The following is a 116,694-nucleotide window of genomic DNA, read 5'->3' on the forward strand; positions in this document are numbered from 1 at the left end:
AAAAATTTGGAATCGAGAGAGTCAGAGGGGATTTTTCACATTAGAAGCGAAGAAAGCAATAATTAGGGACTACCAGCCGAAAACTCTATTAGTCATCAACAATTCCACATTGTAGAAGAATACAAAGAGAGACAACAGTGTATCCTCATAATTCCAAACCAGAGAAAGCAATAAAATACAAGGAATTTTAAGGTATTCTGATTTTGCTTTCTTTTCATTTTCTAGTTCTTCTTTGTGTGTGTTTGCATCATTTCAAAAATAGTAAAAGAAAGAAATCATCCATCAACGTTGTAAAAAAATGGCTAATCTTAAAATCGACCACACAGTCGAATCAACAAGAAGTGACGAACAGAATCATTCTTTCCCACTGTTACTTTTCTAAGACAGAAATCATAATAAAGCAAGAGATTTCAAGAGATTTTCATTTTCCCCTTTCGTTTTATAGAGTTTTGTTGAGTTAATCGAATGACGAAATTGGCCAAGAGGGGGGTGAATTGGCAATAAAAATTTTGTGGAAGCTTTTGCAGAAAATTGAAAGCAATTGCACAGCGATTTACAGTGGTTCGACTTTCTCAAACAAAGTCTACGTCCACTACCTTAGCTATCCACACTAAGGATTTTCCAACAAATTCACTAATTTGTTCTTTCTTTTGAGGCCAAAGAGATAACCTTACAATTCCCTCAAGAGTATACCCCAACTCTTGAGAACACTCTTTTCTCAAAGAGAAGATTACAAATTTGCAAACTTACAAGAAAACCTCACAAGGTAAGATGTTTGCACAATTCTAGAACAAAGAAAAGAACACTCAAAGATGAATACAATTGAGCACAAAAAGTGTTCTTGAAAGCAAAATGAATATTGAATGAAAATGGGCTTGAAATGCTCAAACTTGAGGTTTGATGCTTTCTCTTTGATTCTCTCTTGATTCTAGTTGCTTGATGTTTCTTGTTGTTGATCAATGGCTTCTAAGCTTGCTTAAATACACCTTGGATCACTTCTGAACGTTGGGGATAATTAGAGAAGATATTATAGCCGTTTTAGTGTGAAAACATTTAATAAAACAGCTTGGAGCGTGGGGGGAATCGGTTCCCTCTCATAGGGAATCGGTTCCCTAAGTGTAAAATTCAAATATTTCGACCGTTGAACAGGGGGGAATCGGTACCCCCTTGGGGGGAATCGGTTCCCTCCGAGCATTCTGGAAATCTCGGAGCCAAACCATTTAGGGGGGAATCGGTTCCTCCTATGGGGGGGAATCGGTTCCCTCTGAGCAATCTGGAATTTTTGGCTTTGAATTGGTTCGAAATACTTTGTAAAATATTTTGAAATTGTTTTATGATTAAAACTTAATTTTACACTTAAGTAAGGATCAAAAATGATTTTTGAAATATTTGGAGTAATGTTTTGATATTCGAATAGTTATATCGAATATACTTAGAAAATCATTTGGAAAATCTTAAAATCCATTTAACTTAATTTGTTATATCGAAATATTAAAATGTTTCAACAATCTCCCCCTTTTTGATATAACAAAACATTTTAGTAATTTTAAGATTTTTGAAATCAAGTTTTTAAAATTACTCCCCCTTACTTTAACACTTCTTCAATTTATCATGTAAAAACATTTAACACTTATTCTTCTCCCCCTTTTTGTTAAATCAAAAAGACATTGTAAAACAAGGTTTTGAAAATCATTTAGCCAATTGATTTATTAATTATAAGCTTAAGCTGCTAAGATCACAATCAAAAGAGAGGTTAGCCATTAGTTTCATAAATCAATATTCATAAATAATGTGATATGGCAAAATTGGTCATGTTGCTAATGATAATGTAAATGATGAAAAAATGAATGAAATACACCAAACATATAAGTTCATACCATTCATAAATCCAAAATCCAACAATCCACAAAATCAAACAAATCAAAATGTTGAAACAATATTCATTTGTTCAAAGTCTTAAAGCTAAACATAAAATCAAGCATCCGGATCGGTAGGAGGAAAACGGGCTCGCATAGCAGCCATTTCATGAGTTAGTTCATTGATACGAGCGTTGGTTGATTCATTGTTTGCACGCATCTCCCGAAGAATCTCTAATTGTTGAGCTCCCATTGTGGATAAATGGGACTCTATAGAGGAAAAGCGCGAGTCCATGGTAGCGTATCGGAAATCGAATGTCTCCATAAAGGATTGAAAATATGGAGGCATTTGATGCGTTTGTTGTGCTTGCTCCTCGGGCTGCTCTTCGGGCTGATCAGGCTCATCTTCGGCTTCATCGATATCTTGCATTAATTGCTCAAGCTCGGGATCTTCGTCAGCTTCGGGTGGAGCTTGTGAAGAACTAGCTCCCGGAGTAGAAGATCGAACCCATTCACCGGTTTCTTTGTCCTTTACCCATCCCGCTCTCGTTATGGAAAGAAGATTTATTTGTTTCTTAAGAGGAAAAACGGCATCTAGACCGACTCTAAGCCCAGCTTTGGAAAACATATTACTCAAAAATCTGAGGTAGGTTAATTTTAATACGGTTTTCGAAACAATGTAACCACCAAAGATCCAAAGGTCTAAGAGTAGAATAACGACCTCCGGATGGTCGAAACCACCAAGAAATCATTAGATGAAGAAAACGCTCATGTAGGTCTAAGACACTCGCACTATCTCTTCTTTTATAACGAGAACCTAAAATTTGTTTTTCATTCGAAATACCATCATTATCTAATCCAAATGCATTGGCTATATATGCCGGATCAATATATAAGAATTGTCCTAGAAGGTAGGAACGAATTCCTATGGTTTCGGTTTCAGCTTGGTTTTTAACACATACGGCATTAGAGTAGAATATACGAACAAGTTGATGGTAAACGATGGGTTCAAGATCAAATAGTTTATCAAATTTCCATTCTTGTAAAATGGGAAGATATTTAAAATTGATAGCTAACATAGCTTGACGAGAAGGAATACGTTCTTCCCGGATTTTGTAAGAATCGAAATACTGATAATACCAATATCGGTGATTTCTAGACCCAGGATGATTGAAACACGAATTTTGGATAGTCAAGTTAGGATCAGTGGGATTGGGATTAGAAATTGGAATAGAAGGAGGATTTGGAGGTGGATTTGGTTGACGACTAGAACGACTAGATGAAGACCTAGGACGTTTAGGATTTGACATGGTGAAGGAAATCGGAATAGATATAATAACCTGCAATTTTAAAACAAGTGTATGCAATTCAATTAATCCCAAAACTCAAATGAGTCCTCAATATTTCAAGATTCTCTAAATCAATCCTAATGGGCAAAGTTTTTGAAAAACTTTTGAAAAATATGGTTTTGAGAAACAATATATGTATAGTTTTTCATAACAACAATATAATTTGATCAAAACACAATAATTTGAAAAATAACATTTTTTTTTATTTCGAAAATTTTAAAAAATTTGAAAAATTCTTGTGTTTTTGATGAAATTAGTTGTAACATCTAGTTTCTAATCACTAAATAATCAATGCCCGATCACTATTTCAACCTAGAACTAATTGAAACTAATCCTATGTTCAAAAATAATGAAATAAAGAGTTTAGAAAAATTTACCTTGAAATATGAAGATTGAGGGGATTTAGATGTTGTTTGCACGATTTTAATGATTCCAACAGGTTTGGAAGATGATTTATGAAGCAAATTCCGATTAATATCGTTGATTTGAGGCAAAAATGGAGATTTGAGGGGTTTAGAGGGTGAGAACAGCGGAAGATATAATAAAATGAGGGTTTGGGATTTTGGGGTGTTCTGTTCGATTTTAACAGAACCCCAGGGGGGTATCGATTCCCCTGTGGGGGAAATCGGTTCCCCTTCAAAGGGGGAATCGGTTCCCTCAGGGGGGATCGATTCCCTCTGCACCAAAATGCTAAAATCCGATTTTTTAAGCACAAAATGCTAAATTAATCTTTTCTAGTGGTATTGGCAACTCATATATCAAACATTAATTATGTTCAAATAATTAAATTAATCTTTAATTGATTTTTGAACATAAAATTAATTTTCATTAAGAATCACAAACTCCCCCTAACTAATAGCAAGAATGCAATCAAAATTATTATTATAAGCATTTTTCAAGCTTTATTAAAAGTGCTAAAATTATTTTAAACACTAAGTGAAGATAGGTTGGTCAAACCTAATTCTCTCCTAAGTGTCCAAAATCTTTCCTTGTCTAAGGGTTTTGTAAAGATATCCGCTAATTGGTGCAAAGTATCAACAAATTCTAGAACTACATCTTCCTTAGTGACATGGTCTCTAATGAAGTGATGTCTTATTTCAATGTGCTTAGTTCTAGAGTGTTGGATGGGATTTTTAGTGAGACAAATAGCACTAGTATTATCACACTTGATAGGAATAGTACCTACTTCAATTCCATAATCAAAAAGTTGTTGTTTCATCCATAAAACTTGTGCACAGCAACTACCGGCTGAAATGTATTCAGCTTCAGTGGTAGATAATGCAACACAATTTTGTTTCTTTGAAAACCAAGAAATCAGCATATTTCCAAGGAATTGGCAAGTACCGGAGGTGCTTTTCCTATCTAATTTGCATCCTCCATAATCCGCATCAGAAAAAGCATGCAAGCTAAAACTAGAGTCTCTAGGATACCAAAGTCCTAAACTAGGAGTGTCCTTAAGGTATCTAAAGATTCTCTTAACAGCTAGTAAATGTGATTCCTTAGGACATGATTGAAATCTAGCACATAAGCAAACACTAAACATAATGTCTGGTCTACTTGCAGTTAGATAAAGCAAAGAGCCAATCATTGACCTATATAATTTAACATCTACACATTTACCTCCTTCATCTAAGTCAAGCTTTGTTGAAGAGCTCATTGGAGTGTTATGAGGTTTCCCATTTTCCAGTCCAAACTTCTTGAGCATATCTTTGACGTACTTAGCTTGATTAATGAAGATGCCATCTTTTCTTTGCTTGATTTGGAGTCCCAAGAAAAATGAGAGCTCCCCCATCATGCTCATCTCAAACTCACTTTGCATTAGCTTAGAAAATTCTTGGCAAAGAACATCATTAGTAGAACCAAATATTATATCATCAACATAAATTTGAACTACTAATAAATCATTACCTTTTCTCTTTAAAAACAATGTAGTGTCAACCTTTCCTTTTAAAAATCTTTTTCAATTAAAAAATTTGACAATCTTTCATACCAAGCTCTAGGAGCTTGTTTTAAACCATAAAGAGCTTTTGTCAATTTTAAAACATGATCCGAAAAATTTGAATCTTCAAAACCTGGAGGTTGTTCCACGTACACTTCTTCTTTTATAAAACCATTTAAAAATGCACTTTTAACATCCATTTGATATAATTTAAATTCATTGAAACATGCAAATGCTAATAACATTCTAATTGCTTCCATCCTAGCTACGGGAGCGTATGTTTCATCATAGTCTATGCCTTCTTCTTGAGTATAGCCTTGAGCAACAAGTCTAGCCTTGTTCCTCACTATATTACCACTTTCATCAAGTTTATTTCTAAAAACCCATCTAGTACCTACAGTAGATTTATTACTAGGCCTTTCAACTAATGTCCATACTTTACTTCTCTCAAATTGATTTAATTCTTCTTGCATAGCCATAATCCAATGTTCATATTTTAATGCTTCTTTGATGTTCTTAGGCTCTATGCATGAAATAAATGCAACATAATTATAGATATTTCTAAGAGAAGATCGAGTAGTTACCCCTTTTGATGGATCACCTATAATTTCACCATCTTTGACATAGTTGTACTCTCTTGGAAAAGATACTTCCCTTTCTTCAATGGTTGGATTCTCGAGGGGATCATGAGTTTCCTCATCTTTTGTTTCTTCCTTTGATGATGATTCTCCAACGTCATGTCTAACGTCATTTGCTTGTACAATACCTACATCATCATTAACAGAAGAATCCTTCCTCGGAAGCGGATTATCATCGAAAACAACATGTATAGACTCTTCTACAACTAAAGTTCTTTTATTAAATACACGATAAGCTTTAGAATTTAAGGAATAACCCAGAAAAATTCCTTCATCACTTTTAGCATCAAATTTACCAAGATTTTCTTTACCGTTGTTTAAAACAAAACATTTACATCCAAAAGGATGAAAATAGCTAATGTTAGGCTTTTTATTTTTGAGAATTTCATATGGAGTTTTCTTTAAAATTGGCCTAATCATTACTCGATTTACAACATAACAAGCGGTATTTGTGGCTTCCGCCCAAAAATATTTTGGCAAATTATTTTCGCAAAGCATGGTTCTAGCCATTTCTTCTAAAGTTCGATTTTTCCTTTCAACAACTCCATTTTGTTGAGGGGTTCTAGGTGCTGAAAAATTGTGGCTAATACCATTAGAATTACAAAACTCAATAAATCCAAGATTTTCAAATTCAGTTCCATGATCACTTCTAACACTATTGATAGAGTATCCTTTTTCATTTTGGATTATTTTTGAAAATGTGATGAAATTTTCTAATGCTTCATCTTTAGTACTTAAGAATAGAACCCAAGTGTATCTAGAATAGTCATCTACCAAGACAAATGCATATTGTTTTCCTCCCAAGCTAGTAGTTCTAGTTGGCCCAAAAAGATCTAAATGGATCAATTGTAATACTCTACTAGTTGATACATCATTAATAGATTTAAAAGAAACTCGTTTTTGTTTTCCTTTAGCACAAGCATCACAGATTTTATCATTATCAAATTTAAGCTTAGGCAACCCTCTTACTAAGTCTCCTTGAATTAACCGTTGCAAAACACTCATACTAGCATGACCCAGTCTCCTATGCCATAACCAACTATCATGCTCATCCTTAGCAACTAGGCATAAATTAGTCATATCAATAGAATCTAAATGCACCATGTAAATGTTTCCTATTCTATGACCAACAAGCATAATCCGATTAGATGCAATGTCAATGACTTTACAACCATTAATTTCAAATAAGACATTGAATCCTTTATCGCATAATTGAGTAATACTCAATAGATTATGCTTTAATCCATTCACATATAAAACATTCTTAATTTGTATGGAAGAGGTATTACCTATTGTACCAATACCTTCAATGTAACCTTTTGAATTGTCTCCAAAAGTCACTTCTCCTCCATTTTTGGCGTTAAGCTCAATGAACCGGCTTTTGTCTCCGGTCATGTGTCTTGAGCATCCACTATCAAGGTACCATGAATTTGAATTTGTTTCCCGTGCCTTGTAGCAATGCTCCTTTCCCTACAAACATAGATTAATTTTTGATTTTTGGTAGCCAAATTCTTTTGGGTCCATATTCATTAGTTTCCAAAATCCTAGTTCCCTTAGGTATCCATTTTTGTAGGATATCTTTATCTTTAGTAGTAATGAGTCCTTTAGGAACCCATATACTTCTAAATATTTTACCATTTAAGGTTCGTTGAGGATTTCTATGATTGTAGTTTCTAAAATCTTTTCTAACAAAGTTGGATTTTGAATTTTCTCCTTTTTCAAAACGTTTTGTTCCAACTTTATCAAAAGAGATTTTAAGATCATCAATTTTCTTTTGATGATCATCATTGACCTTTGAAAGTAAATTTTGCAAATCTAAATTTTTCTTTTCAAACTCTTCTAGTTTGATTTGCAAATCTTTAATTTTACTTTCAATATCATTGTTGGTTTTGGATATGAGTTTATTTTCATTTTTCAACTTTGAAACATCATTTTTATATTTTAAAAATAATTTCTCATAATCCGAAGCCAACCCATTATATTCCTCTAATAGCTCATCATAAGATAAATCATCAAAATCAGATGAGTTAGAGGTTACCTTAGAATCTTCCCCGAATGCCATCAAGCACAAGTTTGCTACTTCTTGTTCCTCTTCATCGGAACCTTCTTCATCGCTCCATGTAGCCACATGAGCCTTGTGCTTATTCTTTGATTGACCCTTTTTCTTCAATTGTGGGCAATCATATTTGACATGCCCCGGATTTTTGCATTCATAGCAAATGATTGGGTCCTTCTCTTTTGGTTCATTTTTGAGGCCTTCGTTTCGTTTGAATTTTCTTCCTTGGTAAGGTCTCATCATTTTTCTGAACCGTTTGGCAAACAATGCCATTTCCTCGTCATCATCATCATCATTAGAATCACTCTCATCTTTTGTGGATTTGAGAGCAACTCCAATGTTTTTCTTCTTCTCCTTTGGTGTCTCTTCAACTTTATCAAGGTCCACCTCATCTTCAAGCATCATCTCATGAGTGAGGAGTGAACCGATAAGTTCTTTAAGAGTTAAGGACGATAGGTCCTTAGACTCGATGATTGCCGTCTTCTTTGATTGCCATGATTTTGGGAGGGAGTAGACTAACTTCCTCACAAGCTTTTCATTTGAGATGATCTCTCCATATGATTTGAGACCATTGACAATCATTGAAAATCTATCCGTCATAGCTTTGATGTCTTCATTTGGTTTCATCCTGAAATTTTCATAGCTATGCGTTAGAATACTAATTTTTGATTTCTTTACCTCATCTGTACCTTCATGTGTGACTTGAAGTTTGTCCCATATTTCTTTGGCGGTTGTACACGATGAAACTCTTCCGTATTCATCTGGTCCAAGAGCACAAAAGATAATATGGATGGCTTTGGAGTTGAGCTGGAACTTTTTGTATCTCCTTCACTCCACAACCTTGGATGAGTGATAGGCTTAATGTATCCTTCTTCTACGGCATTCCATGCTCCCATGTCACTTTCTTGAATGAAGTACATCATTCTATTCTTCCAATAGGCGTAGTTAGCTCCATTGAAGAAAGGAGGCTTGTTGACGGGCATCGAATCGAGACCGGAGTCGAAGTTTGAAGTGGAGGCCATTGATGACTTTGTAATCGATGTAACTCTTCCCGGATCGACTCAAGAGGTGATTAAACCTTCAAATGAGTTAGGCTCTGATGCCAATTGTTGAGTTAATCGAATGACGAAATTGGCCAAGAGGGGGGTGAATTGGCAATAAAAATTTTGTGGAAGCTTTTGCAGAAAATTGAAAGCAATTGCACAGCGATTTACAGTGGTTCGACTTTCTCAAACAAAGTCTACGTCCACTACCTTAGCTATCCACACTAAGGATTTTCCAACAAATTCACTAATTTGTTCTTTCTTTTGAGGCCAAAGAGATAACCTTACAATTCCCTCAAGAGTATACCCCAACTCTTGAGAACACTCTTTTCTCAAAGAGAAGATTACAAATTTGCAAACTTACAAGAAAACCTCACAAGGTAAGATGTTTGCACAATTCTAGAACAAAGAAAAGAACACTCAAAGATGAATACAATTGAGCACAAAAAGTGTTCTTGAAAGCAAAATGAATATTGAATGAAAATGGGCTTGAAATGCTCAAACTTGAGGTTTGATGCTTTCTCTTTGATTCTCTCTTGATTCTAGTTGCTTGATGTTTCTTGTTGTTGATCAATGGCTTCTAAGCTTGCTTAAATACACCTTGGATCACTTCTGAACGTTGGGGATAATTAGAGAAGATATTATAGCCGTTTTAGTGTGAAAACATTTAATAAAACAGCTTGGAGCGTGGGGGGAATCGGTTCCCTCTCATAGGGAATCGGTTCCCTAAGTGTAAAATTCAAATATTTCGACCGTTGAACAGGGGGGAATCGGTACCCCCTTGGGGGGAATCGGTTCCTCCTATGGGGGGAATCGGTTCCCTCTGAGCAATCTGGAATTTTTGGCTTTGAATTGGTTCGAAATACTTTGTAAAATATTTTGAAATTGTTTTATGATTAAAACTTAATTTTACACTTAAGTAAGGATCAAAAATGATTTTTGAAATATTTGGAGTAATGTTTTGATATTCGAATAGTTATATCGAATATACTTGGAAAATCATTTGGAAAATCTTAAAATCCATTTAACTTAATTTGCTATATCGAAATATTAAAATGTTTCAACAAGTTTCCATAAGTAACATGGTGTAAAGGGAATGGTAGCGTTACCTTGGTTGTCAGGGTCGCATCGTCGGAGTTCTTGGCCAATCTTCGAGCTTGCTTTCTCTCTTTTGAGGTTTAGTTTAGAGTTTATCGAGAGAGAGAGGAGGATGAACGTCGCTGTAAATGAAGGAGATGGGTAAGAGGTGTTGTTTGAGAATATGGGGGTTGCGGCTGGAAAAAGGAAAGGAATTTAAGGTTTTTTTTAAAACTTGAAATTATATGCATAATTTTTAATGAAACGGCAGCGTTCAGTGGAGCTAGGGTGTCCATTTCGCGTGTGGGTATCCATTGTAGGGGTCATCCGAACTTTCAGAGTCTTGCGTTTTGATCCTTAAATCATGGTTTTAGTGTTTCTGATTGTGTCTCTATATTTTCCCGTATTTAATTTAAGTCCCAAGTAGTAATTTATTTATTTTTTTTTTGCTGTTTTAGGCATTTGAACCTCATGTTGTTACATGTTTCATTTTAATCCTGGAATTCACTTACTTTGATATTTTATTTGTTTGACGTGCTTCTTTTGAGGATTACAGTTTAGTCCTGCATACATTTGTGATTTTATTATGATTATAGTATATGAAATGTAATTATTAGTGTTCTATGACTTGAACTTTGTCTATTCTATGACTTTAGCCTTAAGAGTTATATGTTTATTCATTTAGGTCATTATGTTGTTTTTTCATATTTTCATGATAACATGTAAATATTATGTATAATTTAATTACTAATGTTAATATGGTCATTTGCATGCACATATGTACATATACTAAGTAATATAGGATAACTTTGTGCCTAGCTTCATTTTATTTAATTTGTCGAATAAATTAGCATTGTGAATATTGGTATTTACCTTTTATTAGGAGGCATATAAGTTTTGGTATTTGCATATCATTTACGTAATAAGTATTATTGCATAATTTGTGTGATACCCTCATTTGCATAACTCGACTTATAAATACATAATCGGACTAAGGGTAATACCTTTTTAATTTAAAATTGTCTTGAGCAGCTTGTCTTAACTGATTAGAGAGTCGTTTTGACTATTTTAAATTAAAAGCGTATCCCGGAAGTGAAACAAGAAAATTGATTCGTCACTTAAAATTTGGGAACGAGAGAAAAGGAAATGTTCGTTTATTTAAATATATCGAGAAAATGTTGTTATATCTTTAAGATCTGGTCTCGATATTTGTAAATAATCGAACATTCTTTATCTTTCCAAAATGATTTGGTAATTTTAATTTAATTTATTTGAGTGCTTTTGAATATTTTTAAATTTACGTCTTTGTTTTATGGGATCAAAAATCAAATTAAGTTTGAATTTGTAAAGTTCAAACCAAAGACATTAATTAATCGACTAGGTATCGTTTTAGGGCATTGTGGGGGTGCTAATCTTTCCCTGCACGTAACTGACTCCCGAACTTGGATTTTGGTAACGCATACCTTAATTTGCTGTTTTAATTAAAATTAATTTTTATTTAAAATAGCAAGCATTTTTGGGTGCCCAATCAAACCCTAATTAAAGATTGGTGGCGACTCTTCGAACCGTATTTTTTGATCGTAAAGGAAATTCAAAATTTTTTGAAACGAGAGGTCTTTTAAATCGCATATGTTTTTAAATTAAAAAGAGACAATTAAGAATTAATGTGGTTTTCAAAATCTCACCTTTTTCACCTTTTAGAAAAAAATCGTTTCGACACTGGCTTCAATTTTCTCTAACTTCATTCTCATCTCTGCTTGTTCTTTATTATGATGTTCTTCGAGACGTTGTATTTTATCCTCCATTTTCTTAGTTGTTTTTCTAGTACCGTAGTGATGTTGAATTTCTTGTTTGGCCATGGTAACTGCAATTGAAAATCCTTTTCATATTATTTTTTTAAAATTTTACTTAATGAATGTTTATTTTAATGCAAAATAAAAATTATACATAAAGAAAATAATGCAATGAATAATGAATGTATGCAAAAGATATTGATCCCAAAAAGTTAATTGTTATAGAACAACTTCCACCGGCATACAAAAGTTTCTATATAATAGTTCATAACTGCAGATACGACATAGTTTTCCTATTAAGCTCTATGATTTCCTTCATCATCCATGACATCTTCTTTCCAAACTTAGAAACTGGATCAACGTGATGCTCAATAATCTTTGCTTCAGCAGATAACTCCCCAATATATCTGGCAACTTTGCTCATTTGTACCATGGCCTCAAATACCATACTGCTTCTTTCTTCACTTCTTCCTTCATAGAAATCAGTCAATTTTTTCCATTGCTCATTAGTTCCCTCGAGAGTTTGCTCTAACTCAGTGATATTTACTTGACAACTGTGCAAAGTACTTTCAAGATCTCGGATTCGTCTTTGTAGTGAAGCGTTCTCCTCATAACTTTCTTTAAGGTCACTAGGTCCCAAACGAACTTTCTCTTGGAATAGTGATTCTTCAAGTTGCAAAATGTAGGCATTAAACTTTGTGTTTTTGTTTCTACACTAATCCAAATCCTCTTCAAGTTTTGTTAGTGTTTCTTGTGTTCTTTGACTAAGTTTCTGGATTTGCACATTCTTGTTTCTACATTGTTGTATCCAATAATTAGCTACCTCTTGTTCTACTTCGAGTCTGGTATTGAAGTTCTTTCTCTCCAAATCCCATTTATCTTTTTCAACATCGAACTCTTCAATCTTTTAGCCCCTATCTTCAAGTTCGGCAATCATATTGTTCATTTCAACTTTAAATCCTTTGAACGTGGTGTTTTTCTCATCCTCAAATCGCTCAAGCATGCCATTCTTCATATTTTCTAATTCTTTGGCTCGATCCCTTTATTTCTGCATTTCATTCATAATCTTGCGACTTTCAGCTTTGTGCTTTATAATTCGCTCTCTTTTATCAACCTCAAGATCTTCTATTTTTTGCTTTCCTTTCTCAAGGCTTTTGAGTAAACGATTATTTTTTCCCTTCAAATCTTCGACTCGACTTTTCTCAATGCTCAACTCTTTGGTCATCTGTGTTGCTGCTCTGCTCGATCCTGATGCTCTCCGGGATTTTTGCAGCTCATGGTAATTCTTCTTTAACATTCTGAACTCACCATCAACTTTTTCTTTATTTTCCCTCAGTATTGCACATTATGCTGAATGAAAGTCAACGTCAACGCCAAGCATAGCTTTATCTTGTTGCATTTGTTGTAACTCTTTCGACCAATCTTCTCTTTCTGCTTCAAACTCAGCAGTTAACATTTCTTTTTCTGCCTTGGCTCGAATACAAAAAGTTGTTTTCCAAGCTTTAACGGCCTCCATGATGTTTCTTTTGTAATTTTTACTGTGAAATGCAAACTCGGATGAATGTAACCCAGCAGTCACAGGAATAAATTGATGACCCTCGTACTGCCTTATAACCAGAAATGGTGCATATCCGATTCCTCCCCACAAACCAAGCAACATCACCCAGTTGTAGTCACCACATTTGTAAAGGAATTCCCTTTGAATTTCCCACGGGGCGCGCCAAACAATGTCATGGCTTTGCAAATTTCGAAGGGCATTTATCCACATGTTTCTTGTGACTTCTTTCGGTCATTTTTGCTCTAGAAACTCTTTCAATGATGAGTAGTCCGTACTAAAGCGATGGTATGAAACCTTTTTTGTCCTCCAAAAATGGCTATGGATCCATACAAATAACAATGGTCCACATCCCGAAAATCGTCCACTTCCTAGCCTTCTGCAAGCGCTTAACGATCAAAAAGTCTCTGCTAGAATGGCAGAAGAAGGATTAACCCTTTTTGGTAGCTTCTCGAACAAATCTACTACTGCTGCCTCAATGTATCCCAATGCTTTCGGGAAGATGACCATACCATATATACCCAAAGAAAAGAGATCAAATCGTACTTTATCATCTGGATGACTCTGAATAATTTCTTTGATGTTGGTCCATGCAATGCCTTCGCCTTCGCCCTTTTATTTCGTACGAGCCACTACCCATTCCTCTCGTACTCCTACAATCTTTGCTAATTTAACTTGGAAAGGTTGAGTTTTAGCTGACCTTGAATAAATTCGATTCTCCAAAGCCCCTTCAATATGTAGCAAAGTTATGTACTCTTCAATAGTAGGAACCAAGTCATCCTTATTGAAAGTAAAGCAATTATACCTTGGATTCCAAAATTGAATCAGGGCTCGAATCAAGTCATCATCAACTTCGACATAGAGCAAATATGGGATGTCCCCGTAAGACTGATAAAACTGTAACTTCCTGTTTGAGTCCCAACTCTCCATATGCTAGTAAATCTTGCATATCATTTCTTTTCAGAGAAATCGAAGCATAACTTGTTAACTCGGATACATAATCATCCTGCAGAATGTCTCCTCCTCGTCTCTGTAAGTCTTCAGACCACTGTCTTACTTCTGAGTTTGGAACTATTTGATTTGAACACTTTTTATTCATAGATGAAGGTTTTCCAATGAGACGATTAACTCGAAGATTAATACCTTTAATTCTGTATGATGCTATGCAAACAACAAAAATAAAACAAAACATAAAAAAGAAATGAATTAGTTCAAATAATAAATAAGGAAAAATTTAATTTAATAATATCTACGCAAATAAAACAACTTTCTTCATAGCATACTTTAAATAATCTAAATTCACATGCAATTTATTCAGCAGGAAAATAAATAAATAAAGGAAAAAGTTAGAATTTATTTCTCCTTTGTGTACGCCTATTTTGGCATGACTTCAGATCGGAAGAGTTTCTAGGGTTTATTATATGCAGAGTTTCAGTTCTAAGAGTAAAGGTACCCGAATTATCCTTGTTAGTGCCCCCTTAGGCTGCTAACCCTCAATCCTAATCCACTACAGACTTAAATGGATCGAGTTCAATTCGAGGGGACACATTTCTCTATACACGGAGAATAAATTCTCACGAAGACATAGAGCATATGAACCCCGAAAGCTACTTGCTAGGTCAGACACGGAGAATAAATTCTCACGAAGACGTCGCTTTCACTCCCACTTAAAAGGGACAGAACTCAAGTATAGAGCTTATGTTATGCAAGTGTTGTGTGTGAGGAGAAATATTCAAACCTCCGACAAATAAATAAAATAAAATTTAATATCTGAAAACAATAAAAAATAATTAATAAAGAAGAATATATAATAAATATCATAAGTAATAAAAATTTTCAAAGAAAAGAATTATAAATTAAATAAATATGAATTTTGAATTTCTAATTGATAGAGACAATTTATAATTGATTTTAAAGCTTGACCAAGTCCCCAGCGGAGTCGCTAAGCTGTCGTAACCGGTTTTCGCCCGGGCACAAATTTTTACTTGGCGGGAAAAGTAAAATGAATAAATAAATGATTTTGATTTAAAAAATTTTGGGAGTCGTCATTGACCCTTTTGAGTTAGTTAGGTCAAATACCTAAAAATAATATTTTAAAATAGTTTTTAAGAAAACATAATTTAAAATATAAACTAATCTGCATATAACCAAAAAAATTTAGTATAGAAGGGATTCGTGGCCAGTTACATTTAGAGAAGGATTAGCACCCCTATAACGTCCAAAATTGGTACCCATTAATTATAAATTATCTCTATTATTGGAAATTTAAAAATTTAAAAATTTAAAAATATATTTAATTTATAATCCTGTTATTTCAAATTTATTACTATAATTTTAAGAAAATATATTAATATATATCTTTATTTTTATAAATAAGATGTTTATTTACTTAGAAATATCAGAAAATGACTTCTAGGTGCTTTAAGACAGTTCATTTCTTAATATTAAAAAATAAATAAATATTAATAAAATATTTCTCTAAAAATAATTAAAATAAATTAATATATAATTTATAAAAATATGATATTTATTTACTTAAGAATATCAGAAAATGGCTTCTAGGTACTTTAAGACAGCCCATTTCTTTATATTTAAAAATCAATAAATATTATTATTTAATTAAATATATATGTTAATATGACTAAAATGAAATAAAATAATAATTAAATATTATATCTAAAATATTAAAGTAGATATTTTGAAATATTGTTTAATATCATATATAAAATATTATCGGTGTATACAGAAACATGCAACATCACAAATTTCTTTTTATCACATACGGTGAAGGTGCATGCATTATCAGTTGTTTAATATCATATATAATATATTAACTACCTAACTTTGAATTTGTAATGGGCAGAGGACCTAACTTGTATTGTTTAACAATTCAATTTATATCATACAGATATATTCAAAGGAATGGGACCCTTTTTTTCTTTTTGCTTAATTATTATTTATAAAATATAACTAGTGGCATTAATCATACTTTAATTAATTAATTAAAATTATGAAGCTTACCGACATAATAACAATATTGGACCTACATATATTTGCTTTTGAAATTCTATGATTTTGAGATATTTTTTAATTTAATAATAGTAATAAAATATTAGTTAGTGATTAAAAATTATAAGATTATAAAATATTTAAATTAATAATCCTAATTTTAAATTATTAAATATAAGTATTATTAATATAATTTAACCATAATAAATTAATCGGGATTAAAGCATAAATTAATAAAAATTACATGGCTAAATTTGTTATTTTACCTTATTATTAATTTAGTGACTAAAATGAACTTATATTAAATTCAGATATTAAATTAAAATAAATTAAAACATGCTATTTAGATTAAAATATTAATTATTAAAATTATGAGGACTAAATCTATTATTTTACCTAAAATATATATAATTATGTTAATGACTAAATTATAATGTAAATAAAATTTGAATACCGAATCAGAAGGATCATAAGTTTAATTCAGTGACTAAAATAAAATTTTACAGACATGGGATGGTAGCGGGTGTAATTTACCCGTTTAAAATTACGCATATACCCCTCCCCAAAATGGTGTCGTTTGGGAAGGGGTATTTTAAACCCTAAAATGGTCGGCCCTTAGTCATTTCTCTCATTCTCTTCTTTCCCTCTTCTCTCTCTAACTGAGAGAGTTTAAAAACTCTCCCGCCTCTCTCTAAATTCCTCCAGTCGGAGGAAGTCTGACAAGCACCAGCCACCATTCTCCAGCGCCAATCACTGCCGCAGGCCACTGTCTCCGGTGGCCGGAAAATCCCAAAATACCCCACAACAAAGCTCTAAACACCCCAAAGCCAAAACTAGTCTTAGTTTCCCTTAAAAATCTCATAATCAGAGTAGATCTAAGAAAATACCTTTGGTATTTTTGTTCTCTGGCGACGTTTGGTGCTTCTGGCGATGATCGAGGCTTCAAGGGTAAGTTCTCTTTCTTCTCTTTTTCTTTTCTTTGGTTTTATTGCTTACTGGTGTTGCTGTTGGCTACTCTTTTCTTTTCTTTTCCTCCCTTTTTTATCATCGCAGGTTCAAAGGCTTTTATAAGCCCCAATAATGGTGGATCTATGGTGAGTCACCGGATCTATGATGGTGACTCACCATAGATCGGGATGTGTGCGGCTGTCTTCATATCTTCTGGAGTCTTCGGTACGGCGATGGTCATCGTGATAGCAGCTGGATGAGGAACATAACGGCGGAGTGGTTGAAGGTGAAAAAGCGGAGCAGTTGAAGGAACATGGCGGCTGAAATCTCCCTAGGGTTGGTGAACCCTAAGGTTACTACTGGTGAAATCTAGACCGTTGGATCTAAGTTAGATCCAGCGACTGAGAAACAAGGCGGCGACTGGCTGAGATACAAACCCTAACTGGGTTTAAGGTTTCTTATTGGGTTTGGGATAGTATATTTGGGCCTGAAATGTAATAATAATATTTTTTTATTATTAATAATAATAAATATAATAATAATAAAAGTATAAATAATATAATAATAATAATTTTAATAATAATAATAATAATAACAAATGGATAAAAAAATATCTTCAGGACTCACCCAAGAACTATCAAAAATAGGGTATATTACTCCAGCGTCAAGCCATTTGAGAATCTCCTTCATCACAACTTGCTTCATGATTGGATTTAGTCTGCGTTGTGGCTCTATGGATTTGCCGTGACATTATTCCAGCAGGATTTTATGCATGCAGATTATTGGACTTATTCCCTTGAGATCTATCATCGTCCAGCCTAACGCTTTCTTATGCTGTGACAAAACACTTAACAAACTCGATTCTTGGTTAGGAGTGAGGGCAGAGGAAATAATCACAAGTAAAGTTTCATTACTACCCAGATAAGCATATTTAAGATGCTGTGGCAAATTTTTAAGTTCTAGGGTAGGAGCATGCTGTAATGAGGGCTTGGGAGGAACAAACTCTTCAAAATTCAAAGGTTCAAAACGTGTACCTGGGCAGCTTTAAGGAAGCTAGCCTGCTGTTCCTCAGATGAAAAATTATTAGGCTCTCCGACCTTTAAGACTTCCAATAGCCCCTCATCAGGTCCCAGCTGAATGAAATTGTCCTGGAAAAATTGATCTGCTTCTTTTGTAATTACTATATCCACTTTAAAAATGCTTTGGCATTCTTCAGAATCATCCATGTACTTGAGAGATAGGAAAACGTTCACAGTGACATGTTGATCGGCCACTCGCATAGTCAGCTTTCCCATCTCGCAGTCTATGAGAATACGATTGGTTGCTAAGAAGGGTCTCCCCAAGATGATAGGTGTTGTGGCATCGACCTCACAGTCTAGAATCAAAAAATCAACAGGAAAAACAAACTTCTCAACCCGTACGATGACATCTTCAATTCGCCCTTCAGGGCGCACATGTGATCGATCAGCTAATTGCAAGATGACAGATGTGGGTCTCGCATTTCCTATCCCAAGCTTCACGAAAATTGACTTAGGCATCAAGTTCACACTTGAGCCAAGTTCAGACTTGAGCCAAGGTCACATAGTGCCTTCCCAACAAATATGCCTCCTATCGCACATGGGATGATAAAACTGCCTGGATCATGTCTCTTTGGTGGCAGCTTGCTTAAGGAAGAGAAAAATTCTTTTGTCGTGGCAATTGTATCGTACTGCTCAACCTTTCTCTTCTTGGTCACAATCTCCTTGAGGAACTTAGTATATGTAGGCATTTGTTCCATAGCCTCCAGAAAAGGAACATTGATTTGAAGTTAACTCAGAATGTCAACAAACTTCTTGAATTGAATATCCTCGTTATGCTTCTTCAGTCTTTACGGAAAAGGGGGTGGGGTCTGGCTTCCTGTATTGACGGGGTGCGAACAGAAGTTACTTTGGCATGTTTATTTACCCCCTCATTTTCTTTACTTGATGAATCCCCAGCCTTATCCTCTTTCTCTGGTGCTTCTTCCAGCACTTTTTGCTCAGTTTGCACGATTACATGGGGTGAATCATCCTTCAGTCTTCCCCCAAACTTGTCTTCAACATTAATTTATGTACCACTTTGGAGAGTTAGGACACTGTAGCTCTCTTTGCCATGAGGTTTCGTGACTTCAGTGTCACTCGGCAAATGTCCTGGTCTGCATTCTTGTAATGCCGCGACAATTTGACCAACTTGACTCTCCAGCGCCCTTAATGACGAACTATGACTCTAAAGTAGGGTCCTTGATATTTTATGGAGGTCGCATGGTCTTGCAGCATTTTCTTCGTTGTTGCAATAAACTCTTGCATTGTGGCCTCCAAAGAACTGGTGTTTGATGAAGATGACCCTCCATTGTTATAATTATGCCATGGCATATTCGATTGAAATCCCTGGGAGTCATTGAAATTCTGTTGTCGAGCTAGTTGATGAGCAGTGCTGGTTCTTTGATTTCCCCACGAAAAGTTTAGATGTTGACGCCATCCAGGATTATATGTGTTAAAATAGGGGTTGTTGTTACCTCGGTTGAAGTTGCCTACAAAGTTAATGGATTCTTGATTGGTCGGGCATTCACTCTCATTGTGATTACCGTGGCATAATAAGCATGCTGAATAGGCTGCCTTTACTTCTCTCACCTCATTTGGCCTTTGTAAATTCTTCAACATATTGGTAATAGCAGCAAGTTGGGCGGTCACGGTATCTTTAGAATCTAGCTCGAAAGCTCCATGTGATTTGTGCCCAAGTCCAAGCCTTGTGGATGGGAACTGATAATCGTTGGTGGCAATCCTGTCCAGAATGTCAAATGCTTCTGCTGGTGATTTGTCAAGTAACGTCCCATTTGCCGAGGCATCTAGCATCATCCTCGTGGGTGCATTTACTTCATTATAGAACATCACCACTTGCGTCCAATCTTCAAAACCATGATTCAAACATTTGCGAAGCAATGCCTTGTATCGATCCCAGTATTCATACAATGACTCGTCATCAGCCTGACGAAAGGAAGCAATGCCATTCCTCAGTTGGGTGATCATATTCAAAGGATTATACCGCAACAAAATTTTTTTGCAAATATCTGTCCACGACTCTATTGAACCCGCTAGAACGCCACTCAACTAAGCTCTTGCTCGGTCACGCAGAGAATACGGAAATAACTTTAATTTCAAGACATCTTCGTGCACTCCTTGTTAGCGAAAGGAATGGCAAACCTCCAAGAAGTTACGAATGTACTGTTTGGCATCTTCATTTGGCATGCCCCCAAATTGCCCTATGGAGTTCAGCATATTGAACATGACAGGTTTGAGCTCGAAGTGGGCTACCTGAATTTTTGGTGCCACAATTCCAGGATTTAAATCATCTAAGATCGGGTTTAAGTGATCACGAATGGCACGAGGTCTGGCTGCATTCCCAGCATTTGGAATTGCCCCGGCATTCTGATCATCCTCATAACCAATGCCTTGATTTCTGATTTGATACATATTTGCACGTTGAGCACGCCTTCTTTGCCTAAAAAGCCTCTTGATCTTAGGTTCAACTGGTTCTTATGGCTCGTTCGAGTGTCTTCTGGTCATACATCGAGAATAACCTGAAAAAGTTAAGAAAATAAAAAGTAGAGCTATCTAAAAAAATAAACGAGTAAAATAAAAATGCTATGACAAAACAAAATTAACTTCCAGTTGCCAATCCCCGGCAATGACGCCAAAAACTTGTCCGCTATTTGTGAGTACTATATATCGGTGCGGAAATATGTGCAAGTATACACAATCGAACAAGTAATAAAGTGATGAGTGAGTATCGTTCTCCACAGGGATTGGGGGAAATCAAATAAGTTTGTCACGATACTTTACTTTGTCACCTAAGTAAAGTTAGTGATGGTATTTGCAAATTAAAATGCTGTGGCAAAATGAATGGATATTGTGGAAATTGTCTGATGGTAATATGGTAGAAAATGGATATGATATGGCAAATTAAATTATGCTGAGTGCAAACAATTGAAAATGTAAAGGCAAAATAAACTGTAAATACTGGATTTGCTTATAAGAACTTTAGACTCCTCACACGACAAGCTACTATGGGAATAAATGATATGAGTTACTTAGGAAAATCTAAGTCTACTTCTCAGAATGGTCTTACTTCTATGCCTTATCTGCCCGACAGAGTTTACTAAGGGTGCCCTATGCTATCTCTAGTTAAGGGACTCGACAGATTGAAAATGCCTTGGCAAAACCGATTGGCGTTAGCTATTGCAGGGATCCTATTGGTCCAGATAACATGATATGTCTCGGCAATACCTTTTTGCGGCAGTATTAATATCTAACCTATCGCTCATGCACAACTCCTTTTAGTCGAATGAAATCCTAGCCTTATCTATAAGGTGGATTAGGCCTAGTTACTATCTAGAAATCCTTGATTATGTAGTTCATCCCTAGTTTCTCTCGAATACTAAGGATATGCTACTTAGGCATTCTCTCGAACACCAAGTAATCACCTAAGGAATGGCTACTCTCATAGCTCCTACAACCTTAAGGCATTAAAATTCATAAGCAAAACAGATTATAACATAGAAAAACAATCATTCATTAAAGCAAATCTTAAATATCCAAAATAAACTCCCACCAAATAGGATTAGTTCATGGTGGGTTCGAAATAAGCAAGCACAAAGCAAGTTAATCCGTTCCTTACAACCCAAATAATAAATAACGAAAGCAAAGAGCAAAGGGAGGGAGGAAAAGCCTTCGACGTTCACTGTCGAAGCTTCCCTCGGCCACCACGAACTGTCCCAACGATCTAGCTCCTCTTGGACGTCTAGAACGCCACTCCCTCTAGCTTGTCAGCAGATGAATGCCACGGCAAAAATGATTGACGGAAAAAAGAAAGAACTTTTTCTCTGAATTTTTAGGCTCTTAGCGGCTGTCTAAAAATCTTCAAGTCTCTCAAAAAGTCAGGCTTCATCTCTTATTTATAGGGGAGAATGAACCTAGGGTTTTGTGTTAAAATTACACAAGTACCCTAAAGTTCATTCCTTTTATGTGAGAGTCGGTGCAAAGATGGTAATTGGCCCTTCCTTTAATGCTTGATTGCAAAAAGCACTTTTTATGCCACGACAGCTGGCTCTTACTAAAAATATATTCTTTGACTTTTTCTGCCCAGAAATACCGTCCGAGATGTCGCGGCAATCACATTTTGCTCAGTAGTCTCATCATGTCATGGCAATTCCCTTTTGCTTATCTTTCTCCCAAGTCCTGCACATCATTAAACAAAACACCTTCCCCATAACGCAACACTGATTACAAAATAAAATGCCGCGAAAAACAAAATTTCACCACATGCAACTATATGCTCCTAAATGCATCTATATGATCCTATATGAGCTCTTAGACAGTCAATAACTTAAGTGAAATAGGTCCCAAATATGACCTTTTTACGGAGTTATCAATAAACTTACGAGCTTATGGAATAAATGGTAAGTATATTGGTAAGGAATTTTATATTCAATTATATTATTTTGATCATGGTAAAATATTGGTTATGCTGATAACATGATTTTATGGTATTTTGATTTTGACATTGAAATTCATGCATGAGTTGTATTTCACTGTTTATTATTTTTAATTGCCTCGCTAAGTATATACTTAGCGTGTGATGATTTTCATGCGTAGGTAAAATGTCAAGGATAGAGTACAGGGCAGTCCGAGCATCTAGGAATACACTACAATATCAGTAAGACATCCTATGATGGAATTTTGACTTTGTTAGTGGCATACAATTATTAATGTCCTAGTTGCTCTATTAAATTATTTTGCAACTGGTTTGTAATGGTTAAACTAAACTATTTTACTTTGTTTTAATATAGATAGTATAAATCCATATTTATATACGTTTTAAATAGTATGTGATAGTATAATGTGATATGATATTTTTATATTATCATGTACTATTTTAAAAAAAAATTTTAAATCACTAGAACTTGAAAATGTTTTTAGAAATTTCAAGTGACATCTATAATATGTATAAGTATAATTATATGGGTTATGGGTGTTACATTTATAAACAAAGTAAAATAGTTTAGTTTAACCATTACAAACCAGTTGTAAAATAATTTAACAGAGCACCTAAGATATTATTAATTACATGCCTCTAACAAAGTCAAAATTCCATAATAGGATTTCTTACTGATATTGTAGTGTATTCCTGGATGCTCGGAGTGCCCTGTACTCTTTACTCTATCCTTGACTTTTTACCTACGTGTGAAAACATCACACGCTAAGTATACACTTAGCAAGGCAATTAAAAACAATAAACAGTGCAATACAACTCATGCATGAATTTCAATGTCAAAATCAAAATACCATAAAATTATGTTATCAACATAACTAATATTTTACCATGATCAAAAAAATATAACTGAATATAAAATTCCTTACCAATATATTTACCATTTATTCCATAAGCTCGTAAGTTTATTTTACCAATATACTTACCATTATTCCATAAGCTCGTAAGCCTATTTTACCAATATACTTACCATTTATCCCATAAGCTCGTAAGCTTATTTTCCATTACTCCATAAGCTCGTAAGCTTATTTTACCAATATACTTACCATTTATCCCATAAGCGTAAGGTTATTTTACCATTACTCCATAAGCTCGTAAGCTTATTTTACCAATATACTTGTCATTTATCCCATAAACTCGTAAGCTTATTTGCATGCTTACCATTTATTAACCAATAAATCATAAACCATATGCAATAGCCCAATGTAAAACCCTGAGGACCCTGGGTATTCGAGTAAAATATCTGCACCATAGTGTTAAACATGCACTAAGCTTACGCCATAGTGCTAATATGGATATGACAAATAAGGTTGTGCCCACCACCTACACTAGGTTTACACTCTAGTGCTAATCCGAACATGATACATAAGGTCGTATCCACATTTCCGCACTTAGTGCCCTTACACACTATAGTGCTATTATAAACATGCAGCTGCTATACTCTATGGCATGCCAACTATACCCTGTCCTCAATGACTTACTTGGGCATATAGTCTATTTTATTCGATCTATTCTTGGCAAAGTATATTATCAATATTTAACATTGGGCAGTTCATACCCGAAATAACATTCATGGTAAAATATCACATTATTCATGATCAATGCACTATAATTTCACACCATGACATATCAATGTCATATCAAAGTTATAAAAATGACATAATATCATGCTGATATAAACAAGGTCGACTTATCGCAAGTCTTCCTGATGTTGTATAAAACATCCATGTACATGATGTATAAAACATCTATGTACAATGTCATGCATGTATTGCACTCACCTTGACACTTTATATATCCAAGATACGTGTCTCACTATGATCCACAATAAACCCTTTTTTTTTATTTGACTAGCTTCAATCACAAATCAATCACAATCTGTATAAATCACAAATTCATAACGATATATATGTTAGTATTGTACTAACATAAACACATCTCATAACAACTCCATAATATACTTGAAACTCATTTTCTACCAAATATTTAACACTTAATAATTCCTTTTAATATTGGCACCCACTTTTCCAATTTACATAAAATGGTCCTTTACAATTTTATCACTTAGATTCTTAATACCAAAAATTCCAGAATTGAATTTATTATCATTCAAATGCTTTTACAAAAGCATAATTACATTTAAGTACCCCAACTATACGAATGTTGTACTTAAATCACCAATCTTTTCAAACTTTCAAAATAGTCATATTTCATATCTAAACACTCATTTAAATTCCAAAACATCATTTTCCAGTATATTACATCAACTATTAGACCATTATACAACCATTCATAACTTTTTCAAAATTACTGAATTGATCCAACAACTTTTCAAAAATTACAAAATGGTCCCCAATTTTTTCTAAAGCTTGCAGAATATTTCCTACATCATTTCCAGACCTTATATAATTTTTCCATATTTTTTCTCACTAAAATACATCATAACCGAATTCTTTATCCTTTATCACTATGTTTTCATGATTTTGCTCGATTTTGGTTTGATTCAAGCATGAAATCAACTTTCAATCAACCTTTTAACATCTCTACAATCAAATCCCTAATCAATTCTCATTATAATACAAAGTTTTCCAACTTATAATTTGGCTAAATTTTATAGAATTATTTCTAGGAAGATTGAACATGTTTTAACTATCAATCAAGCTTGAATATGAATCTACAACCTCAAACACATCAAGATTCATCATCAATTTCATGATCCCTTATATTGACTCAAAATGGAAAAAAAAAATATTTTTCCCTTACCTTGGTATAACTCACGTCCATGGAGAGATGATAAACACTTTGGCATGAAATTTTAGATATTTTTCATGCTTATCATCCTTTAATTAATCATTTAATGAATATTAAATTCATTAAATTGAGAAAATACCAATATACCCTTAATGAAACTTCATAATTACCATAAAACCTAGATACTTATCCTTATCATCATCAAATCATGCCACCTGAACCTTATCCTCATCCATAAGTAAAATATGAACAAATATTTTCCTACTTTATCATTTTACCCTTGCAATTTCCAAAACTTACAATCCTACCACTTTAATCCAACCGTCCAAATTAAACATAAAATTAAATCTTAAAATCCAAATATTTATATTATTTTCCAACATTTAAAAATGTGAAAATAATATTTATTTTCTTTTATTTTCGAAGCCAATGGTTACTTTAAAATTACCATTTAGTCCATAAACTTTCCAAAGTTTATACTTTAATTACCAAACTTTAAAATTTTATATTTTGGTCCTAACCAAATCCATTTATGGAATAACATTCTTTTTGGAAAAAATACCACTTAATTCCTTAAACTTTTCCCAGTTTTCTACTTTGAACATCAAACTTTCAAAATTTTAATTTCGGTCATTATCTAAATTTTTTGGGTATTACAATTCTCCCCTCCTTAAATAAAATTCGTCCTCAAATTTTAAGAATTTATGCTTTTTCCAAAGTACTTTAACTAGAGGAATCGTCTTGCTACATAGTTCTTTAATTTCTCTAATTAAGATCCGAACTAGTTCTTTTTCATAAGTCAAATCTGGTCAGATCTCAATTTCCTCTAATGCAATGACATATGAAAGATCCAATCGATACTTTCTAAGCATCGACACATGAAAAACATTGTGAACTTTGACTAACTTCAGATCTCAATTACCTCCGGAGTTAATGCTAACTGATAAACCATCAGTCCAACTCTTTTTAATATCTCATAAGGTCAATCAATCTTAGACTTAGTTTCCCTTTGCGCCCAAAATGAAAAATCTTTTTTTCCAAGGCGAAACTTTAAGAAAAATTTTATCGCCTTCATGAAATTCAATCTCTTTTCGCTTCAAGTCCGCATAAGACTTATACCGATCAGATGCAATCTTGAGATTATCTTAAATTATCCTTACTTTATCCTCAACCTCGTTCAATAAATCTGGGCCAACAAGATTTCTATCTTTTAACTTGAACCAATTTAATGGGTTCGGCATTTTTTCCCATACAAAGTTTGATACGGAGCCATCTTGATGCTCAATTGATAACTGCTATTGTAGATAAATTCTTACAGTTATTCCTTGAACTCAATTACACATACTCTCAACATAGCTTCTAATATCTGAATAGTACTTTCTAACTTACCATCCATCTGTGGATAAAAGATTATACTGAAATTAAATCAAGTACTCAAAACTTTATGTAAAAATTTTCAAAATCTTAAAGTGAACTTTGGATCCCTGTCAGATATAATGGATACTGGTACTCCTTGTAATATAACTATCTCCTTGATATATAACTCTGTATATTTATCCAATGCATAGTCCATTCGCATCGAAATGAAATGTGCCGATTTAATTAACTGGTCACTATCACCCAAATGAAATCCTTTTTATTTGATGTCAAAGGTAGTCCGGTAACAAAATCCATAGTGACTCTTTACTACTTCCACTCTAGAATATAAATAAGTTGATACTATTTCAAAAGCACTTGATTCTCAACTTTTACTTGTTGACATGTCAAACATGTAGCAACAAACTCAATAATGTTTCTTTTCATACCCGGCCACCAAAATGACTTTTTACATCCTGATACATTTTGTTCCCACCTGGATGCATAGTCAGTGGACTATAATATACCTAAGAAAGAATATCTTTCTTCAACTTATCAACATGAAGAATAAAAATTCTTTCTCGATAAAATAGACACCCATCGGACTTTATTTCAAAGTCTTTAGTCTTACCTTTTTTCACAAGTGAAATATTTTTTTAAGCATCTCTCATCTTTTTTTTCTTTTTTTTTATTTTTCTGCTTCTTTTTTTCTTTTTCTATATATTTTTTTTCATTTTTTAATCAACTCTTATGCCATCTGCCGAGACTACATGACAAATAAAAACAACTTCTGACAACCAAAACTCACACTTTGACAGTTTGGTATATAACTTTTTATCCTTAAGTACCTCGAGCACAGTACGAAGATAAGCATCATGCTCTATCTTTATCTTCGAGCATACCAGAATGTGATCAATACAAACCACCTCAAATTAATCCAAGTAAAATTGAAATACTCGATTCATCAAATCCATGAATACTGCCAGAGCATTTTTTTTAAAACCAAGCGGCATTACTACGAACTCGTAATGTCTATATCGTTTTCTGAAAACTATCTTTGGAAGATCTTCCTTAAGCTAATCAAACAATTCATCAATCCTCGGAAGAGGATACTTGTTCTTGATAGTTACTTTGTTTAACTATCGATAATCTATGCATAATCACATATATCCATTTTTTCGTAAACAACATCGGTTCACCCCAAGGTGAAATACTCGGTATAAAGAATCCTTGATTTAGCAACTATTACAATTGGTTTTTTATTCTCTTAACTCAATCGCAACCATTTAATACGAACCCATAAATACATGATCAATGCCTTGATAACCATTAATATTGAATTCCACCTCTCAATCTAGAGGTAACCCAAATGATAAAACTAAAAAGACATATGGAAATTCCCGAGTTATGGAAATATCATATGATCTTACTTCAAATACTTGAGTATCTATCACCTTAGCTAGAAAATATATGCATCATTTTTACATCATCTTAATCATAATCATTGCTGATATCACTTATTAATGATTTCACTTTTTCATCAATAATTAAAATTTTTAATTTCTCCGTATCTTTCTAAATTAATCGCTTCTTGCGACCATTAACCCAACCATAATGTAGAGACAACCAACTTGTGATCAAAATGATCTAAAACTTGTTAATAATAATCCTATAAGATTCACTTGTACTATAAGCTCCTGAATATTCATCGGACATTTATTATTTATCCGTTAACACTTGTATCATGACCCATAGGTCTTTCGCCATAATAACACTTTTTATCAAGTTGAATTGAATATCTCTACTTTAGAATTCCTTATTTCATTCTTAAGGAAATCTGTATAACTTTTCCAGATCCAAAGAAATTATTCTCGAACAATTGAAACATTTTCCACATCCATTGAAACTCTAAATGTCCACATTGTTCAATAAGAAAACTTGATAAATTTGTAGCAATAACTTAATAGCAGTTAATACTAAAATCACACTATCAAGCAAATTTACTATTTTTCCTCTAACTAAAAACTTGAAACTTTTCAAGTTCTTAAGAATCAATCTCAATCTAAACAATAATTAATTTCAGCATGAAATGATATACAATCTATTTCCTTAAATTTACCTTCAAAAGGTAATTCTATCAAGTTTTATGGACTTGATATCTATTCTCAATCCAACTCATAATTATTTGATTCACTAATAACTCAACTTTCTTTAAAATTTTAGTGGACAACTTATTACCGCTTATTTATTTCCTCTTACTCAAATCAACACTGTTTTAAACAATTTAATGCTTAGCTTAAATATTTCTCACTTATTTAAGCTTACTTGGAGGAACCTCAGAATCATCACTAGATTTAAAAAAATCTCCTCTGGATCCTCATCCGATTCAACTTTTCTTGGAAGCCATTCAAACTTTTTAATCTATTCTTCCAATTAAGAAACTTCGTTAAAAACTGAGGCATTCTTCCACAGAATGGAGGAAAATCCCTAACAACACTTACCCTTTTAAGGCGTGTTACAACAGTCATGTCGGTTCCTTTTGGATCGATTTTAATCTCGACCTTCTTTTCAACATTTTTAAATTTCTTACCTTTTTCTGTAGTTCCAACATCTGAACATAGTCAAAATCATCTTACAATAGTAAAGAGTAACTTTACTCCTAATAAGCATCATCACAATATATATACAACTATAGTAACTTTTGACATCCTAGTGATATGTATACACTTTTTAACTCAAAACAACCTCGGTTTAGTCTTAGAATAGGCTAAACCTATAGCTCTGATACCAATAAATGTAACACCCATAACCCGTATAATTATACTTATACATATTATAGATGTCACTTGAAATTTCTAAAAACATTTTCAAGTTCTAGTGATTTAAAATTTCTTTTCTTAAAATAGTACACGATAATATAAAAATATCATATCACATTATACTATCACATACTATTTAAAACGATATAAATATGGATTTATATTATCCATATTAAAACAGAGTAAAATAGTTTAGTTTAACCATTACAAACCAGTTGCAAAATAATTTAACAGAGCAACTAGGACATTAATAATTACATGCCACTAACAAAGTCAAAATTCCATTATAGGATGTCTTACTGATATTGCAGTGTATTCCTAGATGCTCGGAGTGCCCTGTACTCTTTACTCTATCCTTGACGTTTTACCTACGCGTGAAAATCATCACACGCTAAGTATATACTTAGTAAGGTAATTAAAAACAATAAACAATGTAATACAACTCTTGTATAAATTTCAATGTCAAAATCAAAATGTCATAAAATCATGTTATCAGCATAACCAATATTTTACCATGATCAAAATAATATAACTGAATATAAAATTCCTTACCAATATACTTACCGTTTATTTCATAAGCTCGTAAGCTTATTTTACCAATATACTTACCATTATTCCATAAGCTCGTAAGCTTATTTTACCAATATACTTATCATTTATCCCATAAGCTCGTAAGCTTATTTTACCAATATACTTGTCATTTATCCCATAAGCTCGTAAGCTTATTTGCATGCTTACCATTTATTAACCAATAAACCATAAACCATAGACAATAGCCTAATATAAAACCCTAAGACCCTGGGTATTCGAGTAAAATACCTGCACCATAGTGCTAAACCTGCACTAAGCTTACGCCATAGTCCTAATCCGGATATGACACATAGGGTCGTGCCCACCACCTACACTAGGTTTACACACTAGTGCTAATCCGGACATGATACATAAGGTCGTATCTACATTTATGCACTTAGTGCCCTTATACATATAGTGCTATTATAAATCTGCAGCCGCTATACTCTATGGCATGCCAACTATACCCTGTCCCTCAATGACCCGAAATATATTATGAGTATATAGTCTATTTTATTCAATCCATTCTTGGCAAAATATATTATCAATATTTAACATTGGAAAGTTCATACCCGAAATAACATTCATGGTAAAATATCACATTATTCATGATCAATGCACTATAATTTCACACTATGACATATCAATGTCATATCGAAGTTATAAAAATGACATAATATCATGCTGATATAAACAAGGTCGACTTATCGCAAGTCTTCCTAATGATGTATAAAACATCTATGTACAATGTCATGCATGTATTACACTCACCTTGACACTTTATATATCCAAGATATGTGCCTCACTATGATCCATAATAAATCCTTTTTTATTTGACTTGCTTCAATCACAAATCAATCACAATCTGTATAAATCACAAATTCATAACGATATATATGTTAGTATTGTACTAACATAAACACATCTCATAACAACTCCATAATATACTTGAAACTCATTTTCTACCACATATTTAACACTTAATAATTCCTTTTCACCATTTTATCGCTTAGATTCTTAATACTAAAAATTCCAGCATTGAATTTATTATCATTCAAATGCTTTTACAAAAGCATAATTACATTTAAGTAACCCAACTATGTGAATGTTGTACTTAAATTGTCAATCTTTTCAAACTTCCAAAATAGTCATATTTCACATCTAAACACTCATTTAAATTCCAAAACATCATTTTCCAGTATATTACATCAACTATTAAACCATTATACAACCATTCACAACTTTTCCAAAATTATTGAATTGGCCCCCCAACTTTTAAAAATTACAAAATGGTCCCCGAATTTTTCTAAAGCTTGCAAATATTTCCTACATCATTTCCAGACCTTATATAATTTTTTCATAATTTTTCTCACTCAAATACATAATAACTGGATTCTTTATCCTTTATAACTATATTTTCATGATTTTGCTTGATTTTGATTTGATTCAATCATGAAATCAACTTTCAATCAACCTTTTAACATCTCTACAATCAAATCCCTAATCAACTCTCATCAGAACACAAAGTTCTCCAACTTATAATTTGGCTGAATTTTATAGAATTATTTCTAGGAAGATTGAACATGTTTTAACTATCAATTAAGCTTGAATATGAATCTACAACCTCAAAAACATTAAGATTCATCATCAATTTCATGATCCCTTATATGAACACAAACTGTAGAATTTGAGATATTTTATTTCCAGCAATATTAGAAATAAATATTGGTACCAAATGATAGCGTTTTTCGCGTAGATCACTTTCCTATTTCACGGCATAACTCGAATTCCAAAGGAATTGACTCAAAAATGGAAAACAAATATTTTTCCCTTACCTTGGTATAGCTCACGTCATGGAGATATGATAAACACTTTGGCATGAAATTTCATATATTTTTCATGCTTATCATCCTTTAATTAATCATTTAATGAATATTGAATTCATTAAATTGAGAAAATACCAATGTACCCTTAATGAAACTTCATAATTATCATAACACCTAGATACTTATCCTTATCATCATCCAAATCATGCCACCTGAACCTTATCCTTATCCATAAATCAAATATGAACAAATATTTTCATATTTTACCATTTTGCCCTTACAATTTCCAAAACTTACAATCCTACCACTTTAATCCAACCGTCTAAATTAAACATAAAATTAAATATTAAAATCCAAATATTTATATTATTTTCCAACATTTAAAATTGTAAAAATAATATATTTTCTTTTATTTTCGAAGCCAATGGTAACTTTTAAAATTACCATTTTGTCCCTAAACTTTTCCAAAGTTTATACTTTGATCACCAAACTTTAAAAATTTATATTTTGGTCCCTAACCAAATCCATTTATGGAATAACATTCTTTTTGGAAAAATTATCACTTAATTCCTTAAACTTTTCTCAATTTTCTACTTTGACCATCAAACTTTCAAAATTTTCATTTTGGTCATTATCTAAATTTTTGGGTATTATAAGAGACACAATGAACCCCTTTTTTAATGAAAAAAACAATAAGCCCCTTTGTTCATGGTTCCTATACTTTGATGTTGATACCTTAATTCATTAAATTATTTATATTTAATTTTTATTTATTTATTTTATTATTCTTCGAAAAATTTATTTCACGACCCATTTCAGTAATCAATGTTTTGAAATAAAACCACCAACTCTTTTCAAGTTTTTAATAATTATTGGGTTTAAATTGTGTAAGTTTTTGTTCCGAATCATCGACATTAATTTATTGATCAACTAATTTAGATTAATTATTATACAAATTTATTATAGATACGATATTTTTAATCTAAATTTTTCATTCACAACAATAGAATTTGAACCCTTTAACATTATTTAAAAGATTTAACATCTCATCTCACTAGACTAATTAGTAATTAGTTTTTCCACTCACAATTTTAATTATATAATTTTTACAAATTAAACTTGTTAAAATGGTTTAATTAATAGTAAAAAAGCTGTTGGGTGACAAAAAAACCGTGAAAATAGTTGTGTGGTTAAATATGTAATTTACCCTTGCTATTTCTAGCAGAGTTAGCGGTTTGCGCAAACGAGGTAATGATTTAAACTTCATTGAGCAAAACGTCCCGAAAAATACTATGACAGGCAACTCGATACAAATGGCAAACTTTAGGGGGGCAATGATGCATTTAAGCAAAAATGATTGTGGAAAATAATGTAATTAATATTTTATTTTAAATAATTTACTTTTAAAATTTTAACTAATTTATAATTACACATTGAGTCTTTTAAAAATTTAAATTTTTATAAATTAAATCAATATTGCTTATCGTTAGTAGTGTTCATCGTTGCTCGTCGAGCGTGACAAACTCATCCTTTAAAATATCATTTATTCAATTTATTATACATTCAAATAATTCACACACCTTAAAATTATTATTTTTATAAATTTTATTTTTTAAAATAATATAAAATCGATGTATAATTGAAATTTAATATAAAAGATAATTTTAGTAAAAAATGTGATGTGTTGAAAGAGTCTTCTATCATTTCGGTCACATATGTCAAAATACTATCAACTAAATATATTTTACCAAATTTTCGGTGAACTGAAAACACCTTGAATTATATAACAAAATAAATATTGTTAATATTATTTTTAAAAGTAATATTATTTAGATGATATTTTTATAATTGTATTTAAAATAAGCATTATCCTTGTAAATTTGCCCCTCTTATAGCGTAGTCCAACCAATAAACAATCATAGGAATCCAAAACGCATAATTGAACCCAACAAAGATTCCCCAGCAACAGTGGTCAAATGACAGCTCAATCCTTCTCCACACAAGTACACAACTACCTCCTATAAAATTGCTCCCCTATCAATTTATCATTGACCTTATCACCTCTTAGAGATCAACTGATTATCGACAATGGCATCCCTCTCTGCCCAAACTATTCTATGCATCGCCCTAGTGCTGACTACCTCTTTGATTATGGATGTTAATGCAACCTTAGAAGGAGGCCCACGGGAGTTCGATTACTTCGCTTTGGCTCTTCAATGGCCCGGTACCATCTGCCACAGGACACGCCATTGTTGCTCCTGCTGCCCCATCACTGAGGCAAATTCATTTATGAATTAATTTTTGAGTTTTTCCCCCTGCAGCAAGAATTCTCCCACCGAGTTCACTATTCGTAAGTGTCTTTTTTTTGTTGCTATGAACATAATTATTATGTTTGTATATTGAAGATATTAATTTGTGGTTTTAACGTTAATTGTTTCTAGAAAGTTCAAAAGTCTGCTTTAGATTGTTTTGCCAGAAATGATTGAAGTTTTGGAATTTTTTATTCTTAAATTATAGAGTTTCTGATTGAAGTTCACTGGAATATTACATAGAATTATCAATTTGCACAAAATAGAAAGTGTCGAAATGTTTCATCATGTAATTTAATACCGGTAAGGAAAAATAGCGGTAGCAGAGTTTAAAATTTTACAAATTTCACCTTATTTTCTTTTTCAATTTTTCAAAGTAATTATATTAGAAGAAGGGTTTTCATATAGCTTTTAGGTTTTAACTTTCAGATCTTGTATTTGTTCCTAATGTGCAAAAGGTACCCTTTTTTAGGATGTTAATCTATCAGGAACTAAGGGTGGGGAGTGGAAGAAAGAACTGTTCTAATTTTTTTTTTACTTTGATATGATTGGTAGATGGACTATGGCCGGATTATAATGATGGAACCTGGCCATCTTGTTGTGCTCGAGCTCGATTTGACGTCAAAGAGGTGTGCCGTTTATGCTATTTAATTGGTGCATCCAAAATGATATATATGCAGTAGAACTGTTGTATTTTATAGAATCTGCTCGTGTATAGAGATGCTTTAAAGCCTTCCCAGCAATTTTGCTTTATTAAATCTTTATATGCATGTTGGAGACCGGCAGGAAACTATAGTGAGCATGTGCTGCTGATATAAGTGATAACTTGCGATATTACATCTTGTTATAAGTATTCAGTTCAATACATTCTTCCTTTTTTTTTTAAGATACCTATAGTCTAGATGTCCCTTGAAATTATATAGCACATATCATATCTAGGCTTTTCTGAAACTTCAGAAGTTGGCTTGATTTCTAGAAAAATATTGAAGTTTATGATTTGTATTCTACCATTTCCCAACATATAGTTCTCATTTTTCATATAATTATATGGACATGATTTTCCATATAGTTATATAGATGTAAATATATTTCAGCTTGTTGTTCGGTGTATTTGATTCAGTCTATGTGCTGCATCATTTGGCCTTGCTTATTGACCTTTGTTGCTATATGCATGTAGATCTCACCACTGATGGATGCTCTTGAGAAGTATTGGCCATCCTTATATTGTAGCCGATCATCGACTTGCTTCAGTGGAAAAGGGATATTTTGGGCTCACGAGGTGGATATCACTTGCATGTCTCTATATATTGCTAAATCATTCTGTCCTCCATGATACAAAACTAATATCTTTTTTTCTTTTTGTTTCTATGGTGGCTGACATTTGGGATGCACACTGGTAGTGGGGTAAGTGTCTTCAGTTTTTGTTGCCTTATGATATGATTGACCTTTTCAGTTCATTTTATAGAAGTTTCTCTATTTGATTTGGGACGGAAGTGTGAGATATTCAAATAGGGATTATGAGATTATTTGCATCTTGTATATTGAACCATCCTTAAAATAGCTTCTGTTGGTACAGATTCTCAAGTTATGCAAACGGTAGTGCTTAATGGTTGCTCCTTACCCTATAAAATGCATGACACGTTATAGGCTGAAGCCTAGCAAACCATATGATGGAAAAGGATAGGATGCCAAACTAAACAAAGGAACGTAGTGCCTAGTAGTTGAATGCATTAGTGACCTATGTTGCATCTTTTTCCTTCCATTCAGCTATTGGGATTGGGACTGGTAATTGAATACGTGGATGAAGAGGAGGTTTAATAAAAAGGGTGAAAGCTGATTACCAAGTTCTACAATAAGATATGATGGATTCTCCATGTGATTTATGGCTTTGAGACTGGGTTTGGGATATTTTAGACGATAGGTGATATTTATGATACCTTCTGATATTTATGATATCTTCTGTCATATCACAATAATAATTCCTTAGTGGTATCATGTCTGGATATATGATCCCTAGAGGGGTACTGTGAGGTAATGTGTTAAAGGTTATTTTCAGGGTTACTAAAAACGCATCTTATATAGTTCGTTTGACATAAGAGTAGAATATGATAGTCCCTAAGCAAGTAATGATGATTGATTTATTTATATGTATCTTCCTGAGTCCCTGCATCAAATTTTGGTGGCAACCTTGCAAATGTGCTCTTCTTTAATATGGAATAGATTAGTTAATAGATTGATTAAGCCGTTCATACATCCAAGCATAAAATGGAGAAAAGTGTATGCGTGCTCTTTTATCTCTGTACTTACTTTTGGTGCTTATAAGTATTGTATTTTCACTTGCAGAGAAGCATGGGACTTGCTCCTCTCCTGTAATTCAAGATGAATACACCTTCTTTTTAACAGCTCTCAATGTTTACTTCAAATATAATGTCACGGTAACTTTTACAAAACCTTGTTTAATCTTATACACCCTAAATCAACCGTGTTTTTCGTTGTACCCTAAATATTCATCTACATGAGTTGCTAATTGCATGTAACACTTTATTTGGGTGAAAGTTTTATACTAAAAGCCAAATTGTAGTATCAATTACCTGTTTTTGGGGTTAATACATATTCCTATGAAGTAGCCCAAAGTATTTTTTTTTTTGATATAAGTAGGAGGTCTCATTAAAAAAACCCTTCATAATTGTCCCTTTCATGAAGGAAAGGAACAACTAGCGGAAGGAGGAAAAGAGTACCACATTTTATTGATATATCATAAGAACCACATTAATCATTTGTAATACATCAGAAAAAATTATCCTCTAAATACACACAAAACATCCTAGATGTATCCTGATAATCACCCAACCCGTTCTTTAGCTAGTTTATCAGCCTCGCAGTTACAACCCCCAGGAATCAATCTCACAATTAACGCCCTAGACCATACAAAAGACTCGATTTCCTTGACTAGATTGCTAAAATAGATAGGAGCAGAAGAAGACGACTGAATCCACTCCACAGCTGTTTTACAATCGCTTTCCACTATCAATCTACCCTTAGTTGACCAAACTGAGGAAAAGAAAATCTCAGTTCCTTTTCTGATTGCCTTCAATTCGGCTAATGGAGGAGGGCCAGGTCCGACACTTTCTGAAAACGATGCTAGAGTGAAGCCGTTAGAGTCTCTAAGTATACCCCCTATGCCTCCTGCCAACCCATCTTTTCTAACAGCTCCATCAACATTGAACTTGAAGAAATCAGAGGAGGAGGAAGCCATCTCTGCAAAGGCCTACACTGAACCTTTGAGCACGTGAGCCCGTCTGCTAGAGAGGGTTCACCAATCAACGAATCAACCGAGAAGGAAACATGATGGAACTTGGCTAAAAACCACTTAGCCAACTAAATCTGACGATGAAGAAGAGGGAAGACCTGTCTAGGTCCCTATTATCGAATACAATAGAGTTTTATGTTTCCAAATAGACCAAAGAACAACACCCGGAATAGCCCAAAGTATTAACTATTGTGAATTTGTGATTGCTACCCATACCCTTCATTTGATACTCTGCTTCAGTGCCTAGTGGTTACAGAGTAAAGTTGATTACGTCCTAAAGTCTAAAGAATAGATTACAGATTTCTTCCTTCGAAATCAGTCTGTTGCAGAGTAAAGTTGATTCTGTCATCTTTTGGTTATTGTTTGTAATAGATTTTATGTGGGAAACATATTCCAGATTACTTAATATTTGAAACAGTTTGTTGTTTTATCTCTTTATCAATTTGACTGATAGTTCACTTGTACAATCATTCGATGCCAGAAAATATTGAATGAAGCTGGATATGTTCCTTCTAATAGTGAAAGGTATCCCCTTGGAGGCGTTGTCTCTGCCATTGAGGATTCTTTCCGGGCAACACCAGAAGTGATTTGTTCAAAACATGACGTGGAGGAAATTCGTTTATGCTTCTATAAGGATTTCAAGGTTAGATTCAGTCAACTTTGGCTTTTAATCCCATGTAGTTCAAAGTCGACGTACTTGTACCGTTTACAGTCAACATTCTTTGCATAGATTGGACTTCTAGCTAGGAAAATATCATCTTTGCTAGTGGTTCCCAGAGCAATAACACTCATACATTAATCTCTGGAGTTTCCTTCTAAAAAACCTCACCTTTTATCCTACTTTTTGAGTAATTAATTGGATCGTCTGGACCTTTGCTATGGATTAGCAGAAACATCTAATATGATTTCTCGACTATATGGAAGAATCTTAATTGTACTACAGCATTTATGTATGTATATTAAACTTCTCTTTTTATCGTAGAACTGATGCATGTGTTGAAATTATTTATTTCTGCTACAGCCTCGGAATTGTTTGGCTTCAAAGACGTCATGTCCAAAGTATGTTAGCTTTCCAACATATGTGGCGTTGGGTAAGTTTCTACTGCTTCTTGAAGTTTGTCATTATGCCAATACTGCTAGAGGAAAACATAAAATTTCATGGGATTTTTTCCTTTTTGGGGAATGATATGAAAGTAAAATACTGTGTCAAGGCTTTTGGGTTCTAACCTGCCGTAACAGCCTTTCTAAAGTCTTGACATGTTATGTGTTCAATTTACATTCTAATCTTGACTTGACGTTCTTATAAAAGTACTAGTCTTATTTTAAACCCCCTCTCTTCTCTTTATCCTTCATTCATCGCCTTTCTCAACCTTGTAGAGCACGATGAATCTGATGCGGCTATCGAATTGATATCTGGTGAAGAAGCTCTCTAGGATCTGGACTGTAGTTTCAGAACCAATAATGTAACATATTTAAGTTATTCACTGGTTTGTACTCCATTTAACTCTTACACTTATTTCACTTGGTCAGAAAAAATGCTCTAATAAAATTGAACTCCCCCCTCTTTAGCTTCCTTCACCGGCCTTTTGTTTGCCTTGGAGGGCAAAATTTAAGGGATATCTAGTGATGAATCTCTGTGAGATCTGGACTGAAGTTTCTGTATCAACAATGTAACGTATTTCAACTAGATACTGGTTTGTACTTCGTTCCGCTCTTGGACTTGTTTGACATAATCTTCTGAAGAGATGTCTTCAATCAAAATATATTGATTTCCCAATGATGCTATATCTTGTATTGTCAGCAACTTTCATAAAATCATCTCGAACAATAAATTCTCAGGATTTCATTATTTCATTGTTTCCACCCGTTCTGTCAAACAAATTTTTGCAGGATTTAGTTAAACAGTTTCAAGAACAGATATTCAATACAAAGTTTTGGATCAGAAAGAGATTTCCTACATTTAGATATTCAATACAAAGTTTTGGATCAAAAAGAGAGATTTTCCTACATTTTTGCCGTGCGTAAACATGCACCGGCATGGTAAAAGGTCGTTCAACCTCAAGCACCGGATCAAATTGAGAAAACTTAAGTGCTCGAATGGGGTTCTTCTATTTCTTGGCTATTGAAACTTGCAAGCTCATTGACCTTTTGTATCTTGTAGCTTGGCAAGCAAGGTCATTAAACTTTTTGAAATGATGGGTATCTGCAATCAGCAAAAGCCTAACATGTTTAAGTAATCAAGTTCTAAATGATACACGAGAAAACGGCAATAACTAAACTGTACCGTGTTACCCCAAAAAAGAAATAAAATAAAATACGTAGTCATTAATACTGTGTCTGTACAAATAATTTATCAGTTGTGTACAAAACTGCAACCATCTGCCTAAGATATTCGTCTTCAAATAACAAATCTCGCAAACCATCTGGTAATATTGTACACAAGAAGTTCAGGGATGACCATCAATACTGAAATCTGCCCTGCTCCCCTTCTAGTGCCCTGATCAAGAGCATGGTAAGGCCCATGTGGAAAATTTGAGGGAGTTGCAATGGGAGCTGATGCACTACCACATGCTTCCAAGGAGTCCATCTGATTTTGAAGTTAAAAGTCCAAGCAAAGAAGGGATGTGTGTCCAATGAAAAAAATGGTGGGACCAATCGTAGGCTACCCCCTGTTAAAAAATGAGCATGTATGATTTTAAGACAGTACTCCATAACTAAGCAAAGAGGGGATGTGATCCCTTACCAAGCATTAGCCACGATACTCCATTTTGAAACAAGCTGCTTCATCCATGTAGACAAGCAGTAGTTTGAAAGGTGCTCTGGTAGATCTACCTACAACCATCACAACAATATATGATCAGAAAACTACAGGATGGGACAACGATGTTCAATTACAAGAAATTAAGCAAAAAACGGGAGCAAGAAAATGACAGCTTGAATTTAGTGCCGGAGCTGTATACTAAATGTTCTACTTCCCACTCCCTTCTTTTTTTCCTTGTTATTCACTTTGAGATCATCCAGTAGGAAAGATAAGAGCTCTTTAGGTAGCACTTTTGGTCTAAGCATTATACATCTAAGAAAAATGCCATATGTTCGAAAGATTTATGAGGATATCTTGGCAATGTCATGAACATTACTCACCACATGAAAGTAGAGCATGAATGATTTCCAAAGCAAAAGTTGCAAGGACTTTTTACCACAATGAAAAGTGTAAAAACAGATATAGATGATAAGGGCAAGAAACTCACATTAGTCCATGATGCAGAAAAATCATCAGTTGATAGCAACCAGCTTCCGCCACCAGATTGCAACCCCAACCTGCTATCTGAAGCATCAAAATCGAGCAGCACATTGTCATAACTGCCATCATGATCAAAGTCCCTTCTCTTCTTTCTTCTTTTCCTTTTCTTCCTACGCCTATTTGATGCTTGATTATCTGCTTCCGAGTCACTTTCATCTAAAGAGCCTTCATGATGAAGCATAGAGTATTTATCAGATGTTCGAAAACGTATTCCATTAGTCACAAATAAAGCTTCCCAGGATCCTGGTGTCTGGCATTCCTTTGACAATCTGTAATAGATAACCCAAGAATAAAGCCCCAATAATTTTATTGCTTCTTCGGGTTTTACTTTGGTGCACTCTTTAAGGATCAAAGCCAAAGTATGGGCATTAGTGGAGGTTTTGGCCATTTGTGATACAATATCTTTGACTTGCTCATTTTCATCCTGACATTCTTCATCATTTACAAGCCGAAGAAGCTGTCTCTTCTGATTGATGATAGCACTTAATAGAAGAAGCATATCAAAGGATTCCGGATCACCACACTTACAAAGTATAAACTCCAGGACATAAAATGGATTACCAAAATCCTTATGTTCTATCCTTGGATTGATATATCTAAGAAGCAATTCCAGAAAGATGCGGACTTCACTCTCTTCAAGAGAGATAAGAAGGTGATGACACAACGATGAAAATGGTTCCTCCTTCAGAAATTCGCTTATTACATCCCATATATCGTTTAAATCCTCTTTATACATCAAATCAACAAAAAGTTCCACAAAAAACCATGTATCCATGAATAGAATCTCACCATCTTTTAGTGATTCAGCAAACTCAATGGATGACCAAAAATCAGGCACATTTTCAAGGAAATTTTCAACTGTTCGTTGGACATCTAAGTCGAGAAAGTAATGAGGTTTTGTCGCAACCATTGCAGGTGATTGGCCATGTTTTCCCTTCCACTCAAGCTCCTCCCAACAGATATCCCGATTTACAAAAGCAAATTGAGACAATGCCTTTGCACCTTTTTTGTGTTCCAACCCACCGCCATCTCCAAAATTAGAGAACCATTGCATGATTCGCTTAGGGTTCCCTGCATTATTCACCCATTATTAGAATTATCAGAAAACCATAAAAGTCCACACTAATTTCAACCTCTACATATATAATGATAATATTTTAAGGTTCAAGAATAAGCTAAAATATAAATGGTGCTTAGAGAACGAGGCTCATCCTACCAACTAGTTTGCATGCTCATCAATTTCACAAAGGGCAAGAGTGCAACTAGATCCTATAAAACATAATAATCAAACCACGATATAGAACCAACAATAGCTCAAGGTCCTTCAACAATATAATAAAGAACTATGTTAGAGCTAGCAACTAGTCTCCATGCTACAAAATTCAATTTCACAAAGGGAAAAGATTGCAACAAAATCCCACAAAACATACTAATCAAACTGCAAAATATAACCAAAATGGAAAACCATTAAATTCACAGTAATCTCAACCTTTATCCGGAATCCTTTATCATAAAATATAAGATCAGCAAAGCTTTAAGGTTCTTGAACAAGCTAATAAAGAACTAAGTTGGAGCTGCCAACTAGTTTCATATTACAAAGGAAAAAAAATCAATTCCGCAAAGGACAAAGAGTGCAACATAGTCCCACAAAACATATGAATCAAACAGCGAAATATGATCAACTTGCAAAAATCATAAAATCACAGTAATCCCAAGTTTCCAATCTCTAAAATTCCAAATTTTTGACAAAAAATGAATAAACAGCACTTGAACTAATCTAAAACATTGAGCTGACGGAAGTTGGCACAGGAAGAAAATTCACCTTAAAAGAAAAGAAAAACAGTGCAGAGAAAAACAAAATCAAAGAAACTACCGAAACCTAAAGAAAGAACAGAAAAGGAAACTACTTGCCTTGGAAAAACTTCTCAAGCAAGTAACTTTTCTTGGCCAATATAGAGCCAGTTTTCCTTGGCCTCTTCTCAAAAACCAATTGCAAGAGTTGAGATGCAAAACCCTTCTTTGTTGGCTTTGATGTCAACATCTTCATAAAGATATCTCTCTTATGGTGAGGAGAGATTGAAGTTATGCTCGAAACGGCATTGCAAAGCCATAGCCGAGCCTCAGAACGACCTCCAGAGACCATCAGTGACCAAATAACTGAACCCAGTTTACTTAAAAGCGCTATTATCTGATGGCTAGCTTCATTATGTCCTTTGTCATCCAAGTTTGTCTCAGATAAAAATAAAGGAACCATTTTCTTTTCCCCGTAAACTCCATGCATTGAAAACAATTAACCCAAATCAGCAAAAGGATTGAAAGAGAATTGGATAAATATGCCGATTTTTTTAAACTTATAATGGCACTATTAAGAATCAAAATAAGAAATAGCTTCGAAATCATTGTATACAATAAATTGCAACAGAACCCACGAATTCAAACGGTATTCTTATCATAACCCAATCAAAAAAAATGAAGGAAAAAAACTGACCTTTATCAAAATTTTCAATAACCGGACCTGAAAATTTCGCTTTTGCTTATCGTCTCCAAGAAATAGCGCTTCGGGGTTAAACCAAAAAAAAAACCGAAGCAAAGAAAACAGAGTAGGTTTACCCCAAACGAAAGGTAAAAATACAGTTTGGGATTTAGTTGTTGACACAACAATATTGCTTTTGGAGTATTTTATACAAACGGAACGAGTGAAGGGCCAAAACAAAGCCCTAAAGCGGCAAAAGCATAAATATTATTTACGATAAACTACCTAAATGGTCACTGAAATATAAATAAATTTCTTTTTCCTCTGAAGTTTTAAAAATAGCAAAACTATCATTAATATTACAGAAAATAACAAAACGATCATTCAATCGTTAAGCTTTGTCAGGTGACTAACGTTAGTCTGACATAAATGATATGATATTTTTAATGAATTAATTTTCACTAATAAAATAATGACACTTGACATCATCTTATTAATACAAAAAAGTTTGAAAATATGAAAACTCTCGGATCATGTCTTCTTAGACTATTCTGGATGTACAATTCAATTTAGGTGGTAATATTCCATTTCAGTTAGAAAATACAGTCAAATGTTTGGGGTAGTATAAGTGATCAAGGGGTGGTAACTCATATCACAGGTAGTAATATTCCATTTCAATTAGAAAATACAGTCAGATGTTTGGGGTAGTATAAGTGATCAAGGGGTGGTAACTCATATCACAGGAGGAAATTTTGCACAGAGCTCTATTACTATTAACGGGCGGCTCTGCGATTTCTTATGGGCACAAGCATCCCAGGTAATTCAGTCTTATGGTTCTTCATTATATGCATACAAAGAGTGAAAATTAAACTTGAGACATCTTAAAAGAAGTTTCAATAGTGAATCATTGAGTCAGAGTAAAGAACTTGATATGTCACAAAACAGAATATTTAAGTTAAATTATTTTGGCAATAGTTAGAGCGGTATCAATGGTTAAAAGGAATATTATTATCTATTGATGATTCGAATTTGAGTAACGTAGTTTACATGTGTGCGTAAATTTAGATTTAATTCTTAAAAAGAGGTTAAGCTATTATGAAAAATGTTTGAAAATAATAATATAAACTTGAGATTCAATCTAAAACCTCTTTAAATAAGATTCAGTGTTCAACAACTAAGATAAACTAAAATTTTGATACTTATTTTCTTAATAGTTGAATGATTGTTTTATTATCTTTCATGATATTAATAACCGTTTTGTTATTTTTAAAATTTCAGTAGAAAACAATAACCATTTATGTAATTTAGCCTATTATTTATTTATTTTTATATAGAAAAATTAACTCGCAATTACACGAGTGAGCTGGTAGCCCGTTTGCTTCCCCGTTACAAAAGAAAGGCTTCCCTTTCGTTTCAACTCCATTATCAAATAGGAGATTTCAGGTAATCTACTGGCTTTGATCTTAACAATATTTCCTTTTTCGCCTTTTCTTTTATTTGGGTTCTTTTTTTATGAACTACTTCCATTATTTGCTTATTTCGATTATGTTGCAGTTCTTTGGCTGATCATAATTCTTATTTCAGATAATCTGAATTTGTTTCTCCATTCCTTTGTTAATGGATTGTCAAATATGACTTTACTTTACGCTTCCTTTTTGTTTTTTTTTGTTTTTAATTTATTTTACACATGAAGCTGTTTTCATTTGTAAACCACTAATAGCAGTTTGTTGATCAGGGTTTACATACCAGCTGCATAATTGTTATCTGCTCATTTCCCCATTTGAGTTCATGTTTATGTTGTTTTATCACATTCCTATCAATACTAAAAGGCTGATGATGTAATCAAAATTTGATTCCGGTTTCCCCTTTGATATTGACGAATCAGGTTATCTAATATTGTATCTCTCTCTCACCACTGTTTATGGGCCACTCTGGTTTCTTGAATTTGTTGTTCGCTGTTGGTGTGTGGTGTACCGCATATATTACTGTCGCAATTGTTGCATCCTTGCGGATTGTAAATTCCATCTGTTCATTCTGAGTTAGCGAAACGGCTTGACTAGCTTGAAAAGCTGTTATGGCATATGCACAACTCGTTATCGGCCCTACAGGCAGTGGAAAGGTGAGTTAGTGTATCAAGTATAAACTATTCTATTCAATGGTTTGAACTGGGGGTTATCTTCCCAATATTTTCTGGTTTCTTTATTATAAGGAAAAGAAAAAAAAAATAAGAAATATCATTGCTGTGTTTGGTCTGCTTAGGTAGTGGATTTTCTTTTTCATCACAATGTATACTAAAGCGATTATTCGTGTTTTTGGAGTTAGTCAACCTACTGCTCTAGCCTGTACCAGCATTGTGAAACCCTTGGACGGTCAATACATATTGTGAACCTTAATCCTGCTGCAGAAAATTTTGACTATCCAGTAGCCATGGGTGATTAACCTTCTTATCTCATTGCTATTGTATCTTTTTTTTTTAATCTGATTTTGTTGCCATTGAGTTTTTCTATTGGCAGATATAAGAGAGCTCATTAGCTTGGACGATGTCATGGAGGAGCTTGGATTGGGTCCAAATGGTGGTCTTATCTACTGCATGGAGTATCCTTCCCGTTTTATCTTATCTTGTTGTATAAAGGGAAATTTACCTTTTGCTGTTATGTGACCGTTGTTAACTGAAAATCTTCACTGCTATTATTATGGTTACCCGAATGCTGTTATGTTGATGTATCAGTTTGGGTTGTTGCTCCTGATCGGAGTGTTTAAATGTTGTATCATGTTCGGTTGTTGCTTCTGACTGAGTTGTTTAAATACACTGAATATTTGTGGAGTTTTTTGCTGACTAATTGATTCCATTGCCAATGTTCTCAGCTTTCGATTTTATCATATGAAGAGTTGCATGTTGTTCCTAAAATTAGATTTTCGGAGCAAATCATAAGCATTTTTCTTTGGCCACAATATTGTAAACCTTTTTGTTATTCAAACTTGGGTAAAAAACTCGGTGATCATATGCTAAAACTTCAACAAACCTTGACCCTTTGAGCAGCAGATGCCATTATCTTGATTGCTGTTGTTGTGCTTCCAGTAAATGAAATCTGTTGGCAACCAACTAGTAGCAATTACTTTTGAAATCTTATTTTGCCAAACATCTTATGAATTTCAATTTCATAGAAAGGATCACTGAAGAAAATGATTAAAATCAATTTAACCTTGTCAACATGGGGATGAGATGCCAAAGGTGCACCAGCATCAGGACCTAATCTAGGCAGAATGTTGAGAACACCGGCAGGAATAGTAAAAAGTATGAGAGATAATAAAAGAGAGAGAGAGAGAGAAAATTTGAAAGGTCCATTGTCCACTGGTGAGAATGGACGGTTTTTGTGGACAATTGAGTAAGAAGGTGTCTAGGATAGTGGTCAAGGAAATTTTCCAAAATCATGGTCATGTGCTACGGATTTATATTCCGATCGAAACCAATAAACCTAGGTATAGGAACCATACGTTTGCCTTTGTTCAGTTCGAGAAAGAGGAGGGGTTAAAGAAAGCGATTGAGAAAGTAAATAATGTGTGGATTGATGGGAAGAGAGTCTATGTTGGAGTTGCAAAATACAAGAGAAAGAAGGATATGTTAGTATATGGTATTTTGCCACAGAGGGATAACGAGAAATCAAATATGGGTGAGGATGTTAGGAATAGAGAAGAAACAATATCTCTTAACAGATTGAGGGATGAAAGATCTTATAAGGATGTTCTGGTAGTGAATGAAAGAAGAAGAAATGTATGGGATATGCATATCCCATCGGGGGATCGGATTGGGTTAAATGTTCTTTAACAGGTATTGTCAAACCCTTATTTCATTTGGGTCTAGTTCAAAAGGGTTTGGAGAGTGATGGGATAAAAGTGAAGGTTGTCAGATGGGGATACGCATGGAAATCATGCATTGTCACTTTTGGTTCGACAAAAGAACTTGAAGAAACTTGGGCGAAGAAAAAGGAGGTATTAATGTTCTGGTTGGAACCTCTAGTGAATGAAGGAGGTATTCTAATGGAATTCTGCTCGGTCGAATTATATGGCATTCCACTGATATGTTGGAAGACTTCGTTCTTGGAGAAGCTTGTTGGGTGATGGGGAAAACTGATGTGTATTCAGGATTGTACTTCGAACATGATGGATTTGTCAGTGGCTAGGGTGCTGTTGAGGGTGGAAAGTCCATTCGATGTGCCGGATTGGGTAATTATTGGTGCATATGGGAGATCATACAGAGTTACTATAAAAAGAGGGTTATCTTTTAAGCATTTGGATGTGGAGTCGGAATTAAGTTCAGAGGCGGGATCGGAGTATAAGTCTGGTGATGTTGCAGCGATGGAGGAGGAGGAAAAAGGTAAAGTGGGGTTGGTTGAAGGAGGTGATATGTCAGATAAGGATAAACATTTATATATTGACATGTGGCTAGGTGGGACAGGGGAAACTGGAATTAATTGCGGTTGTGGGAGTTTGATGTTAACGAAAGAATTGATGGGGAACATAATCAGAGATGTGGGCCATATTTTTTTAACTTAAGGAGGATATCAGACAAATTGAATTTGAGTTAAATCCTAATGGGGGTTATGCGAGTCTTGGGCTGCGAGAGGATGTGGACCAGATTAAATTAACCCAATCAGATTCAAATTGGGAATCATAATCCCTAGTCACAAGAATCATACCTCCTGGGTCTGCTGTTAACTTCAAGTGGAATGAGCAACCAAATCAGAATAAGCTGCGGTTATGTTCTGAATCAAATGAGGATAAAAGATGCAACAAAATAGAGGAGAAAAATAAGGGAGACCATGAACCCGAAATTGAAGTTCTTGATAAGGATTTAGAAATAAAATGGCAGCAGGAGGAAAATACTGAAGTCAAGGTGAAGAGTCCTAAGCGTTGGAAAATGGTGTATCATGTATCTACAAGTTTGTCAATTAGAAGTGCACCTGATGGGAGGAGGGAAGATGGACGCTATTCTAGAGTGTACAGACGGTCAAGAGAGAGACGAATCTGGTTATGTTCGGGCAATGAGGAGGAAAAAAATTGTTCAGAGGTTACTCCAAATAAAGAACAGAATATTAAAGATTTCATCAATTTTCGGCAACTTTATTCAAAATATAGGGGAAGTGGATAGGAAAAGGACAACAATGTTTCTTTCAATTTTCAGAATTCAATTATGGTCCCTATAAATTGCAGTAAAAATATAGTGAGTGAAGTTGCAGATTCCTATACTGCTTCAGGTACAGGGAAAGATAACAGAATGAAGAGAAGATGTTTAATCACTAAATCACTGGACCTGGTAAATATTTCTACGGTTTCTTCATCCCATTTCTCGATGTTGTTGGAGGAAGCAATGGCTACATGAGAAATATATCAGATGTTAGGTATTTCATTCAAGGAAGGGCATATAACTTTTTTTGAAAAAATTGTAAGTCTTGAGAAAGGTTCGAAGCTTGTAAGGGAAAATTGATATGTTGGTCAATATATGCTTTTTGTAGTGTAAGGTTATTTGGAGTTTGGTGTTATATGTTTAATATGCATAAACTAAGTATTCTCTCGTGGAACATAAGAGGTCTAAGGAGGAGTGAGAAGTGTGTAGCAGTTGCAAGGCAGGTAAAGAAGATCAAATCAAATTTTTTTTATTCAAGAATCTAAGCTTGAACAATGTCATGTGTCGATTACAAGGAGGATAGGGGAAATTTGTTAAAGGGAGTATTGATATCTCTAGCTCAGAGATCTGCGGGTGGGTTGATTTGTATGTGGAATGAAAATGTGTTTCAAGTAAAAGGTCAGCATGTTCACAGCAGGTTTTTGGTTTTAGTGGGGAATTTTATGGATGATCAAAAGGAATATGTTTTTATAAATGTTTATGGCCCTTCTAGTGAATCTGAAAAAGGAAGAGTTTTATGGGGAGCTGTTGAACTATGTAATTTCACTTAATTTACCACTGTGTATTGGGGGGATTTTAACGCGTATCTTGATCCGGAAGAAAAGATAGGGAAATCACAAAATTGGCACGCCGTCGACATTCATAGATCCTTTGTGCAAAAAGCTAACCTAATAGATTTGCCTATGTCAGGAGGAACTTTCACTTGGTGTAACAATAGAGCAGATTCAACATGGGTTAGACTAGATCGGTTCCTAATTTGTGGTAGATTCCTCAATAGTTTTCCTAACATTGCACAGTGTCTTCAGCAAAAATCAATTTCAGATCATAATTCGGTTGTGCTAGAGGATATTAATCACAATTGGGGCCCCAAACCATTCAGGTTCTTCAACTTTCTATTAGAGGAACAAGGTTTTGATGAATTGGTTGAAGATTCTCTGGCAGTTGAGAAGAAAAAAAAGAATAGGGGGTATTTTCAAGATGTTACAGTCAACTAAAAACAAAATAAAAAATTGGCCTGACAGCCTTTATTTTGGGATGACAGATTCAATTTCAATGCTGGAAATGAAAATTAATGATTTGGAGATAAAGGCACAAGGAGGAATACTTTCTATGGGGGAGTAGAATCAATTGATTGAATCCAGAAACATATGGATTAAAGAGGGAGACAAAAATATGAGGTTTTTTCACCTTAGTGCTATGAAAAGGAATAGAATCAAGACTATTCATTCCTTGAAATTTGAAGGGGAAGTAGTATCGGATCCAGAAAAGATAAAACCGAATGTGTTCAATTTCTTCAAGACTGCCTATAATTCAAATTCAACTCTGACAGTAGAGGGCTTTAACTTTGACTTCAAGAAATTAACACAATCTCAAAGTGCTTTCCTTGAGGAGGAGTTTTCTGAGCAAGAAGTGTGGCAAGTAATTTCTTCTTTGGAAAATGCAAAATCTCCCGGTCCAGATGGTTTTACCATGGGTTTTTATAAGAAATATTGGAAGAGTCTTAAGGAGCAGATCATGGAGTTTTTCTAAGATTTCTACAAAAGAAAGAGGTGGGTTCATGGGATTAATCATGCCTTTATTACCTTGATTCCAAAGAAATAATCCTGAGAGTATTGGAGATTATAGACCTATTAGTCTTGTGGGCAGCCTGTATAAAATACTCTCAAAAGTCCTTTCAAAAAGACTTATATCTTGTGTCAAAGATATTGTTAGCCCTACACAGTTCGCTTTTATCCCGGGGAGACAATTGTTGGATTGTGCATGTTTAGCTAATGAAGGCATTGATTCTTGGAGGGAACAAGGGCTTCAACAGGTTGTATTTAAAGTGGATTTAGTAGAGCTTATGATACTATGGAATAGTAGATTCTATTAAGGATAAAAAAAAGAGATGGGTTTTCGTGAGAGGTGGGGTTCTTGGATCTCACAATGTATTTCTACTACTTCAATATCAGTATTAGTGAACGGATCACCTACAGAAGAGTTTTCTATTGCTAAAGGCTTAAGACAAGGTTGCAGTCTTTCTCCTCTTTTGTCTAATATGGTTGGTGAATTGCTACATATGATGTTGGATAAAGCTGTTGAATTGGGTATATTCTAAGGTTTCTCATTTGGCACATCTCAAAATTCTTTTAATCTGTCTCATCTACAGTTTACAGACAATTTAATTAATTTCTGTTGAGCTTTTATTAATAAGATTAAAAATGTCAGAAGAGTTTTGAGGATTTTTAGCTTAATGACGGGGCTACATCTTAATTTAGCTAAAAGTAAACTTTATGGTATCAATGTGGAAAATGATACCCTTGAAAATTGGGCTAGGGTTATTGGTTGTTCTATTGGTTCTTTTCTGTCAGTCTATTTAGGCATTCCTTTAGGGAAAAAAAGAATTTGGAGAAATTGTGGGAGCCTGTCATTCAGAACTTCAATAAGAAATTGGCAGGGTAGAAAGCTTCTTGTTTATCTATGGTTGGTAGATTGGTGCTCATCAAGTCAGTACTGTCATCCTCTTCTACCTATCTATTTTCAAGATGTCATCTACTATTAACCAAAGTTAAATTCTTTGATGGTGAATTTTTTATGGGGCAGTAGGGTTGAGACGGAGAAAATGCACTGGGTTAGTTGAAAGAATATTTGTAAACCCATGAGTAGTGGGGGACTCGGAGTTGTTGATTTGAAAATCACCAATCGAGCTTTGTTGCGAAAGTGGGTATGGAAGTTGCAAATGAAAAAAATTCGATGTGGAAGAATTTCTTATGTAGCCAACATAATGTTAGTTGTCATTCCATGGATATCACCAAGGTTTTATCTCATAAGGACTCTTGGATTTGGAGAGGAATCGTGAATAATTTCATAAAGGATGATTTCGTTGGAGGTTACCTTAGATCTCACACAAAGTTACAAGTAGGGAATGATAAATATATTTCCTTTTGGAATGATATTTGGAGTGGGGATTTTCCTTAGAAAGTGCTTTATCCTAATTTTTTCATATCATCCAATAAATGGGGCAATGTAGATGATTTTGGGAGTTTTGAACCCAATTGATGGGAGTGGAATATTAAGACTATGAGGAATCTTTGTGATTGGGAAGTGGTTCAGTTGGTGGAGTTATTGGATATGCTTAAAGACATTAAATTGATTGATAAAACGGAGGATTGTTTGTTGTGGGATGGAATGGGTCAGGGGTTATTTTCAGTTAAAGCCTGCAGGATGTACCTTTCGTATCTTAATGAGGAAATATTGTAGTTGACCAAATGGGTTTGGTTAGGGTTGGTTCCTCCTAAAGTGGAGACAATCCTTTGGTAAGTATCTCACCAAAAAGTTGTTGTGATAGTGGAATTGAAGAAAAGAGGGGTTCCTATAGGGGAGGACAATCTATGCCCTTTCTGCAATTAATTTGAAGAATCAGTTCAGCATCTATTTATTTTTCTGCTCAGTTTCGTGGGAATCATGGACCAAAATAAAGACTTTTGGGGTATTCTTTTAGCTCTGCCCCCTGATCCACCCTCCCTTTTCACCTCATTGTCTGATTTGAGACCTAAATTTGCTATTTGGAAGTTTATTCCAGGGGCAGTTTTTTGGTCAATATGGAAGATGAGAAATGGGATAGTCTTTGAGAAAGGAAAGTTGGACATATTCTCACTTTTTTCATCGTCCGATTCAGGTTACCGTAATGGTTCCTAGCAAAGTATCATCTACTATCTATTCAGCTGGATTCGTTAATTGGTGACCCTTCCTTGGCAGATAATATTTCTGCTTTTAAGGAATTGAATAGGCCTATCCTCTGTTGGAGTCCTCCTCCAGTGGATTTCTTTAAGATGAATGTGGATGAGGCTGTTAGTAGTGTTGGGATGATTGGTGGAATAGGGGGTATTCTCAGAGATTGGAATCGGACTATTCTTATTTCTTTTTCAAAAAATGTTGGTCCTACTCCTCCCCCTATAGCAGAATTAAAAGCAATCAAAAAAGGCATCGACATCTTCATCTCTTCAGAATGGGTATTGAAGGGTAGGCTCATTATTGAAAGCTATTGCAAGTTAGCAGTGGATTGAATTAAAGATCCATCTTCAATTCCCATTTTTCTTACAAATTTTGTTAAGGAAATTTGTATGTTGTTTCTCTTAAATCTATTATTGAGATGAATTCCTAGATGCTGTAATTGTGAGGCTGATAATCTAGAAAATGAGGGAATTGGGTGATTGCAAGCTTTGATCTAGTTGTTGTGTATGTTTTAGAATACAAGTGTAATAGGAGTGTCTTTAAATCTTATGTAACTGGTTTATCATTAATATAATGAGGTACTCTATTCCTCATTCCACTAGTCGGTACTTACCTTATGGGTAAAAGACTACTATGAGGAAGGTTTTTAATGAGACCTCCTATTTCTATAAAAAAATAATTCAAACTTGGGTGCAAGTGTTGGATACAAGTATGCGTCTGACATGGTATGTTCATTTTTTCCCTAAGTTTCCCATGTATGATGTATTTGGATAATCCTTGGAGATTCATATCCCTGACTGTTGTTTGACATGGATTACTTCCAAAAACAATAAGCAACATACGTAAACTTTAACCTCCAACTAGGCATCTTGAGGAAAATTTGGATGACCGGCTGATCGAAGAATTGAACAATTACTTGGATAATGACTATCTGGTGTTTGATTGTCCAGGTATCTATTCTTGTTTGGATATGTATTCTGGTATTTTATAACTAAAATATAGAAATTTATTTATAACTTTATTGTGTTACTGCATTAGGCTTTCTTTTGTAATGTATTATTTTGTAGAACTTACTACAACAAAAGGACTAGTTTTTCTAACTTGTAATTATTTTTATAGGCCAGATAGAACTCTTTTCACATGTGCACATGCTCTGTAACCTTGTGGAGCACTTGAAATGCAAGAACTTTAATGTTTGTTGTGCATACTTGCTTGATTCCCAGTTTGTCTAAGCTGTGCATCTTCCATATAACTGGTTTCCTTGTCAAATTCCATTGTTATATCTTTATCATTGGTTATATGCATTTTTACCCATCTCTAAATTTTTATTTGTCTCAGTTAATCACGGATGTTACAAAGTTCGTTAGTGGATGCATGGCATCACTTTCTGCAATGGTCCAGCTTGAATTACATCATGCTAATATACACACGAAAATTGACCTTGTAACAAACAAGAGGGATACTGAAAAGTGAGCATCTTTCTTTTATTTCCATTTTTCTTCATTGTTTTAAGCATTTTCTCTTTGCCTTTCATAGCTATTTGGATACAGAACCTCGACTTCTACTTTCAGAATTGAATGAACGGATGACTCCTCGGTGCAAGAAGCTAAATAAATCTTTGATTGAATTGGTGAGATACTTTTTGTAACACCCCAACCCATACACGACCCGAATACGAGTCTGAGATGTCACATTGACTTTGAAAAATGATATTTTTACAAAATATCAAAACATTCGGACTCTTTTTAAGAAAATATCACAATATTTTATTAAATTATGTTTGATATAAAATTTTTAGGTAAAAACGTATTTATGAACAGTAAAATCTGTGAACAGTACCATGCTACAGTACCAATTGCAAAAATTTACATATTGTTAACAGGGAACTGATTCCCCTGCTACAGTACTGCTATAGTACTTCCGTAAAACATACATAAAACTCATAAAAATTTAACTGTTCATTACTATACATTTACATTTTCATAAATACGTTCAAAATATTAGAAAATTCGATCAAAGCGTTAATACTAAACATTTCTTACATGCCAACATATTATACACAATCAAAATACATATTTTATCAATTACTTTTGATCTGATCTTCTAGCAGTGTTGTTGTTCTTTCCACTTCTATTTCTGCTATTCTTTAGTTCTTGGTACCTATGTGTAAATCACTTACACGCTAAGTCATAGACTTAGTGAGGCATAAAATAAATATATATCAATGCATTCATGAAACATGCACTCTTACCATTCAATCATGACATTACATCTTGCATGTATGTATTGCACTATACAATATATGATCATGTCATTCACATATGAACTTACCTTCTTATGTCACTTTCACTTTAATTTATCTTTCAATTGCCCATGTACATTATTGAGAACAGAAGGTACGAGAGTACACTGAGGTTGTGCACATATGCTGTCACCACAGCTCGTATAAATTCCTAATAGGGGCACTGAATATTTGTCCCGAATGACCACTATGTCCCGAATGACCACTATATATGTCCCGAATGACCGCTCCTTAAGAACTATATACATAATACAATGGACCAAATAAGTGTACCAAAGTACCACATATATATTCCATAGAATTACATATATGTCCCGAAGGACCACGTAGAACCCTCAACTCTTGGCATGTCAATTATACCTTCAGCTCTATAGTAACTCACATGGGCTTAAATATGAATACATTTCTCATTTTCATATCTTTTTCATCACTTTTCATATAAACACATATTTCACTTCATATGTACACATATGATCACTTTCATTATTTCACATACCTGGATTGATTCTCTGACAATTTCATTCTTTCATATAATAACATATTAAAGCATAAAAGAATTATGCATAAAATCATTGTATCCAATATATATATGTGAATGCATGTACATGAATATGAAATCATGAATTCAACTATAAGAGATAGACTTATCACAAGTCTTATCTCCATGCAATTCTATCTAGTATGTGCACTCACCTTAGCCTTGCTGAATTTGAATCAATTCTAGAACTTATCTCTCTATCAATCGTTTTTAATCCCTCAATCGTTCTTACTTGTCACTTATTCTGGAACTCGTTTAGGCCTTATTCTGGAACTCGTTTAGGCTTGATATCTACATAAACATAATTTCCAAGACGATTATCAAAAGCCTAAACCTTATAACTTGATACTAATAGTTTAAACGAATTTAATGAACCAAACTTCAACTTTTCCTTTAGGGGGAATCGATTCCCCCCAGGGGTATCGGTTCCCTCTGCATAATCTGTAAATTTTACCCAGAAATTACTGTTCAAACCTGAAAATCATCAATTCTTCACTAAATTTTCTCATACAAAGTTCATTTCATACCACCAAACTTAACTACAACCATTTTAACTAACTTCTATCATTTCAACACTTTAGAATCTCCCATACTTCATTCAAATTCTTAAAGCTAAGAATCATATAAACATGTTTTAAATCCAATTCTAACACTCCATATCCTTAATTAACCTCTTGACAAGTCAAAAATTATTCAAACTTCAAAAATTCATCCATATCAAAATTTCATCTAAAAACCCATTTTTTCAAATTATCTCTAAAACACTTATCTTGTTGTTTTAATGTCATATAAGCTTTCATTTAGATTATATAACATCCAAACTTCCATTTCCAAACCAAAAATCAAAGAAACAATAAGGTTCAGATTCTTACCTTAAGATGCAGCCCACGTTGAAGAAGAAGAGAGCAATATGATTTACCAACTCTTCTTCCCTTTTTCTTCATATATATCCCATCCAAAACCATTAAAAATATTTTCCCTATAATTTACCATTTTACCCTTATTATAATTCTATATTTACTATTATACCCAACACATAAAATTCTTTCATAAAGCACTAGGCTTATCACTTTGTTCTAATTCACTAACTGAATTTATAAATTCTTACAATTTAGTCACTTACCCGGTAATTGGGGTGTTACAAATCTCCCCCTTATGAAAATTCGTCCTCGAATTTTCATTGCATGAACAATTGGAGGTAATGATGTCGCATATCTTCTTCATGTTCCCACGTTGCTTCTCTACCTTGTGATTTCTCCATAGCACTTTGACCAAGGGAATAGTTTTATTCCGTAGTTGTTTCACTTTGTGAGCTAATATTTGAATAGGTTCTTCCTCATAAGTTAAGTCAGGTTGATCAATCTCTTCAGGTATTACTATATGAGAGGGATCATATTTATATCTTCGAAGCATTGAAACATGAAAAACATCATGTATCTTTTCCATCTCAGGTGGCAAAGCTAGTTGATATGCCACAGGTCATACTCTCTTTACAATCTCATAAGGTCCAATATACCTAGGACTCAACTTTCCTTTCCGACCAAATCGTAATACTTTCTTCCAGGGAGATACTTTCAAGAAAACTTTTTCTCCAACTTCAAATTCAATTTCTTTTATTTTCAGATAGAATAGGACTTTTGTCGATCAAATGCCATTTTGATATTATTCTTAATTTCCCGAACTTTTTCTTCCATATCTTGAATCAAATCCGGACCAAGAATACTTCGGTCTTTAAGCTTATACCAGTTTAATGGCGTACTACATTTTCTTCCATATAAAGCCTCAAGGGTGCCATCTTGATACTGGATTGATAACTATTGTGATAAGCAAATTCTGCCAATAATAAATATTTTTCCACGACCCTTTGAACTCAATTACACATGCTCTCAACATATATTCACAGATTTAAATAGTCATTCCTGATTGTCTGTTAATATGAGGGTGAAAGGTCGTACTGAAGTTTAGGCGAATTCCCAACACTCCATGTAGGGATTTCCAGAATCTCTTTTATTCGATTCAAGGGTAACCCCGAAACAAAATCCATCATCACATTTTCCACTTCCATTATGGAATGGAAAACGGTTGCAATAATCATGACGGAACTTGATATTTGGCTTTAAATTGTTAATATACCAAACACTTAGACACAAATTTGATGATACTTATTTCATTCCTAACCACTAATATCGATCCTTTAAATCCATATACCTCTTGATTCCACCCGGGTGCATCATCAATAAACTGTAATAACCCCTGTCAATAGATTTTTCTTCAATTCCTCATCATCTAGTATCACAATTCTTTCTTTATAATACAAATTTCCATCTGACTTAACCTCAAAATCCTTAATCTCTCTATTCTTTACTTGCTCTATTATTTTCAAACACTTTTCATCTTTACTTTTTTAATTCTCCAATTCGATCCAACCACATTGGTTTAAGCTTTATTTCTGTACATAGATCAACGTCTCCAGTTAAAGATAATCTTACGTCCATATTTCATAAAGTTGCAAACGTTTTCCTGCTCAAGCATTTACTACCACATTAGCCTTTCCGGGATAGTAGTCAATTATCACATCATAATCTTTTAAGAACTCAACCATATCTTTGCCTTAAATTAAGTTCTTTTTGAGTCATCAGATACTTCAAGCTTTTATGATCCATATAAAAGTAACAACGTTCTCCATATGAGTAATGACGCTAAATCTTGAGAGCGAACACTACAACAACCATTTCTAAATCATGAGTTAGATAATTCTTTTCATGTGGTTTCAACTGTCTAATTGCATACGATAACACTTTCCCTTCTTGCATTAATACACATCCCAATCCATTATAGGATGTGTCATTGTATACCACAAAATTCTTATCAGATTCAGGTTGAACCAATACAAGAGCTTCTGTCAAAATTTTATTAAAGCTTCAAAACTTTCTTGGCACTTCTAAGTCCAGACAAATAATACGTTCTTTCTCATCAGCTTTGTTAAAGGTAGTACTATCATTGAAAAATTCTTAACAAATCTCCGATAATAACCTGTAAATTCAAGAAAACTTAGTACTTCAGACACATTCTTTGGAACTTTCCAGTCCATTATAACTTTAATCTTTTGAGAGTCCACCCAAATCCCATCTGCAGAGATCACGTGACCTAGGAAAATTACTTCATTTAACCAAAACTTGCATTTGGACAATTTGGCATACAACTTCTTATCTCTTAGAATTTGCAATATGGTCATCAGATGTGACTATGCTCTTCATGGGATTTCGAGTACACCAGTATGTCATCAATAAAGACAACAACAAACTGGTCTAAATATGGTTGAAATATCCTATTCATGAGGTCCATGAAAGCAGCAGGTGCATTGTTACTCCGAATGGCATTACAATGAATTCATAATGTTCATATCTCGTTTGAAAAGCTATCTTCGAAATATTTTCTCTTGAATCTTCAATTGGTGGTAACCAGAACGTAAATTAATCTTCGAAAATACCGAAACTCATTTTTTTCTATATAATATCGCTTGTCATATAGACAGTAGCATCCATTTTCATCACTCAACACCATAAATCCATCTCTAGTTCCGCATAACGGTAACCAAATTCTTATTCCATCATCATATAACAAGAACACAACTTTAAATATTCTTCAATGTGATTACACATATACTTTATGAAATCAAATAATCTTTAACATCAGTTTGCATACTTTTCTTTACTGATATATCAAACTTATCCTCTACATCAGAATCACAACACTCATATTCTTTTCATATCACTTATACTTATTTCTGAATACCTCTCTGTATTATATTTTCATAATGCTAATAGTCAATACTACTTACACATCTTTTTTTTCATCATCTTAAACTTTCTATCAATCCTTATCTCCTTTACCACATCACATTCATGAAGTTAAAATATACAACCATATTCAGATCCATATCATTACCACTAATTAGTAACAACTTTTCAGCCTAGGGCATAAGCCTTAATCAAACTAATCATATACATCATTTCAATTGAAATCAAACCATTGTAATTTACTCACTTATCGAACCCACACTTTTATTCATATACAGTATTATTCTCGTTGTCTCTATTACTACCTTAAATTTCCATGATCAAAATACATAGTCTTATCTTAATTCACACCATCCTTAATTAGCTTACCTTGACATTATCTTCTAATCCTTTAACTTCAATATAATTGCTATCATATAACTCTGTTAGTCCGCACCAGTTCTTTCAATCTAAAGCATAAACCTTCATCGAACTATTCATATACATTTTTTTCAGTCAGAATGAACTTATCAATAATTTATTTAACTTATCAAATCCACATTCCTTCTCATACATCAAGTAATTTATGTTGTTCCAATTCAACATTCTATCTTCCTTTGTCTTATAAACCAATTTATGATGTTCCCATTCTTAAACTCTTCTTATTAATCCTTAGTTTTACTCAAACATACGAATCATCACTTCCTTCACTATATCACATTACTCAACTGTATCCAGATCCAGTTCATATTTAGTTATCATAACCTAACAATATCTTAAAATCCTATAATTCCAATACATTTTTCATCAAATAATCTTGTTAGTCAACGCTAACTTTTTCCATCTAAAATGCAGACATTTATCATATCCACACTCATTGCTTATACACAATACTATCCCTTTGTTTCAAACTCATAAGCTCTGGCTCCATATACCTTATACTCTTGTTACCGATGCACTTATTCTTGAACTCTTCTAAAATTCTCACTGCATCATTCAATCTTTAACGATCTTATGGTGACATTTGTTCACCATATTCTATCTTATTCACGTAATAACAAAACTTCTCTATATCACTTTTCCGATTCAACACTATGAACATTTAGTATCACTATTCTAATATGATTTCAACTTTCTGAAATCAATATTTGATCTTACGAGGCATTTCCTGAGATGTCTGTCCCTCATCCTGCCTGGCCAGGCAAGTGAGTTGCTATCACCATATTCTATCTTATTCACGTAATAACAAACTTCTCTATATCACTTTTCGATTCAACACTATGAACATTTAGTATCACTATAATATGATTTCAACTTTCTGAAATCAACATTTGATCTTACGAGGCATTTCCTGAGATGTCTGTCCCTCATCCTGCCTGGCCAGGGCAAGTGAGTTGCTATCACCATCAGGTTTATCACCTCTCGCTCCACTTTGGAAGCTCTCATATGCGACATCTAATAAAATACAACCATATCATTCTATTAGCAACACAACATACTTACTATTTTATCAGATCAGAAGTTTTCACTATTTTGTTGGTATGTATACATTATACAACACTCTAAACTCTGGTTTATGTCGAGAATCAACTAAATCTTAGCTCTGATGCCATTAAATGTAACATCCCAACCGTACCCGACCCAAATACGAGTCCGAGATGTCACATTGACTTTTAAAAATGATATTTTTACAAAATATCAAAACATTCGAACTCTTTTTAAGAAAATATCACAATATTCTATTAAATTATGTTTAATATAAAATTTTTAGGCAAAAACGTATTTATGAATAGTACTGTGAACAGTAATGAACAGTACCATGAGCAATACCCTGCTACGGTACCAATTGTAAAATTTTCCAGATTGTTAATAGGGAACTGATTCCCCTGCTACAGGGAACCGATTCCCCTGCTTCAGTACTGCTACAATACTACTACAGTACTTCCGTAAAACATACATAAAACTCATAAAAATTTAACCGTTAATTACTATACATTTACATTTTCATAAATACGTTCAAAATATTAGAAAAATCGATCAGAGCGTTCATACTAAACATTTCTTACATGCCAACATATTGTACACAATCAAAATACATACTTTATCAATTACTTCTGATCTAATCTTCTAGCAGTGTTGTTGTTTTTGCCACTTTTATTTCTGCTATTCTTTAGTTCTTGGTACCTACGTGTAAATCATTTACACGCTAAGTCATTAACTTAGTGAGGCATAAAATAAATATATATCAATGCATTCATGAAACATGCATTCTTATCATTCAATCATGATATTACATCTTGCATGTATGTATTGCACTATACAATATATGATCATGTCATTCACATATGAACTTACCTTCTTATATCACTTTCACTTTAATTTATCTTTCAATTGCTCATGTACATTATTGAGAACAGAAGGTACGTGAGTACACTGAGGTTGTGCACATATGTTGTCACCACAGCTCGTATAAATTTCCACTAGGGGCACTGAATATTTGTCCCGAATGACCACTATGTCCCGAAAGACCACTGTATATGTCCCGAATGACCACTATGTCCGAAGGACCACTGTATATGTCCCAAAGGACCACTTTTTAAGAACCATATGCATAATATAATTGACCAAATAAGTGCACCAAAGTACTACATATATGTTCCACATAATTACATATATGTCCCGAAGGACCACATAGAACCTTCGACTCTTGACATGCCAATTATACCTACATCTCTCATAGTAACTCACATGGGCTTAAATATGAATACATTTCTCATTTTCATATCTTTTTCATCACTTTTCATATAAACACATATTTCACTTCATGTGTACACATATGATCACTTTATTATTTCACATACCTGGATTGATTCTCTGACAATTTCATTCTTTCATATAATATCATATTAAATGAATTATGCATGAAATCACTGTATCCAATATATATATATATGAATGCATGTATATGAATATGAAATCGTGAATTCAACTATGAGAGATATACTTATCGCAAGTCTTATCTCCATACAATTCTATCTAGTATGTGCACTCACATTAGCCTTGCTAGATTTGAATCAATTCTAGAACTTATCTTTTTATCAATTGTTTCTAATCCCTCGATCGTTCTTACTTGTCACTTGTTCTGGAACTCGTTTAGGCTCGATATCAACATAAACATAATTTCTAAGACAATTATCAAAAGTAAACCTTATAACTTGATACTAATAGCTTAAATGAATTTAATGAACCAAACTTCAACTTTTTCTTAGGGGGAATCAATTCCCCCCAGGGGTATCGGTTCTGTGACACCCCCAACCCGTACCCAACCCGAATACGAGTCTGAGATGTCACATTGACTTTTTAAAAAAAACTTTTCTTATAAAATAACAAAGCATTTGAACTCATATTAAGAAAATACTATAATATACTATTAAATTATGTTCGTTGTAAAATTTTGAGGCAAAAATGTATTTGTGAATAGTAAAATACATATGAACAGTACCGTTAACAGTAATGAACAATACCCTGCTACAGTGCCGATTGCAAAAATTTCCAGATTACAAATAGGGTACCGATACCCTGCTATAGGGTATCGATTCCCCTGCTACAGTACTTACAGTACTTCCGTAAAACATACAAAAACTCGTAAAAATTTAACTGTTCATTACTATACATTCACCATTTTTATATATACATTTAAAACATTACAAAAGTGATCAGAGCATACATACTAAACGACCCTATTTACATGTCAACACATATATCACATAAACAAGCATAATTTGCAAGGTTCTTCTGATCTGATATTCAAATGACGATATGTTGCCTTGTTGCTCTTATCACTTACACGCTAAGTCATAGACTTAGTGAGACATATAAATATAATAATGATGCATTCCTTATGAATATGAACATGCAATCTATCCATTCAATCATGTAGCATGTAATTCAATTTAAACGATAATAACATGGTAACATATAACAATAATAATGTAATTACCTTTGATAACATTTCATAAGCCCATGTACATTACTGAGAATCAAGGTATTCGAGTAAATTGAGGTTGTGCACTATTGTTGTCACCACAGCTCGTATAAGTCCCACTGAGTGGCATATGAAATTTGTCCCGAATGACCTATGAGTTGTCCCGGAGGACCTATGAAACCCTCGACTCTTGGCATGCCAACTATACCTATAGCTCTCATACCGTATACTATGGGCGTTATTTTTATGTTTCATATGTTCATGTGCTCATGTCATTTCTCTTGTGATCACATAGTTTATATCACTTATCATATCACATGTGCATTTGAATCTATTCACATATATCATTTATCAAATCATATGAACATATATACCTTATGCATGTATCATAATAATTATCATGTATGCATGTTCATAACTATTGTACTATAAAAATCAACATAGGAGTCTTATTCATTGTACTATACTTATAATATGCACTCACATTGCCTTGCTTTCGTTGATTCAATCCTAACTCTTCGATTGTTCCGGAACAAGATTACGTTTTATATCTACATAAACATAATTTTCCAGATGGTTATTAGAAGCCTAACCCTTGTAATATGATACTAACAACTTAGACTAATTTAATGAACCAAACTTAAACTTTTCCTTTAGGGGGTATCGATACCCTCCTTAGGGTATCGGTACCCTTATTACGTTCTGGAATTTTCACCCAAAAATTCATCAACTCATCACTGAATTTTCTCATACAAAATTCCTTTCATACCACCAAACTTAACTACAACCATTATAACTAACTTCTATCATTTCAACACTTTATTATTTCCAATACTTCATTCAAATTCTTAAAACTAAGAATCATACCCAAATTTCAAACATGTTATTAACCAATTCTAACACTCCATATTCCTTAATTAACCTCTTGACAAGTCAAAAATCTTATTCAAACTTCAAAAACTCATTCATATCAAAATTTCATCTAAAAACCCATTTTTCAAATCTATCTCTAAAACATTTATCTTGTTATTTTAATGTCATATAAGCTAAAAATCAAAGAAACGACCAAGGTTCAGATTCTTACCTTAAGCTTGGGTCTTCACGTTTGGAAGAAGAGAATAGTGAAGAAGATAAGAAATCTGGAAACTTATCTCCTCAATTCATTCACATGGGTATTATAATACCCACAATTTATTATTCTATTCTTTTATTTGCTCAATGACCCTTTTACCCTCTTATTTCTCCTTCACTTATTAATTAATCCTACACCAACATCTTTCAATTAATTCCTTCACTTTTCAATTTATTTAGTTTGGTCATTGAATAAAAAAATCTTACACTTAAATTACTAACCCGATATTGAGGATGATACAGGTTCCCTCTGCATAATCTGTAAATTTTACCCAGAAATTATTGTTCAAACCCGAAAATCATCAATTCTTCACTAAATTTTCTCATACAAAGTTCCTTTCATACCACCAAACTTAACTACAACCATTTTAACTAACTTCTATCATTTCAACACTTTAGAATCTCCCATACTTCATTCAAATTCTTAAAGCTAAGAATCATATCAAATTTTCAACATGTTTTAAATCCATTTCTAACACTCCATATTCCTTAATTAACCTCTTGACAAGTCAAAAATCTTATTCAAACTTCAAAAACTCATCCATATCAAAATTTCATCTAAAAACCTATTTTTTTCAAATCTATCTCTAAAACACTTATATTGTTGTTTTAATGCCATATAAGCTTTCATTTAGCTTATACAACATCCAAACTTCCATTTCCAAACCAAAAATCAAAGAAACAACAAGGTTTAGATTCTTACCTTAAGATGTAGCCAACATTGAAGAAGAAAAGAGCAATATGATTTACCAACTCTTCTTCCCTTTTTCTTCATATATATCCCATCCAAATTAAAAATATCTTTCCCTATAATTTACCATTTTACCCTTATTATAATTCCATATTTACTATCATACCCAACACACAAAATTCCTTCATAAATCATTAGACTTATCACTTTGTTCTAATTCACCAACTGAATTTATAAATTCTTACAATTTAGTCACTTACTCGGTAATTGGGGTATTACACTTTTCCATTCAAGACCCTATAAAGGTTTCTTTGTGATTATTCTATGATAATTTGATATTACAATCGATGCCTTTCGAGTTGAGTGGATGTCTTTGGAGAAAAGTTTTATTTATTTATTTATTCTGAGTTGAGCGATATTTTCGGAAGCTCGAATCGACAACTGAAACGGTTTGCAAAGAAGGGTTGGAATGGTTTTTGTGTTTAGGGAGTAAGGAGATTGAAAGATAGAGAATTGCACAACAATTTATAGTGGTTCGACTTCTCAACCAAGTCTACATCCACTACCTTAGCTCCTCACCAAGGATTTTCCAACAAATTCACTAATTTGTTCTTTCTTTTTTAGGGACAAAGAGATAACCTTTCAACTCCCTAGTTTTTCATGGGATAAACTAGAACTTTTCTCTAGCTTTTACGCGGGCTTAGCTAGAACCTTTCCCCTTTACAAAAGGATAAAAAAAGTAAACAAATAAACCTCTCAAAGGTAGGTGTTTACAATAATTAAGCTCACAAGAACAAATATTTACAAGAGAAAGGAAAATAAGAATAAAAAGCTATTCTCTTGTGTTTGATTGCTTGGATAGTTGTTCTCTTACTTCAAGTGTCATCAGCTTGTATTTATAGCTTGAAATGAGTTTGAAGTCGTATATAGCCGGTGGGGATTTTGGAGCCTTTTGGGGATTGTTTTTCTACAAAAATAGGATGCCCAAAACAGAGTGTATCGGTACACTATCAAAGTGTATCGATATCCCTTCATTAAATTCAAATTTTATGACCGTTGGGTTGTGTGAACAGTGAGTGTATCGGTACACTGTAGTAGTGCATCGGTACACCTTTTACATTCGATGTTTTTTAGTATCGGTATTGTTCATTACTGTTCACACAGTATCGGTACTGTTCATTAATGTTCATCAAAATATTTTTTTGCTCAATTTCAAATTAAATGGACTTTGAATTATTTTTGAAACCTTTTTAAAACTTTGAATAAATTCAATTCAAGTCCAAAAACATTTTGCCTTTAAATTTGTTATATCGAAACATAATTCAACAGAGCCTTATTGTCTTTGTACTCTTTGCATAGCATTCTTTAATTCAAACGGGTTCTTTAAGAAGTCCTAAAAAATTGCTTGGATTTGTTATTCTGTGTTAGGTGAATCAATATAGCATGGTTAGCTTTATTCCACTCGACTTGAGGAAGGAAAGCAGGTAACATTCACTCTTGGACTCTCTCTGTCTTTCATCGTATGTGGTCTTGGATGTTGGATTACTCGCAACATGAACGCGATCATAGCATGACAAAGCACATGAACATGGCATGGGTACATGCATTGCCAAATTTTTACATTCTATATGACTCCCTGTCTTCTGCTTTCGGTTTTGAGACATTCCAGTAGATTAGAGAGTAAAATCGTATATAGGATAATTTAATTCACATTTAAGTGGTAAATTGGAAGAACTTGAGACTATACTTTTGTGTTTAATCTGTGCCTTAGAACCCTAAATGATTTGTAAAGAATATTATTTTTTTCTTGGGCGTTCTTATGCTTGAGTAACCACTTTGTGAGTTCGCCTTTCTGGGTTTAAACTCGTCTCCTCACGTTCATAAATTACCCCTATTTTTTCCAGTGAACCTAAAAGAATTGTAAAATTACATAAACCTAGCAATTTTATACACGACATTATTGATGTGTATAGTTTTTTGTATACAATACTTTAATACGATCATGATACGAGAAAACAGGAAGCATACAAGGGTTGTCAGGTCTAAAAAAGACTTACATACGCATAGAAATTAGGTTGCTAGTGATGGATAGTGAGATAGGTGCTTAGGAGAAACAAGTAATTTTTGCTGACTTGACTGATTATTCTGTTTAAAAATATGTTGTTTCTTGTGTTTGTCGTTGATAATGGTGGCCTGGTATGTCCTCTGCATAACAGAATACATTATGTATTGGCTCAAATTGATAACTATATTCATTATGCTGAAGATGCCGATGTGAAATTTGAGATTTTGACGCTGACAACCCTGACACAGAAAGCCAGCTAATGCTTGCTTGCTTTGAAATCGTTACCATTGTTCCGAATTCGAGTGTATATGATGGAAAATAGAATGCCATTTTGAGCCGAGTCGAGCTGAGAACCTGTTTCGAGTTGAGGTTGGTCTTGAAGACTTAATTTATGGATTAAATTGCAGTTTGGGCAATGTAATGGCAAAAGCTGTGATTAGATTTGATTGAATGCTATGTAATTGAGTCGTGGTTTCCCAACAGATGCAATTGTGATTCAGGATTACTTTGGTTATTACTGATTTTTAGGTTGATTGGGCTCATAATTTCCGCATATTTTGGAATTACCATATTATTAGTCTCGATTTATCTTTTTAATCACTAACCCAAATTCTTTTGGATCCAAAGGGCTAATTTAGTTGATACTAGTACAATTACCGATTCCTAAGAATTCATTAATTCTTTTACAGGGAGGCAAAGGCAGAAATTATGTTTAAAGAAGTTAAAATTGAATTATTAAACTTCGAGGGGTCAAAATACAATTTTACCATTACATAGAGTTATAATTTTACAATTTCCTAAGGGGACTAAAGAGAAATTATACTACTATTTTTGGGTCAACCCTCTCCGCCACTGGTTTTACAGTAGTATATCAACGGCGATAGATACTCATCTAATCCCATGTTCAGCTTTGCCACGTGTAAACATTGCCACTTTGACTTTATTTTTTCAAATGTTCCATCTTCAAAATTAAAATCAAGATGAGATTTTTATTCTTCTAATAAACTAATGATAATAAATCTGAATTGTTCACATAAACAGGTAACTCTGATGATTTTATATTTTATGTGAATTGTAAAACAAACATATTACTTAATAAAAAAGAAAAGAAAAATCCTAAACGAAGACAAATACTCAACTGGGAACGCATCCTCCTCCATTGTTATAAAAGCCAAAAAAAAAAAAACTCTCCTTCTCTCTATAATCTTCCCCATCCCCAACCATTCTTTTCTCCGACCACAAAACCTGCGATTCACGACGTTTCTGCTATTGGACAATCCATCGCCGTTGAAAATGGTCTCTGTTTCATTCTCCTGATTTCCAAAGACGATGTCCCAAGCTGACATCTCTTACAGGTAATATTCCCATTTTAAACCCTTTTCCTCGCAATGCTTCGTTCACGGGATCATCTGGGTTTTCAGTCAAATCCAGAAATCATTGTATTTTTTGATGAAATTTGCCTAAGTTTTCAGTTATTTAGGGGCCTGATCATGTATTTTTAGCAACGCATGTAGTAATTGGAGTCTATTGATAGTTTTATTTGTGAAAAGATTAATCATCAATCATTTAATGAAGGTAGCTAAATCTCATTATGTGTTGTGATATTTTGATCTTGTATTTGAATCAAAGGTCAATGCTTTTTTTTTTGTAGAATTTACTGTATTTCGTTATGATATATGCAGCTGTGGATCTTGTGGGTATCCATTGAACTTGACCTCATCCAATCGAATCACCTCCAGTATAGGCTCTGAGTATCACAAATCCGTAAAGAAGGGTCTTATCTCTTTTCTGTCTGTTGATCTTAGTCGATTCACGCAAGTCGATGAGGTACATTGTTTTCCTGTTAGCTGGGGCCGTTATCGCTTAAAAACTAAACTCCTTTGCCGTAAATGTGGGGTTCATATAGGATACGGGTACGGAGATGTGCCTGCTCTATGTGGTTTTGACTCTCCCGACTCATCTGGTGCCGCTTATAAAAAGTTTTCCATAAAGATCCGAGCTGTACAGCCTTCAGAAGAGTGCTAACAAGTTTGACATGGTGGACGGTGTTACTTCAATTATGCTCCTACCTGATGATTGCACCTGTTCTATTTTCAATTTTCTTGGCTGTAGGACTGACCGAGAATCATTTGGCCTAACTTGCCACCGTTGGCTTAATATTCAAAACTTGCAACGTCGGTCATTACAATTCCCATGTTCTTTCAGTATTGTTGGCCCTTCCTCGTTATCTCAAAGCTTTACCGACATCAACTCATTCAATTTTCACAGGATTCTCACCCGTTTTCAGCATTTAGAGTATTTATGCCTTTCCGGTTGCACAGAGCTAACGGATTCTGCCCTAAACTACTTGAGACCCTATGGTTCAAGACTGCAAACCCTATGTCTGGACTGTTGTTTTAGAATCAGCGATTATGGGATTTCCCTGGTTGGTGATGGTTGCCCCTCCTTGACCACTCTAAGTCTTTATCGATGCAACATTACTGATACCGGGCTAGAAGCTTTAGCTAATGCTTGCTTGGCTTTGAGGCGTGTGAATCTTTCTTATTGCCAACATATATCTGACTCCGGGTTGAGTGCTCTTTCTCAAGGATGCTGTGAGCTTCAAGCAATTAAGATATCCAATTGCAGGGGTGTAACCGGCGTTGGCTTAAGAGTTTGGTCATCATCCTTGGTTTACATTGATGCTGAATGTTGTAATCTTGAACCCAAGGGAATACTGTCCATTGTTAGTGGAGGTGGGCTTAAGTTTTTGAACATCGCGGGTTTAAGCTGCTCAAACTTGAGAAATGGATTGGAAGCAATTGGGAATGGATTTGCGGCGGGGCTTAAAATCCTCAGTCTTCGAATGTGTAGAAGTGTCACTGATGCTTCTATTGTTGCAATTGCAAAAGGATGTCCGCAACTTCAGGAGTGGAACCTGGCATTGTGTCATGAGGTTAGGGTTCTTGGATGGGCTTCCATCGGATCAAACTGCCATAATTTAGAGAAACTCCATGTGAACCGATGCCGAAACTTATGTGATCAAGGGTTGCAGGCTGTGAGAGAAGGGTGCAAACAGCTCTCCATTTTGTACATGAACCGGAATGGCTGCATATCGGATACAGCAGTGGAGTTGTTTAAACTGTATAGATGCGATGTGAAGATTAAGTTTGAAGAAGTAATGTCGATAGGGCCTAATTGGGGAAACTTAGACAGCTATGAGTAAAAGATTGATCATCTTTATTTGGGATGAAATTAGAAGAATTTGATGTTATGTCTTCTACACGAGGCAATTTTCATACTGCTTGAGAAACTGCTTAGGTTTTATTGTTTTGATCTCTTGCATTCAGTTAGGACAAGATATCAAGAAACTAAAGCTAGTAGATAAACTTTATGTTTGATCTATCAAGAGACTGCCTCTCCTCCACTTTCATTATTCTTCGATTATTCTGGTTTTTGGAAGATTGTGTTTGCTAATTCTATATTTTATTTTTTGGGGTTTGATTATTTATCTCATTTATTTTTAGACCTGATATGCTAAAATTTCTAAATTATATCTCTTTTCTTATTTAGGTGCTTAAATTTTTTTGGGTCAATGTAGGTGTCTGATGTTACAGACTTTATCATTTTAAGTGTTTGGTCTGTCACAATTATTAGAAACATATTGCCAACCATTCGAAATCTAATACTTGGTGTGTTTATAGAGAAAATTTTAACAATTGTCACAGATCATGCACTTAAAATAATAATATTGATAACGTTATGTGTAGCACATACATTTTGAAAAAAAAGTTTAAACACTAAATAAGGAAAAAATATATTAAGCTTTTTTTGGATGTGAATTGAAATTTTAAGTTTATGTGCTATGTATTCTTTTAGTTAAAGAAAGAACTCAGGTCAAATGATATTATTATTAGGGGTGAATAAAATTTGATTTGATTTTAAAAAATAAAAATATTTTGAATTAATAGAATTGATTATTCAATATTTAAATCAAACTGATTTTTGTTTTTGTTTTCAAGTTTGAATAAAGATAAAACTTTTATAATTCAAATATCTATAAATTGATTAATAAATCTGTGTATATATTCATGGGGTTATAATCATTTCAAAATGAATAAATTAATCATTTTCAATAAAAAATCTAAAAATAATTTTCAGATTTTTAAGAAAATGATATATTTTCACTTATCCAACTGTTAATTTTATATTTTTCAAAATAAATTAAGTATATAATAATTAATTATTAAATTAATTAAAATTTGTATAAAAAATTAATTAAAATTTTAATAAGTTTAAACTTTAATAAGTAAATTATAAAAATATTTTCATAAATATGTAAAAATATAAAAAAACTATAAATATATTCATAAAAATTCATTAAAATTCTAAAATATTCTCAAAACAATTTGAAGTATACAACAATTAATTTTTTATTTCATTAAAAAATTTAATAGATTTAAATATTAAACGAGTAAATTATAAAAATATTTTATAAATTTATAAAAATGCATAAACTATAAAGTTATGTATAATTATCATAATTTTTATTAAAATTTTAAAATATTCTTTAATAAGTTAAGTTATATAATAATTATTTTTGTAATTAACTAAAAATTTAATAGATTTAACATTAAATAAATAAATTATCAAAATCTTCACTCGATTCTACTAGGTCAAATTCACCCTCACCCTCACCCCTGATCATTGTGACTACCCTTTTTTTCAACAATAGAAAATCTATTTTTATTGCCTTAGCATTCAAAGATGCAACACATTTATGGCGATTATTCTCTATTTTTTAACACTAGTGGAGTACTTGCTATATTTAGACGATTGCACATTCTTCACACGAGCCCCACCTAGGCCTAATCATCAAGCGGGGTAATAACTGGTCCAAGTAGCTGTATCTGCCAAGCCCTTTTGAATTTCAGGTCAATCTCGAATTGTTGATCGTCAAACTAATTTTCTCCCCATACATTGTCCCATGCACCACTTGGAGCAGCCTTGGGCCCCTCAATAAAGTTCTGATTCCCATGAGGATTATGGGGTCCTGGAAGTCCAGGAGGACCTGGTTGATTAAACTTTCGGGGTTTCGTTTTGATTCCCAGCAGTCTTAACACAAATCTAGCCAACTCTCCGTACAATAGTCCCCCACGATCGAAAAGCTGCAAATATTGATGCCATGAGTCAACAGTAACAAATTTTACTCTGATTCAACTATTATTATTTATGAAAATCAACTCCAATTTGATAATTCTACATCAAGTTGGAGAAATGGGAAGGTAAACATAGCAAAAGCAGAACCTGAAGAAGGGCGGTCATAAACATGTGGAATGCTTGTGTATTTTGGTCTATCAAAATAGATACCCGACCAAAGAAGTTGACAACACCTTGCATCTGCAATCAGTAAAGAAAGCAATTATCACTATGACTCGGTTAAAATGCAACTTGGAAAATTAAAAACCACAGAGGTATAGATTCATAAGTATATGTCATGCAACAGTGGCCCCAAAAAGTAAAAGGATAAATTCTCTCTTTTTTAGTGCACACAATTCTTTCTAACCTTATATTCCCGAAATATAATCAGGCTCACAGTAACCTAGAATATAAACAGATTGTCAAGAAAGTTAAGAGTTAAATAACAGCCCTCAATTGTTTCTGACATTTTAGAGTTAAAGATTAGTCACAATGGATATGCACTCCAAGATTCTGAGAAACCTTGAACCAAGCCAGAAATGCTACTGATACCTTCCTCTCCACATGTCTATTTAGTTCTTTAGAAAATGAACAGTGAAATGATGAAATACATGAAAATTTCCTAGAGTGCATATTTTGACCTCAAGAACAGAGCAAACGAAAGAATAGGAGTCAAAAACTAAAGGTGGAGGGTTTCCATTACAGCTAGGATCGAACATTCTAAGTAACAGATGATATTGTTTACATTTAATCAGATAAAAATTAAAAGAAAAAAACAAGATTCAAGATAAATTACCACGCGGAGGAAGGATATCCAAAAGCCTGGTGGGGATGGGGGAGCACCAAAAGGATTATTTGGATCTTGCTCACCATATGGACCCATGCCCATCCCATAACCACCCATTGGACCCCCAAAACCACCGAGACCACCGCCATACATTCCACCACCGTACATTCCAGAGTTCCCATATAGACCACCATAGCCTCCTCTATACATGTTGTTTCCATACAATCCACCGCCATATGAACCTAAACCACCTCCATATGAACCTAATCCACCACCATATGAACCTAATCCACCACCATATGATGAACCAAACCCAGAGTTGTAGTTTAAGCCAGAACCATAACCTGCATCAAGCACCAAATTAGACAAGCTCCACAATAAGTAACTGTCGATATTATAATAGATAAATTAACTCTTTACCTCCATAAGTGCTTCCATAATTCTGTTGCTCCCAAGGCCTGCTGGGTAAAGGCCTACCAACAGCATTTCTATTCACAGCAGCAGTCGCATCAGCAGTTGAAACAATTTCACCTGGTCTAGCTGTTCCGGATGACTCGACCACATCACTTGTGCTGCCAGGCGATGGTGGCTTAAAGGGCCCGGAACCAGATGTGCCCCCAGCTTGCTCCCATGGTTTAGGTGGAGAGCCACCGGTAGCTGCAGTCGAGAATGTCAATTACAATCAAATTGCACAAAAAAAAAACAAAAACAAGGGGAACAAAAGATCAGTTGCAAATAATTATATTTGTTAACACCCAATCCAAGCTAATTATCCTTTAATTTCTTGACCTAATTCCATCATTTAAAAAAACATAAGAAAACCCCATAATTGAAACATAGATTAAATGGATTCTTCATTAATCGAGCAGAAACAACAAAACAAATCAAGCAATAATAAGAATTGAAAACCCTACAAGTATAGAATTCTAAATCGAATTGATAAATAGTTCAAAACACGATGATAAAACCTAACAAAGATCAAAAGAACAAAGAAAATGAAGAAATCGGACCTGGTTGTTGGGAATTAGAATCCATGGATTCTGGGTCAGATTAAGTGATGAAGGAATTTGAGGACAGCGTTATTGCGCCTCGGACAAAGAAAAAAGGAATAAATACCGACGACTTTCGCGTATTAGTTTCCTTTACCCCTATTTATTTCTTCGGCCACTCACTATCACGATGACTTTATCTTCTCGAGTTTTTTGCTTGGCCTTGGTTTAGTTAATATATATATATATGATAAACTACAATAGATATCACTAAACTTTACATATTATATCATTTATACATTAAACTTTTAATTACTCTCATTATAATTTTAAATTTTGATTTGACTTTAATTATATCACTAAGTCATTAAATTTTAACAATATGGTAATATGAATGAATCTTTTACTCTTTGCGATGACTCTAAAAAAAGGACATCATTTTGATGCTATTATTGATGTTCAAAACAACGTCATTTTAGATATTAAATTCTAAAGATGTATCGATTTTACCATTAAGCTTTTTTCAACTCATGCCAACCTCTCCTGACTCTCACTTTTTCCGTCCGCTTTGGCCCATCCCATCACTTATTATTACTTTTAAGTCATGTGATCATTTTGAAAAAAAAATTAAAACCATAAGACAACAAAAAGAAATCTTAATATAATCAAGGGACTAATTGCATGTGTTACCCAAAATGTGTATAAGCGTAAAAAATGTTAAAATTTTGGTCATCGGCCTCCCCATTTGACGGGTCTAAACCTCCTTTAAAATGCTTGATTTTGGTGCATTAGTTGAATAAAGAAAAGCTTGAATTCTACACCAATTTTAGAATGCAGATTTTGGTGGCGAATTTCCCCAAAACCACCTTACATATCATTTTTTTCTTTTTCAGGCACTGTTCAGAGTTTATTTCTTGATCTAATATCTTTGGAAGGAAGACGTGTTCCTGTAGCGCGCCTTACTTTGATCTGAAATCACGTGGGGTAAGGCGTACCCCTAAAGCGCGCCTTACGAAAGGCGTAAAAAATTCGAGTGTAAATATTTTTAAAATAGTGTCTAATATGTAATTAATTTATATTAAGATAATATTTGTCTAAAAACGTCAACTTTATTATTATTTTTTTTTTGAAAAAAACTTTCTACATTAAAATCTTTAAATTTTCTTTTACAAATTTTTCTATAACTCGACAAATTTCGATTTTTGCATGAAATTACACAATACGTATAATCTAGTATAGAAAAACTTTAAATGTAAGTATTTTAAAATATGAATAATTTTATAAAAGTTTTATAACTAGTATTTATTTTACAAAAATGATGATGATGATGATAATAAATATTTTATAATTTTAAAAATTATAAATTTCATATATTTTTAAAAATTTATTGACTTTTAAAATTAATTGTTTAAAAATATTAAAATAAACTTTTAATTACATTTGAGGGATCAAATGAATTATTATTCATTAATTATTATTTTTTAACAATAGTTAATAATGTTTATTCATTTTTAATAAAATTATTTTGATTTTTGCATTAAATTACACAATACGTATAATCTAGTATAGGAAAACTTTGAGGTTACATATTTTAAAATATGAATAATTTTATAAAAGTTTTATAACTAGGATTTATTTTACAAAATGATAATGATAATAAATATTTTATAATTTAAAAAATTATAAATTTTATATATTTTTGAAAAACTTATTTACTTTTAAAATTAATTGTTTAAAAATATAAAAAAATATTAAAATAAAATTTTAATTACATTTGAGGGATCAAATGAATTATTATTCATTAATTATTATTTTTAACAATAGTTATTAATGTTGATTCATTTTTAATAAAATTATAATTCAATATTTATTTTATGTTTTTAAAATTAATATTATAAAGAATATTTTAAATAAAGAGATGATTTTTTAGCATTACATTCTTTTTTATTGAATTTTAATATTTTTTAGCTTTACATTCTTTTTTTATTGAATTTTATTCACTTTCAATTCTTTTTTATTGTATTTTTATTGATTTTTTAAAACAAGTGAATAATAATTCATTTGATCCCTCAATTATAATTAAAAATTTATTTTAATATTTTTAAATAATTAATTTTAAAAGTCAATAAATATTATTAACCAGTGTTAAAAAATAATATGACACAAAAAATAAACAAATAAAGTTGGAATTTTTACACAAATATAATCTTAATAAAAATTAATTATATTTTAGCACCATTTTAAAAATATTTACAAAATTAACATCCGATTTTTTACACCTCTCGCAAGTCGCACTTCAAGGGGAGCGTTTACCCCACGTGGTGTAAGACACACTACAGGGGCGGACTTTAAAAATTAAACAGTATCTAACAGAGAAATAATGATTATAAGAGTGATTTTTTTTTTTTGAGAAAATCGCCGATTTTGGTGGCACTCCTAAACAATATAATTGAATTTTGTTTTTCTGTTTTCCCCTACCTATTAATATTTAAGCGGTTGTACAGTTGCTCTGATGGGTCGGATTAATATATATTAAAAATTTCATTAATTAATAAATTGAGACAAAAAACAAATATATATTAATAAATTGAAGGGTAAAGTATACTAATGGTCACTGAACATTTCTGAAGCTTGCATTTAGGTCCCCCAACTTTTAAAACTTATAATACAATCTCTTAACTTTTAATCCGTTTGCAATATGATCCCGTCGTTAAACCGTAGATGACATGGCAGTTAGATACCGTTTGCAGCTATGAAAATTAGGGTAAATCATATAAATGGTCCCACCAATTTTTTCAAGCCTGCTCGTCTCTCTCCCCAGTCCCTATTATCACTCCCTAAGAATTACTAAAACTATATAAGCTCTCCCAAGTCCAACTACATTGTTTGGCCACAGCTGGCGAGGCACTTGGAAGAAAATTGTCATTCAATAAAAGAACACAGGCCAGTGAAAGTGTTTTTACCTATCAGCATCAAGATGACCGACTTGAAGATAGAAACCTCTCCCACAATCAACAGCAATTGCCACATTTCAAATTTCAGAATTTTACAAAGACTTAGAAAGACATGTTTAGGGTAAATAAAAGTCTACTGCCACAGAAAAGAAGAATCATTAGAGGCAAAGGTATCACAAAGCAGAAAATGAAGCAATCAAATGGGCAACGAAGTGCGTGCCAACCTTTGGAGGGGAAAAAGGAAAAACAGAACTTTATTTTAGCAACCTTGTTAGTATCTCTACCGATAGAATTTTGCACCAAATATCTTTTTCCTATATTCTTTCAACTCATCTTGATTAATCATAAAGTGTATACATGACAGGTAATACGGAGGCTGACTTGCACCAATACAAATAACAAATGTAAAACTGAATGATTACTAAAACAAGAACGGTTAAGTGCAAGTTATGTTCCTCCAACTCTTCATCCTTTCTGAAGAAACCATGTCCAACACCATGTAAAGAATATTCAGACATAGGTACATGAACATGACACTCCCAAGGACACTTCAAATACATAGAGAAAGTTTCAAAAAGATAAACATATCCGTGCAGGAAAAATACTTATATCCGACACTCACAACCAAGTTAGACTAACATAGAGGGCAAGAGAATTAAGAAAACCCGAGACTGCCAACTATAGTACTATGCTTCTTGGTGCTTGAACTGATAAAACAACAGTTACTGTGGCAAATGGACAAGCAGTTGCTGCTGCATATTCCGATATTTTCCTAAAAGAGATATCTAACAAAAACGGTACTAACAAACTAATTAGTCAGGTGAACCAAAACTCCCAGAGGAGCAGTGATGTCACATCATTTGGCGAACTCTACTGTTAGAATTCTACCAATCTGTGCTTTGATCGATGGTGGGATTTCTCTATAAAAGCTATTTCTTCAACCAAAATTCTTTTGGGGTGGAATAACCTATTTATACGACTTGAAACAATTGTAATAGAAACCCTAAGAATAGCATGTCCTCAATACCATCTTGAGAAGGTCATGTCAGAATGCAGTTGAAGCTCACAAAAGAAAATACAGAAAATCCCAGATTTATCTTGTATTACACACATGTACAATGAGTGTCGGAAAGCAGGCACTTGTCAGTTCTTCAATATAATTGTTATGCATTGCAACATAGAAAACTGGCCATCCCATTTGCCTTTTCTTCTTAAGAACTGCATAAACATGGATTAACCAATCAAAAGGAAAAATCCCTCCTAGTATAAAATCCTGCTTATCAACTACTACTTTTCTTAATAGCCAATGGCTTCCATCGCATTGCGTATTAAACGTAGCAATCCCTCTATGTCTAGAAAGTTAAAATCAAGAGCCTTTTTCAAAGAATATATAACTTCCCCATTATCATCCCCAGACAAACTTGATTTAGCATGTATAAAAGCAATTCGTGATTTCCTTGAAGCTTCCATGGCATGATTTACATCCTGTGCCTGCAAAATGTATCACATTTTGTTTTGGTCATCATGGACATGGATCACTAAACTTATACGGGATATACAAGCTAATAGGGAATAAAATGACATAATCTATGAATAAGAGAGAGCCAAAAGACATGGTTCATTAGCAAGACCTAAGAACCTCTTGTGCTTTACAAGCAAAAAATTCAAAACCATATGCTCAGTTTTAGGATACAGAAACCATTAGGTGTTAGGAAATAAACCGAGTACAAGTAATTTCCCTATAACCAGATTTGTGAGAATGCGAAATAAAAGCGGAAAAATAATACCCGAAAATTGATAACGGAGTTCAGCCAATTGTGCTTACGTCTTCGGGCTGCTGCAGATCTTTTACTAAGAGAGAAAATTTACAGTTGTTTACAAAACACTCACTACTCACAAGAAAGCTCTCTAGTATAGGAAGAAAGAAATGTTTTGGGATGATTTTAAAGCTAAATGAGCTAGGGTATTTATAGTTGAAGCTTAGGACTAATCTTGTAAATACCCTAAAGTGTGCAATGGCTAAAAAGGTAATTAACCCATTTACAAATTTAATTAAAAAATTGGGGCACCGAACGGTGCCCCCCTTTGTTGAATTTCTGCCCACCCAATTTAAAAGTTTTGATTTCCAGGCGGTGCCCACCTTTGTTGACTTCCAACAATCTCCCACTTGAAGACTGATTTTAATCTGTCTTCACACCTTGATCAATGCAGCAGCTTTTCTAGTCCTGTTACTCTAGCATGCCAACTGAAGCTGAACACAGCTTCAGTTTTTCCGTGGTCACCGTCTTTGTCAACATGTCTGCCGGATTTTGAGCTCCACTAATCTTTTCAAGTTTCAAAATCCCATCTTCCAGAAGAGACCGAATAAAATGACATCTCAATTGTATATGCTTCGTTCTGGAATGAAAAGACGGATTCTTTGCTAGATGGATAACACTTTGACTATCCCAATACAAAACATTGTTTTCTTGTTTCTTGCCTAACTCTTCCAAGAAACTTTGGAGCCAAACCATCTCCTTGCTGGCTTCCGTAACAGCGACATATTCTGCTTCAGTTGTGGAGAGAGCAACTATCTTCTGTAGTTGAGAAACCCAACTCACTGCAGTACCTCCTAGAGTATAGACATACCCTGTAGTGCTCCTTCTGATGTCAACATTTCCGGCTAAGTCAGCATCTACATAGCCTGTCAGTATCGTATCTCCACCTTTGAAACAAAGTGCTTTGTTTGTAGTACCCCGCAGATATCTGAGGATCCATTTGACAGCTTCCCAGTGTACCTTGCCTGGATTATTCATGTACCTGCTAACAGCTCCCACTGCATGAGCAATATCTGGTCTGGTACAAACCATGGCATACATCAGACTTCCAATTGCTGAGGCATACGGTACATTCACCATGTGTGCACGTTCTTCCTCCGTCTTTGGTGATTGGTCTTTGGAGAGTCTGAAATGAACACCTAAAGGTGTACTTACTGGTTTAGCATCTTGCATGTTGAACCTGGAGAGTACTTTGTTGATGTACTCAGCCTGTGATAACATCAAAGTCCCCGACTTTGTGTCTCTCTTGATCCTCATCCCAAGAATCTGCTTTGTAGCTCCCAGATCCTTCATAGCAAACTGCTTCGACAATTTTTGCTTCAAGTGTATAATCTCTTGCATGTTTGATCCTGCAACGAGCATGTCATCAACGTACAACAATAAAATAATGAAGCTATTGTCGAACCTCTTGATGTAGCAACAATGATCTGCTTGGCATCTGGTAAAACCATTGCTACTTATGAAACTATCGAACTTCTTGTACCACTGTCTAGGAGCTTGTTTTAAACCATACAAGCTCTTCTTCAACCTGCATACCAGGTTTTTCTTGCCTGCCTCTATGAAGCCTTCTGGCTGCCTCATATAGATTTCTTCCTCCAAATCACCATGAAGGAAAGCTGTCTTTACATCTAACTGCTCAAGATGTAAATTCTCTGCAGCTACAATTTTCAACACCAGTCTGATTGTATAAAGTTTTACGACTGGAGAGAAAATTTCATTGTAGTCAATACCTTCTTTTTGCTAAAAAGCCCTTTGACAACCAATCTTGCTTTGTAGCGTTTTCTCTCATCGTGCTCTTCTTTGATCCTGTAAATCCACTTGTTATGGAGCGCTTTCTTACCTGGTGGTAATTCAGCTAATTCCCACGTCTGATTTAAACAAAAGCGAGTCCATCTCATCTTTCATGGAAGACTCCCACTTGACTGAATCCTCCACTTGCATTGCTTCATCATAGCACTCTGGTTCACCATTGTCAGTCAGCAACAAGTAGTGCAAAGAAGGAGAATATCGTTGGGTTGGTTTAGGAATTCTGGAGGAGCGTCTCAGTTCTGGTGTGCCTGGTTCTTCCTCTTGAACTGCTTCAGGACTGATCTGAACATCATTTCCAGAAATCTCCTCGAACTCAGTAAATTCCTTTGTTTCAGCTTCGGTATTACTTGATTCTGCGGTTGAACTGTCTTTGTACATCACATTTTCATTGAAAATGACGTCTCTGCTTCTAATGATCTTCTGATTTTCGTAGTCCCAAAACCGATAACCAAACTCATCACCACCGTAACCAACAAAGGCACATTTGTTGGACTTACCATCAAGTTTACTTCTTTCAGCAGAGTCTATGTGTACATAAGAAATACAACCAAACACTCTTAAGTGTGAAAGGTTTATTTTTTCTTGCTCCAAACTTTATCTGGTATTCTGTCATCTAAAAGAACTGAGGGCCCACTGTAACATCCCAAACTATGAGTTAGTGACTTAATTGTAAAGTTTCAGAATTTGGTGATTAAAGTAGAAGAATGGGTTAGTTCAATGATTTATCTGGAAATAAATTCTAAAAGATGTTAGTAATTATAAAAGGTATTAAAGGGCAAAAGAGTCATTTGACCAAGAGATGAATTAAATAATGTTATATATATATGGATAAGGATGGGAGATTTTCCAGAAATCTCTTCTCTCTTTTCTTCTTCATTTTCTCTTCTCCACGTGAAAAACTCAAAGCAAAGGTGAGTTCTCTAATTTCTTGATTGTTTGTTGATTTTAAGCATGAGTTTTGATCCTTAGAGATAACTAAGCTTAAGGAAAGCTTAAGTTATCTTAAAATCAAAAGATGAAGAAGTTATAAGAGATTTAAGAAAACGAGTTTTTATAGGGAATCATGGAATAGAGTTGATAAGTTGAATTTTAAGTTGAATTTGACTTGTCATCTATGAGAATAAGAATATAGAAGTGTTAGAATTGTATTTAGAACATATGGAAAATTAAGTATGATTCTTGAATTTCATATGAATAGGATTTTGAAGTTATAATGATTTTCATGGATATAAGTTAGTTTAAGTAATGGTAGTTGAGTTTAATGACATGGTAGGGGTTTAAAATAGAAGAATTGAATGAAAAATTGATGATTTTTGAGCTTAAAATATAATTTCTGGGTAGAGGGAACCGATACCCTATGAATGGGAATCGATTCCCCCTCTTGAACGAAAAAATTCCAGTATGTTCAGGGGGTATCGATTCCCCCCAAATGAAAATATAGAATTTGATTCATAAAACCGGTTTAAGTTATTAACATAAAGTTTAAAGTTTAGGCTTCTGATAGTTGTTTTGAAATGATATATTTATGTAGATATTGAGCCTAAACAAGTTCCGGAATAATCAAAGGATTATAATCGAATCAAAGCAAGGCTAAGGTGAGTGCATCTTATTTTATAGAATTATATGGAAATTGGACTTGTGATAAGTCTATTTCCTATAGTTATAGTGCATGAAGTATTGATTATAAGTATGTGAATGACATGAAATGTATGTATGCTTGATTATATATGTTGACATGTTTTTGTATGTAATGATATAATGACAAGATATAAGATATGCGACAAGATATCTGTAATACCTAAAATGGTGATATAAGTTGTGTAATAAACCATGTGAATTGATATAAATAATTTAGAGAATAAATAGAAAGGTGGGATAAAATAAGTAGTATTTACTTATAAGGTAAAAGTAGATTATATGAACAGATAGTATTGATAGGTCACATAAGACTACATGTCCATCTTTTAATGTAATAAAAGTGTATATGTGAAATGACATGATAGGTGATAAAAATCGTGAGCCTATATGAATATGTGATATATGTGATGTATGGGAAACATATGAGAACAAGATATGACAATGATTTACATGTCATATGAACACCAGAGAAGTGATATTTCCTATAATTATAGTACATGAAGAAATAAATTTAAATATGTGAATGACATGATTTTTATCATGTATGAATTCATGAGTAAAAACATGTGTGAATATGATTGGTATGCATTATGTCATGTGAACATAAGAGGACAGAGCATAAATTATATGATATGAGATTCATAAATACATGTTTATGAGATATATGTTTACACACACATATGGTATGTGACAGAAGAGAATGAACATGTGATTATAAGATCAATGATTACACATACATTTGGTACACGACTGAAACGAAAAGATATATGTTCATAAGAGAAAGGATATGAATAAGTAAATTGACTGTTAGAAATGATAATGCCCATGGTATATGATAAGAGAGCTAGTGATATAGTTGGCATGCCAAGAGTTGAGGGTATACCTATGTTCTAAGGAACATATGGACAGAATTACCTATGTCTTTCGAGACATATGGACAGTATACCTATGTTCTACGGAACATATGGACAGAATTACCTATGTCTTTCGAGACATATGGACAGTATACCTATGTTCTACGGAACATATGGACAGAATTACCTATGTCTTTCGAGACATATGGACAGTATACCTATGTTCTAAGGAACATATGGACAGTTTACCTAGGTTCTTCGGAACCTATGGACAGTTGCCGAGGATCTTTATGACCTCTGGATAGTTACCGAGGTTCCTTGTGACCTCTGGATAAGTCCTTCGGGACATTGATCGAGCTGTAGTAACAGCATATGTGTGCACAACCTCAATGTACTCACATACCTTAGGTTCTCACTAGTGTACATGGGCTAATAAAGAGATTAAACAAACATACTGAATGTGATATGTATACGATGGGTTTATAAATGGTTATCAAAGGTAAATGGTTTGAAATGTGTTATATGAACCATATGATGTTTTGTGTGTTTCTTAATGATAATGATAGAGATTATGATAATGATGGTATATGTTTATGTATGCTTTATGTTATATGAAATATTATATGTTTTATATGCCTCACTAAGTCAACGACTTAGCGTGTGATTGTTTCACACGTAGGTTTCGAGAAGAGTAAAGAGTAATGCGGAGCAAGACAGGTCAGTTCTCCTTACCAAATGTCTGGTCAGAAAATATATGTATTGTATATAGAGTGTAGTTGGCATGTAGTCTAAAGATATAAATTGTATGAACTCTGATATATTTTATAAACGTTTTGAATAAGTTAAATGTTATAAAAGTTTTTAAATTACTCACTATTTTATACGAATAAACGTTTGAAAAGTCAATGTGACACTTCGGACTCGTATCTGGGTCGGATACTGGTTGGGGGTGTTACATTTAATGGTATCAGAGCTACGGTTTAGCCGATTCTAGGCTAAAAACGAAGTCGAAAGTGTTTTAAAAAGTGTACATGCCAACACAAAGTGAAAAATTTTCTGATCTGATAGGGTAAGGAGTGTGATGTCTTGTTAATAGAGTTAAATTGTTATGTTATATAAGATAAGTGAATACTGGGAATGAGTTATGAGATATATATATATGTTTATATATAATATGATAGATGATATGTGAACATATACAAAAGACATATGTTATATGATATGAATTGGAGGATCATATGCACACGTGATATGTGATAGAAGTAATGATATGAGCACATGAATATATGAGAGCTTCCAAAGTGAAGCACAAAGTGATAGACCTGAAGGTAATAGCATTCACCTGCCCTGGCCAGGCAGGGAGAAGAGCGAAAACCTCAGGGAATGCCTGTATAAGATTAGAGAATGATTCAGGATGTTGAATGATATTCCGATGTGTTTTTAATTGTATACTTCGTTAACTCATAGAATGAATGTATCGAAATAGTTAAAAGAGTTATGAGCACCCGATCTCAAGGGTGAATTTGAGGAAGGCTCTGTTGTTACAGACCTTTGGATATATGATATGATGATAATGCTAGAAGATGTTCATTTCTCCATAGTGGGGAAATTAAACTGAGAAGTTTGTTATTATGTGGATAAGATGGAATATGGTGAACGAGTGTCACCATAAGGATGTTAAAAGATCAAGTGGCGCGGTTATTGTTTGTAAAAGAGTTTGTATTCTAGATGGAAAGAGTTAGCATTGGCTAACCAGAGAATGTGATAAAAATGTACTGGGAATTATAAGATTATAAGATATTGTCAGGATATGATAACCAAATCTGAAATGAATATGGATATGGTTATGTATCTTGATCATACAGATATGATGTAGGCAAAGCGATAAGCATTGGTATGTTTAAAAAGTGGCTTTAAAGAAAAAAATACAATACAAGAGATGATAAAGAATAAAGTTCGGTATAAGAAATAAGGATATCAAAGTTATGAGGATGCAATGAAGATTGTTACACAGAGATGAATATAGGTGATAAGACAAGAGTATGTGAACATGAAAGGAAAGATATGATTTGTGTATAAGGAATAAATAAAGGAAGAATGGAATAAAGAAATGAAAAGGGATTAAGGATCAAATACGATAAAGGTTATATGGAATGTAGATGATAATTTTGATATATAAGTAAGAAAAGTATGTAAGGTTATATGAAGAGATTATGTGTATCGTAATACAGACAAGGATGAAAGAATGAATAAAAGTTTGGATTGTGGTGAATTAATTAGAAAATGAGGAAAGAAATCAATTGATTGATTTTTGATGTTGAGTGATAAGAATTGATGTTACTGTCTACAGGATAAGTAATATTATATGAATGAAATCAGAGTTATGAATTTGAAACAAAGGGATAGTATTGTGTATAAGGAAGAGTGTGGAGATGATAAGGATTTGTACTTTAGAATGAAAGAGTTAGCGCTGACTAACAAGATTTTGTGATGAAATTGTATTGGATATAGTTGTATATTTTGATTACGTAAATGTGATATAGTGAATGAAGTGATGATTCGTATGGAAGTGTAAATGATAAGTTCGATATAGAAACACGAAAAGTGGGTAAGGTGATGTGAAAATATTGTTTGACTCCTTAAAGTATATGTATAATCACAATTGAAGAAGATTTAAAGTTGTGTTTTGGTCAAATGATGACGAAATACAAGTTTGGTATGGTTATAAGGTAATTAGAGAGTTATGAAGAAATAGATAGATTTATGATATAGAGTGATGAGATGGATGTTACTGTCAACGTGATGAGTGACATTATATGGAATTTTAGAAAGGTCAAAGGAAAAATGCATAATCGAATGAGAGAAAAGACAATAATGGATTGGTATTACTGGTTATTGTTTATATGATAAGCAACAGAAGATGAATGTATAAACGAAAAAGATAGTTGGAAAACTAAAGAATAAGATAGTTGGAAAAGTAAGTTTCTGATGATGACAAGAAAGAATAAGTCAGGGAAGCAACATAAAAACATTAGAAGATATGTTCTTATCAAGATGTGCAGTGAAAATTCGAGGACGAATTTTCTTATAAGGAGGGAGAGTTGTAACATCCCAAACTATGAGTTAGTGACTTAATTGTAAAGTTTCAGAATTTGGTGATTAAAGTAGAAGAATGGGTTAGTTCAATGATTTATCTAGAAATAAATTCTAAAAGATGTTAGTAATTATAAAAGGTATTAAAGGGCAAAAGAGTCATTTGACCAAGAGATGAATTAAATAATGTTATATATATATGGATAAGGATGGGAGATTTTCCAGAAATCTCTTCTCTCTTTTCTTCTTCATTTTCTCTTCTCCACGTGAAAAACTCAAAGCAAAGGTGAGTTCTCTAATTTCTTGATTGTTTGTTGATTTTAAGCATGATTTTTGATCCTTAGAGGATAACTAAGCTTAAGGAAAGCTTAAGTTATCTTAAAATCAAAAGATGAAGAAGTTATAAGAGATTTAAGAAAACGAGTTTTTATAGGGAATCATGGAATAGAGTTGATAAGTTGAATTTTAAGTTGAATTTGACTTGTCATCTATGAGAATAAGAATATAGAAGTGTTAGAATTGTATTTAGAACATATGGAAAATTAAGTATGATTCTTGAATTTCATATGAAGGATAGGATTTTGAAGTTATAGATGATTTTCATGGATAAAAGTTAGTTTAAGTAATGGTAGTTGAGTTTAATGACATGGTATGGGTTTAAAATAGAAGAATTGAATGAAAAATTGATGATTTTCGAGCTTAAAATATAATTTCTGGGTAGAGGAACCGATACCCTATGAATGGGAATCGATTCCCCCTCTTGAACGAAAAAATTCCAGTATGTTCAGGGGGTATCGATTCCCCTGGGGGGTATCGATTCCCCCTAAATGAAAATATAGAATTTGATTCATAAAACCGGTTTAAGTTATTAACATAAAGTTTAAAGTTTAGGCTTCTGATAGTTGTTTTGAAATGATATATTTATGTAGATATTGAGCCTAAACAAGTTCCGGAATAATCAAAGGATTATAATCGAATCAAAGCAAGGCTAAGGTGAGTACATCTTATTTTATAGAATTATATGGAAATTGGACTTGTGATAAGTCTATTTCCTATAGTTATAGTGCATGAAGTCTTGATTATAAGTATGTGAATGACATGAAATGTATGTATGCTTGATTATATGTGTTGACATGTTTTTGTATGTAATGATATAATGACAAGATATAAGATATGCGACAAGATATCTGTAATACCTAAAATGGTGATATAAGTTGTGTAATAAACCATGTGAATTGATATAAATAATTTGGAGAATAAATAGAAAGGTGGGATAAAATAAGTAGTATTTACTTATAAGGTAAAAGGAGATTATATGAACAGATAGTATTGATAGGTCACATAAGACTACATGTCCATCTTTTAATGTAATAAAAGTGTATATGTGAAATGACATGATAGGTGATAAAAATCGTGAGCCTATATGAATATGTGATATATGTGATGTATGGGAAACATATGAGAACAAGATATGACAATGATTTACATGTCATATGAACACCAGAGAAGTGATATTTCCTATAATTATAGTACATGAAGAAATAAATTTAAATATGTGAATGACATGATTTTTATCATGTATGAATTCATGAGTAAAAACATGTGTGAATATGATTGGTATGCATTATGTCATGTGAACATAAGAGGACAGAGCATAAATTATATGATATGAGATTCATAAATACATGATTATGAGATATATGTTTACACACACATATGGTATGTGACAGAAGAGAATGAACATGTGATTATAAGATCAATGATTACACATACATTTGGTACGCGACTGAAACGAAAAGATATATGTTCATAAGAGAAAGGATATGAATAAGTAAATTGACTGTTAGAAATGATAATGCCCATGGTATATGATAAGAGAGCTAGTGATATAGTTGGCATGCCAAGAGTTGAGGGTATACCTATGTTCTAAGGAACATATGGACAGAATTACATATGTCTTTCGAGACATATGGACAGTATACCTATGTTCTACGGAACATATGGACAGAATTACCTATGTCTTTCGATACATATGGACAGTATACCTATGTTCTACGGAACATATGGACAGAATTACCTATGTCTTTCGAGACATATGGACAGTATACCTATGTTCTAAGGAACATATGGACAGTTTACCTAGGTTCTTCGGAACCTATGGACAGTTGCCGAGGATCTTTATGACCTCTGGATAGTTACCGAGGTTCCTTGTGACCTCTGGATAGGTCCTTCGGGACATTGATCGAGCTGTGGTAACAGCATATGTGTGCACAACCTCAATGTACTCACATACCTTAGGTTCTCACTAGTGTACATGGGCTAATAAAGAGATTAAACAAACATACTGAATGTGATATGTATACGATGGGTTTATAAATGGTTATCAAATGTAAATGGTTTGAAATGTGTTACATGAACCATATGATGTTTTGTGTGTTTCTTAATGATAATGATAGAGATTATGATAATGATGGTATATGTTTATGTATGCTTTATGTTATATGAAATATTATATGTTTTATATGCCTCACTAAGTCAACGACTTAGCGTGTGATTGTTTCATACGTAGGTTTCGAGAAGAGTAAAGAGTAATGCGGAGCAAGACAGGTCAGTTATCCTTACCAAATGTCAGGTCAAAAAATATATGCACTGTATATAGAGTGTAGTTGGCATGTAGTCTAAAGATATAAATTGTATGAACTCTGATATATTTTATAAACGTTTTGAATAAGTTAAATGTTATAAAAGTTTTTAAATTACTCATTATTTTATACGAATAAACGTTTGAAAAGTCAATGTGACACTTCGGACTCGTATCTGGGTCGGATACTGGTTGGGGGTGTTACACCCACGGTTGATCAGGTAAGCTGCAGTGTTGATAGCTTCAGCCCATAGAAATTTGGGCAATCCGGCATGTATCCTCATGCTTCTGGCTCGTTCATTCAGAGTTTGTTCATGCGCTCTGCTACGCCATTCTGCTGCGGTGTTATGGGAACTGTTGTCTCCATCTTGATCCCATTGTTTGCGCAGAAATCTCTGAATCTACTATCTCTGTACTCTCCTCCATTGTCAGACATCAACCGCTTGACTTTTAAACCAGTCTCATTTTCCACCATGGCCTTCCATTTTCTGAAGGTATCGAAGACTTCTGATTTCTTCTTCAGAAAATAAACCCACACATTCCTTGTTGAATCATCGATGAAGGTGACATAATATAGTGAGCCTGCAAGAGATGGAACTGGGGATGGTCCCCATACATCAGTATGAACCAATTCTAACCTTTCTGCCTTGGGAGTCTTGCCAATCTTTGTAAAGCTGACTTTCTTTTGTTTACCAAAGATGCAATCCTCGCATAATCCGACATCTACATTCTTTAGATCCGGCAGCTTCCCTTTTGACAAAAGTATCTTCATCCCTTTCTCGCTCATATGGCCAAGCCTTTGGTGCCATAGGTTTGATTTTCCGTCAGCATATGCTATTGCAATGATATTCTCTAAATTCGAGGTTACATAGAGAGTATCAGTCTTCTTACCACGAGCAATGACGAGTGCTCCTTTGGTAATCTTCCATTCACAATCTGAAAAGGTTGTACTATAACCTTCTCCATCAAGTTGTCCAACAGAAATCAGATTTCTTTTGAGGCCAGGAATATGTCTCACTCCTGTCAGCTTCCAGGTGGTCTGGTTTGGCAGCTTTAGTCGGATGTCTCCTTTTCCGAACGATCTTCAAGGTTTCATCATCAGCAAGATGAACCTTCCCAAAATCACCACTGATATAGTTCTCCATGATTTCTTGGCATGGGGTGGAGTGGAAAAATGCCCCTGAATCCAAGATCCATGATTCAATCGGACTGTTGACGCTTAGAATCATGGCATCACCTGTCTCCTCTGTCATGTTGGCAGATTCCTGTGCGCCGATATTTTTCTTCGGTGCTCGGCAATCTCTTTTGAAGTGACCCTTCTTGCCGCAATTATAACAGGTAAAATCTTTATTTCCTGTTCTTGATTTCCCCCCTTCTGGATTTCGATCTGCCACGATTTGAATTTCTTTCTGAAGTTCTCCCTCTGGACTCCGTGTGCAAGGCTGAGGAGGTTGATGCTTCACCCGATTCTCTCCGTCGGATTTCTTCGCTCAATACCAGATCCCGAACATCGTCGAATTTTAATTTGCTGTTCTCCGACGAGCTACTGACTGTTGTAACAGTAGCATTCCAACTGTCTGGTAGAGATGATAAGAGAATTAAAGCTCGAACTTCATCATCGAACTCAATTTCCACTGAACTCAACTGGGTTGTGATTGTGTTGAGTTTATTTAGGTGTTGTGCCACCGATGCCCCTTCCGCCATCCGCAAATTAAATAATCGTCTCATCAAATGAACTTTGTTTGAGGCCGATGGCTTCTCATACATACTGGAGAGAGCAGCCATAAGACTTCGCCGTGGTCTTTTCCTTTGCTATGTTGAAAGCAACATTGCGGGATAACGTCAGTCGGATAACTCCGAGGGCTTGTCTGTCGAGAAGAGCCCAGTCTTCATTCTTCATGCCCTCTGGTTGTTTTCCTGATAGGGGTTGATATAGATTTTTCTGGTACAGAAAATCTTCAATTTGCATCTTCCAAAATCCAAAGTCCGCACCATCGAACTTTTCAATTTTCACCTTCCCTTCGTCTGCAGCCATCGCTCCCAATCGAATCTGACTTCGTTTGGATCGTTTCTGACAATTTCTGCGAACCGCCGTGTATTAGAACACCTCCGTCGACAAACTCGTATCGCCGATCGAATTTTACTGTTCACAAATTCACTATTCACATGAATAGTAACCCGAATAGTAACCTCGCAAAAAATTGACAGAATTCACAACCAAAAGCTCTGACACCAGTTGTTAGGAAATAAACCGAGTATAAGTAATTTCCCTATAACCAGATTTGTGAGAATGCGAAATAAAAGCGAAAAAATAATATCCGAAAATTGATAACGGAGTTCAGCCAATTGTGCTTACGTCTCCGGCTGCTGCAGATCTTTTACTAAGAGAGAAAATTTACAGTTGTTTACAAAACACTCACTACTCACAAGAAAGCTCTCTAGTATAGGAAGAAAGAAATGTTTTGGGATGATTTTGAAGCTAAATAAGCTAGGGTATTTATAATTGAAGCTTAGGACTAATCTTATAAATACCCTAATGTGTGCAATGGCTAAAAAAATAATTAATCCATTTACAAATTTAATTAAAAAATTGGGGCACCGAACGGTGCCCCTGTTGAATTTCTGCCCACCCAATTTGAAAGTTTTGATTTCCAGGCGGTGCCCACCTTTGTTGACTTCCAACAGTAGGTATAAGGGATAGAAAAGGTTTGTGAGAACGTTAAAAAAACTTTTGGGCATTAGACCCAAAAAAACACTGTTACAGTGTAAAAGGTTGGAGTGTTGGGGATGGGGGAATGTTCAGTAATGCTTTAGCGCTCATAACATTAAAAATACATTAATTGCACATTCAAAATCACCGAATTGCACTTACAAAATTGAGGAACCGCACAAAGTTAGGGCGGTTTTTAGCAGAAATAACATGATTTCCAGCAACCTGGGGAGAGCTAACACCTTTTGGAAAAGCAACCTTGTCTGCTGTCATTGGGTGGTTTAAATTATCAACATCAGAGGCAGAAGAAAAAGGAGATTCGCCTGATATGGAAACATCCATCAATATCAAGAAAAGAAGTTAAATAAGCTGTCAACTCTTCTCATTCAGCAGATTTAAAAAGATTTTAATGACCATAAACTAGCATACAAAAGAAAGAAAGCAAGAAAAGGAAGTGATAATAGGGACTGGGGAGAGAGACGAGCAGGCTTGAAAAAATTGGTGGGACCATTTATATAATTTAACCTAATTTTCATAGCTGCAAACGGTATCTAACTGCCACGTCATCTGTGGTTTAACGGAAAAGTTAGGGACTGTATTGTAAGTTTTAAAGGTTGGGGGACCTAAATGCAAGCTTCAAAAATATTCAGTGACCATTAATATACTTTACCCTAAATTGAATTAATGTCTTTTTAGGTAAATTACAAACAATCACTAAAGTTTGGGTAAACTGACTTTGAAAAATTACAATACGTTCATTAACGTTTTCGATTTATAACAAAACGATCATTCAATCGTTAGGCTCTACTCTTTAGGTTAGATTAAATGTTAAACCCTAAACTCTAAACCTGACATATTAATTCTTTAGTTTTTTCTTATATATAATTTTAAAATAGATTTAGTTACACCATTTTTTATAAAGATTAAACTGGATGAAAATAAAATATTAGAGACTTAATGTGCCATTTATTTTAGCGGTGTAAAAAAATCGAGTGTTTTGAATAAAATTTTAAAAAATTATAAAGAACAACGGCAGTAAAACAAATATAATCTAAAACATAAATTATACATTAAGCCTTTTAAAACTGTTAACCAAAAGATTATTAAAAAAAGAGGAAAAAAATCATATAGCTAAAAGTTTTCGATCAAATTGATTTGATTCTTCAGATATTAGTGCGTGTGTGTAAAATTAAAGATAAAATTACATTAAGAAGCATATTAGATATTTTAAAAGAAGAAAAAAAATATTCTGTCACGCTCAGAAGAAAAATGGAAAAGGCAAAATATGTCATTCATTCAAATAATCCATCCCCTTCCTCATTATATATATATATTTGTTTTTGATTATTGGCTGCGAGTGCGGATCAGAACGGGAATAATCAGGAAGGTTTGTTGAATCGGAAGGCAACTGCAACAACCAATGGCGTTTCCGTCGATTCGAACAGCAGCGGAGGCACACCGCCAGGCCGTCTTGGCTGATACGCTGTCCGCGTTGAGACACAACCCTGGCATCTCCGTGAATTGGACTCCTGACGAACAACTGACTCTCGAGGATTTACTCGCCAAGTAACTCACTCTCTCTTTCTCACTTTAATTCTGAACTTCTTTATCGTTTAATTTCTTTCATTTCTTCTACTTCTCTGTAACTTGTACTCACTGTTTTCATTTCCACACCTTAACAAGTCCAAGCTGTCCATTCATTTTTTTTTATTAATTTATGTAGCCGTCTTTAATTCATTGATTTCTGGCAGTATATGCGTGGACAGGCTTCATTCTTTGTTGGAGTTTCGAGATCATTATCTTGTGTCCCATAATTCTTTTCCTTGTTTATTTCTTAAACTTGCGTCTGATTTAATCTAAGGACGGATATATAATTTCATGATAGGGCGAACCTATAATATTTTAAGGAAATTCATAAAATTTTAAGAGACAACAATTTATCAGTAAAAAATATAAGGAAATATCTAAAATTATATGAATTTGAGATTTTCAGGTATGCATCCGATTCAACCATAGTCCGCTATGCTAAGATAGCAATGGAGTTGAAGGACAAAACAGTTCGAGATGTGGCACTGCGTTGCAGATGGATGACTGTAAGTTGGTCACTTCAAATTGTATTTTGTTGAAGCTTTGGGTCCAAGCTTTGAGGATTTCATGATAAGTATAACACCTGTAGTTGTCTTCCAAAGCATCTATTTGTATAATAAACATGCATATGAATGTTCATTGTTTTTGGATGTTAAACAATCACCTAGTTGAATCTGTTTGCAGAAGGAAAATGGCAAACAAAGGAAAGAGGATCATAGTTCAGCGAGGAAAATCAAAGACAAAAAGGTATGTTTGTCTAAATTTGTATGCCAGTATGGTCAATCCGTGCAATGTAAGTCTACACTGCTTTACGTTTCATAATTGGTCCTTTGAAGTATAACTTCACAAGGAAGTTCAATCCCTATTATTATTTCTTGAAAGAAATTGCCCTTCATGTGCCGTAACTTTACCAGTTTTTTTGTTCTCTCAATGAATTTAATTTTACCAATGATTGAAGATGGTATGTTTGCATATTGAAATTCTTGCAATAGGGTGCTTCTCAAGAAGCAGGAGAATAAATTGAGAATAGTTGATGTAATATAAGCAGGGCATATATATAAAACAGTAATGGGATTATGTACTGTGTCTATAAGGTGTTTGTATAATTTATTATGAGATACATTAACCCTAAAGTTACACAAAACTACATGCGGTTGAAAGTGAAACATGCCCCGTCTCAAATAAGGGCTACTTCCTAACATGGTCAACACTAACATATCTTCTGCGTGAGTAGCCACACTAAATATCTGGGTTGTTTTAGATATTCCTGGATGGTATTAGGTGTTTCTACTCCAGGTTCTAGCCTATTGTTGTTTAAGCTCAGGTAGGTGACTGCTTAACCCTCCTAATAAAAGCTTCTTCATCCCTCTTATTGATGCAGTTCATAGAATTGCATCTAGGTGTGACAGGAAAGCTACTTGATCAGAATGCTCAAATGTTTAGTCAAATTTCAGCAAATTTTTCAGCTTCCCAGGTGAAATATACTCTCTTAATTATTGTATATTTTCCTCAATAATCGTGTGCACACGCAAATCTACCCTGCATTGTTTCGAGTTGTTAATTCTAATTTCTCACTCTTATTAATTTTTTTCTATGCAGATACATGATAATATAGGTCTGTTATGCAAAGCCCGGGGTAATATCCTCACAATCATGAATGTGTACGTTGTTGCCTCCATGCTTTCTCTGTTGTGTCCTAATTAGATTTTCAAAATTTTTTCAAGTCAAATTTATAAAATTATGAATTTTGAGTTTTTTAACTTCAAGTCAAATAAAAAAAATTCAATCTTTTCTAATTGAATTATGTTAATCCATATTTTAATGTTAGTAAGCTTTGTTTTGGCAGCTTAAATGACTTGGCAGAGGTACTGAAACAAATGCCCCCGCTTCCGGTGAAGGTAAACGAGAAGCTGGCGAACAACATCCTTCCTCATCATCCCATCGGATGAAATCATGGTTCAAGATTTACTGAGACCCATTTTGTGTTGAGGTAGGAATTCTCAACTCGGGTGAATAAATTGACCATTTGAGATCAAGTCGTTTTTATTTCAAATTAAAAATGGTTTTTCTAAGTTTACTATAAATTATAATGTAGCAATTTTCTTTTTTGAGGGCAAACTATGTGAATAGTCCCTTTTGTTTATGGTTTGACTAATTTTGGTCATCAATTTAAAAATTAACGGTAAATGATCCTCACATTATCCGTTTGTCCGGTTTAAGTCCATATGTTATTAATTTTCGTTAGCCCCCTTTTGTTTAAGTCCTTAACGTCACTGATGGACTAAAATCGAACATGAGTTGACGACTGATGGACTAAAATCGAACGGATCGATATTTTTAGGGACTAAAATTGAACGGATCAATAATGTTAGATATCATTTTCCCTTAATTTTTAAATTGGTGATCAAAGTCGGTCAGACCGAAAACATAGGAGACTATTCGCATAGGTTTTTTAAGCCCAATAAATTTAGGAACTAGGTGTATGTGCAGTAAGGTCTCTGGAATGTTTGGGAAGTTATTTTTGGGTGTACTCCCTGTGTAACCTATTTTGAGTTATTTTATGTAACAACAAGAATTTTTGCGCCTCTTGTTAGTTGTTGCTTGACTGAGCAACATCTCCCTTCCATATTCCTGTTTAGAGCTCCACTAGGTCTAAAGGTAGATTTGCTTCATTCTATTTTATTTTCAGCTTGGAGGTTGGGGGCAGGTTTACAAAATTTTCGATTTTTTTTTATCACGATTGATTTTTTAGGTTGAAGGTTGGTCCACACTTATCGCATTAATATTGATGAATAATAGTTCACTACAGTTAACTAATTAATGATGCGATCAAACTAACAATTTGTAGTTCACCTTCTAGTATGGACAGATTAATCGGAAATGGTCACATTTTTTAAGAATTTTTTAATACTTCTATTTTTTAGATTATCATTAAAATTTTCTAAAAATATTGAAACACTATTTTAATTATATAAAATAAGAATCAAATAAAATATTAGCCTTTAAATTAATATGTCAAGCTATTATGTCATTAAGGACTAATGATACGTAATCGACGGGACTGGTGATCAAAATAAACTTGTCAATAATATGAATGACTGTATTATAAATTTTTAAAGTCAGTTAACAAAAAGGTGTACATAATTAAGGAACCATTCGTATAATTTATGCTATAATTTTTTTTTTGCACCCATTTATACTATAAATTGTAAAACTCCTCAGTTTTTTTTTTTTTATCTGTTCGAATCGTTGCTCAACTTTTAAGGAGAGGACTAATAATAAGAAGGGTAATCTACATATTTAATCACTCGTTTATTCTCATAATTTTTCTCTAAAATCAAACCTACTTGTACGCGTTCTGGTTCTGTTTCGGTCATGCGCCATTAAAAAATAAATAGAACTACTGATGCAACAATTTTTTATTTTTTCAGTGATGATTATGGTGGCACACTAGAATCACAATTAATTTTTTAACGACCGGTGATTAAAACGGAACCAAAATGTAATGTTAGGTATATTTTTGAAAAAAAAATAATTGGATGGTCAAAATAAAATCGCGAGAATAGATGAATGATTAAATACATTATTTATTATATAAAAAACATTAATTAATTAGTACATAGACTCTTAAAAAAACAATAATAATAAAATAAAAGAGTAGTAGAGGTGAAGTTAAGTACAAATACAAGACATCAATTTTTCCTCCACAAATTAAACTCTAGAACAAGAGAAACCAAAAATAAGATAGAAATAACAACAGCGTAGCTAGCATTCCATGCTGTACCTTCGCCTCCCAAATGAATCCCATAGAACACATTCGCAATGGCAAATCCCATCAGAATCCTGCCCCCATTGTGATGGTACCAATTCCAGTATTTACGCAGCTTTGATTCCTTCCCTGGCCTTGCAAATACTGCCATTACCTACACCATCCAAAATTCAATCACTCGTATAAGATTTAGACTTCGACCAGGATCGTATGCTGAATCTGTTTCAGAGATACAAACGTAGAGAATTACACTAAAGATTTAGGGACTATGAAATTAGAACATTAAAATATGATCGTACCCCATAACACTGCCCTCAGTCTATTCTTGATTTCAACTCTATTTAAACCGAATATATATGTGTCTTTGGTTGAGTATATGTAGATTAGACTTCAACAGTTGTTGTATTTAGTGTCTAGAGACAAACCTGGAGGCATCCGAGCACAAGAATGAAGATCCCTAGAGCTTTGTGGGTGTCGACATCGACACTCAGACGGTCTTCCAAAATGAATCCGGTAATGATACCGGAGATTCCGAGGAGGAAGGAGCAGGACTGAATGAGTAAGTGAGCGTAAAACCAGAGTGGATCCCATTGCCTGAAGTAACGACCAACTATTGCTCCGATTAACATCAGAATACCCCAACTCACCATGTTTAGTATTCCGTGGCTCTTCCTCAGTCTCGAATGTGGGCTGCTTGTTGCACTCGTTGTACCTGTCGCATTACATCCCGTGAAATCCAAGGAAATTCTAAAATACAACTTATTAAAAAATGATAAAAATCAATGGTGACGAAAAATTTTATTAAGAGTTTAACTTTTTAGGTTGGACAAAACAACTTTTAAGTTAAACAAATTACAATAAAAAAATGTTAATTTTTTCATAACATTTTCGATTATAAATCCAAAAACTTTATAACGTAACTCTTTGGTTGCAATCGGAAATATTACAAATTATATACATTTTAGATTGAACATAATAAACTTTATATTGAAATCGTCTTAAATTAAATTTAAATTAAACTACTGTACCATAGAATTACCATGAAATCCACCAAACAATTTCATCCTAAAAAAGAACCATAATTTTTTTTCTTTATATTTTTATATTTAAGATATGGATAATGTAAATTTTATGTTTATTAAATCTAATATATTGAGGGTACACCAACTCCCCACTTGAGGGGGAAATGATGAATTTCTTCAATTATACGATTCAAAATATGTGTTTGGTAGCTTGAAAGGTACGCAAATAATAGATAATTTTCCTTGGTCAATGACCTAATAAACTAACAATATATGAAGTATGACAACTAATTTTGGCAATGAGTTTTGGTAGGCTATTTGGGGGTCGAGACAAACGAGATTATATTGATCTTATTTAGATTTTATAATTTAGAATTTATATGTTAGAGTTTAAGATTATTTCAATATATAAAATATATCCAAATATATTTGTTTATTGAGTCTAAATTTTATACATATAAAATAATTTTCATATAATATATAATTTATTGTTTAAGAAACAGTTAATAAAAAAAATTACAATCGATATTCAAATGATGTCAACTCTATTTTTAAGTACATTTCAAAACCTAAGAATACATAATCAAACTTTTGATATTATCTAATCATTGCTTATAAATAATTTTTTCACTGACATATCAAATAATAATTTATATATAAATATCTTGAAAATTTTTATTTTTATATTAATATTTAATCGGTTTATAATATCCTTTAAAATCGTGCAATCTTATTTAATTGTAGAACTTCAAATTGAAAATTAGACGAAATCGATTTTGTTGCCAGCCGAATCTTTTAGATGGAAAGCAAAGCACGTGTTTACAAAATAGTCCCTCAATTATAGTATGTTACTTTGTTAAGTCCTCTGACTATTAAAAGTATTAAATTGTCACTAGACTATTTATATGTTAAAAGTTATAAAATAGTCATCAGACTATTCATATGTTACAAACTCGTCATTTTTCTTTAAAAAAATCGGTAGTGTTTGAACTTGACATTAATCTATTGACTGTGATATGATAAAATATGATTCTAGAATCGTTTGAATTGTATTTTATGGATCAACTCTCCGTTTGCATTATGTCATCGAGTCAATAGTTGAAACATTATGTCGTCAAACCAGTGTTTGAAAGTAACGTCGATGTTAGTAAACATCATTAAAATATGATTTATCATGTATAAATCAGTATGTTAACTTTCAGATAAGACGACTATCATTTTTTAAAGAAAAAAGACAAGTTTGGAACACACGAGCAGTAGAGTGACTATTTTGTAACTATTAATAGTCAGGGGACTCAACAAAATTTCGCCCTATAGTTAGGAGATCATTTTATAACTTTTAATAGTTATGAAACTTAACAAAGTATCACACTATAATTGAGAGACCATTTGTGTACTTTAACCTAAAATTATTATCCAATGAAAAATTATAAAATAAATAAATTTCTAATTATTTCGTAACGTTTTATCTTTCCTTTTCCAATTTAAGTTGGTTTATTCAATAAATTTAATCTACTTGGATATTTTATGTAATATATTTTAAAAATGAATTAGGAATTAGAAAAATAGGAATAAGTCCACAATTACCTGTAACATAATTCAAGCGAGTGGAGACTTTGTCACGGTGTTCAGCCAAAGCAAAGCCCGGCGACGATGGGATCACTCCAATCTGCCCGACGGAGTACAACACCCGGGACCGCGGTTGACTGCTGCTCAACTGGAACGCCATGTATACGCGCGAAGATTGTGAAGTGATGGACGTGGAATTCTCTACGATCGTCAAGTTCCCTTCATCAGGGATCACTAAATTCGGGCGCTGTCCTCCGAGAAAGTATTGTTTCATGGTCCCGGTGCCGTCGGCTGAAATCCAACCAACCACTGCGCTTGATCCCACCATCTGTCCGTCGCTCGAAAACCCCATTCCGACGAAGGAATTCGTATCGGGCGCCGATAGAACGAAGCTCCAAACGTTCGACGAGGTCTGGACGTACTGCACAACGGATGAATTCAAGCATTTAATACGATAGGTAATCAACTCTTCCGAGTATATGACAAAAGTAAACAACGAAAATTTTAACTGACTCTGAGGATGAAATCATGTCGGCTCCACACAGAAAGGCAGTTAAGAGAAGAAGTATTAAAGGGTAGATTAAGGTTTAGGTTGGAATTGCAGGAATCTGTCCCTTGAGAATTCACCTTTAAGACTGACAAGGCCTGTAGGGCAAGGAAGAAGGTAATGGAAAAGGAAGATGCCTTCATTTTTTTTCTGTTTCCTTGAAGCTTATGGCATGAATTTGGTCTAATATTGTGTCTCCGAAGCTAGAGTAGTTGATAATGATGAATTCTTTTGAGTTAAATATTAGTGGAAAGAACGTGGTGGCATAAGTCCATTACCTGGCTATATATTTGTTTACAAAGAAATGAGTAGGTAAGCTATAGCAACCAATTTCATTAAAAACCACAAATTTGTTGCTCAAGAATAAAAAATTATCTCAGCTTCAAATACTATTTCGTGTAGGTTTGGTTCGTTGACAGCGATTAATTCCATTGTAATTCACAAACCAAGAGGCAGCCCCCTGTTTCCAGTAATATAAGAATTTGAGGATGTGCAGGTTGAAGTTGTTTGATGGAGACTTGAAACCCGAAAATCAAAGAATTCATCGATTGCAATAAAGTCGGCTATTTGATGATTGTCACCATCTCCCCTCTTTGTTTTTTCTTTTTTCTTTTTTGGTTTTACTCTTTTCTTTGTGATTGATAGTTGGAATTTCAAGCCCAATTTTTTAGTTGGGTTGGTTTAAGCATAAGCTTCAACGACGAAACATATATAAAGTAAATCATAAAAGATTGGTTCATTTACCAGCGCCTGATACGGTAAATTTGAATCCATCAATTAGATTAATTGATAAAAGAAAATGTTATTCTTTTTATAGGTTTTAGCTACAAACAATTGCAACTTTAAGGTAGGTATGCGTTGTCAATTGATTAAGAAAAATTTCAACAAATATTACCTCATAATAACCACATGCTATTAAAAAACGGGATTAGAATTATCCCTTTTTATATATAAAAGGAATAATTCTTAGTTGTATTTAAATAAATGGATAACATAACGTTAAGGTTTTAAATTTGATTTCTTTTCTCAATTTGATTCATATTAGCCCTAAAACCTAGAAATTTTTTGTTGATGATAAAATGGGATTGTAGTTGTGTTTCACAAATCATCCCTTTTGATTTAAGTGGAGAGTCGCAGACAGTAGTTTTATGAAGAAAGTATAAAGTTGTTGGTACGAGAAAGATGATAAACAATGAGGGAGGTTGGTTCTTAGAGAGGAAAAGATACTTCTTCCAGTCTTGCATGGTGGCCTATATATATATATATGCTTTTAGTGTTGGTATTAGTCCTAAGATGATAATTAGATTAACATATTAAATATATTTAGATTTCAAATAATAAATTTAACTCTGGAAAATCACGTGAGTCAATCAATGGTCATGTCAAAAAACTGTAGTAGTCTAGATGATATTGGATTTTGGAGGCTTCTTGGAACTCCAGAAGTCTCAATAAACAGGGATTGATAATAGAGGTGCGATTTTCAGATGATGTATAAACTTTCTCTCTCTTTAATCGTAAAAATGTCATAAAGTGGTTTTATCTAAGACTTATAAAAGAAGGCCTTTATTGCATTAATGGTGTTATTTTTTTGAAATCATCGTGATGATTGCTTTTAAAATAATTGGAAGCTCCTATGTGTGTTACCTATCATTGACACGGATTATGACCGTTAAGAGAATGAATTGCATTCTCTGATTATTTAAGGGGAAAGGAAAAATCCTAATTCCATTTTCTTTTACCTTTGATTTCTGTTCTACAGTAATTTTTCCTACAAAATTTCTTTCTTTTTGAAATTTCTTCTTAATACAGTGAAGAAGGGAACTTTGATGGGAGTGAAGAATCTAGAGAAAGAGTAGGGGTGAATCAGTCGTCTCTGGTGATTGGAGGTTTCTACGTGTGCAAGACTGGCTGGAATGAAGCCAAGAGTTTGCTAATGAGTCGTGATTTGCGATGGACAAACTATAAATTTGAGTTCGAAATCCTTTTAGGTATTTATTATGGTATTAAATAGCGTTTCGAAAACATGATAACGGTCGCGATATTGCGATCACGCCACCTTTGAAACCAGTTTTCGCGGTGGATCACGAATTCACATTAATCTTAGTCAATTGTGTCCGTAATTTAATAGAAAACGAACGATTACGCCGATAACAAGACACAATCATCGTTATTCAACCTATATTCCAAGACAAAAACAACACTGCAATAAACCATATAAAAAACAAAAATAAAAATGAAGGGAATATATTCCCTACAAGTTACGGTCTTCAAAAGCTAAAAGAAATAAATAATCTCTATTAAATTCAAGCCAAAAGTATACTGAAAAGTGAAAAGAAAGAAAAAATGGCTTACAACTTACAAGTTTAGTAGCTTACAAAACAGAGGTTATTTAGTGGACGGTAGAACATCAAATACCCACATATCTTACCAAAAATCAATCGGGAAGGGAAGAGCCGGAAAAATAAAGTTATTGGGTGGAAGTTTTCTGTCCGTCGAGTTTCGCCGCCGGTAAAGAGTAGATCAAGGCATCGAGCTTCCCGGTTCCATTTAAGAAGATAAAACTAAAAAATCAAATAATCTATAAGTTTTTTTTTGCTGCTTAGCTTAGGAATAATTGTTTAGGAAAAAGAAATATCTAACAAAAAAAAATGAGTGAAACTTGAAAAAGAGTGAAATGGGTGTGGGGGTGAAGAAGAGTAAATTGAGGAGTGGGGATGGGAAAAACCGAAAAAAAGTGAAATGGGTTGAGAAACTATCAACCTAATGTAATGAATTTAAACAAAAAAGAGTGGGCAACAGGTTGTGTTTTTGCTTGGGCTTTCAGCAAAATAATCATTTGATGGAGTGACCAAGTGAGTGTAGGGTGGACCTTGTAATCTTCCTACACCCATTTTGTATTTATCATTCTTTAATGTTGGTTTAGCCCGGCTGGGAGATAATTAGCATTCCCCTCTAAACGATTCAGCTGTCCGGACATTCTAAGTTTCCAAAAGCTAGCTCTTATATTTAGTTTATCATTCTTTAATGCTGGTCTATCATTGGTTTTTTAAAATCTTCTATTTAGTTAAACTATATTATATATATATATATATATATCAATTTCGCTAAGAAAACGTTTTAAAATTCATTAAAAATGATTTCTCATAATTATAATTATTTTTATTATGTTTTAAGATAAGTTGTAAAATTTAAAAAAATTCACGACCGTGACACCCGCTGTGAACTCGATGGCATCGTTATGTCTGCAACCGCGATAAACGCGACGCGACTGAAAACGTGATCGCGAACGCTATTTGATACCCTGGTGTTTACTGCTTGAGTGATTACAATGAGATCATAGGTGGGGATCGTGAGTAATTCATTATGTTGTTTGTTTTGGAGGCTGTGTTTCATCTGTCGATGCATAGTTTTGTGAAGGATATGCTTAACACCTATGGACTGGCATTGAGTCAGTTGATCGGAGTATCTTGGTGGATTATCATTGGGTAGGAAGAAGCAGATGCCATCAGTGTCTATGCTTTGAACTTTCTTTTACTATGAATAAAGTAGCTTAGAAGATTAATCCAGGCCTTTTGAGTTTTATGTGAATTCATACCAAGAGTGGAGCACACGAAGTATATTAAGGGGACTTGAAAGTTACTTGGAGGTTTTGGCTTTCCTCTGCTATGGAGTGTGCCTGGTCACATCACGAGGACTGCCCTCATATAGTTAGATAGGAAGAAACTGCAACAGTTTGTGGAGTAAAAGAAAAGAGGATTGGTTCGTTTGAAACGTATTCAACTTTTGCCTTGGGCGGGATAGCCCTAACAGGTTTAAGATCGTAAATGTTGTAAGTGGGTGCGAGCTGCGTTTGGGTTTACGAGTTTGTGGGAGTGTGTGGCTGAATGTGGGAACATATGATTAGGAAAAAACTTTTGTTGGAAAAAAATTGGATGAGGTGGATACACTACTGGCCTTTTTGCAACTATCCTCGTAGGCTTTGGTCAAATGAGGGAACGTCAAGGGTAGGGGTAGGAATAGGTCAGGCCAGGCTTTAATAGGTCTAAGTCTGACTTACGATGATTTTTGTAGGTCTGAGTCTGACCTGTTGTATGTTAAAGACTTTTATTTTAACTCGGCCTGACCTGTTTAAAAGCCTATTTACAATAAACATTTAATATTTTCAGTTTAGTCACTAATTTTATAGTAAAGTCCCTACTAAGTCACTCTAACTTAACGCATTTTACAAAGTAGTCACTTTAAATAGGCAACCTATCAGGCTTATAAAGATTTTTAACAAGTCTAAGCATGACCTATTTAATTTAATAGGTTTTTTAAAAAGGTTCGAGCCTAGCATTTTTATTAAATAGATCAGACTAGACCAGACTTTATATAGGTCAGGTCTTAGGCATTTGTAGGCCGGCTTTGGCCTGGCCTATTCCCACCCTGATCAAGGGTTTTATGAGAGGGGTTTTAGGTCGAAAGATTATGGAACTTTTAAGAAGTGTAGACCGGAGTTTGGGGACTCGTTCGACATCGATCTGAGTGAGGTTTTCATGCGAGGTGTTGATGCTTTCAGCGGATGAGGGATGGTGCGAAGACAGATGTAGGTGAAGACAGTGGAGTCGGTAAGATTTTTCTAAACGACGCGTCAGGACTCAGGGTCATTAGGTACTCATCTGACACGGATGCATGGTAAGACCACCACTGGTTTTAATAATTATTCTTTGTTTAAAGTATCGTTAGAAGAGGAGTTATCGGGCCATTAGTTGCTAGTTCTTTACATGTTTGTTCTTTCGGATGACTATTTGAGTTATAGAGCAGAGTAGGGAGTAAAGCTCAGATCGAAAAAAAATATTTTTTTAAATTTAATTTATTCGCATATCATTGAGTTAAAATTTAAGTTCAAATCGAATTGAAATTTGAAAATTTTGAATCAATCGAACAACAAAAAAATTAGTTGAGTATTTTTAAAGTTTTGCGATTTTGTTCATGATTTTCACACATTTGTATCTTCAATTATTCTTTTTGGTAACATTTTTTTTATTTTTTTCAATTTAATCCCTCAACTTTGTTTAATTTCTTCATTCTTTAATTCATCCTTCATTTTAAGTTTATTTTTGACCAAATTCGAACTATATGCTCCTTTACCACTATAGAATACATGTTTAACTTCAATTACTATTTTTAATTATAAATTTACTCCTTCTTCAATTTAGTTTTTTTGTTGCAATTTTTTATAAATTCTTTTTTCCCATCAATTTCTTGAATCATTTATACTTTCATCAATACTTTATCCTCAAAAACATTCTTTGAAACATAATATTATAAATATATTATATTATTTTAGATTGTATTTAATTTATTAAATAATATTACAATGTAAAAAGAATACGAAGAAATTATATATGATATATATATATATTATTTATCATATATGGTTAGAGAAAGTCTATAAATTGGAACCAATTTGTACCATAATATTATAAATAGTCACACTTAAATTTGTATAAAAACTCGAACAATTCATCTCTAAAAAGATTTCAAATAAAGTTAGTGCCATAAAAAAAGACTCGTCAATACGACTAATTCAATTTTTTCTATTCGACTCGACTTGACTCTATCACATACTCATCCTAAATATAATTATTGGTTGAAATGAGAGTGAGAGGAACTGACTTGAATAGTCTCTGCTCAAGGAGGCCCTTCTCTTTCAGATTGAAATGCCAACTTCCTTTAGATACTATCATCCAATTTCCATATATATATATACACATCAACTTTTTTGAATTTTTCTTCGTAAAAACGACATTCCTTTGCATGATGACCCACCCGATCGTATGAGAAACAAAATTCATGTATTCATCATATGCAAACTTAACAAACAATGTTCTTTTATCTTTTCTGAAGAAAATGAATATCACTTTTAACGGGTTATCCATTCTTAAAAACAATTTGATTTTAAGTTGTCCATCCCATTTGAAAATAATCATGTTCATACACGAAGATATATTTTATATGAGAATTTAAAATTTTCAAGAGATGATTATCCCACAAGACCCTAATCACGCATGTTTAAATAATGAACTTAGGGAATATTTTCTCAATCTCCTTGATGTTTTCTTTGTTGATAAGAGTAATGGGCATGTTAACATGGACCCAGAAATTAGAAAGAGAAGTCAATCTCCTAAAGTTTAGCATAGTAGGGCCAGTCCTTCAGGACCATATGTTCACTTAATTTTAAGGTTAGAATTATCCAAATCAAAATTTCTTATTGGACACCCAAACAAAGAGTTTGGATTTACAAGTTCAATACTGCAATTAAACATATTTTAGCCCCAATACTGATTCCCATACAACCCATAAAGCAAATTATTATTATAATAATTTCTGAAAAAAGTTGGTATATATTTAGGTCCAAGATTATTTTACAAAAGTTAAAGGGTAAGATCCGAATATTGAAAATATTAAGGGTTCCTATAGAAATATTGACATTTTCAAGGCTTCTACTGGTAAACATCACCTAAAACTAAAGCCAAAATAAAAGAAAAATCGCCAAAAGCATAAACCGGTATGGGAATCGAGCAGAGAAACAGAGTTGGAAGACGAAGAGAAGGAAAGAGCAAAATGAAATAAAAAAATACATAAAAAAAGCTAAAAGTAGCCTAAACTTGATTTCTTGTATTCCTCTCTTTCGCTTTTTTTTTTGGTTCAAAATCCCAAATAATAAGTTATTTGTATTATTCTATGTAATTCATAATATAAAATACGGTTGCGACATCTGTCGTGGTTTCAATTGTGGTATCGTGATTACGGATGCTATGAACGTTATGTAACGTGTTACGACTATTAGGAAATTACGTTACATTAATATTATATTACGATAATCTTTAAAATTATTATGATGCAGTCGTTACACTATATTACGGCCGTAATTTAATACCATGTTGTAATTCCCTTGCTAAAAAATAGTTTTAGGATTGAGGCCTTAACCTCCTCTTGTTTGTGACTTGTTACTCCTTTTTTTCCTATCTGTCTCCTCAGATCTTAACTTCCTAAGGAATTTTTAGGGCGGCGGAGTTGGAAATTAACACCTGGTCTGATCCGAGAATCCGATTTTGAAATGGATGATTTTTCTGGTTTATTTGCGAAAGATTTTGGGATCAAACCCCAAGGTAAATCAGCCCCTATGGCGCCTCCGAGGAACCCTTCTTCGGATCCGAATTACGGTTACCGATCCGATCACACTCGATCGTCATCCGTCAAAGCTAAATCGTCTTCGAATCCCATTTTCGACGAACAGGATCGCGACGGACTCTCGTTCAATGACGTCTACGGTGGACCTCCTAAGTACTCATCCGAATCTCGAGCCACAACCGCGCAAACCTCGTCGTTCGATTATGACTCCTTTTTTAAGGAGCCGAAGCCGCCGGTATATGACAAACCTGTTTACGATGACGATCTTTTCGATAGATTGCCTGGGATCAAGAGCTCTTCCACAACATCGGCCGCCAAGTTCGATGATGTATTTTCGATCTCGGGGTCTCCAACTCATCACAAACATAAGTCGGCCAGCAGCTCGCCATTTGATGATCTGCTTGGGAATCTAGGGAGGAAAGAGACGGAGACAAAGGTTAATAGCGAGAGAGTGAAAGCGGAGAAAGATGCGCCTTTATTTGATGATTTGCTTCCTGGTTTTGGCCGGAGTAGCTCTCCTGCACCAGCGAGGTATTTCGGGATATTAGAAGGCTTTCATTTTGAAATCATTGAACATTATACTGATTTTTTGCTGTGCTGTTGTTCGTGCATTCTTTTGTGGACACCAATTTCTTATGTATTTGTGCAGTTTTTTCATATCAAAGGGAATAGGCGCACAGGTGCTTAAATGTTCAATCTAGTCTGAGGTTCGAGATTTGATTGCGGTTTTGGCTGCTTAGGGTTTTGGCACACATTATATATACTAGGCGTATATTAATGAAATGAGCATATGTAAATATCAAATTTTATGTATGGAGTTGGTTAATCTTAGTGCTTATTTTCTGTTAGTGTTATAAATATTTGCAAGTTAATGATGATTGCTTTCTTATGATTCAGTTTTAAGATTTTTGGTAACTTACTAAAGAATGCAGTTTTCATGCAAATATAGACTTAGACGAGTTGACAAGTTAATTGTTTGTCCTGCGTATGTTCTATGCTGGGATTTTTTTTTTATAAAACTACTTTTTTGTGATTCAGTTTTGGATTTTTTATGACAATTTTCACTTGACAAGTTGGAGATTCTAGATTTATTTATCAATTAATGGCTGTTATTTGTCTAGCTTCTCGACTGCACGGCCTTACATTTCCTTAAATGTTTTGTTCCACGGAAACAACACTTTGACTGAGTTGATCACACTGAATTATCTGATCTTAATGTTGTGTAGTTATAAAATGTTGATACACTACAAATTTGTATGTGAAACAAATAGTATGTGGATTTTTTCTCCCCTAGGGAAGATATTTGCTCAATTCAGTTGCATATTTGAGAGAACATCTCATTTGGAGTAGCAACCACTATAGCAATCTACATCTAGGATCAGGAGGGCTACCTAAGGCCTTTGCTTTTGCTGCAAAAAAGTGTGCCTTTTTTGCTGTGTATTAGTTGCCAAATGAGAATATGCTTTCCTTCAATTCCCGTGTGAGGGTTTATACTTATTTTGTACCTCTATTGAGTCTCAAAGTTGATGAATGACATATAAAAGTCATCAACCCTTAGCTTCTTCAGATGACTCGATTTTGATTCTTACTGATATCACAACAGTTATATTCATACTTTTGTGGTGTGTGTGTCACACCAGGTTCATACTGGCATGAATATGACTTTTCTTATGACATACATCACATATATGCAGATGTAACTCTATTAATCCTTATCTGGTCATCTACTAGATAAGCAAATCTCTTTTGTTGGTTGAGAAATAAGTCATCCTCTGTTTATTTCTATTTTCCATTTTAAAGTGGAAAAATTCCTAGATTAAATTCATTGGTTAGGTGACCTTCTGTTGGTTATTGAATGTTTTTGTAAAACTGGCCAAAAAAAAGCGGTTGCAAATGAGTTAGGACGAAATATACTAATAGAAATTTTGAGATTTTCTTATGACTTATGATTAAAATAACATCCTGTCTCTCTTCATTTTTTTTTAGTTTTGGAAATTTTAGTTAGAAACATGGTCATAGCTTTTCCCATGAACTTCAGTAAACATCAATGTTGTCATTTATGTTGTTTTTACTTGTAAATATTTAGTCTGAAGCCAGATTTAGAAGAGATAAATAACCAAAGATATAAAAATGTATTGTCATTCAATTATGATTTTGTTTAATTGGTTAGCTTTACCATGCAAATGTTTGCTGATATCATGCTCCATTCTTTGGACAGGTCAACTTCAGAGGCTGGCCAGTCCCAGAACCCACCCTCAAATTCGACTAAGACTGGGTCCAATTTGATGGAGGACCCATTTGTTGTCTTTGGGTCAACGTCAGATCCTGCAGATTTGTCCTCTGGGTTGTTTACAGACCCCACAGAAGTAATAAGTAAACCTAATGGATCTGGGAAGACAAGAGTGGAGAGTTCATCTGGTAGTGGGGTTGTGTTTGATGATTTAGATCCTCTTGATAGTATTGGAAAATTTGTACCTTTTGTGTCATCTGACGTTAATAAGAGGGGGAAGGATAGGAGCCCTTTAAGAACTTCAAGTGGACCACAAACTTCAGCTAGTAAAGAGCCAAATGATGAAGAGTTTGAGCACTACACTAAGAAGAGGATGCCTTCTATGGGGAATTTTCCGGCATCTCAACAAGCTGTGTTTGACAAGCCCAGTATGTCAACTGATTTTCGTAGTTCTGGTGGTCGAGCAACTAGTCCTCCTGCTAACTCGAATGCTGGTTCTAATGATACTAGTTCCCAGGTAAATACAACTCCAAGATATGAGAACTTCGACACATTTGATGATTTGTGGCTCACTGTTTCAGAGATTCCCCTCTTTACACAACCTACCAGTGCTCCTCCCCCTTCAAGACCACCGCCTCCAAGGCCACCACGGGCTTCAAAACAAATGTCGGGCTCATCTTCCACTAATGCAAAAAAGAAGGTTAATGAATTTTCTTCTTTCCCAAATTCAACTCAGTACTCACACAGCTCTAAGTCAGCTTATACTGCAGCAAGCAGTAATGTTACATCTCAAATTGACGAACTTGAAGATTTTGCAATGGGTAAGGCCCAGAATAACTTTGATCAGGCTGAAGTTTTCCCAGGTGATGATTTTGAGACCAGTTCCGTTGCTGCTGCTTCTGCTGCTGCCATGAAAGAGGCAATGGATAGAGCAGAGGCTAAATTTAGGCATGCTAAGGAAATGAGGGAGAGAGAGAATTTGAAGGCTGCTAGAAATAAAGAAGCTGGCCAAATGGATAAAGATGAGAGAGCTACGCATGATGCTTTGGATAGAGAAGTTAGAGAAAAGCAAGAGAGGCTGGAGCGTGAGAGGCAACAAAGGGAAATAGAGGAGGAAGAGAGAGAGAAAAGGAGACGTGAACTGGAGAGGGAAAAGGAAGAGGAGGAGAGAGAACAAAGAAGGCTTGAGAAAGAGAGGGAGGGGGTTAGGCAGATGGAGAGGGAAAAGGAGAGGGTCAGACAAGCTGTTGAACGGGCTACTAGAGAAGCACATGAAAGAGCAGCAGTTGAAGCTCGTGCTAGAGCTGAAAGAGCAGCTGTTGAAAAGGCAGCCTCTGAAGCTCGACAACGTGCAGAAAGAGCTGCAGTGCAGAGAGCACAAGCTGAAGCCCGTGAAAGGGCAGCATCTGAGGCTAGAGAAAGAGCAGAAAGAGCTGCTGCAGAAGCAAAAGAGAGGGAAGCACGGGAAAAGAATGCAGCAGCAAAAGCTGAAGCTGAAGCAAGGCATAGAGCTGCTGCTGAGGCTCGAGAAAGAGCAGCTGCTTCTGCGAGAGCAAGCCAGCAAAAGAATGAAGACGATCTCGAATCCTTCTTTATGGGTTCTCGACCCAGCAGTGCACCAAGGCCAAGAGCTAACACTTCGGTGAGAATCTTAGGCTGCAATGCTGTACTAATCTAATAATTCATGCTGTAGTGTCAGCTTGTCTGGTCTCTAACTGGAGTTGTTGCTCATGCAGGATCCCCTGTTTGACGGACAAAACAAGGGAGGGCCCGAGGTAGCATCTAGCATGAGGAAAGCTTCCTCAACTGCAAACATTGTTGATGATCTCAGTTCCATTTTTGGAGGTGCTTGCAAATTAGGAGATATATTGATTTTTGTAATTTTTAGTATCATGTTTGTTCTTTTCCATAGTTGTATTGACTAAGCTACTTTGATACTAAAGCTGCTGCATCTTTGTCTGGAGAATTCCAAGAAGTTGATGGGGAAACTGAAGAAAGGAGAAGAGCCAGGTTGGAACGCCACCAAAGAACTCAGGAGCGCGCAGTATGTGGTTCATGTTGCATATTTAATTTATCTTTTTCTTCCTGTCTAATTTTGTACTGCTGTCTAGCCCTTATTTACTATTGAGTTTGCATATCCAGGCGAAAGCACTGGCTGAGAAAAATCAGCGTGACCTTCAAGTGCAAAGGGAACAGGCTGAGAGACATGTACGTAGTTGCAGTATTTTTTTTCTTTTTTAAATTCTTGTTTATTCTATTCTCTTTCATCTTCATCTTCTTACAATAAAGACTCTTGCTTTAGCCGTAGCCTCCATATATTACACATAATGCATAAGTTTTGACTCTGGGATGATTTATTCTATTGTTATAATTATGCTAATGTATTAAGGAAATGGCTGGTTTTGATTTAAGGATAAAACTTGCATGAGGAAAAGAGAAGATAAATTTGTATATAATTCTATGATATAATTTGTTAAGATTTCTAATCATGGTATTATTGATGGGTTAAAACCTGGTCAACTTTGTGTCAATTTTGTAACTCCGGTATTGTTAGTGAGATGAGATTGAACTAGGGATTTAAAATCGTATCTGAACCTAAAATTATGCTGAACTGTGCAACACCCAAATAATATGTTAATTTGGATTTAGTTGGCTCAAGTATATATATATATTTTTTGAAAAGTAGTGCTTAAGTAATTGAATATATAATTGCACATAATGTTTTGAAAGAAACAGTACTCTCTGGAGAGCATTATGCTGCCTTAGAATATATTTTATGTGCAAATCAGTGGGTTTCTACTTGTGTATGCATATGTCTACCAAAGTTATTGTAGTAATTACTGTCCATCTAATATTTATCACGGTGTTGTTTCAGAGGATTGCTGAAACACTAGATGTTGAGATCAAGAGATGGGCTGCTGGGAAAGAAGGAAATTTGCGTGCTCTGCTGTCAACGCTGCAATATGTATGTTATCACTTATTACTTCAGTTCATCTTGTTTGTGCTCTCTTGCAACAGTATGAACAGACTGTTTATTTACTACAAAATACTGTGCTGAGTTGTCTGTTCTCATTTTATTGCCTAAGTACCATTGGTCTGGTATTTTTCTTTTTTTAAGATATTTTGTATATGCGATAATTGACTTTACGGAAAATTGAGATATGTTGTTACGAGTAGCTGCCAAACTTTGTCCATATTCTGCTCTGCTGTTACGTTAAATGGATACACTGTACATGTGGTGCTGAATCTGCTGATTTTAAATAGAACCCAAAGCCGAAAAGGAGATTGGTCTGGCAATTTCAAATGTCCAGTTCCAATACTTATAACCTTTACTGTCTGATTTAATCGTGGTTTGTGACCATTAGAGTTAAGGTACTGAATAGGAGTACGTTCTCAAATTGTCTTCCCTTCATGATGCTTACCACCTTACTCTTGCAGTTTTGTTCTTCTAGTCAAGGAACTATTCTTGTGCCAGACATGCACTTCTTTATTGAGCATTGAACTCTCTAGAACCCCTTTAAGAAAGATTTGGTGTAGGTGGATGTCAATGTTGTTTTAAGCGTCTGATGCAGAACCTTGTAGAATGCATGGGCATCCTTTGCAAAGTTCTTTCTTTTCTGCACAACCTGCTAATACTTGCATCACAATTTGACGTTCACAAGTGCTTGGACATGCAAATACTTATTTTGATGATATGTGTAGTGTTTCTAGTAGTTGAACTGCTTTAGAATAAGCTTTATTGTCTTGCACTTGTTTGCCTTTTCTACCATACAACTGAAGGTTTAATTGTGTTCCAACTGTTAAATTTGTTGTGATGCAAGCACTGCTGTGATTTTGGAAATTTAATCTTTTGAAAATTTCATAGTAGTTTCTATTCATCAGTTTTGTTTGCTTGCATGTCTCATAGTAAAAATTTCATGAAAATGTGATATTGTTACTGTTTTAACTAACTTGTCTCCTGTACCTGTTCTTTGATGATTAGGTTCTTTGGCCTGAATGTGGCTGGCAGCCCGTTTCTTTGACAGATTTAATAACAGCTGCTGCAGTTAAAAAGGTTTACAGAAAGGCGACTCTTTGCATCCATCCTGATAAAGTCCAGCAAAAAGGGGCCAATCTTCAGCAGAAATATGTTGCAGAGAAGGTCTTTGACTTGCTCAAGGTACTTTAAAATTTTTTTCCTGTAGAACTTTATGGTTGATGTGCTATTTTACTATTACAGCCTCATTTGTACTGATTGCTACTTTTATTTGTCACATTTTCTTAGATGGGAAATTGTGATCTTTGTGTATTAGCATATTAATTACTTCTGCATTTCTTTCCATCTTGTTTCCATCGTCACGCTAAATTGTTTCTCTATGGTAAATAGGAAGCGTGGAACAAGTTCAATTCGGAGGAGCTTTTCTGAGTTTCAAATCGTCGACTTTGTACCTAAAAGAAATTTGTAGTTCGGCAATGTAGGCATTGGGTTTGAATGAATACATGACTGTCCAGATGGTTTAATTCTCTCAGCTGCTGCCTGCTCCGCTTGGATGATTCAACAAGTAGACTATTAAGGAATGGCATACGAGGCTTGCTTCAAAGGCTTGTAAGGTACTACGTTTGGGAAGGGTGAAGTACGCCCACTCTTCTTTTGTTCAGGTTGCTGTACATCAAATCTTCCTCCAGTTACTTGGCATGGACATTTGGAACTCTCCGGGTTAAGTGTAGATTATATATGATTCACCGAATTGGCCAGTACAGTTGAGGGGATATTTTTGTTGATTCTTTTATAATATTTGTTTGTTTGTGCTCTTGTTTACCCCATTTCCCCAACTTCTGTGGGAAATAGTGTTTCTTTTGATGTCAACGAAATATGTATGGTTGTTTGAGAGATACTCCGAGGTGGATAATTCATATAATTATCATTTGTTCCCTCCGTACCACGTATACTTTTGTCTGAACTTGCCAAGCAAATCGAGCATATTTGCTTTTTATCTTTGTATTTTAGTGTAGAGGGTTATATCAATTGGTGTCATGATATGGGCAAAAATGTTTGGATAATTGGGGGAAAATTTTAACTCATTTGAGGTGTTGGAAAATTTAATTATGCTGGAAGGAAGATGTGTGAATTACTTGATGTCTTTGAAAATATGCCTAGAAGACAAGTCTTATAGTTTGCTATTCTGTTAGATTTGATGTTTTAATTGCACGCAATCTGAAAAAGACGTGTTTTTCAGGTGTCTTCCTAAAGATGTCTGGTAATTTACTTTTCTTATTTTCACTTTAGTAAATATTTTATTTCAAAAAGTAATTTTTCAATACCCTGAATAAGCCAGTCTCTTTTCTCTCCGAATTATCTAAGGAATTTTGCCTGATTTATGGGCGAAGCTTTGTTTTGTTCTTTTTACATGTTGGATTGAAATACCTATATATTTTGTCTTGGGAGTTGTTTCTTTTGGAGCGTCAGAGTTATTTTCCTTGATAATTCCACTGTGTCATTTCATCCACTACCGGTGCATTAATGAGTGAAAGGATAAAGACCATTCAGATCAATTGGAAGCGCGACAAAATCAAGATTACATTCAACGAATCATTTTTAAACTAAAGGTGTCTGGAGGTTACATGATCCGAGCCAAGGGACCTCGTGCTTGATTCGAAACTCGGAACTTGAATGGAGTCTGAATTTCATAAAACATCAAATTTGAAGTTCGAGTTCCGTTCGATACATAATCGAGTTATTCAAATTGGATCAAACTCTTTTATCGAATTTTATTTTAAATCTCGATTAGTTTATTTGTATTGTAAAAATGAAATCTAATAATATACATATGTTTTAAAATTTGACTGGACTTGCATTGCTCTTTCAATAATTATTAAATTGAATTAATTTTTTTTCTTGTCGAAGTAAACTTGAAAAGACTTTCAAGCATTTCATTTACACTCCTCCTAAATACAACAAATTGATATCAAATGAATTTCAAGTGAATCATATAGTATAAAATAATTAATGGAAAGGAACTACTATGGTGATAGGGGACGAAGAGTCGATCATAACATGTAGAGGCACTTAAAAGAGAGATGTCAATCCAGGATGTTGATTTTCAATAGAGGACTCTTGGTGTTTGAGTTTCGTTTAGAATGGATCGAAAAATTTTAATTTCACACTCTGAAATTTTATAATTTCTTATTTCTAAACTTCTAATATAATTTGCTAAGTTCGTACTCTTTAATATTAAATTATGCGTGTTTCATCCTAACATTGGCGCCAAAATGTAACAAAGGAGCGAATATAATATATTCTCTACGAATAGGGGGCAATAGAGCAAACAACTCAGCAGCTCCTTCTGTTGCTCTGTGTAGAATTTCATGGCTGGGTTTCAATTTCTTAAAAAATGAATGAATTTCTGGAAATCCAAATTAAGCATAATAAACCCACCTTAACTAAGTCTTCATATACATTGATTGCTTCGAACAATTCAATGAAAGTGACACATTTTCGACTGAGTGGTCTTCTCGAATTTACGAATGCTGAGAATAGGGACTCCTAACTAGAACTCGGGTGGGAAAAATCTGGCTATAATCTTTTAGGGATATGCATAGAAAATTCGTGTGTGAGAATAATAATGAATACTTTTTAGGAAGAAATAGAAAAAGTTTAAAATTGAGTAGGACGAGAATCGATTATTCGATCAAACACGCGAATTGGTGAGCAACTAAAACAGAATTAAAATGTTCGTTAAATATGAGTTTTTAAATAGAGAAAATAATTTCAGTGACCAAAAATCTCATATAATATACGATTTTAATCAATTTTTTTCGGATTTGCCAAAATGACCAACAAAATCGCAATGCGATCGCTAATTCGCAACGCGATCTCCATTATCGCAAATTCGCGTTGCATTTTCGCAATGCGATAGTTGAAAATCGCGTTGCGATTGTCTACAGTATCATTGCGATTTTCCCAATTCGCAATGCGAATAAGTAAATCGCAACGCGAATTGGGAAAATCGCAATGCGAATAAGTAAATCGCAACGCGAATTGGGAAAATCGCAATGCGATACTTGCTATCGCAATGCGATAATACAAAATCGCAACGAGATACTTACTTTCGCAACGCGATACTGACTTTCGCAACGCGATTTACATAGCGCCATTCGTATTAACGCGTATTTTTTTTTCAAATTCCAAACAC

At 33.9% G+C, this 116,694-nt stretch overlaps 8 protein-coding genes and 2 pseudogenes across 12 annotated transcripts; 6 read left to right on the forward strand and 4 right to left on the reverse strand.

Annotated features, from left to right (window-relative positions):
- The first annotated feature begins 34,152 nt into the window (after nucleotides 1-34,152).
- LOC120185163 (ribonuclease 2-like) lies at nucleotides 34,153-39,543 on the forward strand. Its single transcript, XM_039189456.1, has 10 exons — nucleotides 34,153-34,416; nucleotides 34,468-34,500; nucleotides 35,015-35,088; nucleotides 35,637-35,738; nucleotides 35,860-35,863; nucleotides 36,803-36,894; nucleotides 38,251-38,412; nucleotides 38,791-38,860; nucleotides 39,147-39,256; nucleotides 39,372-39,543. Exons 1-9 carry the CDS (start codon nucleotides 34,239-34,241, stop codon nucleotides 39,200-39,202), a joined length of 771 nt encoding a protein of 256 aa, XP_039045387.1. The 5' UTR covers nucleotides 34,153-34,238; the 3' UTR covers nucleotides 39,203-39,256; nucleotides 39,372-39,543.
- A 530-nt stretch (nucleotides 39,544-40,073) lies between these two features.
- LOC120185161 lies at nucleotides 40,074-43,704 on the reverse strand. Of its 3 annotated transcripts, none has more exons than XM_039189454.1 (5): nucleotides 43,574-43,704; nucleotides 42,982-43,361; nucleotides 41,018-42,141; nucleotides 40,513-40,601; nucleotides 40,074-40,265 (listed from the first exon to the last, which is right to left on the reverse strand). In XM_039189454.1, exons 2-5 carry the CDS (start codon nucleotides 43,349-43,351, stop codon nucleotides 40,259-40,261), a joined length of 1,590 nt encoding a protein of 529 aa, XP_039045385.1. In that variant the 5' UTR covers nucleotides 43,352-43,361; nucleotides 43,574-43,704; the 3' UTR covers nucleotides 40,074-40,258. The 3 variants fall into 3 exon arrangements, with proteins under 3 accessions (XP_039045385.1, XP_039045384.1, XP_039045386.1); XM_039189453.1 differs by having other exon boundaries at nucleotides 40,074-40,438; XM_039189455.1 differs by having other exon boundaries at nucleotides 40,074-40,438; nucleotides 42,982-43,341; nucleotides 43,559-43,704.
- Nucleotides 43,705-44,907: 1,203 nt separating this feature from the next.
- On the forward strand, nucleotides 44,908-67,474 carry LOC120185165 (annotated as a pseudogene).
- An 872-nt stretch (nucleotides 67,475-68,346) lies between these two features.
- Nucleotides 68,347-70,437, forward strand: LOC120185153 (F-box/LRR-repeat protein 12-like). Of its 2 annotated transcripts, XM_039189445.1 has the most exons (3): nucleotides 68,347-68,507; nucleotides 68,835-68,979; nucleotides 69,059-70,437. In XM_039189445.1, the coding sequence occupies exon 3, from the start codon at nucleotides 69,188-69,190 to the stop codon at nucleotides 70,355-70,357; it is 1,170 nt and encodes a 389-aa protein (XP_039045376.1). In that variant the 5' UTR covers nucleotides 68,347-68,507; nucleotides 68,835-68,979; nucleotides 69,059-69,187; the 3' UTR covers nucleotides 70,358-70,437. The 2 variants fall into 2 exon arrangements, with proteins under 2 accessions (XP_039045376.1, XP_039045375.1); XM_039189444.1 differs by having other exon boundaries at nucleotides 68,835-70,437.
- Nucleotides 68,482-69,177, forward strand: LOC120185166 (uncharacterized protein At4g08330, chloroplastic-like). The gene is made up of 2 exons (XM_039189458.1): nucleotides 68,482-68,507; nucleotides 68,835-69,177. The coding sequence occupies exons 1-2, from the start codon at nucleotides 68,482-68,484 to the stop codon at nucleotides 69,175-69,177; spliced, it is 369 nt and encodes a 122-aa protein (XP_039045389.1).
- A 1,429-nt stretch (nucleotides 70,438-71,866) lies between the features above and the next one.
- On the reverse strand, nucleotides 71,867-74,264 carry LOC120185181 (peroxisomal membrane protein 13-like). The gene is made up of 5 exons (XM_039189474.1): nucleotides 74,128-74,264; nucleotides 73,538-73,774; nucleotides 73,127-73,461; nucleotides 72,439-72,531; nucleotides 71,867-72,299 (listed from the first exon to the last, which is right to left on the reverse strand). Exons 1-5 carry the CDS (start codon nucleotides 74,150-74,152, stop codon nucleotides 72,093-72,095), a joined length of 897 nt encoding a protein of 298 aa, XP_039045405.1. The 5' UTR covers nucleotides 74,153-74,264; the 3' UTR covers nucleotides 71,867-72,092.
- A 4,092-nt stretch (nucleotides 74,265-78,356) lies between these two features.
- LOC120185167 (cysteine-tryptophan domain-containing zinc finger protein 3-like) lies at nucleotides 78,357-92,004 on the reverse strand. The gene is made up of 2 exons (XM_039189459.1): nucleotides 91,785-92,004; nucleotides 78,357-78,551 (listed from the first exon to the last, which is right to left on the reverse strand). The coding sequence occupies exons 1-2, from the start codon at nucleotides 91,962-91,964 to the stop codon at nucleotides 78,357-78,359; spliced, it is 375 nt and encodes a 124-aa protein (XP_039045390.1). The 5' UTR covers nucleotides 91,965-92,004.
- A 935-nt stretch (nucleotides 92,005-92,939) lies between these two features.
- On the forward strand, nucleotides 92,940-95,181 carry LOC120185168 (annotated as a pseudogene).
- Nucleotides 95,182-96,852: 1,671 nt separating this feature from the next.
- Nucleotides 96,853-100,311, reverse strand: LOC120185156 (cytochrome b561 and DOMON domain-containing protein At3g07570-like). The gene is made up of 4 exons (XM_039189449.1): nucleotides 100,083-100,311; nucleotides 99,588-99,990; nucleotides 97,404-97,690; nucleotides 96,853-97,132 (listed from the first exon to the last, which is right to left on the reverse strand). Exons 1-4 carry the CDS (start codon nucleotides 100,257-100,259, stop codon nucleotides 96,902-96,904), a joined length of 1,098 nt encoding a protein of 365 aa, XP_039045380.1. The 5' UTR covers nucleotides 100,260-100,311; the 3' UTR covers nucleotides 96,853-96,901.
- Nucleotides 100,312-106,614: 6,303 nt separating this feature from the next.
- On the forward strand, nucleotides 106,615-114,400 carry LOC120185175 (auxilin-related protein 2-like). 2 transcript variants are annotated; one of them, XM_039189465.1, is made up of 9 exons: nucleotides 106,615-106,743; nucleotides 107,145-107,823; nucleotides 109,511-111,164; nucleotides 111,259-111,367; nucleotides 111,466-111,566; nucleotides 111,665-111,730; nucleotides 112,398-112,487; nucleotides 113,505-113,681; nucleotides 113,889-114,400. In XM_039189465.1, the coding sequence occupies exons 2-9, from the start codon at nucleotides 107,219-107,221 to the stop codon at nucleotides 113,925-113,927; spliced, it is 2,841 nt and encodes a 946-aa protein (XP_039045396.1). In that variant the 5' UTR covers nucleotides 106,615-106,743; nucleotides 107,145-107,218; the 3' UTR covers nucleotides 113,928-114,400. The 2 variants fall into 2 exon arrangements, with proteins under 2 accessions (XP_039045396.1, XP_039045397.1); XM_039189466.1 differs by lacking the exon at nucleotides 106,615-106,743 and having other exon boundaries at nucleotides 107,100-107,823; nucleotides 113,889-113,976; nucleotides 114,161-114,399.
- The last annotated feature ends 2,294 nt before the right edge of the window (nucleotides 114,401-116,694 follow it).

The sequence above is a fragment of the Hibiscus syriacus genome, unplaced genomic scaffold (genome assembly GCF_006381635.1).
Source record: "Hibiscus syriacus cultivar Baekdansim isolate YM2019G1 unplaced genomic scaffold, ASM638163v2 tig00112989_pilon, whole genome shotgun sequence".
NCBI lineage: Eukaryota > Viridiplantae > Streptophyta > Magnoliopsida > Malvales > Malvaceae > Hibiscus > Hibiscus syriacus.

Excerpts from the sequence above, each read along its gene's own strand:
- LOC120185181 (XM_039189474.1), bottom strand. The coding sequence starts at position 74,152 with ATGGATTCTAATTCCCAACAACCAG. Across the intron at positions 73,462-73,537 it reads TTATGGAAGCACTTATGGAG|GTTATGGTTCTGGCTTAAAC; the intron begins GTAAAGAGTTAA and ends TGCTTGATGCAG. Across the intron at positions 72,532-73,126 it reads GGATATCCTTCCTCCGCGTG|ATGCAAGGTGTTGTCAACTT; the intron begins GTAATTTATCTT and ends TACTGATTGCAG.
- LOC120185167 (XM_039189459.1), bottom strand. The coding sequence starts at position 91,964 with ATGGATGTTTCCATATCAGGCGAATCTCCTTTTTCTTCTGCCTCTGAT. Across the intron at positions 78,552-91,784 it reads TTGTGCGGTTCCTCAATTTT|GCACAGGATGTAAATCATGC; the intron begins GTAAGTGCAATT and ends TACATTTTGCAG.
- LOC120185153 (XM_039189444.1), top strand. The coding sequence starts at position 69,188 with ATGGTGGACGGTGTTACTTCAATTATGCTCCTACCTGATGATTGCACC.
- LOC120185175 (XM_039189465.1), top strand. The coding sequence starts at position 107,219 with ATGGATGATTTTTCTGGTTTATTTGCGAAAGATTTTGGGATCAAACCC. Across the intron at positions 111,165-111,258 it reads GGCCAAGAGCTAACACTTCG|GATCCCCTGTTTGACGGACA; the intron begins GTGAGAATCTTA and ends TTGCTCATGCAG. Across the intron at positions 111,368-111,465 it reads TCTCAGTTCCATTTTTGGAG|CTGCTGCATCTTTGTCTGGA; the intron begins GTGCTTGCAAAT and ends TTGATACTAAAG.
- LOC120185163 (XM_039189456.1), top strand. The coding sequence starts at position 34,239 with ATGGCATCCCTCTCTGCCCAAACTATTCTATGCATCGCCCTAGTGCTG. Across the intron at positions 34,501-35,014 it reads TCCCACCGAGTTCACTATTC|ATGGACTATGGCCGGATTAT; the intron begins GTAAGTGTCTTT and ends TATGATTGGTAG. Across the intron at positions 38,413-38,790 it reads GCTTCTATAAGGATTTCAAG|CCTCGGAATTGTTTGGCTTC; the intron begins GTTAGATTCAGT and ends TTTCTGCTACAG.
- LOC120185156 (XM_039189449.1), bottom strand. The coding sequence starts at position 100,259 with ATGAAGGCATCTTCCTTTTCCATTACCTTCTTCCTTGCCCTACAGGCC. Across the intron at positions 97,691-99,587 it reads TCGCTTGAATTATGTTACAG|GTACAACGAGTGCAACAAGC; the intron begins GTAATTGTGGAC and ends GTAATGCGACAG. Across the intron at positions 97,133-97,403 it reads TTGTGCTCGGATGCCTCCAG|GTAATGGCAGTATTTGCAAG; the intron begins GTTTGTCTCTAG and ends TGGATGGTGTAG.
- LOC120185161 (XM_039189454.1), bottom strand. The coding sequence starts at position 43,351 with ATGCATGGAGTTTACGGGGAAAAGAAAATGGTTCCTTTATTTTTATCT. Across the intron at positions 42,142-42,981 it reads GCTTGAGAAGTTTTTCCAAG|GGAACCCTAAGCGAATCATG; the intron begins GCAAGTAGTTTC and ends TGAATAATGCAG. Across the intron at positions 40,602-41,017 it reads TTTCTGCATCATGGACTAAT|GTAGATCTACCAGAGCACCT; the intron begins GTGAGTTTCTTG and ends TGATGGTTGTAG.
- LOC120185166 (XM_039189458.1), top strand. The coding sequence starts at position 68,482 with ATGTCCCAAGCTGACATCTCTTACAG. Across the intron at positions 68,508-68,834 it reads CAAGCTGACATCTCTTACAG|CTGTGGATCTTGTGGGTATC; the intron begins GTAATATTCCCA and ends TGATATATGCAG.